Source organism: Anopheles merus, chromosome 3R, assembly GCF_017562075.2.
Source record: "Anopheles merus strain MAF chromosome 3R, AmerM5.1, whole genome shotgun sequence".
NCBI classification, from domain to species: Eukaryota; Metazoa; Arthropoda; class Insecta; order Diptera; family Culicidae; genus Anopheles; species Anopheles merus.
The window spans coordinates 17,354,688-17,491,122 of record NC_054084.1 but is presented as its reverse complement, the minus strand read 5'-3'; the positions used below and the strand labels follow the sequence as shown (position 1 = coordinate 17,491,122).

General features: G+C 42.3%; 1 protein-coding gene across 3 annotated transcripts; it reads left to right on the top strand.

Annotated features, from left to right (window-relative positions):
- Positions 1 to 15,574: 15,574 nt before the first annotated feature.
- On the top strand, positions 15,575 to 134,101 carry LOC121596679 (lachesin). 3 transcript variants are annotated; one of them, XM_041921817.1, is made up of 13 exons: positions 15,575 to 15,751; positions 27,461 to 27,471; positions 27,931 to 29,794; positions 77,531 to 77,575; positions 79,995 to 80,098; positions 105,212 to 105,419; positions 109,552 to 109,707; positions 109,778 to 109,906; positions 110,135 to 110,272; positions 120,583 to 120,747; positions 124,286 to 124,345; positions 125,243 to 125,314; positions 129,327 to 134,101. In XM_041921817.1, the coding sequence occupies exons 3-13, from the start codon at positions 29,725 to 29,727 to the stop codon at positions 129,482 to 129,484; spliced, it is 1,305 nt and encodes a 434-aa protein (XP_041777751.1). In that variant the 5' UTR covers positions 15,575 to 15,751; positions 27,461 to 27,471; positions 27,931 to 29,724; the 3' UTR covers positions 129,485 to 134,101. The 3 variants fall into 3 exon arrangements, with proteins under 3 accessions (XP_041777751.1, XP_041777749.1, XP_041777750.1); XM_041921815.1 differs by lacking the exon at positions 27,461 to 27,471; XM_041921816.1 differs by lacking the exon at positions 27,461 to 27,471 and having other exon boundaries at positions 15,575 to 15,768.
- The last annotated feature ends 2,334 nt before the right edge of the window (positions 134,102 to 136,435 follow it).

Below are 136,435 nucleotides of genomic sequence, written 5' to 3'. Positions count from 1 at the left end.
GTTCAATCTGAATTGTTGGGACCGTCCGGAATTGTTCGGAATCGCTTAGAATCGTTGGATTCTTTCGGAATCGGTGTCGACCAGTATTAGTGACTGGAAGCAGAAACATTTTAAATACACAGCAGTGTTCTGCATAGTGATTTGATTGGTTCCCAAATTGGTAAGATTCTTCGTATTTTTTATCGTTTCTAGTTTTCATTAATTCCGAAGAATGATTGACATTGTCGCAACATTTTAACACGAAAAATTCAACTTTTTATAGGGAAATGCAAAGTAAATCGTGGGACAGAAAATGCACTTTAACCGAACGGAAATAATGAATTCACTAATATTCCTTACGATTCCGTACAATTTCAGTCGATTCAGGAAATTCCGAAGAATTGCATTTTTGGACCATTTCTGAGTAACTCTGAACGCTTTCGAATAATTATTATGATTCTGACGATTGTGAACGATTACATATGGAGCTGTCTATTCCATTTCTCTGGAGTCGGAACCGGCATCACCCTAACCGGAATCGGAATGGAACCATGGGTTTGCTCCACCAAAACCATTTATGGCTGGTATCCTTTTCGACCAATTTTTAATATAGCTACAGGTCCAGGGTTTTCACATATTTTTGAATCATTCTTACTGTTTATTAGCATCGTAACAGTATTCGAAAGATTTAACAAAGAATACTTTTATCAAATTCAAAAGCTTTTAAACCAATCGGAATGATTTCAACTCTTTAAGTGAGAGTAAAAGTGGACATGAGAGATTAGCGTTACAATGATGCGATGAGTGCAGGCGACTAAGTGTTGTAGCCATATACTTAGAGCGTGTTGGCATGGTCTGATAAATTTATCATTTGTGATGCGACGGAAACTCAACTCACTATACATTTAAAACACCCTGTACTGCAAATTCATCATTCTTTAAACACGGATAAACACAAATGTAACACATATTCTGCCGACACATTCGTCATGCGTCAATTCCCATGGATGTATTAGTTAGTTTGCTTAAGCTTTAAACATAATCAATTAAGCATTACCTGAGGGGAGTTTATTTTTTTCAATAATTCAACAGTTACATTAAACGCACCAAAAACAGCACACCCATCGCACCACATTAACGCGCTTCGTCAGATGTCCATTCACACGGCGACTCGGCCGTACGGAGCCCAACACCTACTTACGATAAAGCCTTCCACCGCACATCATAATCACTCACGAAGCCTTTAACATACATGCTCGTGCGTTTCGCAGCGAGGGATTCGTCCACTTTCCGTGACGACTTAAAGGACTGGATTTGTTGATGGAGAAGAGCAAAACGAAAAACAAAACAAGTGGATGTGTTTTGTATTTTTCTCGGTTCATCTTTAACCGTGTGAAATATTAATGCCCATCATATGCGGGGATGCTTTGGATCACGTTTCCTACCATGTCCTTGGCGCTCAAACCAACTCTCGAGGTGGGTATTAGATTCCCATTTGCGTGGAGCGGAGTGGTAGGTAGGTGGTTCTAGTTACATTTTTAATAGGAATATAATGGCCCCGGTAATGCGTGGTAGTAACCATCCTCCCTCATGGTCCATGTCCATGTTCCCGGTAATGTGTCCGTGAATGCGTGCACACGGTATCGCCACCATGCCAACTGGACCGCTGCTTTATGGTCAGCGCCATGTGTTGTGTCGTAAAAAATCGCTCACACGCTGCAACGTCATGAAAACGGTGTACGGAATGAGGATTTCGCTTCTGCTACATTGGAATCGTTCTAACCAGCGGAGGACTGGTGGGAAGAATTATACCCCGAAGCATCGTGGAAAATAGAACTACGAGTACTGTCGCACGTGCTGCATGCCGTCACCGTTGTGGTGTAATCGATGAGCATTGGAGCTCAAACGGGCATGGGCATGGGGTACTTGAAAGGCCAAAGTGATCTGACAAGCAAAAATATGTTGTTAATTATCAGCCTTAACAAAAAAAAAAAAAAATGGTCGGAACAAAGGAATGTTGTGAATGTTTTTTTTTGGGGGAAAAATCAGAATACACTACCTCCCAGGATCAAGCAGCTCTGTGCAGGAGGAAGAGCATACTAATGGGCATCAGGTATTTTTTTTTGTCCTAGACACTGGCCACGAAAAGTGAAACGATTTATGATCGGTTTGATTCCACGAACACGAACACTGTCTCGCGTTTCGACATTTGCGCGGGACCGTTTCCATCCTGTTAGGTCAGCGATCGGTGCGATATTTTTACGACGCTAACGAAGGGCCGTAGAGCACCGGATCGTCGGTAGAATGGGCAGTCAGCCCAGCAAATAAAAGCCCCGCAATCTCGTGGACCGGAAAAATACATCGCGCAAAGGTGACGGCGGTGGTTGCCAGCAGAGAGCCATTTGGAAATTTATGGCCGCACGTTTGATTGCAGCCAATTCAATAATTGTTCCACGTTAATGGTGGAACATGCGTTCGTGTAGGCCAATTTTGGCCAATGACTAGCGGGCGTAAGTGTTTTGTTGCTATTTCGTTTCGTCCGTCCACTTCCACCGGAGTGCATGGACGGGTTTGCCGAATGGTTGGAAGCCGATCGAACGAAATGAAGGAATTAAATTGAGAGTAAGTGGAAACTGTTCGTAATAATGGTCATACATCGTATGGTGTAAAATGTGGAGCTGGGAAAATGGGTTTGTCGCGACTGCGACTGGACTGCGATCCCCCCGTTCCCGGTGGCCCTGGTGCCGAACATTGATGGGCAACAGCAATCAGCACGGTTTGCGTTGTTGCTTTCCCACTCTCTTCACGCGTGGGAAAATGAACCACAGTCCATTTTGGTGTCAAAATAGGACAAAAAGCAGCAAAAATGTCGAATCGAAAAAAATAAATGAAGCAAAAATTAAATGGAATGAAAATAACCTCCACTAGCCGAGAGCAAAGTTTGCTGGAATGTTTGTTGCGGCAAACGTCACTTCCGCCGACAGCGAAAATCGATTAGGCATCGTTCCCGTGGGAGGTTGACGTTTTGAGACCTCAGCCGATTGCTTTCATTGGGGCAAGTAAACCAAAATAGAAAGTTCCATTCCTCGACCGAAACAGTAGCAGGGCGGCTGGGAAAAGTGGAGAGGCAAGTGGAGATAAAGGTAAAGTTTTCGTCACCAGTTCCTTGGAGGCATCGGGCGTTGGACAGTTTTGCCCCGCCGGTCTGTTTTTGTTTGGCCTGAAATAGGCTTCAATTTTTCTTCGACCACCTCTCGTCCGCTGCCGCGCCGGAAAACTTTGTCTCTACTGCCCAGCGCTGTGGTGGGTGGTTATGGCGTTGAAAAGTGTCCATCGCTCTGTTATGGGTTTGCAGAAATGGCAGCGGGTGAACAGGGCAAAGTAATCAACTAAATGGGAGTGGGTTTGTCGTTTTCTTTTGTTTTTGTTTCCAGTTGGTACGCCAATGTAACGATGAGTGATGTAGGTGAAAGATGTTTGAAGCAATAAAAATGCTAACTATAGTTTATGGAAATGGTTGATGGTAACGATAATATTAATCGGTTGCAATAACAGTGTGATAAGACTTGGGAGCAACTTGTGTGAAGCAAGAAAAAGATCGATTTTCCGACAATAAAAGTAGTAACTTCTCTCTTCCACGCTATAATTTGTTATAAATCTAACTTTTCGAATTTTATAATAATCAACAAATTTATGAAATGAGTAATTTGGGAAATGTTTGTTCACAACCAAAATTGTCTTGTCATTTTTGTAACAAAAATCACGTTTCAATTTATTTTTAGTATGATGAAAATACTTCACACAAACAGGGTGTTAAGGGTTATCAAAAACGATGATTAGAAATTTCAAATTCGTGTTCCCAAATACCACTAAATATTGAGAAAAATAAATACCCAATTGTTGATGAGTTCCAAGAACCATCTTTTGCCAGCTGATAACAACTTTCTAGCAAATTGTTAGCTTAGATTTTATAGTAAAAATCTAGAGTATTAGTAAACCATTTAATAATAAGAAAGCTATTGTTTGATAAATAATTCTTGTTTAATTGAGTTTGGATAAATTAGAGTTCGATGGAACACTCTCAGGGCTTTTTACTACAATGAAAAGTCCTACGCCAGGGGTTTGGACTGACCAGTATTGCTTCAATGGCAGATAAACGAGACAATGGCCAATCTGCGATACTACTAACAAACCTTGACCTAAGTAAGAGTGACGTATGGATGTGATAATCTTCTAAGATTGTACCTACCTCGGGTCAAAGGTTAGCATCGACAACACCATGGTGAGCAGGGGTGCCGGCTGCCAAACTGCCATTCTATAGCCTGAGAAGTAATTCGCTTAAAAAACCCTGTCGCAACGGATTAAGCTCAGACCATACTGTACCTGTCACGATCGAAAGGTAGTTGCTCAGAAGGATTTTGGCCCCGTATGTGTGGAAGGACAGTGGAGGACACGTAACATCGACGAGTTATACGAGCTGTACGGCGATATCACTGTCGTGCAGCGTATCAAACAGGCTCATTTAGATTGGCCATGACGTATAACGCTGTCAACAAGGATTACAGAGGGTCAAGTTAGGTTCCAGAAGAGGTGGCAAGATGGCGTGCAGACGTCCACCATAAATGCCATAAATGGGATAACTAATTGGGAGATGAGGGCGCGAGACGAATGTTAAGGTTTAGCCATGACATTGAAATTGTAAATATATGTAGGAAAATGACTAAATACATAATACGCAAATTGGTTGGAAGTAATTGGCTCCACGACAATAGACTATAAAATAGGGGTGATAGGTTTGGACTGGTTATCATGGATACGGTATCATTTTTGCTTAAGTTTCTATACAGAATTCTGGTTAAACAGCTAAGATCGTTCAGATATATTAAACATTACTTTGAAAAATATTACTACAAGTTATATTGTACACTGGATAAGCTAGACATTGAACTATAATTTAAATTAGCCAACTAACTGCCTTATTCGTACCTTTTTTGTATGTTATTATTGTTATTATGTATTTAATATTGATTGAAATATCGGTTTAGTTGTGGCTCCATGTATCGATAGAGACAAATCGTTTAGAATAGTTAACAATCATTACCTTATATTAGGAACAAATATTATTCCTGTAAAATAAACCACGCTTTGAAAATGTAGTAATTTTATATACATTTAGTTTACTTCCCAACCTCTCTAGTACGGACCAAATGCTTGTAATATCAATTTAAATCCTATTTCCATTTATTCCTGACTGCGGTAAGCACTGCATTTACCATCCGGGTTTAACGTCCCATACAGTAACGCTGTGGCAAACGATCGGGGCCCGGAATAGAGCAATTCGAACGAAATGACGTATAGTTTAATTTCGTAATAGTATACACGATTGCTTTCAAAAATGTTGCACCATCAAAACCGTCCCACTTTCAATGGTTGGTTTAACTCCTTCGCAATGTTTCCGGTGACACTCGCCAACGATAGTACCGTGCCGTGTTAAACTGTCAAACGAGGCCGTAAAATCGACCTGCCCTGCTAACCGTCCCGACTTACTGCTCTGTCTCGTTGGCTTTACCCCGCACAACAGATAACCCGGTAGCCTCGGGTTGGTGGCAACATTTTTATGAACCATTTCCAATCCATGCCACATTTTCACACATTATACATCTCTTTGACGACGGGCATATGGTGCGGCGTGAGATGGGTTTTATTTTGTTATTTTATTTTAGCTCGTATTTACCTCCCCTCGCTTGCCTTGACAGGGTTAGATCGTGTCAGTTCTTTCCCTTTCGGCTGCTTTCGTGCTGGTTAAATGGTGCTGTGACGGTATTGTAAGTATTTTCCAAACCATATTCCACGGAAAGTGTAATTTCAACGAGCGCCGTGCACGAGTGTACGACATCGAGATTTGCAAGTGTCGCCCAATCTCTATCGTAGTCGTGCTACGCCCAAATGCTTTCCACTGCCAGGGGCTGGGAAATACATGCTCAAAACAAGCACTCCGGTACAGTTTTATCTTATCGGAAAGCGAGAGATAAAATTAAAATAGCCATAAAAACGATGAGGATGCGGGGCTTATGAAAAGCTGAGCGAAATCTCGACCGTCAAACCAGCCCGGTACCAGCTGTTGTACGCAATCCCACGCCATTAAGGAACCTACCCCAGTGACGAATTGGGTAAAGTCAAGGGCGTGAAAATAACTGGTTCATTTTGCCCACCCTTGGCTGGGCCCTTTTTTCCTCCCGCACACACTGTTCTGTGGTGTTGCGTTGTTGTATTGTGTACTTTCTCCTGAATGAGCCACACAAAATCTTCACGCAGGGTACAGGGATACGGGGGAATGCGAGAAACATCTTCTAGGCGGTGTGAAAAAGGAACGTCACCATCGTTGGACGAGACCGAAACCGGAAACCGGTAGGAAAGTGAAAATGGCTCGAGGGTTGAGATGTTGTTCGTCTTTTTTATTGCTCAATCCGGGGTGCCGTCCTCCCGCAAAAGAGGAAGTCTCAAGCAACAAACAAACACGGAGAGCCACCGAGGGACAAAATAGAGGTGGATGCAGAAGAAGTAAAAAACACACAACCCAACAGTAATCGGGAGGGATGCAAAAAAAAAAGAGAAACTTAACTCAGAAAAAAAGATTGCTGGAAATAACAATAAAATAAACTGCAAAATGGGGCGGGATGGAATTTGTGTACCGTCTCGGTGGTGCGAAACAAGCGAGCGATGGCTTTCCATTAAAGTGGAAGGCGCGTAGAAATGGGTTGGAGAGGAAAAAGAAAAAGAAAAAAAAGGTGTTTTCCACTACCTCGATCGCTGGGGACGTTCTTTGTTCGTGGATGTTTTATTTCTGGTTTGCTGCTGGCGTCGTCGTTTTTTGTTGTATTTTAAAGGTCGTTTGAAATTTCGAAGGATGTATTATGAACAATCGCCATTTTACAACCGAAGAAGGACATCGGAATGGGCAATTTAGTGCTTTGCTTTCCACTATGCCAATGGAAACATTGCGTCTCGATGTCTAATGATTTCCGGGTAGCATGACGGACCGGGCAAGGAGAATTGAAGGAGTGGAAAACCAGGAGCTTGTCATTTCGAGCAGCGGCCATCGATCCATGAATTGGCAATGCAGTGCGATTGATTTCATAGCTTAATTACAAGTAGCAGACCTTTTGAAGTTGGCTGTAAATAGAACAAGCAAAAATACTCGCGGCAATGTAGCTGGAGTGAAAGACGCTCTGATGTATTGGTATAATTATTTGCTTTGGTTTTTTATTTCAACATAACATTTTCGTTTAAAAAATGGACAAAAAGTGCACTTTCAATAATATGATCACATGAGTCAACAGAAAAAAATTGACATCTCTATCAGTTGAACTCTAACCGTGATGGCCGTGAAGCAACTTCGTTTAGAAGCGTGCGCGATCAAAGAACGGCACCCCGTAGCGTCTTAAACGGACTGGTATCTACAATATCTTAGCTCTATTAGACAACAATTAGAGCATCGTAAGAAGACCCAGTTCTTAAAGGCCGACGTCACTGAACGAAAAGAAACTTCAAAGGATGCTGAAAATGGTAACCGAGTCGCTACATCGCTGCATTCGCTTGGCCGGGTGGTCGATGCAATCGGCCAAACAGTGAAATAGTACCTGGGAAACATGAACACACATATCAGGAAGCAGAAATCACGTCCACTGATTTTGCAGCGGCAAGCTAAATGCGATTGGTTAAATGCTTCGGTTCTCGTTAAGGTCATTAAGCTGAGCAAATTAAAAGGAGGATCAAACATATACTTTGTACCTACTAAAATACTTACAGTGGCCGGCAAAATAAAGTGACCACTACTTACAATTTTACACTTTTTACATTTTTTACGTGAAAAAGGAAGTTATTGTACTGCTTTATATTTTGAAACATTGTTCATGATATGCTTAAGAATGCGCAGTACCATAGCATGACAAAAATGAGAAGTTTGCTTCAAGAAAAAATATTTTTTCCAAAATTGATCAAAATCACTGTGCCAAAATAAAGTGCCCACTTTATTCATTCTACAGAAAATATTTTTCTGAACAAATATAACAGCAAACTTATAATTTATATGCGTTCCTCTCGCATTCTTTATATGTTTGAGGATCTTTGCCATAATTTATTATGTTTTTATCTGCACATATTTGGCATTGGTTCTTTCTAAGAGTATTTCAGAGCTTTAACACATTTTGTTTTTCTTAATCACGTCATTTTCACTACATTTGCATTAAAATTTGCACACTAAATGTCGATTGAATTAAAATTAAGATTAACTAAGAGCCATTAAAATTTTTTTATTTGATTGGATTGAAAAAATAAAATAAAAAATTCTTCGTGTATAACTTGAGTCATCTTCCTGTTGTAACATCATTTTATTTACTAACTCCGTATTTTTCACAGAAAACAGATAAATTCACACCGGATGCTTGTATAGGTATTAGCTTTCATTATGCTGTCGATTCAAACCATGCTCCCCACTTCTCGTATAGAAATCCCCTCCCTGGTCATCACATTGCACTCTTCATACATATTGGTTTGTTGGATCGCGTCTAGATTTTTTTTGAACATCAGTTCTAATTTGGACTCATCTGTCCAAATATCAGTTTTTCAACTATCTAACGATATATCTGCATGTTCTTGATCATATTGAAGCCAATTGGCTTTGTTAGTCTTGCTGTAGCTCGGGCGAGGAACTTGAAGGACGCTACATCTAACGGGCAGTAAATTACGAAAATTGCAATGTGATAGCTAGGGGGTGTTTCTCTTTAGGAGTAGCAGGAAAACTGGTGTGAATCGAAAGTACAACTATGACTGATACCTTTTTTAACATTCTTCATCACTACTTTGGGATATTTCTTTTTAAAAAATGGGGTTTGAAAACTAAAAACATGTTCCTACAGGCTAACATCTCAACACACACAATCAATACAAAAATCATTTCTCAACTTGTATCGTATAAAACACCTTGCATGTCCTCCATGAAGTCTAAATCTTTGTTCCATCGAGAATTTGAGGCAGATTCTATATGCGAAGGTGGATAAAACTGGTGTCAAAAACAAATAAATTTAAATTTAAAGCTCTTGATAACGCTTGAGAAGAACCAGATGCCAAAACTAGATGCAGAACTAGATAAACCTTTAAAAATTAGAAAAAAAATACGCCAACGATCTTCGAACATGTAAAGAATGCGAGAGGAACGCATATAAATTATAAGTTTGCTGTTATATTTGTTCAGAAAATTATTTTCTGTAGAATGAACAAAGTGGGCACTTTATTTTGGCACAGTGATTTTGATCAATTTTGGAAAAAAATATTTTTCTTGAAGCAAACTTCTCATTTTTGTCATGCTATGGTACTGCGCATTCTTAAGCATATCACGAACAATGTTTCAAAAAATAAAGCAGTTCAATAACTTCATTTTTCACGGAAAAAATATAAAAAATGTAAAATTGTAAATAGTGGCCACTTTATTTTGCCGGCCACTGTAGTATCTTAAATTATGTTGTCATTTTAGTTAACAATTCTTACTGCGTATAGTAAAATGCGAATTTATCATTCTATCAAGGTAATTTTGCATCTAAAGTTGCATTTCATGAATCTGAATCCTGAATCTCCGGGAAGTGAGATGTTGTTAACTGTATCCAATGACATAAATTAACCTATTCAGCAATCATGTTCTCGGTTTACTGAAAAGTGAAATTCACCCGCAGGTAAATAAACAGGAATTGAAGTAGTTATTACATTGGGTTTAAAAGATGAAATAGGTAATAATAAATATAAGTAAGTAATAAGACCGGAATTTGTTGATTTTGAACTTGAAAAAAAAAAGTAAATTAAAATTAATAGATTAATCAACATTTTGATGACATTAGTCGGAATTGGTTAATTTTGAGCTTGAAAAAATCAGTAGATTAAAAAATAAAATAAAATAAATAAATCAACCAATTCTGATTTGCCTAGCAACATGGGATATTCAAAGTTTTATAAACATAGGAGAACATATTGAAATTGAAACGTTATATTTCATTCCAAACACATAAATATCTTGAATTAATGACAAAAACTTATTATTTCTCTTTATTAAGTTTGTAGGTTTATAGCCTCTTTTGTCTTTTTTTCTTCTTTTTCTTTTTACATTTTTCTTCTTCTTTTAGCACAACAACCGTTGCCGGTCTAGGCCTGCCTGTACCCATTGGATAAGTTGACTTGGCTTGCAGATATTTATTGTCACCATAGGAAGGATAGTCAGTCGTACCCTATGGAGGCACGGTCCATTTGGGGCTTGAAACCATGACGGACATGTTGTTTAGTCGTACGAGTTGCCGACTGTACCACGAGACCGGCCCCTTTTATTTACATCAAATAATATAATTATTATATGTATTGTCTTTTATTATTATCTAATGATCCGATTTGATAGTACCTCAACGACTCCTATATTTGTTTATCATTATAATCACACTCCAGCTTCTGCTGCGTGTGTAAACCAATGCAACTCTCCTCTTCAATATTGAAGCACAGTTAAACAAACAGCTCCAGATGGTTGTCTATAAAGTCGAGCACCTCGAGCGCCTCGGGGTAGTGTATTACCGCTTTGGGTCCCCGGACGGCCTCTCCCCACGTTCGGTGCGCGCGCGCGCGCTTCTGCGGAAACTTTCTATTTAAAAAGCATAAAATTTAATTAGTTCCGTATTTTTCTTCCCGTTTATCCCTTCCTTCCGAATCCGGGCATCGGGTGCATCGAAGCTGTTCGGCTTATTCACACTCACAAATATACGGCTCCCCGGGAGGAAAAACACAAACGAAAACAAATCCTGGGAAACATCGAGATTTCCCATACACTCTACACAATGCTAGGCGGTGGAGTAGGGGATTTCCTGTGTCGGGCCAGCACGGTACGGTCTGTACCCTGGGAAGCATTTGCGGAATGCACAAGCGTGCGTTGTCCGACCCGGGGTCCTTTGCTTTGCTCAGAAAATCCGCCCGGTCCGAAAACCGAATGGAATGTCCCGCGAATGCGCGTGAAAGCCGGCGGAAGGGAAATGAACATATTTTTAATGTCTTTAGTAGCAACAAGGGAACCAACAAGCGGTTCGAATGAGGTTGAAGAAAAACAGCAATCAAGAAAGGCATCCGCTGCTGGTAGGAGCGCTGCTTCCCCGGGCAGGGATGCAGCGGATGGTTGGGAACGGAGGAAGAAAAATAAAACCAAACACCATGCGAAAGTGTACATCGAAGCGATTTTGTGCTTTGTGTCCACCCGCATCCGTCGATGGTGGGCATGGCCAAGAGAGGAAGAGGGAGAAACAAACTTTTTCACATCGCTTCCATCCGCTTCCGTCTTAATGGGCCGTGGGGTGGCGAGGTAGTCTCCCTCACTTTCTGGAGTTTGAAATAAGTGGTGCCGCTGTAAAAAAAAAAATGGAGGAAAAAACCAAAACATACACAAATAAGGAAAGCACAGCATGGTAGCGTTGTGAAGTGGTCGGTGAAGTCCTCCATAAAAATGTCATTCATCAATTCCCATTAATGTACATAGCATTACTGTGCTTGTCCGGGGCCCGTTTCCGGCGCTGTACCGTTCGCTTTTATTAAGTTTTTTTAATAGTGGGTAAACTTTTACCACTCGTACTCGTACTCGTTCGGGCTAGACGAGAGGAGCGACTAATTCCCTTCGGACGCAAAGCGCAGGGAACTGACGGTTGTTGCGAGATTAAAAGTCACCCCGAGATACGGGTAGAGCGGATGATCCTTTTGCTCCTGATGCTGGACGCTGGAACCTCATCGTTGCTCCCGTACGGCCCAAGCCCTCAATGAAGTTTAAGTGAGCGAAAAGCTGAAGCTGCATTACAAAAGCTTGGTAAAGGGAGGTTAGATACGCAAAGGGAGGTAAGATACGCAAAGGGTGGTAAGATACGCAAAAGGGAGATGGCGAACGATGCTTTCCTATTGATGTGCTCCATACGTGGTGGTAGAGTAGTGGTTCTTTATGGGAAAGAACAGGAATTCCTCTATTTTTATCGAGAATTGTATAGAATTTAAAATCTTGGTAGAAATCTGCTGGCTGGATGTGGTAAGATAAGTTGGAGTATGAGAAATGATCAGCTTTTTCAATTTGTTTGTTTGCTGTACTGCGATTTGATTCTAAAACGTACCTAAGAAAGTATTCGTATCCGTTGTTTGATTAATTTCGGTGAAATCGCGTACTAATATGTTAATATGTATGGAACGGGAATATTTGATGTATGTTTCAATTACAACTCTTATTTCTAAGTTCGAGAGATACCTGGAACATATACAACAAATTAATAAGATTTTAAGATGTGCATATAAGGTCTGATCAATTTTCTTGAAACAAATTTAGCTGAGTGGGTTCATTGCGTTCATTTAACAATTTTCCTTTACTTTTCTTCACTTGAAAAGTGATATTATTATGGTATATTTATCGTTTATATTATTATAAAAGCATTGACAAGAATGTGAGTTCAACTTAAACTTAAAGTGCTAATGCTAATGCTTTTATAATATTATAAACGACAAATCTTCCATAATAATATCACTTTTCAAGGGAAGAACAGCATAAGAAAATTATTTTGCAAAGACTATCTAATTTTTTTGGAACGAACATGATGGATTATTTCATAATTGTTGTTCAGGTCACACTCTTTATGGCCTATTGACGTATGCAGCTCAAGACAAAACAATGACTGATACGATTGCCAAAAATAGCGTAGGTCGGCATACCCACGAAAAAGACGTTGTATCTCATGACATCACGTTGTGTCCTTAAAGTAACAATTGCTTGAAAGGGATAAATAATGTAACAAATAAATTTAAGATAATAATAAAAAAACCTCCCCCAAAGCTTCCGCTTTGTGGTGCTCGAGTTTATTCAATACATCAAAACGTTGCCAAATGCCAAAAGCATCACACCAAATGAGTACTTATCGCCAACATTTACCGGCATGTGATAAACACAGCCAACGAGTGTCGTATGACAATAGTGCTTTCGTTACAGGGATCGTACACGTGTGCGTTGGTGGGTATAAGCGTCGTCAAAAAAACATATTTCACCTACCCAAAGGAACTCGTACCATGACGCGAAGACAGCTGCTTCTCGCGCCTACCGATACATATATTTTTAATTCCCATTTCTCGGCGGTGAACGTAATGCGATTATTACGAGCCATTATTTGACTCCTGCGTATCACGCCTGGGGAACGATTTGTTTCCCCGGCGCTCGTGACGCTGTGTGTATAAGTGAGAGACAGAGAGAAATCGATGTCATAGAAAGACGCCAGATTGCTCCCGTTTGGGTGGGTGGAAAGCTGCAGCACAAGAGTTGTAGCCCGGTAAGTAGCATTGGTCGAATAAACGAAAGGGATCGTTGTTGAATTATATTCCATCGAGCTGTGAAGAAACAGGTGTATAAGTGGATCAAATGTTAATTTTCCAGGTACTACACATGAGCGGCTCCAGTAAATTTAGAGGGTAAAATACTTATTTTTATAAAAATAGCAACACACAATAAGCTTATCATGCAACAATCGCCATACCATGTATGTTGCTTATTACTGCTGTTACAATCGATCGTGCGAGAGCTAGAGTCAGAACAGTACAATGTAAAGCATTCACATGCGCTGACAAACGCGTTAAGGGAACTAAATACGTAACACAATGCAGTAAAAGAAACGTTAAACTCCTTATTACCTTACTTAAAACATACAAGCCAGCCGGGGTAACACTTTTGCCAGCGCTCTCCCAACGCTTGGCTGCCACTTTCTCTCATTCCCAGGGGAAAGATTTTCCCATCCGGAAGTTTCTCATCCACTAGAACACTCCCTATCACACACACACAGACACACACGCGCGAGTGCTTCAAGTTTATAGCTCCGATGAGCATTCCCTGTCCGCGGGGGAATTACAAACTCTTCAAAAGAATGGCCATGCCGTGGTCAAAAAGTGCAACGGACGCGCTCACTGGTTGTAATTGTGAGGTGGGAGATGTGGGCTTTGGTAGTAAATGAGGGAAGGGAAAGTGGGAGGAAGAAGAGAAGTAGAACCAAAAAAAAAAAATCGTAAAATACTAGTCATCTGCACGGTCGCTGGTGGTCGGTGGACGACTTTTGCAGAAAGCAGAAGTTAAAACAGGTTTTACGATTTATTTTCTTCTGGGAATACAGCACAGTACCTAACAAACGACTCGCCCAAACAGGAGTATAGTAGGATGAGAGGCAAAGATAGGCAGAGAGAAGGAAAGGAATGCTGTAAGCAGGAATGGGCATGAAGTGGCTTGGCGGAACCAATTTCCTAGTAGCTGAGTGTGTGGCCGAAGGCTGAGGAATTACTTTGTGTCGCTCTTTTTTCCAAGAGAAAGGATTTCTTTCCATTAAATTGGCAAACATTGTTCCAGGTTGAGATTTACTCTGAAATCCTTCTTTTTGGCTGGGAACAATAATCAAGCAATTCATGAGATGAAATCATTTGGAGATGGACGAACTCAGTCATTCAGTTTAGCCATCGATTTGTGCACCAAAACCCCATAATCAGTTGCACAAAAACTAGGCCAAGGAAGGTCAAGTTTCGGCGAACATGTTGAATAGCTCGCTTTGAGCTGAACTGTTTGAGAATAATGGATAAAAAAAACAAAATCAACCAGAGAAACCTACCCCCCAAACGGTAAACTTTTCCAACCGTTTGGAATCAGATGAACAAAAACAGCAACAACCGCCAATGGCCCAACACGAAAGCAAAAGCCACGTGCTCACGTTTCGCTCACCATTGCGCGGCAACTTGAATGCAAATGGAGTAAAATGAATCGGATAAACTAAAACGTAGAAGCGTAGAAATAATAAATAGAACAGTGGGTGGAAAAAATATCAAAATAAGAAAACAAACGCCTGTTTATGTGCCAGCTTCTCACCAGGCCCACCTGGATTCGGGGTGTAGAAAAATGAACTCCAAAACCGCTCACTGCAGACGAGGGAACTGCCGGTGGTGGTGGTGGTGGTGGTGGTGGTGGTGGTAATAACATTCATGGGTTTGTAGGTGAAAGTTTCGCACCAGCACACACGCCTAGTGAGCAAAGGGAAGGAAGGAGAGACACCATTCGTTGCATTTCCTGCTCTACTTGCATTCCTTCCACCTGCTTGCAGGATGCTGCGAGTGAGAGTGAGGAAAATGAGTTCCCACTCGCAGAGCAGGCGTTCTCACCGTTCGGGAACTCAAATTCTCATCCGCCAGTGTCGTTCCTGTGCTGAGCGTCCCCGGGGCTTTGTTTGCACACCTGCTGAGTGACCTTGGGGTGTTCCGTGAGTGTTTCGGCCTTCGGCCTCGTGTGTTATCCTTCGCGGGGGCACATTGCATTACAGCTCGATTCGAGCTCCGAAGCGCAAGCTGATTCGAGCTGAGCGACACGACCGCTACGAGGCGGCACGGTTTTTCGCCCACACGGAGGCTGGCATCGGGCTACCTTCGGCACCGGGAAACTCCGTTCGGGCTGTTCGGTGGTTTCGGGATCGGGTCGACCTCCCTCCCGCCGTAATGCTTGCCGGGGCGAGCTCGTTAGTTTCGACGTGTCGCTCGTTCCGGGCGGATGTGTTTTGCGTGTGCTGCGCGTTTTCCGGTGTGTGCTCTCGTGTGTACGCGGTGGTTCTGTGCGTTTTACGTTGTCTACGCCATTTCGACGGAATGTTTGCAATGGTGCACGCGGACGGGTTGCCCTAGGTTTGGGCACTGCTCGGTACAGCGAAAAGTGAGTGTTCCGGCGAGGTTAGCATCGTCGGCTGCTTGGCGTGAGCTTTCCCCTGGATCTATACGGCTCCGGGAAGTCACGTCACATAATTTGTGCATATTTTTCCGTACCGTTCGATACCCGTTGATGGTGGTGTCTGTGTGCGCGCTGATGGTGAGGAGAAATCGAAACGGAACGCGTGTGAGATAAATATAAACACACACATACACTACGCTACGATCCAATAGGCACACACAAACACACACCGAGTGCGGAGTGACGAACGGCCTCGCATACAGCGCACATAAAGATGATTAATTATTCATAGTAGAGATTTGTGGCGCTGCCCACCCTCCTAGAAGGGCTGCTGCGTGGATGCCTTGCGCCATTTTTCCCGGGGGCCATCTGGGCCGGTTCATGGTGTGTTTGCGGCTGATGGTGATGGCGAGCAGCTGCTGCAAACAGTTCACAGAGATTGACAATGAGCAAAACGCGACCGGGGCAGTGAGATAATGGACAGATTGCTGTCATTTCGCTTTGTTTAGGTCTTGCTGGTCGGGGGCAGTGGAGTGACCCCAGGCAGGCGAGATTGACATCTGATAGAGTCATCTGCAGTGGTTTGGTGCGAGAAGAGAGCGAGAGTCCGTTTGTGGCTTTTGCATGTGTGTGTATGTATGTGTGTGTGAGGTGAACAGAACAAACAAAGTACCGAGAAAGCTTGAAGTTCGTCTTTGTGTCCTTTAAACGCTAATATCGGAAAGCTTACTTAACTTGCGCGTTGTGCGAGCGGTTCTGCTTTTCGTCAGGGACCGCGATGTAACGCGAGAGGAACATAATTCAATTGTATCATTTAGCGACTCAACCCCGCTTCCCCGAATCCGGCCAACAAACCCTTCCGGATTACGGATCAATCGGTAACGCTAAACCGCAGCTGCTTTCGCGAAGAACGCGTCGTTTTGCGAGTGCCGTGGGCAACGGGGGAAGCCCCGAGAGCGATTGTGCGAAAAGTGAATAATTAATGCAATACTGAAAACCTAATCCGATCAAAGATGTTTCAACAAAAGGCGTGAACGAACGGGGTAGGGGGAGAAAAAACGATCATCGCCATGCCGCGCGGCAGTGCGTGTCAAGCCAAAAAGCTAGACCGTGTAAAGCGTGATGCCTAACTTTAGGCGTTTCAGAGCCGAGCCGGCGAACGAGCGGGCAAAATAAAGAAGGGCAGCTGTCGAACGGGCGGCCCTTGCCTTGTTTTTCGCCTCTTCCACCGTACCCCACCTCTGGGTGAGTTTGGTGCACCCATCCCAACGAGTGATAACCGATACCGACAGGCGCGAAATATCGATACTGCTGCTGCTGCGTCAATTATCGCGATGATGATGATGTTTTCCCGTGGTAAATCGATGGAGACGTGGCAGGGCTGTAAGACGTGAAAAGTGATACCGTGCAAACACGACAGGCGATGATGGCGGTGATGATGATGATGATGAGATGAGCTATCGGATGCTACAATCGGTGGGATTATTAATTTGCTCGCTTCGGTACTGCCGGCAGCTATTCTGACAATCTGTTGATGGTGTGAAGCAGGAGTAGGAGAGTCGCTAGAATCTTGCGTAGGAGCGTGTTTTGTGTTGAGCATTTCAGTCTTGCTTGCGATATGTGAGAGTTTGCGTATCGATGAATCAAACTTGAAGGTTGACCACAAAACACTTGTTCGTGGATGGGTAAACCGAGCGTTCCTATCAAATTAGCTGCAACACGACATCACCTCAACCACGTGTAATAGTTGTCAGTCGAAAGGGAATGGGGGCAAAAAGAAATTGTCCGTCTCATTGCACTATGCTCATCGGACGAAAGTTGCTCCCGATGCGCCCGCTGCGGTGACTGACCGCGGTGCTCCCCGCTGGCAAAACCAAACCGCCCAGCAGGTTGTGCCGGTGCGTCCGGCAACGCCACCACCTCTGCTGCACCGGAAATTGGCCGTGATTTATGGGGTCAGTGAACATGATTCAGTGCAGCTCGGGAGCAAAGTTATTGCACTTCACTCTCGAGCTGCACCGTACCGTGACGTCGTTCGTTAGTGTCGTGCCGGTTAGTGTGTCTGTCTGGCCGGAGTACCTGGTGCAGTCCCGGTAAAGAGTGTAGGTGTGTGTGTGTGTGTGTGTGTGTGTGTGTGTGTGTGTGTGTGTGTGTGTGTGTGTGTGTGTGTGTGTGTGTGTGTGTGTGTGTGTGTGTGTGTGTGTGTGTGTGTGGTGTGTGTGTGTGTGTGTGTGTGTGTGTGTGTGTGTGTGGGTGTGTGTGTGTGTGTGTGTGTGTGTGTGTGTGTGTGTGTGTGTGTGTGTGTGTGTGTGTGTGTGGTGTGTGTGGTGTGTGTGTGTGTGTGTGTGTGTGTGTGTGTGTGTGTGTGTGTGTGTGTGTGTGTGTGTGTGTGTGTGTGTGTGTGTGTGTGTGTGTGTAGGTGTATGCCGGCAAGCCAGCAGCAACATTTTTGGCAACATTTCGCCGCAAAATCTCAGCTGATGCTCAATCCCACCCAGCTCGGGGGTTAGCTGTCGGTGTGACGGGCATTGTGTGTCGAGGGGTGAAGTTACCAAAAAAAAGGGAGAAAAAAACATACGTTTCCCACAATGAAGCTGAAAGGTACGGGTGTGTGCGCTCGAAACCGTGTACACCCGATACTCTCCATTCAGGGAGGAAAAGCAGTTAATCGGATATCCGCTGAGTTAAGGGCGGCCGACACGCAGCGAGGTAAGTGTTGTTTAATGGGCTGTGGGCGTTTAATTTCCTCTTTTGTTCGATGTACGGGATGCTCAGGCCCTGCCCAAGGGGGTTGGGGCCACGGTCCGAGCGAATGTTAAATTGGATTCATTTCCGGGCTTAATTTTGTGAGAAATCGTCATACAGCTTCGGCAAACGGGGATCGGATAAGGGGATCGAAATTAGCTTTGGGATAGGAATCTGCGGCGTTGCCGTTGTACGGTGGTTTGTACGCTGGTTGAGATTACACGGCAATGGTCGCATGATGGGAAGGGTGATGGTAATAAAAAAGTTGCTCTTTTTTTATTAGATGCTATCGGGCAGTGTTGAAATGGAGCAGGAGAAGCTTATGAACAAGGGTTTCAAACTGGCGCAAAAAGTTAAATGATAAAATGTTTCCTGCTTTGGCCAATGATTAAAACAATACCAATAATTCGGTCGAAACCGATGGTAAACTTTGTCTTGTTAAATCTTTCGAGATAGCTAGTAAATAGCTTTGACATGCGTAACACATCAGAGTTGTTCCTCTTAATCTCATCTTCCAAAACATGATGAAATTAATCTCTTAAGTTAAGGATGATGCTCAAAATAATCAACATTTACTGTGTTCTGTGCACTGATAGTTATCATGGGGATCTTTTAGTTTTCAAAAATATTATCTCTTCTCAAAATTCTATTCCTTCTATCACATATTTTGAGCCTAACTTTCCTTAATCATTTATTATGAAAGATGAAATTTTCGAAAAATTTGGTATATTTATTGTAAATACAACTTCAATAAACTTTGGACCACTTTATACATTGTTCATTAAACTTGGAGGAGGATAGTGATCATTGTAACTGAAATCATTAAACAAATTTGAGTGATTACAGGGGGCATAGACATAGTAGATCTTAACAAAGAGTTTGCAAAAAACCACCTTCATCTTCATCTAAATTAAGTATTTTTTTATTACTTGGATCGTTGTAAGATATATAATAACTTCGATCGAGACTAAGATTTGGCTTACTTTCTTACATGTGGCTATTCTTCCTCTGCAAATCATCAACATCCAGAAACTGTTTAAGAATGCTTGGAATGGAGGGACTTTTATCGTTTTAAAAACGAATGCGTACCATTGAAAAATTACATTTAAAAACGCTAAAATTAGTATTTTGTAAAGCTAATATCAAGCACTGACTGTAGTTTAGAGAAGCAAAGTTCATTTATGTTTATTCCCGCTGACTTTCATGAAAGTATATCATGCATTGCTGATCTAGCATTCTAGGATGCACTGCCGTGGTATGTCAATCAAACAGAAAACTCATCAAAATATCTTTCAACATTGTTTTCTGTAATAGTTTGTGGGATTGTTCATTCCAACACAGCTAACAGTGCCATTTACACAAAAAAGACTCCCTAAAACGACCAGTTTAGAATGTGTTCCAGGAATCTCCTGTGACATTTCCACTCCGTTCAAATCACAACACCGCTCTCGCTGGTTAAAGTGTCAATAAACAAGATAAAAAAGGATACCATAGCCGCATCCTTCCAGCTCCGCAAACCCCTCAGCGGCCAACACAACATCGGCCCCACAGCGAAACATCTTTAATGCGACTAAGCTCTTTACGCTCCAAAAGCCATTATCGGCTAAAAAGACATCTTTGTCGACAACTGTGCGCACAATTGAGCACCGGAAGGGAGCAGCCCATCCAGCTATCTAGGCATCTTCCGAACGTGAAAACAATCCGGAGAAGGGATGTGTAATACCCTATCACAGCATCCGGTTGGTTCGCTGTACGTTCTATTCCTGGCTCTTTTACCGCCGTCTCGAACGTGTGTGTGTGTGTGTGTGTTGACGCGGTTGCTTTTTTGCTTGTTCCACAACAGTCACACTTCACCGGTAATACTTGCTGCTCCTCCTGCACACTGTCTTCGCAGCGATTATTTTGATCTGAGCGTGTCGAAGTGGAACGGAATATCCACCAACCAACCGCTAAAGCCGATACAGCATCTCGTGGCGGTTGATGTTCTTGCGGGCTCTGGTCGGGCAGACGCAACGCTTTCCATCCGTGATCCATCTTTGATTCTTGGCCCGCTTCCTTTTATCCATTCGTAAACATGCACCGACGCATGCACAGGGCCACACACACGCAGCCACACGGTGGGCACATTTTTCGATCTTCGTTATCTGCTTTTATTTTCCTGCATCTTGCTGAGCAGATCTTCTTAACAACATTACTCGTGCTTTTAACAGGGAGCTTTGTCTCAGCCGGCGAACCGAAGGCTTAGCGTAAATTGTATCAGCCCGGGCTACACGGCGAGGCTGATAAGCGGTCTGGGAAATTCTCGAGAAGCAAAGCCATCCTACTGGCGGGTATACGCCGTTCGTGCTGGGTATAATGCTCACACACCTACACACCAAAAGCGAGGACGAAATTATGGCTGGCAACTCTGGGGCCCCCTCGGAACTGGCAACCGGTACATCCGATGGGACCAAACTCATGGGAATGTATCGCAAAGGATCATTTTTCGTTCGCCCACTGGTGCGCACTACCAAACAGGACGAACAAAAAAAAACCAGAGACCAGACAAGGTTTTATCATCGACCTTCGTGGAGCAGATGCGCACGTGTGTGTGTGTGTGTGTGTGTGTGTGTGTGTGTGTGTTTGTTCTGAAAGGCTTGATCCTTGTTGTTTTTTCCCTCCCAGCTTATTTGCCAGGTTTGGGGGTAAAGGAGTGGCTGGCTCAATTCCATTCGGACGCCTCCCAGACTGGGCGAGCTTCCGGGCTCCCGCTTGGCGTTTCCGTTTCATTTGACCAGCGGACGGCGCAATGGGCGCGGTGGAAGCGTAAGGCAAACGGCAGATCATTATTTTCATCACCATCATCATAACGCGCACATCATCATCGTCGTGGTGGTGGTGGCAGCAGGTTTTTGGTTGATGGTGATCTTTTTCTCCCACTCTGTCTCCTTCTCTTGCTTTCGCTGTTTCCCAGCCCGGGCGGTCACACTAAAAGATAATAAACACAAATATGATAAGCGTTTAACGAAGTTACACTCACCCACAGACGATGGCAGGGTAGAGGCGAAAGAAATGGCCGAAAGCGGTGGAAATTGAGTGGGTAATTTCGCAGCGGATGCTTCCGGCGTATTTTCGGGCGATTTTTCATCCTCATGGTCTTTATGTGTGTGTGTGTGTCAGTGTGTTTCTCCGCCCCCACTTGCCTCCATGTTGTCGATTTATTTTACTCTATTTTTGAAATGCTCTGTGTGTGCGTCCCGGGACCGAAAAGGGATGAAGCAGAATGTTGCCCCACCGTTCTGGGCTGAGTTTGACATTTTGGCCTGAGGGCGAGGGTAGGGGCAACTACCGCTAGTATCCCTTGGGCCAGCGAGCAATCCATTTTCATTTCTGGTCTGCCAGCTCGGGGACGGTTGAGCGGGAACCGGGCGGGAAAAATGGCATCGTTCACTTAGGCAGCCAAGATTCGGACGCAGGCTGCGATTGACGAACGATGGCTATTCATATTCCTTGAATGAACTCACAGCTGGGGCTGTGCGAATGGCATCCGGAATGATTTTCGCTCCGGGAGCTGATGCTCGGTGCAGAGTGAAGAAAAGCAAGCGGAGCGATGAGCGTTCAAACACAACTTTTGAAACATTTTGAACGTTGATGAAATAGTACACAAGAAAATGAATGAATTAAATTGGGCGGTTTTGCACGCGCAATGACATAATGTTGTGTGGTTTGTCGGTTGTAATTATAATTTGATTTGATTACAATTCTTACAGTTGAAATATAGCAAGTAAGCCATTCGAGCTTATAGAAATGAGTCAAGTAAACCGAATTAAAGAAAACGATCACAAATGTAGAAATATTTAAAGGCTTGTGCAAGAAAACTTTGTATATGACTTTTAACTCGTTATGCGCGTTTTTACAACTGATAAAAATGAAAATTTCTCAATTTTTTTAAAAGAAACAATTTGTGATAACTGATAGAAAGCAATGTTTCACACTTTCATTATTCTAGATTATAAAGGCCAATTTTTGTAATATCATTGTTGTATTTACTTTTACTTGGAACTCTTCAATTGTTTTTCATTTCCATTGATATTCCAATGATAATTTTAACTTTTGTGATGGCACAACCCGAAGGAGGGGGGGGGGGTGTGGTATGGTGGACCGAGTATAGATAGGGTAGAATTAACCCCAACACAGGGGTTTTCAGGGGCATATTGATCACTCTTTCCTGTTGGAAATGAACAACATATGATAAGTAGGGCACTCTTCTTTGGCAGACACATTGTAAAGTCCTATTGGATTCCATATTAGCCATTTCAAAAATGGTGCCGTACAGTTCACTCTCTGTCACATAAAGTCCAATAGCTTTGAGAGAGAATAGAAAATATCCCATAACTATGAGAATCCGTGAAAAACCCTGCAATACCAATCTAATGGGATAATTTATTTTCTCATGATAATGCTGTGAAATGCTTCTTAAATATAGAATTGATTGAGAGAATAGAAATTGTGAAGAGAGAAACCTTAAAACTTTAATCTGTAATACACTTTTCGTTTCTTTTCCTCCAGTATCTAAAAGCCCAATATGCAAGATAAGCTTTTTATTGCGCAGGAATTTTCCTGCAACATGTTAAAGCTCTTGAAAGCAAATTTAGTCTCGAGATTTAAAAATAGCTCCATTCGGTCCGCTCCACACAGAAGCCCTTTGCGTGACAATATTTTACCGAAATTTCTACCCAAACAGATACTCGCACACACACGCTGGTAGAAAATGGGATCACTTTTCATGCAGCTTTTCAGTTCGTTCCAAACATGCAATTGAAACAGCCGGCAACTGTGTATGTGTGTGTGTGCTTGCGAGTTTCGCACATGTTGTGTGGACACACCATTGGCGTCACTATTTGTGCAACCCGTTCCCGCTTTTGCTTTCGGAATCGAAATGTGACACAAAAGGTCACACCGGTTTGATGGTTTGTAACGTTAAGCCCCTTTTTTCGTACGTTTGTTTGTTTGCTTCATCCTTCGCCCTGTGTGGCCGCTGCCGCTGGTATTGCAGGAGGAAAGAGCAAGTTGGAAGTAAAATATACGTTTCATGGATGATTGCAGGAGCAATGGGACGGAGATTGTTTCAACTTCTGGCAGTCCGGGCGTCTCCATGGCGCCCAAGAGGGTGAGGGTGTTTCGGTTGAACCAAATCCTAGAACTCGTCACAGCCTTCGCCTTTACAGCTTCTCAATCGAATCTTACGGCTTGAGGCGGATGGTTGAAGGCGGAACCGTTCAACTTAAATCCAAAAATATATTCTTCTGTTGTCGATTGTTTTGGCTGGCGGTTCGATGTTTCGGAGCCCCAAATCAACCCAAACGATCCAAAAAAAAGCCTCTTACTGAAGCCTGAGCCGTGGTTTCGTGGTGGGCAAACGGGAACCGAGCCGCTTTACTTTTGTTTTCCATTCGGCATCGGCCCCCATCAATTGGCTTTGGCAAGCGCAAGCGGGGCGAGGGTGGGTCGGGTTTTGCCGGGAGTGGACAGTTTCTCAATCTTGTTACAGAAGCAACCGAGCTGGAACGATTTTCCTGTGCCGAGCTGCTGTGCTCGAAAGAAAAGTTAGTCTCGGTTGACTTTGCCATTGCCCGGCGAGAAAAACGCTTTTCCCTGCGGTGGTGGGGGGCTCAGTCTGCCAGTCTTCCCTTCGTCACACTTCCGAATGGGAAGTTTGGAAAATTGGCCAAATGCTAGGAAATTGGAGCGAGCCAAGTGTGCCCCAGCTCGGGATGCACCCACAACAAACAGTTCTTGGGCTTTCTTGGCTTAACTTTTTCGACATAGTTGGCGAAAACGGACGGACATGTCGTAAATTTTGCGTTTAAGGTATCTTAACGATTTGATTACGGAAAGTTTCCGATGCTGTTGATGGTTGAGCTGGCGATGGGGAAGGAAAGCTCTTGTCCGGGAGGGGCAGTTGTGGTGCGGTTGTGGAAGGAAATATCGAATTCGTAGATATTGTGATGATATCAAAGAGATATTGGGCGCACGGGCACAGGCGACGATGATTGGTACTGGGGGGTGTATAGAGTCTGCGGGGAACTTCCGAACAAAAATGTGCAATCATTTGGGAGAAGGTAGAGTTTGTGCAAGTTCTTTGCATGTAAATGGATCGTAGGATTAAATTAATTGCTCGCCCGATAGTTGTCAATAAATGCGCACAAAGTTTTCTTTGTCTGTGTGGTTCAGCAGCAATAAATGATAAAATGCTGCAAAAAGTTCCTAAACTATCTGTCAAAAGAGAAACCAACATTTTACTTCTCCACTGCCTGTAGAATGAGTGAAAATATTCAAATTTATCATCTCGTTTCATTCCGCATTGTATGCAGCTCGGCCTTCTCCCTCGCCTGATTCAGAGGTGAGCCTTTTCGGCCGTTGATTTGAAAAGATTCGTCACCGGAAAGAAAAGCATACCCGGAAGTTTGGGACATCTAATGAAAATGTTGTTGCCTCATTACCAACCCGGCCTGTCTCGCCCGAGCTCGTCCCATTTCCCCAATGAGATGTTAAATACACATCGGTCGGCTGACGACCGTCTGCAAACCTTTTGATACGATGTTAATGAGACTTTGAAAAACCCGAAATCCGGAACGATTTTGCAGGTTGCTATCAATGCTGAACTGACTGGCCCTCTAATGAAAAAACACCCTAGACGAGAGAGAGACGAAGAAAGCAGCTTTTAACATGAACTCCAGGCAAAAAGCACCCGAACCGAACCCACGGCACGGGAAAGCAACATTTGTTTCTTTGTTGTCGCAACCAAACAGAAGCCTCTCGGTCCAGACGGAGTGTGGTGCGCAAGGGCAAAACGACGCGTTCCGGTAGGGAGGGGAAGCGGGTACTCCTGGGGTCCGTTTGGGGTGAAGATAAAATAATTTTCGGTTTCACTTGATGACAAGTGAGAAAATGTTTTGGGCATGTTTCCGTCGTCCGAGCGGCTAAGTGAAAGAAAGCCACCCACCCGACTGGAACAAGAGGTCGCCAAGGGACGGTGGAACCGGACGGGCAAAAACTGGTTGGAGATGGTAAGAGTGTCCGGCTTTCGCACGCCGGGGAAAGGGTTGGAAAGGAGACGCAAAGCGCAAATAAGGGTTAAGTAAGGATGTTTTAAGGGTTGCCTTGTTTTGTGTACCTTTGGGGAGTAAATATTTGCTGCGGCCTGGTTTTGGTCTGGTATGCCGCACTGGAAGAGCTTCCGTGGATCGTTGTGTAATTAAAATGGTAGCGTGCTGGCAGTGAGGATGCGGAGTGATTCCTCTTATTGGGAATGTATTGTTTTCGGAAGAGGCACCCAGGTAGAGACAATAAAGAGAATTCGTTTTTAAGCCTTTGTGACCCATCTGAATGGAAACGAAAATGGGAATGACTGTTGCAGAAATGGGCCAGATTTGTGGGGAATAGGATGCCGTGAAAGGAAACTATAATTGCACTAGCGTTGGAGTGATATTTTGATGATGTTTTGCTTTGAATGCTTTAAAAAATGTGCTTTCAGTAAATATGCTCGCAGAAATGTTTGTTTTGAAATAATTGTAATGAATGTTTGTGTTGGTTGACATGAGCTTTAAAACCGAAAGTACATCCCATGAGTAGTAATTTTTTAGGACTTGCTTCAAGATGATTGTATGCTTGCGGTATAGTGCTCAGGGCAAAGTGGTACTATTGCATAATTTGTGTTTGTTATTACTTCAAAACGTAATACGTACAGAGGTAAATTAAGAAAATGGGTCAAATGGTTCCCTCAACTTGTACTATGCGTTCTGAATTGCTCTTGTTGCAACAAAGTGAATACACAATTACACTTTTGATGATGATCATAAATAACGAAGTTTGATAGTTGAAATGATTAAAAATTATGAAAAAAGAACAATAAGTCAATTGAAAAATATATTCAATATTTAATCATTCTCTTTATACAGGGTTTCAAATCATTCAAGGGAACGGTTCACTCACTAAGGAGAATGTTGCAAATCGTTAGGGGAATGTTGCAAGCATGCTGTGAAAGTTTGCAATCATACAGGGAAGTGTTGCAATTGACTAGGGGAGTTTTTGCAAGCATACTGTGGAGCTGTTATCAGACTGTGTGTGCCACTGTAAATACTCTAAAATATGTTCATTAATTTAACTAATTCATCATGTTTAATAATGGCTCTGTAGCAGGATTTTTTACTTAATCAAGTGTACAGCTAAATGCCACATGAAAAAAACTTCAAAAGATGTTTTTAGAAAATATCATCGCGACAAAATCGAAGCTTTTTACACTGGCACCCACGGTCTGATGACCTACCGAATTTCAACATTCCGCAAAGTTATTGAACCATTCCCTTAAATGATTCGAAACCCTGTAATGATAAGCATTTTTATTGTAACTGCCGTCCTTCGACCATTGAAAAAGCTCTTGTTGGATCTTGATAAATTCAAAAACTCCATAGTATTGTGGCTTATAGTGGCAATTGAGGCAGAAAGGAGTTAATCCAAGAATTGGCAGACTACAAATTGGTTTCAAAACATACTTAAAATATATTTTCAGGAGTTTTTATATTGATTCTACTATACTGTTTGGTCGTCTAAGAAAAAAACATTTCATAGAACAGTCTTGTGCACCTCGTTTAAAGGTATTGGTTTTTGTCTCTATTGCATAAATATTGAATTCGTTGCTTGAGTATTTTTTTAAACGTAGTTAAATGAGCTGTTGTTTTTTTAAATCATATAACAACATTCAATCATTGCTTTGGTATGTTCAATTTTATTTTAAAGAATTATTTAAATAATATGTGTAGTTGTGAAGTTTTCTTGCATTAAGTTGATATCTTTCCCAAAAAATTGCGATTTAAATCAGAAATAAATGTAACAAAATCTCCTAAAACCGCATTTCACAAAAATCAAGATCACTTTAAAGATTCTATTTTTCTTCTCTTTCCGTTTCAGATTCTTCTCGTGTAAACAACTTACAACCATAAACAAACCCACAACAATCTACGTGGTGTTACAGAAAAAAAAACAGCAGTGTTAAACCCGATAAAATGCTAATACTTCACTGGCCCGATGAAAGCGCTGCGCTGTAAACAGATAGTCCCGGGCGTAACAAAGGAACCCGCTTACGGGCAAACCGAGAGATAAATCGTACTGCACGGGAAGGAAGGGGGGGGGGGGGGCAATCGCTTTACTGTTGAAACATTGTACAGCATCCGTGTGTCTGCACAGCACTGGATAGTGCAGCTAGAGAGCTGCACGGTGAACGGACACATCTGATAGAATAATAATTTTCCTCCCTGCAGCAGCCTTGCGCGATTCGCCAGGCTCGGCCGACAATGGCAGGAGTGCGGCAGGAACGGGACTAGTAGGAAGCTTATATGAATTAACACAAAATCTTCTTTTTTGTTTGGTTTGCTTTATAGGTTAAGAGAAGGGAAAATGAGAAAGTGAAAAGAAGAGAGCGAGAGTGAGAGAGAAAAAAACCAAATACTACTATCATAATAATATTCATGGCAGATTGTGAGTGTGGTACTAAATAACAGGAAAACAAAGTTCGTGTGAAAGTGAAAGAAGAAATAATTCGGAGCCGAGAAAAAATCTGTCAGCCCGCACAGACAAGCAAGTGGAAAGCGTTTTTCGCATTTTATTCCCTTCCCATCGCGTCGAATGCAACTAGAACGTTTGAATAAAAACGATCATCGTTAAGAAAAAACGGCTCAAAACATACGAAAAAGTTCCTCCCCAAACTCAATGTGCCGTCCGACACACCAAGACCGGGGAGCAGGGAACCCACGAAGTGTTGCCCAAAAACAAGGGGGAAGTTAAAATCTAGTCACAGTGAAAACAATGGCCGTGCCAGTGCACGAACAGTACAGCAGCGGGAACCATCGCGGGCCATCCGCCAGTGGCACGTGGGTTGGCAGTGGGCGGCAGCGAATGTCCAACGGCACCCCCGGCGTAGAGCTGTTGCTAGGCGCAGTGAAAACCATCATCTGAAAATTCGTCGGTCGCCAAACAAAAACGCAAAACACGGCAAACGGCTACCTTCCACCTGCGCTCGTCCCCCCTCCACCCGATCGTCCTAAGCAACAGACGGGGGAAAGGAAAAGAAAAAAGAAAGGCAAAACAAAAAAAAACGACCACAAAAAGAAAAGTCGTCACTGTTTGTTAGTGTTTTTAGTGATTATTTCCCATCCGATTGCCGACCGCCGTCTCGCTGTGGCGATCGCCGGAAGAAGCAGTACACACGCTACACGCTCTTGCATCTTCCGCCGAGAACGCTCGAGAAGATAGGTTTAAACCCGTCGAGCGTTGCCTGGCAGGCTTAAAAGTTGGCTACCCCATTTTACCCGTACCCGCCATTAAAGTGCAACGGTGTTTGTGATTGTGTAGCTCTGGCGTGAGTGTGTGTGTGTGTTTCTGTGTGTGATTGTGTCCCGAAGAAGCAACAAAAAAGGCGTTTAAGCGTGATTCTTATTTTTTTTGGTTTTGCACCAAGTGCAGTAGTGTTTCTATCGTGTGTGTGTGGGTGTGTGTACTGCAGTGTGTGCGTGTTTTTGTGTGGTGCTTCAGATTTTTCCCCAATTTCAGTTCGGTGGAATTACCGCGCGGTTGCATTGGTTTTTTTACTTCCCACGAGCTTTTCCGTTTGGTTGTTATTCGTGCAAAAGTTGTGTTTTTTTTCCAAGCCACCTTCTTCTCCACTCATCCCACAGAGTGCTTCCTTTAGTTTAGGCAGTATCCGCAATCCCACTTCCGGTCAGCACGGTCGTCGTCGTCAGCCATCGTCTCCAGCGAGGACCGGTAGAATTATTCGTGGTGGATAAACGTCCAGTTTGTTTTTTTGTTTCTCTCTTCTGGGATAGAGATTCTGCTGATGCTTCCCAGTACCCAGCTGTGACTCCATTTTTATTTTCCCGTATTTCGACCCGATTATTTGCATTCCGCATTCCTACCCATCCATCCCCATCCCCTGGCACCCTCACGAAAGGTCAGGCCGCGTTCCACGGTGAATGAAAGTTGTGCGGCGTGTGACATTTTTTGGCGAACGCGACGAGCACCGCACGGAATTTGAGTCACAGTTTACGAGTATCATCATCATCATCATCATCTGCGCCCTTTAGCTGGCTGGTGGTAGGAGAAGAAAAAAAACGTTTCGGGAAAAACTATCTTCCGTACACACACACCAAAGCAGGCGGAACGCAAAAAAAAGCATCATGGAGATTATTAAAATAACAGTTTTGCTGCTGTGGAGCGTCGCATCGAGCATGCTAGGATTAGCGAAAGGTGAGTGTTTGAGCAAGCTTTCCCATATTGTTTTCCACCAAAGTGTTTGTGGTAGGCGGGTTTTTGTGTATTCCGCTGTCAGCTGAATCGACGACTTCTTGGCATTATGGCGGATGGAAGCATTGTCGAGGGTTGCTATTTTTTTTTATTCCTCCCCTTCTCATCACACACATTTTGCAACCGTACGATTTAGTAGTCGAATTGTGAACATTTTTTTCCGACCCCCCCCCCCACGATTTGGAGATCATTTTCCGAGATTTTGCTGAGCCACTCTTATGTTTTTGCTTGCGTCTAGAGTGGAGGTCAGCTTATGTTGTTTGACAAAATGTGAAGGCGAAAAGTGTACTTTTTTCTTGCTTTATATTCCTTGCAGCCGGTTGGCAAAGGAAAAAGCTGATGTTTTAATTGCTCCCGCATTTCGGTACGAATGGTAGTTTTAAGAGTGAGCACTTCAGCACGGTTGGAAAAGTTGTTTCAATGGATGTTTCTAGCTGCTTCCAGTTGTGGGGTTGATTTAAATCCGGCAACGATTATTGTCTTTGGAAAAAAGTTTTCTTTATTACAATTGGTTCCTTTTGCGAATGGGAAAAGAACTGGCAGCGAATGTAGTATGTCGTGAATTTTATTATTCATTCAAAAATAATACTGTCCATAAACGATGAAATACAGTTCTCGAAATGTAGACTAATTCTAAAGAACTATTGAAATAGGGGATTGATCTTTTTTGATAAGAGCACAAATTTCAATAGTAATTTAAGAGCTTTGTGTGTACAATTTACATCTTCTGAATACTTTTCCACCTCTTTAGTTCCTAGCTCGGTATGATTTTTTCTTAGTTTGTTGAAGTAATACACTACATTTGTTCTTGTGTTTTTACTTCAACACAAGTAAAATAGGGACACAGCTTTATTTTTCTGCATAAAGTGTTGTACTTCATGTATCTAAGGATCGTATCATGCTAATGTTTAGAAACAAAAAAAAAAGAAATTTTCTAATACAAAATCTGCAAATCAATAATTCTCCTGCAATATTTGGAATATTTTTGAAAATTTAGTTCAATTATAAAGGCACAAAAAGAAATTTTGTTTAATTTGTATTGTAGGCCTTATAATTTTAATCTGATAGTATAATATGAGCACAACGACAATATTTGAGGTTTTCTGTTTGTATCTAGAGACAGATTCGATTCAATAAACTTTTCTTTATTTTGAAAAATTGGTAATTTTTTGTTTTTTGATTTTGCGACATACCAACTTCTTGCCGACAGCACAGACAGATAACGATCAAAACTCCTCCAACGCGTTTAGCCCGACTCGAAAACAAACATATTTTCCATAATTTAGTAAATAAATTGTTCTGTTGCGTGCCCGTATGATACAGTCAGCTCAGCTTACAATTTCCCAAAAACCCTTGTAATCGATAAACTTTTGCGCAAATCGATCATCTTTCCTTAATGTGCACAATTTTACGCTCAATTACGTGCGATTGCCGTTCGTTTCAGAAGTTTTGCGCAAACTATGGTCGCCGGCAGAACTGTAAACGTGTAGCAGGGTTGTTGAGCAGCGCAGAGAAAAAAGCAGTACAGCGAAACGAGGCGAAACACTCTCTTCTCTGTCACGTCTATGCAGGGAGGGGAGGATTTTCGAGACACATTTTTCCTTCCACTGGTTTTTTTTTGTGAGAGAAAGAGGGTGTACCATGCTGGAAGGAAATCGAAAAATCCCAGCTCCGGCACCATCGACTTCGACGACAGGGAAAACTAATAATATTTCCAATTTATCTTCTCCGCAATGTGGAACACATTTGACGGGCGGGGGCCGTCATTTTTTTTCTGGCTGCCTCTACCACTGGAGTGATTGTAGTGACTGTATCATTTGCCTTATTTATATGCTTTACCTTCACCGGGGAAGGTGAATCCGTATAGGATCGGAAATCACACACCGGGCTGGAAAACTTTGCGCTTCAACTGGTGGATGGAAAGCATTGATCGTGAGAAGAATCGATACGCTTTTGAGCGGATAACAGTATCGTGCTGGATGCTATGAATGTTTCAGCTGCGGTGCATAACACAAAAATCCACGGCAAGCTGTGCAGAAGTATAGCGGTTTTGGTGCGGCATGAACCGAGGATAGTTACAGATTCATATGAAAGTGTTATTATTATTAGCTTTATTATTATTGCCGTATAACCTAGACGGTTTGGCATTCGAAACAGATGTTGCTTCAAAACATTGTTTTCAGACCGAAATCATGCGGATCATGCTGGTAAATCTGTCTATTGCACACCGCAGAAAAGGCGCATCCATGGCTAGCGAGAATCGTCTTGATCGTGTGTGTGTGTGTGTGTGTGTGTGTGTGTGTGTGTGTGTGTGTGTGTGTGTGTGTGTGTGTGTGTGTGTGTGTGTGTGTGTGTGTGTGTGCTTTCGGTGTTCTGGAATGCATTCAATTCTGCACCAAAAATTCGTTTCGGGATTGCAAAAGGTGGTTAAAAAAAGGAAAATCCGCTCCTTTCAGCAGTGTGCAATGCTTTCGGTACGAAAGCCCGCCCGGCCGATTCGCATGCCTTCGTGTTCGTTTTCGTTGCAACAGATTTCCCCTTTTGCCCATCGGCAAGTCGGCACAAACGCGTCGGGTGCAGTGGTTTCGTTTGCTTTTCTGGTATTTTTTAAATCCTTTGCGGCACATCTACATTTGCTCAAGCTACACTGCTCGGTAAGGTTTATTGGTGCATTGGTTGTAGTGGTGACGCGCAAAAAAGGACAACGCAGAATCGCATGAATAGCGTTCAAGCAGCGGCAAACCGTTTCTCGTTTGCGCCTGGGAAGGGGGCAGAAAAGCACATCTATTTTCTTGATTTTGAACATTTCCACCCGAAGGCGTTGGGCCGTTGGAAATGATGCCTTTCTTCACTGTGCAGCCGCTGCGGGAGTTGGATGGAACGATGTACATAGGGAGAAATAGGTGGAAAAAAACAACAACAACATACTAGCATGGCCACAATTTGTCGGCTGTGGTCGACATTATCAAAACATGACAGTTATGTAGTGATTTCGCTGCAAATTCCGCTCAGCAGAACGTTCATTCGGCGAGAAAATGCATGTGCTTTTTTATGTTCTCCTTTTTCTGCATTCCATTCGTCTGCCAAAACGGACTGTTAGTGAGAGTTTGTTGTGTAGTGTTGCAGAGTGGTTAGGATGTTATTTTGGACCCAGATTTCGATCGAAACGTAGTACTCGTGTATCGTGGGAACCTTGTATAGTAAATGTGGCTTTCTTTTTGTCCGTTCGTGTGGCTATGAATATTGATTTTTCTGAAATTATTTTAAACCTAAAGCATCTAATAGCTCTATCGACCAAAATGATTTATCATAATTCAGTTGTAAGATGCAAAATATTGAATAAAAGTGATTATTCAGTGATTATTTAGTTTTACAGTTTCACATCTGTTTTTTAATGGATAACATTAAATATTAAGTGAAATTATAAAAGCTTACAATAGATAATCGAAAAATGTGTTATCTTAACAATAATTGAACAACTATGTGTAGGAATATCAAGCTAAGCAAAAGTTGTGAAACAGCAACTGCCTACATTTTTATCTTAACATACTTTTAACCTTTCTCTCCATCAGTTTATCTATCCTTGTGCAAATCATTCTGTTTATAATTTAACCAATTAAAAAAAACAAAGTTTCATACGATAAACTGCCAATTATTGCACGACATCCAATTATTGCATACTACGTTTCTACGCTATGTTTCAAACTATTGTTTCTTCAGTTTTAAAAAATTGATGAAAATCTGCATTTTTCTTTGAATATTGAGCATTTCTGCTGCATTTTTTAAGATCATTTTTGGGATTTTAAACTGAAATGAAAATATTTTGCCGGATTTCAATCAAAACGACTAGATTTCTTAGTTACCTTGCTAAGAATTGTGCCTCACAGATTAAGATATATTTCGCTCTGTGACTGAAATCAAATAAATATAGTAAACTCTCACGATTAGGATTCGAGTAAAAAACTCTTATTTTAATCCTCTTTCTGAATAATTGAGAATACTTTTATCCTGTTTATTGGACAGCGCTAAGCGTCTTTTATTATTCCGTTGGCGTGCGGAAAAAGGTTTAAGAGTTCTACTTATTTTGCAGTATTCTGGCTTTAACCACTGACAAACGTGTAGTGTTACAGCGTTGCTTATTGTCCTAAACACTATTCCATTGAAAACATATCCAGTTTAGGGTTCTGTTTCGTCGGTTTCAGTGTATTGGAGAGTATGCAATCATTGGATATAAAGTGTGAAATAATAGATTTGGGAGTTTTTGTAAGTACGAAACAATAGAATTTTTGAATAATAAGTATTTCTTGACATTGGCAGTACGTCTTAGCTTAAGTTTTCTGCCTAAAATAACTTAAGCTTTGGCTGTTCCCTTAAGTGTGCAATATTTGCCCAAGTATTAGAAATTAAAGGGAATTGAATAATAAAATGATATTCTATTTGCATACAAAAATAAGCATTTTGCCGGTGAAATGAAAAGAATAAAAATTAAAAGTAATATACACATAGTTAAGTTTAACGAAACAGAATAATAATGCTATTATGTTTATCGCTTTGTTCCACGTTAAGAAAGGGCAATAAATCTCAATTTAAACTGTCTGATGAATTAAATTGTTCATAAAAACAGTGATTTATTAAAACATTCCGACTTTTAGTAACCTTTTCATTGAGCAACCAATCATTATCATTACATTGAGTGTACTATACTGTACCACACTATAAATAAAGTTTATAGCCTTTTTCATACAAAGTGTACAATAAACGTTACTTTCGAATTGTAAGACATGTTCCTCTCTTGGCATACATTCAATATTTAAAACAGCATGTCTGTGGCGGCGGAGATTACATCCGACACCATACCTGCCGTGTCATGTGCAGGGAAATTAACACCCAAAACACAGCAACGCGTGCGGATGCTTGCAAGAACCTTTTCAATTATTCCGCATCAATATGGTGCGCTTCGCACTAACTCACACGTTAAAATGATAAAAGTATAAAATTTCCTTCCTAGTTTCCGTTCCTACCGATTGGCACATCATTCCATTAGCACGTTCGCACGAATGCCTCTGGAGTAGTGACTGGGTGAGAGAGGAAGAGGCAGGGTAATGACGCCATTACCATGACGCGCAAACCGTGTGCGCAAGGCGTTGAAAATCACGGCGTTGATCCGTAAGCGTGCAGAGAGCGGTGTTAATTTGTGGCACGTTTGTGCGCCTCGCCTCGGCACAACAGACACACACACACTCCGATTGGTACGCATGGCACGCGCTCGGCACAAGTACCGAGAGTGCCGGAAACATACCCCTCATAGACCGGCGCAAATATCGCATTCCCGAGGAACAGGGCGTAGCGAAGCATTCCGAAGCATTCGGTCGAACACGGTTTTTGTGCGCGGCCGAAATGGTTCCCCGTGCTTTCGGGGAGAACATTCATACATTTCGGGAGTGGTTGATAAGATGCAAGGGGGTGGGGGAATGAAGCTCCCATTCCCAACCGGTGCCGTTTCCGCGCAGAAGAACAGTGGCACGGCTGGATGGACCAATTCTTTGAAATTACTTCATTTCCCGGTATGCAGCAGCGGGCTCATAAAATACCATTAATATGTAATGAAGTGAATCATTCATAATTTACCTCTATCTCATGCCTTCTCGTGAAAACTTCTCCCGACTGCACCTGCAGCTTCGTACCCGCGCCTCTCGTCAAGCTGCTACCGGCCACGACCCGGGAGGTGCGATCTTTGTGGGGTCGTTTCTGTGGCAAACAAAAAAAAAACACTGACAATGGTAAGGGAAGGGGACAGATTCGCACCTTGCACGCATCTGCTCGACGAGACGCTCGCGCCCGAGGTTAAAGACGCGTACGGTTGAGCTGATAGAAACGAATGCGCCCAAAAGTTACGCGATGGTACGGAAAATTGTACTCGAGCACAAAGAGTACGGTAAATCGCAATGAACGGGAAAACGGTTTTTGTTTCACCAAAAAACAAACAGACTCAAATATTAACTTTCTTCTTCTGGAAAGCGTTTCAGCCTTTTGCTTTGCTCCTTTCCATTCCTTCGTATTTTACACCCCGGGACCTCACTTTTTACTACCTTTGAGCACTTGAGCGAAACTGGGTGAAAAATCGAACCATATTCGGGGAAGGTGTTTTTGTTTTCGGCACATCCGGAGTTCACACACACACACAAACACATATTCATCTGGCCGCTTATAGCGAAAAGAAAGTTCGGAAATGATGTGCTTGGCGGGCCTTTCGCGTAAAACACCATCCCGTACAGACACAGTGCGATAAAAGGCAGCATCCATTTCAGTCTAACTCCTTTCTTCACCTTCATCGTGTGCCGTAAGCGACTTTTTATGGCTCGATTTACATCATGGCTGCAAGCATTGGCGGCGCTACAGAATGATTCTGTGAAGTGAGAATTTCACCCGAGTCGATAACACTTAAATGGGACCGTTTATTTCATGCCCGGTAGTGAAAGTGGGTCAGAGGGAACTTTGTCGTCCTCAGTGCACTTTGCTGGGTATTATTCATCTATATATATTTTTTGTCGGCGCTTTTGCTAAACAGGAGACCGATGGCAACAGCCGGAAGAAACATTTTGTTTAGTGTTGATATTAAAACGCCATTTCGATATCACTTTACTTAATGAACCGGGGATCAGTGGGCAGCTGATGCAACTGTTGATCGGCTGCATGCGTTGTAGAGCTAGTCGTACGGCTGGATGACGCGTGCGAAGTGAACCGTTGGAATGCGATTGGAAAACCTGTTGTTATCAGAAATGCATTTTATTGACGTGTAGCATTGCATGTAGACTGAGCAATTGAAGTAAAAAGAACTGTAAGTGTGAACATTTTTTGAAAGCTGAATATAACAAATTGTGTTTGATATTTTAACGAGGTCATGTTGTACGTTCATCATACGTTCATACATTCATAGTCATACGCATGGAATTCCGTTCCATTAGTTGAGTGGCGTGCATCGTTTCAACAATGTTGAATGAATGATTCGTTCAAAGAAGTTGTGAATGGTTCAGAAATAGCTTTTTTTAGTGGTGTTGTTTGAGTATTATTATTATTTTTTTATATTTTTGTTTTTGGTTATTGTTATTTTTGTATTCTACTTTCTTCTCCAAGATCTGCCGCATGATCAAGATCTGGTCGGTGATTGAAATTCCGTTTCTGAATCCTCTTTGCTAGTTTTCGAATATCCCTTCGGCGTGAGTGACAAATAGATGAAAAATTAGGGAGAAAATTTGATGGGCGGTATTTAACGCTGTATTACCTCTGAAGTTGTGTCCAGTAATAACACTCTTTCTTTCACGTAGTGGAAAAACGAAACCTTCAGTTTTTTGAATGCAATTTACTTTTCATTTTGTTATGTATTCGCTGAACTTGTTTCTTCTTGTTGCAATGGTAGAAACATGTTGATTTTCGTCTTCGTGCTCGTTTGAAAACCTAGCGAGCGTTGGTGGTAGCATGTTCAATCAATTGTTACTTAGTAATTAGAAGCTGTTAGGCTTTGTAGACTTTTTTGGATACATCGGGTGAGTAATACATTACAAAACTACAGAACATGCTATGTATAGGTGTTTACGGCCTACTCCGTCTCGTGGACTGTATTAAGTGAGGAAGCAATACTCCCTAGCAAAAGCCTTAAAAAAGGCTGGCAACCCGATGTATACTTCCGCCAAGCTAACTACAGAAATGCCACTCTTCATGAGAATCGAACTTCCCAATAAGAGCACTGCTCACCAAAACTTGTAGGAAGAATTAAGTTAATTACACTGGAATTCTTTCTCGATTTAATGGTAATTTTTGGGGTGTTCTTATCAGGAGCCTACGTACTCCGTAGGTCTATTCTAAATGAACAGAAGAGTCTATTCTAAATGTGTTCTAAATGTACTGTGTAATTAGTTATCAAGCCAGTTGAATTAAATAATCGAGTAACTTCAATCACACACTCGTTCTTGATTGTTTACACATGATTTTATGTAACACTTATCAAGAGCTAAATGAATAAATAATTACCAAATTAGTTTTCAGCATTATTTACCAGAATGTAGTACTGAACTCTTTAATATTTAGTTTTACCTTTCAAACTAGTAATTTTTGTCTTTAAATTTTCAATCTGCTAAGCTTTTTGACCAGAAGAAACAGTCTCACCAGAAGAAACAGCCCCGAAGGGCTGCTTGATTGCATTTACTCAAGCATTCACCGCACCCTGGAGAGTTGATAACCGAATGCAAACCATGATCAGCATTCATTTACGTTCGCTTGTATCACAAGCCAAGGGCTTGAGCGTTTGGAGCGGATAAAAATAAACAAGACGCAAGCAGTAAACCTAAGTCCGAGAAACAGACACATATTGACCCCGCTTTTTGAGGCCAACGAACAAATAAGCGCTTCGAATGGTTGCATGCCGTCTGGCTCCGTTTGTGCAAAGTGCAGCGGCGATCCGGACGGGTACCACAGCGTGGTATGGTAGTAAGGCAAGTGAACTTGATGAATACCAATCGTTTGGAGAATAATTTGTCTTGGCTCACCCGAACGACACACGAACTTGTCTGCGAGTGATTCGCAGCTGTATCGCACCAGCTTGCAGAGGATTTGTTTCACACGAGTGGAGAAAGAATAAAAAGACATCAAAGCGAAAAATAACACACAAATGATGGAATGGAGGAAATATTACAAACTGTCCTGCAGCAGGGCACGGTCGGGCAGACGGGCGAGAATGGTGAAACGAGCGATAAAAGCTGCTCGATAATTTATCAGCTGCCCACCGGAGTGATTTTCGTTGTTTCGTTGTTGCAGCAGCCAAAGCAAAAAATCAGATAAATCGGTGACAGCTTCAGCGAATAGAAAACTATTTCCCTTCAGCACTTTGGCTGAACTGGCAGGGATTTGTGCTCCTTCCATTTCCTCTCCCACTGGAATGCTGCCTTTCTCTTCTATTTTCTTTCCATATGTTTCCAATTCGATCGGAGCAAATGTGATGGAATTTATTCACATTTTTGGTGGTGGCCCGAATGGGGAATCAATTTTCGGTTTTTGCATTTTTGCAACCAGCAAATGATAAATTGTTTGTCGATGGTCTAATTTGAATTTGCAAATTGCAATCGGGTTGAGTGTATGCGACCAATCCTTCTCCCTGCCTTCCGAGAAATGTCAATCTTTTTCGGGCACTCGAAAGCTCGGGTCAATATTTTATTTATGAATCGTACTCCCATACTGATAGACATTTGAAAAGTACCAGTACTGCAGAAGCGTTTAAGCAAAGAAAAGGAGGTTCGGTCGAGCGAAAGCCGCTCTTCGTATGCAAACCAACGTATCGATTGTTCGTACAAGTAGCAACTTTCCCCAATTGCTCAATGCCAACTCAGGAGTGTATTGCATATTTCGCAAGTTGCCCGTTCGGTAATGTTTGTAGCCCTTCGCTGTGATTCCCCCACAGGTTCGTTGCGCTGAGTTGCTGCTGGTTGAGTGTGATGAATTTCCATCGAAACCTTAATGTAGGTCAACGGGCTGCAACTCTCTCCGCAAAACACTATTGCGGTTTCCAATTCGTCTTGATTCGACCGACGTGCACAACGGCGAAGGAGTGCAAGTATTGCCTTCATCACAGAACCCCAAACCCCAGGTAATGCATTGCAAAAGTGCATCGGGGTGTTCCAGTAGGAGGGTAGTTGGCTGTTTGGCGGGTCATTTATCATGTATTTGGAGCAGCGATTTCTATTTATCAAGCTCGATAAAAATTGATCCTTCTCTGTAGGAGGTCGGTAGGGGGTGTGGTGAAGTTGAACGGAGAAGAAGGTGGGAGGAAAATCACTCTCAGTTATTGGTGCTTTCCACGCTTTTCTCGTAAACATCGTGAGCTGCATTTTCGTTCGGTGGATTCTTTTTAAAACATTCTCCCATTCTTCCACCTCCCTGGCATGAGCTCTGTGAAGTGCTGATAAAAAAATGTGGAGTTGGAAGCTCTTCTGCATTGGTGATGGGTGAAGTGTTTTGGGTGAATAAAAGCAAGAGAAAAAAAGCAACAGAGCCAAACTAAAAATGAGCTTTCGTGTTTTAGCTTCATTCACTTTCAGCGCGGCAAGCTACTTGGCCGCACTCAATTTCCACGGGGGTTGTTTTTAAAGGATTTTCAAGACTCGAGTTCTCCCCCAAAAAGCAATAACGAATACCGAACCGAAAAAGGAACGAATAGTGGAATACTGGTGGAAGTTCTATAAAGCTGGTGCCGTTGTTCTTGAAGCTTGTTTTTGTATAAAGGAGCTGCGTGCAAAAACGGAACAAAGCGAAGAGGAGAAAAACTAACGAAAAATCATTCGAGTCCCTGGATGGGCGGTGGGTTCAAGGTTGGGTGGTGGGATAAAGTTCTACTGACCCTACCGGGCTAGGATTTTGATGCACTCACGCTTTATTTGGGAGAATTTCTCGAGCTTTCACCTTTTTTCCCTGGTGTCTTTGGAAGATCCTTGGAATGTAAGGGTCACACTCACACAAATACACATCCTTTTTTCCATTCCTGTTTTAGATAAAAGATGCAGAAAGCGGGAGTGGCGAGACAAAAAAATCTTGAGTAGAGACTTTGAGACTTTGTCTTTATGGTGATGTTGATACTGGGTTTGGTTTCATTCGCTCCCATTATCTGTCCGTCACTGTTTCACGCTTTTCGCTTTCAGCGACACTAAAGTTGCGTCCTGATGAATTGGCGACGTCGGCTAACAGGGGTTGGGGATCCAGCAAGGACGTGCGCCCCTCGCGATAGCTGCAATGCGAAAGACGAAAGCGAATCGAGCGAATGATTCGTTCGATCGGTTGGCACGGCAGCTCAAAAGGAAGCTACTCCCGTGCCGTGCTTTATTGCTTTTCTTCTCGGTCGAAGTCGAACTTCATTCCGACCGGTCGGTTACGGTCGGTTTGATGCTACTTTCTCTGCCCCGAAGTTAGCGGGCAAAGTTTGAGCAAAGCACTGCTGGAGGTTGCGTTTATATGTTCGGTTCGGTCGGCTTTGATCGTGATGAAGCTCCCCGGGAGCGATCGGTCAGGGACACGAACAAAGCAATACTGTGGTGCTTCTTCTGCTTGTGTGTTTTTTTGTTGTTGCTAGTTTTTGGTTCACCCGAGTCGGATCGAGAATTCGAGGTGGTATTGGATGGCATAAGCTGCTTTGAAGCTGGTTCGCTGTGGGATGAGCAGCCAGAAGCTTTATTTACCTTTGCTACGGGGGTGAAGCAATACGGGAGTGGGACACGATCGGGTAGGTCAACTGACCAAAGATTGGCCAACATATTTCTTGTTCACTTCTTATCACGCTGACGTTCGGAATCGAATCGTCTATTTATTGGATTTCAGTTTCTTTTCCTCCAGCTTCAGCTTTCTTTGCCTTTGAGTGTTTCCAGTTTTGCAGTTGCGATGCTTTTAGTGCGGATTGATTTTTTTCCCCCTTGATGCCATTGCTGTAAGCGAGGTTGGTGAAAACGGACGAAAGATTTATGCGGGTCCTGCACACTTGAATGTGATCTTGGGCAATAAAGGAGATGCAGTTATTATGAACTGTAGTGTTTTACTGTTAAAAATTGATGATTTGATGCATCAAATGTGAATAGCCATAGTATTTTTCTCATTTTACATTATGTATGGCTTGCAGGGTATCCATTACAAAAGCAAGACATATTTTATTTACTGAATAGTTTATATTACTAGCTTTCATTACAGGGTTTCCCGTGATTTATTAGCTGTTTGCTGCAATTGTTCGTGTCCGTCTCACAATTCATTCACCAATTTTCATAAAGTTTTGAATCGATTCCACGATTTATTGAAATCTTTCAATTGATTATCAATACAATTGATAAAAAAGATAGGTAACGACGATTAAATTATGAGAATGCACCAAAAAACTTTGGGTAGCATCCAAAAGTTTTAAGAAAACAAACAAAAAAACTTTGGAAAACCCTGAGTCAGTCCGTTAAATCTGAATAAAAGTGACATAGACACTTCCATTTTCATGTATTTTAATAATATAAAGCTTTCTTTTCCGCGTCCAGCTTTTAAGATTTTCTTAGCTTATATTATGTTAACTATGATTATGATATACTGATGAGATATGTCCAGGCTTTAAGAATTTTAAAATTCTTTGCTCGGTAAATCGAAACGTTTCAATTGCTTTACAGATGATGCCAAGCCAATAGCACATTGTTTCTGCTTGAGTTGCAGATATAAGTTTCAACCAAAGCAGCTATCCCTATTGAAAAAAAACTAGAATCTTTTTGGCACAAATCATACAAAAACTCCTCAGAATGTAGCTTCGGGAACGTCTAGCAATGTTAATATTATCTTTATATCATTTAAAACGTATCAGATATTAAATCTTAAGCAAAAGTATGATTTCAGCCCATAACAACTATCTTTTTAAACTTCATCCATTTGAAAAATTAACTTTCTACTTCATTGCAGAGAGAAGTTGTTTACATTTTGTATTGAAAAGCTGCAAAGCACACAACACACACATCCACACAACCCGAGGCAAAGACCTGTAGCCGATGCTACAGGCTTTTGCTAACTCCTTTTCCGCACCACCCAGCTGGTGCCACCTTGAGCAATGGTAACATGTGAAGCCGGATATCGTTCACTGACCCGCTCGACCGGAAACCGAACCAGCCTGACTTTGATGTTCGTCCGGCTCTAATCGTCCTTGACAATGGACGGCCCCGGCCCCGGCTTCATCCAATTACTGAAGTGGCAAACATTAGGTCATCCATGCTGCACAGCCATCACACGCCATTAACAAAACATAATCCGAGCGCTTCGTGCGTCGTCCGTCCGGTTGCAACCACCCGAACGACCCCACCGTGCAGTGTACGTGGTGGGAAGCGTTAGCGTAAGCAGCATCCCGGACAAAGCTGATGGGAATTTCATAGTGCGTCCGGTACGCCGGTAGGCCCGGCATTCGGTTCACACTGAGCCCTGCTTCCTGACAGCACCGTTTCCGGTTGTGTGCTTGTACTTCGGGTGCGTCTGTATCGCAGGCAGAAGCAGGGGATCCCGGGAACGGGACAAACAAAAAATCCCTCCCAAGAGGGAAAAATAACACAAAAGGAAAACACAGTGCAAAGTGGGAGTGCAGAAAGGGATCGGCCGTGTGGTTCGGTCTATGAGGATGCCATTTTGACTTCGGTGTCGGGTTTTTTGGGGGTTTGGAAAAGTAAAGAAAAGGCACAGATGGGAACTTGAGAGTGGTCTTCCGGTGCTTGGGCAAGTAACGGGGCCGCTCGGTAAACGTTGGCACGTTGGCTGGCAGCCGTGGATTGAATTCTCAAAGGCACCTTCCGCTCGTTGATGGCTGCTGGCAGCCCGGTGGCAGGCCATTGCTTTGCAACAGCTGGACGAGCGGCTGGAACATGGACGGCATACAAAAGCACGCTTCTGTGCATGTGGATGGGTGGGATAATTTTTGACCAGCCGGGCACTGCCCGGCACGGGCTCATTGTAAGTCCAACTGGTTGGAAAATGTTTCACTCATTCGCAGCTACTCCAGGCACTTCAGTGCACGGTGCGTTGTTTGGATAGCGTCTGTTTTCCTTGGGCCGTTGCTCACTTTTTGACACATTCCCCTGCTGCGCGCCGGGAGAGTCGAAAAATCAAACAATGGACGAAAGTCGTCACAAACCACCAGGCGTCTCCACCGGGCGTCTCGAGTGTGCTTTAAGCGAAGTTGGTTAAAGCCTCGCTGGTTGAGGTAATTGTTATACCAGATTATGCCATGTTTTCTGTTGTTAAATAACACATTTATAACTTCACTTTCTGGCACACTCTGTAAGTGGGCAAAGTGTTCTCGCCTCAGCAGTCTCAGCAGTCTCAGCAGTGTGTTTGCTTCCTCGTTTAACTTTTAAAGCTGCCGCTTACATGCCGTCCGGTCTCCCGTTCGGCCCGTTCAAGGCCGTACCGCTCCAAACGCCCGGATCGTTAGCCGGGCGGTAAAATGTGCTACTAGAAACGTATAGAAACTTTGCTAACCACATTACCATTTCGCACCATCCCGGGCCGGCAATCTCGTCCGCCAGCTGTACCTCCTGCAGCTTCGCTTGAACGTTCGCAAAACATGATCTCTGCCAGCTCGCGTCAAGCGCATCGGTTGGCACTTGGGCTTCGATTGGCCGTGTCTGTGATTAAACGAGGCCTGCCAGAGTAAACTTTGACGCTTGACGTGACCGCTCGTTTGGCTGATAGCAAATGGGGTTTCCTGTTCGGTCCCGAAACGGTAATTATAATCGCAGCGTAATGCTTGAACATCTTCTTGGGGCAGCAAAACTATCTGAGTATGTTAAAGTGAGGACCAAAAGTTAAGCAATGAGTGAGCGGTGGCATGTTGCCAGTTTTAATTAAACATATTATAACATATTAAGGTGTGTGCTCTCTTAAAATAAGGGAGAACCTGCATATCGATTGCCTCTCTCATGAAACATTCAACTGGTATGATTTTCGAAGGAGAGCAATCAGTGCGTGTAGGAATAAATACCCTCCGTACGAAACTATTTTTCTACCCGTATTGTTTTATACGGGGAAAAAATCTTCTCACCATATTCGGGAACGGTAAGCAAATGGTGGATGCCCGTGGGATCCACACGCAGCTACACAACAGGCTTGTGCCCGCAGCTCGATAATGGTTGTTGTCCTCCGCAGGGAAATCAGGCTAAAACAAAGAGTTCAATAAAGGCTCATAATGGAGTTAATGCTCTGCAGAAAGGGGAAGGCCGAAATGGTTGTTGTGATAGTTTCTGGCGCGAAGCGTGGTACCACTGCGCAAGACTTTTGTTCGATGTTTGATAATTATGATGTAATTAACCGGAACAATGAGTCGAGTTGCGGGAGGGGCATTTGGGTATGGTTATTGTGATACAGTGCGTTAAATTGAGGAAGAAACAATACGGCGCTGGCAGAGAAGTGTCAGTGTATTCAGGGCGGGAACGATGGTACACTCTTGGGAGCATTCAAGATGAAAGTGATTCGGGGAAAATGGTTCATCAATAATGAAAGCATTTGCTAGATGAAAATTGTGAGTTGGAAGAACGTTGTTAAAGATTTCTTGGAGAGAAAAATAGATAATTTAATATAATTAATTAAGGTAAAAATTGTTTGTTGGACTTCAGGAACGTTGTTGTTTCTTTATCAAAACAATTTTGTGCAGGCTTCAATTGTTATTGTCATTAATTGATTTTGTTTAAACCTTTTATGGTGGTTTTGATTTGTCATGATGCTTGAATATGCTAATTGTTACAAAGAATGGACCATATCGATTTAAAATGAATAGCAATGGAGACGACTAGTACCTTATAGAATAATGCATTCAAAACATATTATGAAAATATCATCAATTTGTTAATTATAATACATTGCTTCATCTTCAACAGTATTTTAAAAATCATTTGTTTGTTCATCCAAATTAATGATTAAAGTCTGCTGGAATATAAACTCCCACCTACATCGCTATACAGTTCTCACCTTCTGCGCAAGCCGCCGCAGCTGGCAAAGTTGGGAAAATAAATTAATTTAAATTATTTCCACACCACTAGAAATCATAAAACAAATAATCACCGAAAGAAGTGTCGTGCTGCTCGAGCCACCCCACAGCGGACGAGCGTCATGCAATGTGGTTGGCAAAATTTGCGCCACCCTGAGCGCTCGGCATCATTTACTGTGCTCATGTGTGTGTATGTGGGGCTGTGTGTGTGTGGGTTGCAGCGTTCCAGGAGATGTTTTGTTTTGCTCGTTCTTTGTGCTATCCCTTTTGCAGGCAGTGGTATCACACCACATGATGCCGAGGTTTTGAAAATGTTTTCCCCGTGCTGCTTCGTGCTGTTGCCTCGCGGAACTCGCTGGCACGCCAGAATACGAGAAGAAATCTTTGTTTGATTAAGCTTTGTAAATATGTGCAAAATGTGCTTCCCAGGGTGGCTTCATTGGATTTTGTTGATGAGGAGAAAATTTAGCCACAAGTGTGTGTAAGTTCGTTTGCTTCCTCGTTCAAGGAGAAAAAAAACGGCACATCATACAGTACCGGGAAAAAGGGAAGCTAAATGAGTATTTTGATATGGTAAGGTTGGTGCAGAAAAAAAATATCCACACACACACACACACACACACACACACACACACACACACACACACACACACACACACACACACACACACAACGGATAACGCGACATGACTCGATCTTGCGAGATGAATTCTCCTATCGCTGTTCGGCGGTCCTAGGTGTTAAGCAGAACAGCACTGTCAGGAGGGAGTTTTCCTTTTTTTCTGAAGGGTTACACAGGCCTCCATGATGCTTCCGCTCAGTGACTGGTGGATTATGAAAATGAGACACTTTAGCATTATTGTGCGCTTTTCATTCATCCACTCGATTCACAAAACCGGTAGCTGAAGTGGACGGAAGCTTTATGGTACCGTACCATCGCACAGTTGATCCGGTAGGCACGAGGGTCGTGCTCGCGCTTTGATGAGCTTCGGGTGGTAATGCGTGCGCGTTACAACATTGGAGAACATAATCTGTTGATGATTTATTTGCTTTTAATTCCCTCCTTTATGCGATGTGTGCAGCAAATGTGGGTAAAGATTTTTCGCAGAAATAATAACGCTATAATGCTTTTTCAGCACCGACTGAGAGCATTGGAACGGGAAGTGTTATTATGCCGCTTTCAAGCAGACAGAAGAAGCAGTTAATATTGTTGCTCATTGTGTTGATTTTCCATTTAAAATGTTGAGTGTGGATTAATATCGGTCAATTTTTGTAGTTATTGTTCATGTTTACTGAGGGCTTGGTAATGAATGTTTTACTACTTTTATTGTAAGACATACACAAGTGTAGGTATTTTGAAAGACTATTTATGAGAGATTCGTGTCAATAAGTGACAATTTAGGGCAATACACTAAAAGCTTTTATAAAAATAGAAATAGATTTTTCGTATTGATTATGGCATAACATTTCTCCCCAATAATAAAATTGATTGTACTATTGTAACAATAAAGTGAATATGAAGACGAGTAAAGGAACTATGCTTCTGAAGGATAAGTAGCTACAAAAACCAAATTGTTTTTATTTAATAATTAAATAACTGGTGAGGAACATTCCTTCACCATGAATGATGTAATAACCTAATGCTGCAAACAAATTACGGTCAATTGACTTTACATATCATCCGGACAGTAATGTTTCATTAATGAAATTTGCTTTTCCTTACTTGCACATTTCTGTGAATCGCTTATCATCTTGTAGCAAATCTACCGATCGCTAGTGACTTCCATTACAGCGCTTTGTACTAATTGTTTATGCACTCGGTAGCGGCATCAGCATTGAAACTCAACATTAGCGTACGAACAAATGAAAAAAAAAAACGAACTCCTTCCTACCTTACATTTGTGCCACGCTGACTAGACTGACTGGTGTAGTCGTTTGCGTGCATGTTTGCAGCGGGTTGGTTTTTTTTTCGGTTTTATTCTGTTCATTTTGCTTTGGTTTGGTGAATTTCAAGTGCTGCTTCGGTAATCGTTTCCCAGTGGAAAATGGCCAGGCTTCCTGTGCTTTGTTGAAACGATTGTGCAGTAAAGGAAGTGCTTGTCTGTCGGTTTCCGAAACATGGTTTAAAACAAGACTTGCCTGCGGTTAGGTACGCTGCCGCTGCTTTAATGTTGATGATATGCATGAAAACAACCAGAGTGGTACGATTTGGAAAGAGTAAAAAAAAAAATGGCAAAGTTCATTTGTGCAACATTGTTGAGGAAAGTATTTCTATTACCTGAGTACAGTATTGTGTATTTGTTAGACATTGGCAGTATTAGGAGGACAGTATGGTCTGATTTTTATTCAAATTTAACTGATGTTTTATGTAAAAAGAGAAGGAAGCCGTTCGATATCTCCATATTAAAGGTATCACAGCTAACTAGTTGTACAAAAATCATAGCGTACGAAAGTATATTACTGCGTGCGTATCAAAATAGAAAGGACAAGTTTTGGCATCGCTAAGTTAAAGTCACCGCCGTCATCCGGGAGCTAGAAAACGGTGCTAAAACATCTCTAATAAATTGAATTACCACCTCACCGACCGAAAGCCCGACGCTATACTACTGCGACTGCATTCTACTTCATCGCATTCAGCAAGGACCAAATTCCACGTATGGTCGGTCGGACGGTTGGTCGGTTTCGTCAAACGGTGGCGGCGTGACTGTGACAAAAACCGACCGCATCGCACTGACAGTGGCTCATAGAGAATGATTAGGTTCAATTTCCTCAATTTCCAACCCCGGTAAGTATAATGGAAAACTTTTGCTTGTGTGTGTGTGTGTGTGTGTGTGTGTGTGTGTGTGTGTGTGTGTGTGTGTGTGTGTGACGTTGCTCCGAGCGTCGCTTAATGTTTCGTAGGTTGTGCTTTCCTTTTATTTTCCATCTTGTGTTGGCACAGCGAGTGCTGTAGATGAAAAGTCATTTCTGTACTGCCGAAGCATACTGCGAGACATTGAATCGTTGTAGAGACATATTCACGACACAAGTGTGAAACTGATTCAAGTTTTTATCGCAATCTATTGTTTTCACATCATGTGGAACATTTGGGAGAGATCTTGTGCAACGGTAGGAGGAATGAAATCGATAACGTGTGGTAAAATCAACTCATTGGACATGTATTTCCATAAAAGAAAAGGCAAGAAGATTTTAAGTTTAATTTATCAATTGAGCTTTCCTGATTGTGTTGATTTAAAGTATATAACTTTGTGGATGTGTTAAAATATAATAAAAATACGTTTTTTCTGCAGTCATAACTGAGCTATGAGTACATTCATCAGTCACATATAGTTAAGCCTATGAGATACTTGTTTGGCACAACAACAATGGTTATTTTGTCAAAAATGTGTGTATTTTCTCAAAAAACTCCAGAGTGATTGAACATTTTTTATTGTCTGAATGTCGCGATTACCCATTTTATATTAAGTTTAGCTACAAATGTGTTAGAAATTAGTATTATAATGAAATCAATAGATGAAAGCTTACTGATCCATTATTATACATGTTTTGGCAAGTGTTGTTATTAAAATTTGAAAGTAAAAATTCAAAGTAACATTATCCAATAAAAACAATACTCAAATGTTTATATTTAGTTTCGCTTATCAAAGTAAAGCTAAGAACAAATAAAGGAAATTCAAATTATAGCATTATTGAATACAATTTACAGGGTTTTAAAGGGTTTCCATTGTTTCGGGGCACTACCTTGACGCTTTCTTATGGGAAGTAAACTTCATATAATGGAAGTTGGTGCAGCAACCTTGACAACCACGATACAGGCCGTCGATGACGTTGATAAAGGCGGCCGTATTCGTAGTCGTGAACCGTAAAGTAGGAGAAAATGTGAGAAAACGCTGATCGTGAGAATTAAAAAGAGGTCAAGCTCGATGATCGAAGGAGCTAACGGGTAATGGCGGCAAAAAGAGAAAGGAGATTGTGTTGAGGATGCTTGAGAATAAAGAAGAAGTGTGGAAGTTATGAAATAAAATTTTGGTGGTGTTGAAGAGCCTAAAATTTATATAGTATAGTATTTTTAAGAAATAGTTTTAATCTTTCATTAGACTCTTTTTGGCTAGGCTGCTTGAAAATTCCTATTGAAATTGTCCATCAAGGGTACTATAGATTGCAATTCTCGTTAAATTAAGTTCCTTTCACGTAGGAAAGAGTCACAGCCAAGAGAACACCCTGAAAACCCTGCATACATTAGGGATCAACAATAAGTCTATCCAATAACAGAGAACTCCCAGAAAACCCTGTATACATTAGAGATCAACAGTAAGTCTATCCAAACAGGTTTTCATTGGGAGTGTGAAGGAAAATAATCCTCAATTTATCATAACCTGTATCACAGCTGTCGTAATTACTTTCAAATTAGAATTATTTCAAAGAGCGTAAAAACAAACATCAAGTAAAAGCGACTGAAACGGTGATTACATGGTTGAATTGCAAAAAAACTTATTTGTTTAAAATTTTCCCAATTTTCTCTCATACCGGTAGAAACTTTTCAGCAAAATGTGATGCAAAAACTGTTTGAAACACGATAGAATAAAAACCTCCTTTGATGATGTGTTGTGCCACTTACGATAACGATAACAACCTTGTGCCGTCTACCCGCTCCCTCAGATGACTTGGCAACTCACGTGCGTAATTAGCGTCAGCACACGTACGCACCCACTCGCGCACTCCCAACCCGCCTGTCATACGCACCGCACAAACAAAAACACCTTGCGATAACCCTTTTTCCCACAGACGCATAAATTAATCCATATGCCAACGAGAGATTAACTTCTTCCAGAAACAGGCCCCAGCGCACAGGTGAAGTCAGGTGTTTAGGCAGCCGGCTGGCTCACCCTACCCACGGTTCCGTTTTCGCCCACCCGGTCGAGTTGGGTTTCCATCGGACGGAGCGGTCTGAACTTACCGTGTACTCGCCAGAACCTGTCTGTTGTTCATCAGAGCAGATGTCCTTCCCCTCTTGCATCACCGTCGGAAACGGACGGGCGAAGCACGAACAGAACGGCAACGGCAGGCGTTCGGTAGACAAACATGTTTATTAAGCAAATCTACCATCTGAAATTAAATTGATAATATGAAAACATAGGCTTTGCATCTTCCGGTTTCGGGGCACACCGAAGCGTAAGCTTTCGGTGGAAGCAAATGAACCGAACGATAAGCTCCAGGTTGGGTTTGGGGGGGGGGGGGGTGCGTGATCCGTGAAAGGGAGTGGGTACGGTGTCTAGCGTTGGAGTGTGATGTTTAGGGAAGAGATTTGTCACGTTACGAGCAGCGGTAGACCGTGTTAATTAGCTTCCCGAGCATCCGTCGGGTGTATTGGCGATGATCAGCGGAAGAACGGAGAGCCATAGGTGCGTGTGTATGTGTGTGTGTGTGTGTGTGTGTGTGTGTGTGTGTGTGTGTGTGTGTGTGTGGTGTTAATTTAGGGTTGATGAGGTTGGTGATGAGCTGGCTGTCGTGCGATACGGTCGTCAAACCGTATGTTATGACAGCTTTGATAGTTTTTCCATTTGCCTCGAGCGTAGTGATAAGGAGCGGAAGCTCGTACGCCGAAAACTATCACTGCTGGGAGCGAAACGGAAGGAGCGCTTACAATCGCTGGCTAAGAAAAACAAACCCACAGCTCCCGGGGACCACGTCTGGGACTAGCAACGTCCTGGAAACAATTATTTTCATAAAAACGGAGGCTCGGCGTGGCGTCGGCAAAGGTCGATCTAACGTTGAAATTGGCATAAATTATGTCTAATCTTGCCACTCAAAGCTGTTAATCTCTTCATCAGCAAAAGACCGCGACCGAAAGTCTTCGCAAGCCGCCCGGTTGTGGATGGAGCAGCACGGGCGGATGAAGTTGGCAAATCGGGCAAAGAAAGTTGCTCTCTCAAAATCATCGGCAAAAGTTGTGGCCCAAAATGTGGCAGCAAAGGTGGAAATGATAAAGAAAAAAATAACAAACTTTTGCCTTTTCCACTTCGGTTGCGCGTTTTTGCTCGGTGGTGAAAAATCAACAGCTTTTACAGCACGTGTACAAGCGCGGGACAAGGTGGGCAGTTGGCGTGAAAATTAGTGAATTGTTTGTGAAGCTCGAGACGGGCGAGCGAGTTGACGCGAGATGGTAAATTGGAAAGATTGATGTTGTAAGGGAGGGAAGCGGGATGCAGGTAGCGGGATAGAGAGAGAGAGAGAGAGAGAGAGAGAGGTAAAAAAGCTACGGAAGAATGTTGAAGGACCAACGTCTTAGATCGTTGTCTGAGATGCCGAGACGAAGCGGGCATTAAATTATGCAAAGCACGGTGGCTTAATGCGATTATCCCGGAACATGTTGATTAATTCATAGCAATATGAGGCTGCACTGCTTTAGACGGTTTCCCCCGAATGGTTTTGTTAGTCGCAATTGCGCATTTGCTCATATTATCAGTTGTTTATTTGTGTAATGAAAAGGTATGAAGTGGTTGTGGTCCATAAGGAATGAGCTATTATGTTGAGTAAAAGACGGTTTCTTTCTGACAGTTAGAAAGTAGTAGAAATGAAAATAGCACTAATTGTCGAAATGGACAATATATTTTTTCGGAGCAGTGGTACCACAGGACCATCAGTCATCAGCTGGTAAGACTTCACATGCTAGTCGTGGTTTCAAGCCTCGTATCCCCAGGTAGCAAGAACTGATTGCTGCGTGATACTTCAGGGCGAGATGAAAAAACGGCTACAAAATTCTATTTTTTCAGATTGTTATTATTTCTGAACCGTCAGATTTATTCCTGTGACAACTCAGTATGTTGTTTACAAGTACACAAGAGCATTTTAGTGTGACTCTTTTAGGGAAAAGGTTACACAAAATAAGTTGCACTCGCAATATCGCAAAGAGTTGCTTCGCTTGACAGAATTGTATGATCTGTCTAATTATATTTTCTCCCATGAGAAACCATTTGTAATCCAACCGTTTTGTGAACAAACAAAATGATCGTGTTTACTAGCCAGAAAGGTCAGCTGAAAATTTACAACTTCGGTTGGCCATCAGAACTCAAATGCCGGTCATGGTGATGGTGTGGGCCACCATAACCACCGATGCACATTGGGCAAACGCCTGTATAAAAATAAAAAAACCAGCTTTGTCGTAGGTTTACACCATACATATTTTCTTAAAATAGATACTTAAACTTAGTTGAAACCAAAATATTTTACGTGTTTATTCAAAACTTTCTGAGCTATAGGCCATCAAAGTACAAACTTTGTGTTTTTTCCCAAATTTGAGCTTTTTTTCGACTGAACATAAACCATAACATTTTAGTAAATAATTGTTAGATTTTGATTATCAATGTGTCGCTGGAAAGGTTTTTTGTCGTACTTTGATGTTATATCTGAATATTTTGCAAAAAGTTGTTTTTAAAGTTCATAAATGATTGAAAACCAAACATCACTGCTTAAATTTTCAGTGTTGAGAGTGATTTTTTTATGATTCGAGTCGATTTCACTCGTGAGTCGTATACCATAGGAAAGACCAACATTTTTCCTACGTTTTGTCGTTAAAATTAGCTGCGACCATCCGCGACCACGAAAATTATAAAACTTTTCCTTGAAAATAACGCGGGCGATTTTGACATGTGTTGTTGTAGGAGCCATACACCGCTAGTATCCAACTACCTGTCATAAACGGGTATTTGAAACAAACAGGCATAAAAAACAAAGCTGAATAGAGGAAAAACAGTTTAAAAAAGGTCGTAAGGTAGGAATCAGCTCTTTTCAAAACCAACCATGAAAAACACAACTTTTTTAGCGCGTAATACTTTAAAAATTCATTTTCAGTAAGAAACTTATTCCGCCTTCGTTCTAATTCCTAACAATTATTGTTGAAGCTGTTAACTGAATATACCATAGCTTCATCTAATTTTGATTTAGATTGTAATTGATAGCCGCATATATAGAAGTAATAAATGCCATATGTCTGCAGTTGCTGCTTTCCTTTGCTTTGTAACATCTTTGTTAGGTGTGCTATTCAAAACGACAACTTATAAAACGATTTTTGAAATAAGAAGTAATTTATGCTGTCCTTATACAAATGTAATTCATCCAACTAATGTTGATGAGAACATTTCATACTTGGTCTTACTTACTCTCATTTTAATTATATCAAACATTCTGTTATAAAATGTCCCTGAACAAAACAAATCTCAATGTCAATTTAGGGTTGGGACATTCAATGCCTAATTTTTGGAAACTTTTACGATTTATCGTAGGAAATTTGCACGACTGCTTCAGGTTCTGCTGTTTGTATTATTCCGTTGATTCGGCTCATGTATTTAGCTCGTGTGTAGCATACAGACGCCTTCGGGAGACAAGTTCTCTTACAATATTAATACCTACTGAGACTTATTGATGCATACATCCTTACTCTCGTACTAGTACATCTTGTATCTATTGAGCAGCTGGTCCTGATCAGCAATGTGTTTAAAAATATTGTAGTTGTATTGTTGTAAATTGTAAAACCAAAAAAACTGCTTGTAAGAAAATGCCAGTGTTGCGCAAATGAACTAAAAAAAAAAACAATAAAAATAATCATTCGTTATTCTCTATATAACAGCAGGAAATATCTTTCCAAAAAGAAAAAAAAAACCTCATAGTGAACGGCTTCCGTCAACTTGTTGTGCACCAAACAATAGACTTCTTGCTGTTCATTTCGCTGGCATGTGACACGCTTATCTTGCACAGGACACCCCAGTACACATGCAAACACACAGCCACGCTCCACCTTACGGCACATGCACTGTGCATTGTCTGACCCTCGTGTCCTCTCGGGTGTGTTTCGAAAATCGTTCCCAGCAGACATAGGGGCTGGGCGCCCTCTCCACCTTGCTCCCAACAGCTTTCTAACTCATCATGCCCGATTTCAAAATCACTCACTCACGTATGATTGATGGGGTCTGGGTCGGTGAGTATGGACGGTTGCTTTTTTCCCTTCCTCGCTCTTTTCATTATTCACCGAATGATGGAGGAAAAAATCTGTTTCCAGTCGTTACGGTATCTGGTCGCTTTCCGGTCTGCCAACCGCCGGGTTGTCGGTGCAACGGTTTGATGATGCTTGGTTGACCCTTTTTTTTGTATTGTTTTCAAGCGAGCTCCTCTTTGACGGTAGGTTATTTTAGACGAGCTTCTATTTTGAGCTACGGCTGAAGGGTCAACCGGCTAATCAGTTTGCCCCGGCAGGACAGGATGCTTGAGCTGAGCTGTCAAAAGAGCGAGGTGAGTTCGTCAGCGAATCAGGGGAATGCTGCAAATTAAACACAACGCCCTGTAGAAGTGTATTTGAATGATTCGATGCGGGATGGCCTCTGGATATGGTTATTAAAACATTCAACTGCTGCCATTTTTCTCCCTCTCTCTCTGTCTCTCTCTCTCTCTCACGTGCGTGGTTAAAAAATGTGTGCAATGGCTAGGAAAAATGGCCGATAAAATGGAGCGAGTCTGGGGTGTATCACTTTGTGTTCCACAGGAGTCAAAGCTCACAGACAGCAGGCACAAGGTTTTGCCGTTGATTTTGTTTTTCGGCTCAATTTTGGTTATGCCGTCACTCGTGTCGTGCTGCACCCCTATTCAGCTATCTCCCGTTTGGAGCTGTAAAAACTTCACCAACCAAACTGCCTACCGTTTGGTGTTTTTTTTTTTTATTCCCGCCTTCCCAGCTTCACCGTTTGGCATATGATTTTTGTGCCTCGGTTCTCACTCGATGCTGCAATAAATTGCAAACATTCCAAACCACCCGGAACCACCCCCCTGGCGGAGACCATTCTGATTGCACGTCAAATGTCATATTCATGAGCGTAGGCGCGCGCCTCTCGGAGAACGGATTTGGAGACGAGTTCGAGGCCCGGGCCCGGGGTTTTCGATTGGCCCTGCGCCAATGTGTCTCTTCATTGGATGTGAAGGCCGGCTTCCCGTTCCCTGGTCGTTATGGTTGCAGATCAAAGACAGGAAATTGTTTTGTCAAAATGACCCACAAGCGGGTCAGCTTTCATCAACAGTTCATCCGGAGGCCGTTCAAATTCGTCCTGCTCAAATGCGAGCCTCTGTCTGTGAAACCGTGACACCGCCACGGCAGAGTGGGTAGGCCATTTCACCACAAATTGAGCTAGTTTCGTGTGCGGTGGTTTCCTCCGAGGGGCCATCCGCCGGGTGCGCTTTGCGTCGGCAGTGGAAATAGCGCGCTCGCAAAACCACAATACCGGCCTCAGGACGTAGCGGTCGGGCCCACGTGGAAGCTAAATGGACATTTTTTCCCGTTTTCCCCTCGGTGGTTGTTAGGTCCGGATCCGGTTCTTTCTTGAACCACCTATGTGGACACGTTACAAAGCGTTGCAAACTTTGCTTTTCCTTCAAAAAGGAAAAAAAAACTACCCTGGAATGCCGATGGGTTAGAGGTAGCTTGTAAGAGAGACAGCCTCACGCACGCACGAACTTTTTGTGCCGGTGGTCGATGCCAAAACTTCGCCGTTCGTCAACTTCTGCGGCTTTTGGGGACCCGCCGCGCGTGTCTTCTTGTCCCGCCATCTTCCAAAACAAACATTCCGGCAGAATGGTGGCAAACCTTTCTGGCCCCGTTCCTGCACCTCGTGCCCGACATTCCCGGTCATGACGAATGGCGTCATAAATATCCGGAGCCCATATTGCAGTAAATGCCCGCAGCCTCGAGTATATGGCTGTAACGATCCGGGTTCGGAAAGCTATACGTGGGTCTGCTGCCTATCTGCCTTGGATTCGGGGTACTCGCCTCCTGTCTTCTGGGCTCGTGTAGTTTTCGGTGCAGGTTGTGGTGGTTCGCCGCCCGGTGGTTGGTGGTAACGTGCGTCACCTTGATATGATAATTTATTCAACTGCTTCGTCTTCGGTTTTTTAAGGGGCAGGAGGAGAGAATACATACTCATAGAAACGAAGAAGCAACCAGGGCGCCTGGGTAGCTATACCGGGTGCTATAGTTTATTTATGACAGCACATGGTCACACAGGACGAAGAGCCTGTTCGTTCGGTGCGCTTGTTTGCCATTTACTTGTGCCTTCCTTCCTTCCTAGTTCCAGGGAGTGTTTTGCTAAGGTTCTTTGTGAAGTGTTTGTTGTATGTATGTTTTTCCCGCGCTCCCATTTCACCCTCTTTGTTTTGCCTCTGGTTGTTTTTGGCTTTGAGGTAGTGTATTTTTGTATTTTTTCTTAATCGTAAGGCAAGTGTATCGCTTACGAGGCACCTAGCTGGTGTAAGACGAACGACCACCGGTACGAATAATCGATGTCATTCGATGTCTCTGTTTGTTTGCGTACTGCTACTCGTACTGTTTTGACATGCTCATGCTCGAAAAGAGGGTGATGACTTTTATCCGTTGCCTGATTAGGTTTTTTTTCCAGCTCGATAGTTTATTGAAATGGGTTTCCTTTATGCTGGGGTAGTTGCGGTTGTATGATCGACGACAAACGATCTGAACATTATTGGTTTAAGCACAGTACACCGACAAGATTGTTTGTTTTGATAAAAATGTTTCCCCTTCCTTGCCGGTGTACAATCTGATCGATTTGTGAGTTGGACCGAGAGAGAGAGGCAGGCAGATTGTTAAATGGATCAATTCATCATTCTGTCGGGCCATTTTTCTTCAGTCACTTAAGTGGTCCTCAAAGGACATTATCTTGTTCCGTCGATAAAGCAGAGCACAACAGGAAACATCAAAAGCTGTTTCAATTTGAACGTCAGTGAACGATAATGGAGAGCAAAAAGCTTTCTTTTAATGGCAACGACAGTGTGCATAATGACCGCTCTAATTAACACAACAAATCCGTCTCCCAGCCCCCGGAGCTGAAGTGCCGGAAGTTCGTTAGCGATTTCGCACAACACCACCACCAACAATAACAACGAATGTCCCCAATCAGGGAAATTCCAATTTGTAAAATTACTCTTACTTTCGCTCCCTTACGAGCGCCTTTTCTCATAAGAACCTTCAAACCGTATTGGTGTTCCTTTTTTTTTCACTCATTTCTCTCGTTCTATCCAATTAATTTATTTCCTCTTCTCGTTCTGGAAGCTGCTCCCTCCTTCGCCCAAGCTTCCCGCCCAAGAGAATGTTCATCAAAAACCATCACCGTGAGGCGTTAATTCTTAACAAGATCGGTAGCTCGAGGTAGCTGTAAACAGCGGTCGAAAAGGAATTGAATAAAATAACGCGTTGCATTCGCAGCCTTTCTCGCCCACCCACGCTCTTCTCATCTCTAGCAATGGGAACATTGGTGGGAAAATCTTCCTTGCAACCGTCGGTGCTCGAAAGGCAGCTCCAGAAGTTTATCGCTTTCAATTAACTAAACACGCTTTTCGTCGTACGGCGTGAAAAAGGTGCGGCCGGTTTTACCTTGTCGACGCAAACAAAAAAATTGAGAACGTTTTTGAGAAAAGCTTCCTAAGCTGTCCGCGAGCACACAGCGCGATATCCATACTGTCGTGCTCGATTGTTGAGATTGAAGCGTGCTACTAGCAAAAAAAAAAGAAAAAAAAAACTCATGACTAATGGGTCCACTGCTTCCTGCAGGGTAAGAAAAGATGGCGAAAAAGCCTTCTTAACGCGAAGCTTGAATTCATTTACAACCGCAAAAATTTCATCAACTTCAGTGAATGAGGCTCGAAACCACACGGCCACGGTTTGCTAACAGCTCGAAAAGATTCCGACCCATTTTTTGCCCCCCCCCCCTCCTTCTCCACTGCCCCAATGTGTGGGTCGGCCGGTGTTCGGGAACCGGTCCCGATGTAAGAAACGCAGCGAAATTCATTATTTACGTTAAATTGTGCTGCTGAATAAATTAAAACGCTCCCTGCCAGCCACCGCGGCCGCGCTGAAGCTGAAGGAGGAGATATGAAACTAGTGAGAAGCGCTTGCTTCTTCGCTTCATGCAATTTGAAGGGGGAGCAAATGTTCATACTGGCCGTTGGAACGGAACGAGCGCACAAGCACGTAGAGCCTTGCAGGACGGCAAACAAAATGGAAACGCAAGAAAATAAACGAAGAAAAGAGCGAAAAAAAAGGCACCTTCTCGCACGAAAATTGGGCTGACCGAAGTGCAGCAAAGAAACGCGAAGCCCACGCGAAAGGAAAACTTTTTTCTTTCCTCACTCTTCGCCTCTGACTTATGCTTATGGGTCCCACCCGCTCGTGGGACGGTAAAAAGAAAGTGAATGATGAGATGATCGACCTCAATCAAATGGAAGCAACGGCCAAGCGGGTGCGGGAAGTGCAGTGAACAAAAAAAAAGGGGTGCTGGAAATGTTGTGCCACCGGTTGTGGTTGCTTTGTATAAATTTCAATTCTTTGTTTCTTTTTGTTTCGTTTTTCTTCTTTGGACTGCCTCCTTCTTGATCTTTAAGCTTGTACTTTGACGATACTTTTCGCTTTCTTTTTTCCTCCCCCATTTGCCTGCGACAATGCCCGGGAGCGGGCAAGGGGACTCTCTGCACAGTGGAATGAACTCGAACCACGTTCTTTTTGTTGCATTAACTTTGCCGAAGCAAAACTCCTTGGAAGTGTAGTATTTACATTACGGGTGGCTAGTGCTAGTGGCACTGTAATGAAGTTGAGTGCAGGAAGTAGCTTTAATGAAGGGATAATTTACGTCGGATTTGGGTAGCGTTCCGGCTCGCGCCACGTCTTAATATCCGTTTGTCAGTCGAAACTGATAAAGTTGTGCGCTGTCCGTTTTGTACACGTTTCTTTTTTTTGCTTGCTTGCTTTTGATCAAGCTAAGCTGCATCAGCTCGCTAGCAATCATAGCAACACAGCAATCGTGTTGAAGGATTTTCGCTTCGGTACGATGTGCAGGAAGAGAGCGCAGCGGGCAGTGCAAAAATGAGTATAATAATCATGATTAGAATTATTAAGCTGATTTCATTCGGGTTCAGCGAATGAAACAGAAGGCTGATGTGATTTCATCATTATTTTTAATCCGATTGTATTGGATTGCACAGTGATTTAATGTTATGGAATGCTTTTTTTCAAATTCTTTTAGGCTTAACGTTATACAAACAGTTACAATTTGTTCAGTTCTTTGAATGAATGAAATGGATACGAAAGCAACTATATATTTATACATTCAGATCAATGGATGAATTAATAATAAGAATTAATGTTTTACAATGAATATTTTTACATTTCCAATACGAATCGATCAATGGTCATGTAAGTATTTATTTGAATTCCAACAAACAATCAATTGTTGTCATTAAAAAGGGATATTTTACATTGATCGTTTTGCTACTTTCATTGTAAAACTGTGAGGCTCTTTTAATGCGTGACACTAAAGATTTGAAGTAAAGTTGATAAGCTTTCATGATCAGTGAGTATGAATATATGATTGATTTTTAGCTTCTAGCTTAAATAAAACATCCAAGTTTTTAGTAAGATCAGTTTGAAAATCGGTATACAAAGCACTTTGCACGTTTTATTCATTTATTTATTATTTTGAAAGAACTTATCTTCAATTAAATCGAGTGACAGAGTAAATATTGTCCGCGATAAATTCATTTAAAAAGTGATCAGATCATAGGCAAAACGATACAAATAAGGAGCGTTAAAATGAAGTTAACAGCAAAGAAGCTCAGTACACACAATCGCTAACAACGTGCAGCAATAAAGAAGCGCGTGATATTAATGTCGTTCGCTGATGTACGATATTATCTGCATCATGAATATTTTGTTTACTCACACTTAAAGAGCTTATCGATTTTCTTCAGTGCCCTGCAACACGAAAAAAATACCCCTCACTGGTGCAATATGCATTGCTCTCTCGCTGCAGAATTCATAGAATCTGTACACTTAATTATCATAAAACAAGCAACATTACTCGTGCCATAAAAGTAATAAAATCATACTTTATGTTACCGTACCGGTTTGTTTGGCCTGTACCCTCGGTACTACCCATGTGCTAGGTAGACACAGCCAAATGGTTCTGCTTCTTCGAAAGTTTCTTCCTTTTTTTTTCGTACTTTTCTTGTTAGTGAGGCTTCTGTTGCTATCTCGTTATGTTTCATCCAGCACACAGCATCCAGCCAACGCTCGGTTCGTAAGAGGGGACTGCTCGTGCTGCACTTTGCTGCAGCCAGCGAGCAGTAAACGAGCTGCAACTGCTAGCTTTTCGAACGGCAATTCGCAACGGTGAACCATTTTAGCCAAGCGCAATGTTCTGCATCCTCCCTTTATCATCACGTACCGAATGACGCAAATGCACTGTTACGATACGGGAAGAAGCCAAGGTCGAAAGTTTTGACCACAGGGTCTACTGAATGGCAAGAGAAGCGAGAAGTGGTTGAGAGTCGTTTGTTTTGTATGCATTTGCTTGCAAGGTGTGATCGGTATCCGTACTGTTGCCTTCCGGCATGCCCTACATACATCGTGGCCGTGCGCTGACGGGATGGGTTTTCGAGGTAAAGCTGGGGAACAAGGGGAGGCAACAAAAAATACCTTCACCAACCCCGAAAAGAGTTCCGGTTATAAATAATCCATTTTTATTTCGAATGCTGTGAGTCGTTCAACTTAATGGGGAGGGTACGTTTGCCCGCCGGAATGCACAGCACGGTTGGGTTTCGGCTGGCAATCGGGATACCGGGAAGAAGCAGAAGGTGAGGAACGGTGCAAAAATGCAAGTGAAGGAGAATTTTTGCTTGACCGAAAATATGCTCATCGATTGCGACGGGTTGGTCAGTCGCGCTTCAGGCCACCGGGAAATGCTAACGAGCGAGTGCGGTATGTGTTTGAAGGTTAGAAATGCTTTGCGCCAGCCCGGGGGATGACCACGAGAATATGACATTCCTGACACGAACACAAGCATGTAAAGGTGTTGACCGTGCACTTTGCGACTCAAACATTCCTCAGAAGAAATAGAAGGGACAATAGTACAGAGCTGTAAGGATATTTTGAGCAACATTCTTCTTCCCTCACTGGAATTTGTGCGATTTAAAGAAATTTTTTATTGCAAAAAAATGGTGTCACTGTGTGCGTCGCTAGCTATTGGCAAAGCAGAAGAACCATTTTGCCACAAAGGTACTTCAAATCCACTTCCCATCTACGGCAATGTGTACAAAATCTTATTTGAATGTATTTCACCAACCGTAAAAAAGATGCGAGGGTTAGGTGTGGTTTCGCTCGGAAGTAACACTTTCTGCTTTGGCTCTAGCGAAGCAACAAAGCGAAGCAGCACACTTACCCACAATAGCGAGACGATGGAAGTAAGCGTCAGAAGTAGTAGTGGAAGAAGAAAAGAACACACACACACACACACCCAGCCAACGGATGCGCACAAAGCAATGAGCTTTAACAAATCCGGAAGCGAATTAGGAACCCTGAATGGAGGCGCCCGTGCCGAAACGTGGCGAAGCGGGCCCAGCCGGTGCAGGGCGGCAGGAAAAACCCAATAACATAATGTACGTTCGCTTTCGCTCGCTCTTGTTTGCGGCAATGGCTGTGGCCGCATAATAGAATCATGACAATGAGTTTTTCCTATACAGCGCCCGCTCGGTACCGGTGTGCCGGATGGGCTATGGGCCGGCCGGCGGGCGGGTATGTAAACACGAAATGCTAACCAGAAAGCCCGGCGCACGATGGCCATAACGACATTACGTCTCACTTTGTGTGTGTGTATGTGTGTGAGTGTTGTGAGGAAAAATAGCCGTATGTGAGGGAGGGGAGCTTTGTTGCTGGTCGAACGAAAGATAAAAGCAACACCAAACGGCTCTGCTGGAAGAGAGCGTTTCCCAGAAGTGTGATAGGGAATAAGGAGTTGGCCCGGGTGAAAGGATACATCGACAAATCCCATAGAGATTTTGCTCTCGAACCCAATTCCTCTCGGTACACGCAAGACTGGCCTGTGGGAAGAAAGGGAGGGGGGGGGGGAGCAAGGAAAATGGGTTATAAGGAGAAACGGGAGGACACCAATCGGGTAAGCACGGGATGCAAACATTCTTCAGCTTTTATTCGTGTCTTTTTCTTTTTTTTTTTTGGTAAGGAAATTCCTTTCACCACTTTGTAGACGAGACGGGTAATGCTTCCTCCATTTTTTTTTCCTTTTCATTTTTTCTTTGAGGTGGAAGCGGCCAGAAAGGGAAAAATTGAAATTGAATAACTCTCATTGTTGTTGATGGAGACATTTTTCTATCGTCAATGTCTCCTGCTCCTTTCCTTCACACCCTGGCTGGCAGGTCCTTTAAGGGTGAAGGTTGTGGTGGATTTTCGCACCCAACTCACACGAGCCAACACCCTCAGACGGTTGTGGAATGTGGTAGGAGATTTTCCGATCCCTTGATCCCGGGGTTCACAATGTGATTCGTTTTTTTTGCCGAGGCACAAACACACACACACACACACACATTGGATGGAAAGCTCACGTGCGTTGGAGATGATTTCGTGTTTTCCCTCGGCCTTTCTTTGTATTTTTTTCCCTCCCATTCTTCAACCTTCTGCCCTTGTGTGTACTTGAGCTTGTTACATTGAATTGTTGGAAAGATGCTCGTTACAATACGTGTGCGTGTGTGCACGCGAGTGTGGTAAACGGCTGTGTCATCATCGCCTAAGAGATTGCCGGTTGACGGTTGACGCGTGCAGCATCTTCAGCCGACCCTCGGAGCGTGAGGACAGTTGTTGAGCCTTTATGTGTTTATTATGCTGCCGGTGTTGGGGAATGGATGAAAATTTGTCGAAAGGCAAACGTCGACGCTGTGGTTCGGGGGAAAATGGAACGAGAATGTGAAGAAATAAATACGTTGTCTAATGGAAAAAAAGAAAAAGAACGCATACAAAACGTACAGACTACAACCGACGGCGCGCGTGCACGAACACTTGTCGAGGTGTCGATGGAATGGATTTGTTTGTTTATTTACTGTGCTTGTGCCTCACGTAGTGTTGGCCCGCCACTGTTTGACATGTCGGTAAACATGTCGTAAGCTTTGAGCGCATTGGGATGGTAATTGAGACGAGCGAGGGCGGGCGAAAGCATCCACCCTCCCCGCCCTCAACGGTAGAAGGACTGTGATTCGGATAATGTTTGCGGCGTGCTGTTTCTCTTGTCAGGCTGGTGAAAGATGAGAAAACGGTATGAAATGTTGTATTTTGATATATGCACGAGATGTAGCTTTTAATGTGGTTTAGAATGAAGTTTAGAAAAATTTGACGTATTCTATTGTTATTTACTTGTAGCTTGAAGATCATTGACAGCAGCAATTATATTGAAGCAAGCTTTACAAAAATTGCCAATTTTTTTATGTTTCCCGAATGTTTTTGGCTGCTTCCTATATGTTTTGTTGCGTTTCAAAGATTTTTGAGGCGAATCTTGGAATGCTTTGGTTTAATCGTATTGATGTGCAATGGGAAAATACCAATAAATCGTGAGAACGAGCCAAACATGTACAAGAAACTATCAATCAATCGTGTGATTAGACCAAAATTTGTTTCGGGAGTCAACCATCTAAAACCCTCCATCAAGTATGAAATTACAGCCTGTAAAGTGCTTAAAGTGTTATTGAATTATCCATTGTACTGTTTTGTACTTAAAAATTGCAGAAAATAAAATTAAAACGAAAGTATGTTTGAATTAGAATGAAACTATCACACCTGTAGGCTATCATGTGCCCTTGGTTTTACTATTTACCTAATGCGTTGACCACGTCATTTTAATTTTCAATAAGTAATGTATAAAATAGCCTTTTGAATAAAAATTACATCTCTTCGAAGGGGCTTGCTCTGAAAATTCGAACAGTTATAATTTGATTTTCTTTTGAAATCCTATGTTTATTTTCAATACTAAATAATGAATATATTTCTACATTACAATTACAATTCTACAATCTAAAAAGCTTAAACAAGAGAAAGTCGTCAACAAATTTGACTATTGGAAAAAAATCTAGTTAGAATTAAAAAACAACTAATCTTTTAAAATCCTAAATGTTTTTCCTATCTACCTTACTGAATCTAACTCTATCTAATTAGATGAAATGCTACATGGCATCAAACTGTTTTGTTATAGCAAATTGAATGACTTTAACACTCGCTTCCAATTTTTGTTACGATATCGGCAACGAAAATACTTCGTCAATGTCGTCCGTAACCGAAACCCGCTCGATGACAGCCACCACCACTAAACGCTGTTCCTTGGCAAATAGAACAATTTTCACACCTCACTTCCGTTGGCACCAGACCAGTAGCAGTGGTGAAAAAGTGCACCGAACGAAACCACGATGGCCCTGCGCTCCAACGGCCAACTCAGGGCAGCATGCAACGTGAAACGAAGAAACCCGAACGAAGGTGTCAAAAGCATAAAATTTAATTGACCACTATCTGCTTCCCGCACCCCAATTGGGTCCGTGTTCAACCCAACCGAACAGCCATCGTCACATTCGGGTCGGGTGGAAAAGTTTAATTTTTCCAACCAACGGTCGGTGAGTGGTCGGCTCTGCTTCAGCGACCGCTTCCGCCTGCATGACGTATCAAGATTTTGGGAACCATTTTTCGCCCTTCATTACGGTACCACCACCATTCCACACTGTGCACCTCTCGGGTCAGCACCTTTCGCAGTGGTGCAGGGCAGTTTTTCACCGGGTGCGCAAGGTCAACATGCTGCAGTGCGATCGGTCGCTGGTTGGCTGGACGAAAAGCATCGACGGGCTGCACCAGTGTTTGGTGCATCGATTTCTGGACAAGGAGCAAGTGGTTTCGGAATGGACAACAGTGGGCCGAAGGAGCACAATGCCCATGGTAAGGTGTGATGGAAAATAATCGAACATTTTCCCTCGGGCCGTGCTCGGTCGAAGGTGAAACATTCGACAAAGTAGTTGGCTGGCAAGGATGACCCGGCACGATTCTGTGAAAGCATCGCGATAGAATGCAATGGATGTATGATGGCAGAGGTTTCGATGCTTCGTGTATAAGCTGGTCAAGCCACTAGGCGGTGGCTGCAACACAAAAACAAAGTACCTTAAAAAACTCCATTTTTTCCCTGAATTTTACGCGTTCGGCGGCGTTGAACGGCCGTGAAAATGAAAAATACCGTTGACCACATTTTACTGAGCTCATAGAACCGTTGGCCCCTTTGGCTAGGAGAAGAAGGGTGAGAATATAATTTTCCTCCCCATTTTTCTGTACACACAAAGTGCAGCTAGTGTAAAAATAGGAGTAACAAGAAATATTGAGCCTTGCTGGCTACAGCGTTATGCTCTGTTGGGCCGGCTGATCAATATCGAAGGATAGAGGGAAAATTATATATTTTCCACAAATTATTCCCATTACGAAAGCACCAGGCGTTTTGAATATTTCTTAGAATGAAAGGAGGGAAAGCAAGAGTGTTTCACTTCATGTACAGGCCAATTTAATAAGAATTCTGAAACCGAAGAGCAACAGCACTGTCGATTTTTACACCACACGTTATCGAGAGTTGTTCTACCCTCACTCCCCTGGGGTTCAAGCTGAAGTACAAGCATTACTTTTTCATACCTTTTCACCTTTTCGCTTCGACAGGCAATGCTGGTTGTTGGTAAATGAAAATTAAAAAAAAAAATCACGAACCCATTTGGTTGAGTACGGGTAAGCACAAAAACACCACAACAACAACAACGTGAGTTGGCGGTTGTTCAATGCCGCCGTTGAAATCAACTGCAAAACACCTTCCACGTAGTGCACCATTTTCTAATGCGGTTTTAATGTGCATACCGTTGGCATTTGCCTGCGCTTGGAATGTGTGGATTTGGTGTTGTGCGCAATAGAACCCACCACACGGTGGGGGAAGCGCGAATACACGATTAGAGTGGATTCAGCGAATCGTGCATAATACATGTGTTCGCATGGCTAATGTTTAATTCGGCTGCAATGCACTTTGGCGCGAGCGGCCCGCTAGCTATTGTCCCCGAAAGGATGTTTTCAGTCCCTGCCGTTCTGGACGGGTTGGGGCAGCATTTTGTGTTATCGTTTTGGGCGGTGTAGTACAGTGATGTTAGGGGTAGCACATAAGACAGATTTTGTACATGTTACCTTTTATGTGGACCTATAATGAACATTACATTAAACGCTCTTGTACAAAGTGTTATGAGTTCAGTGAAAAGAGGACTATCATGGAGTCCAGTAACAATATTATCAAAGAGTCATAAAGTAAAATATAACACAAGCATGACCTGGTTACACTGTTTAGTAAAACATCTAATTTTCGATTTTCGATCTAAGAGTAAAACATCTAATTTTCGTTTTTGGAAAAAGGTTTTAGTGTGAAAATAAATAGTTAAAAGCAAAATGAAATCAGTCGTTGCGACTCTTCATACAAAAGCAAACAAACATCAAAATCTTTTATTCGAAATTTGCATTAGTTTTAAATTTTTATGGTTTGATTTGTTTGAAGTTTCTTTGTAAGTTTACATAGAAGTTCGCTTGAATTATTTGGAAACTCTTTCCAAAGTGATTGTCAAAATTCGGCATTTTTCTTCTCTTTCCATTTGGCTTAACATCCTCCGCGTACATGCCGATTTGTACAGGTTTTCTAAAGTTATTCAGCACCACGCAGCCTGATGGACAGTCCTTGGTACAGGAGAATAGTCCATTCTAGAAATGAACACACGACAAGCATATTGTTAAGTCGTGAGAATTAACGACTATACCACGGGACCACCCAATGATGTTACTTACGAAAGACAGCTTCAAGTTAAATTATAAATTAAAATACAAAATACGACTAACATGCCATCAAAGACATCACATCGTTAATTTGCAGACGAAAATAATCAATGGGTAGATAGATGGGTAGATGGGGTTTAGACATAAAAAAACTTCTCAAACGTTTTTTTTTCTCATGTGATGTTCTATGAAATAAGTTTAAAAAATCTTGTATTTTTTGGAACTTTTTGCAATCAAATGAACATTTTGTGAATATTACATCTCCAATGTATTTAAAACCGTATTGTTGCGTGTTGATCAGTGATAAGGGCACAAAATTAAGATAAGGGCCTTTTGTTAATGAGATGAAATAATGAAATGCATGCTTCAAAAGTAAGGTAATATCTATCATGTGTCACATATATTGTTTTTTTATTTACTTATTTAAACTAACTAAGCTTTGATAATAATTAGATTTCCATCATAATATAATTGTGGATGAGTTAAACTAGTCTTTATAACACTGAAAGTCCTTTCATGAGCTGATGTAATGTATGCAAGATATTGTTTTAAAGGCCATTTTCCGCCTAAAGCCAATAACAAATTTTCTTTTAACAACGGTGTTTTAATACACTTTTACTGTTTTATTTGCTGTCCAGTAAATCTCTTTAGCTTCCTTAACCAAATTGTAAAACTATTTCTGTATCACAGCAAATTAGCCGACGTTAAATAAGTTCCACCAATAAAACCTACATCAATTTCTCCCCGGGACTGCTGCCCTGGTCTCGCTTGGTTGGGTCGGGTTTAATTGCTGCTGTTCTTCCCTCCCCCTTACACTTACCATCGCCATCATCGCCCAGCTGCTATGCTTTGATTGGATAAATCAATTGGCAAAACTCTCGCGTTCGAGCGCCCGGCAACTGTAAGCTCCCGGCTCACATTAAAGCTAACGGGCGCAATGATGAAAGCCGAAACGACGAAATTAGAGCACCATTACAGGGCAATTAAAATATTTTATTGAATGCAATCGTGCTTGTGCGTTATTGCCGGGCCCGCTGGTTTGCTGGTGCTGGCCCCGCCGCTGCGAGGACAACTCCCGGATGGGGGAACGTGGCGATGTTAAGGCGAAACAATTGCATATAAATTATAATCATGGCATTAAAATCTTTGTTTTATGAGCATTCTTTGCTGCTGTTTCTGCGTGCCTCACCTCGTTGGGTGGTACAATGGCGGGACGGGGGGGATTGGCATGTGGCGAACACGAAACAATCAGAGGCGACACTTTTATGGAATGAATTTTTCTCTCCTCTTGAAATGCATCACACTGCGGCCGGACGGAAACCGGAAGGCAAATGGGCAAGCCGGAGTGAGAAAAACACGCACACACTCACAAATTGATCCCCGGGTCCGATTGGTGGAGCCGGTTGGTGGCAGGAGGGGAGTTAGGGCGCAATTTTATTTACTTTTGATGGGCTTTCTTTTCGAGTTTGCCTTTAACGTGTCTGGTGTTGTGCCAGTCGGTCCCATTGCCGCGGCTGAAGTGGTGTGTTTGTGTTCGTGCTTAGGCGCGTCTACGAAAAGCCAGCCAGCAGGCCGGCAGGCAGGCAAACCATTAAAATAAAATCATAATTTATCGCTACCAATTATTGGCAACACCGTCATCGTTCTTTACGATTGAGTGTTCCGAGCGGAGGAGGAGAGTGTCCTTTTCTCTGCTCCTGCACCCACTCACACATACACACACACACACCCAGAGTGCCATTGAATGCCGCTATCGTTTGTCAACCATCGATGACAGACTAATTGGAATTAAATGATTTTATGGTCCACGTTGCGCTACCGCTACCCGGCGGCTGGTTTGCGTTAATGAAAGGAAATTGGTCTTGTAGGGTGCGTGGGTAGAATAATAAGTAGGCACTCCCACCGTCGATCGTTATGGGTGTAGAAATTTGGTTCGCTCTCTAAGGAGTACCGCGCGACCGCTGGTGAGTGAAGAAATCTTTAGTATCTTAGCAAAAGCAATCGAAGGTGTCGAAAAAGCATTCTCTCAATACGGCAACACTCGACTACGGGTAAACTGTTGGATCATTTCAAACTTCTCATAATCTCGCCGCTTTTCGATCGATCCGCACCACACTTCATCCGGTAATCGCACCCGTGGGAGAGATTAAAGTGAAAACCCACGAAGCGTTGCGGTTGGGCCCTCTTTCCTTTTCCCGGAAGGGACAAATAATAATGCAAAAAAAAAACCCCGAACACCGAAGCAAAGTTTCATAACTTTTCCGCCGAAGATAAAGCTGTTGGCAAAGTTCGAAGGCTCGCGAATACTCCCGGCGCTGGGACAGCCGGTCATGTTTTATGCTCGATTATGATGCGCCAGGGGGGAAAGTTAGATTGAACCAAAGTGGAAACACAATAAATTCCCCCATCGATTGATCGGCTCCGTAAAGAAGGTGTTACCGTGCTGAGGCTGTGGAAGCAATTTAGCACATCGATGGTGAGGAATGCGGAATCTGGGTTGCATCTGGGCCGGTCGAAGCTGAACCCATTAAAAATAAATAACACTATTTTACTGCATCTTAGTTTGAGGGAGCAGGTTGTGCAATTTTTAAACGATTCATTTTATTTGCACGTCACCGCACAGTGGGTGGCTGTATTTAGGTGATGGAATAATGTTTAGCAATGCAGTTAAATTGTCTTGAAGCAGTTTTTATGTAGCTAGAAACTCAAATCGAAAATATTATACAACAGATGATAAACCCCTATCATCTAATGAAGACACACAAAGAAGAAAAAGTTACTTAAAATCAAGCTAAAAAATTTTCCGATTACGATTCAAGTTCAAACAAACGCTTTAAAGGTAGGAACAGATGATTGTAGTTCATTGAAAAATAACTCCAAAAATATTATGCGCCTTTACGTACGGTTGTTTGTATGTTTTCTTTTCCATTCACTGCTGGTCACGAAGCTTTATATGCTGTTTATTTAGTTCCAAAGAGAACTTAATAAAACGCAGGATATAGAAGTATTTAGTTTTCTGTGATAAAATTGACGAAAAAGATGAAATTATTTAATAAGTATAAGTACAAGTGATTGTATTTTGAATTAGTTTGTCAGTAAGTTGAAATGTATAAGCAAGTACAGCAATGAATAGATTTGATGGAAGCATAAAAAAAGTATGTAGACCAGTTGTAAAGATCTCCTATGTTATATGTGTTTTAAACAAACAACATTTTCTAAGGATGAAATATCCCATTGTGCACTGAGGGAAGCGTTTTGCAGTTTGTATCGCTGTATCGAGAGCTGTGAGATGGCCCAATGTCCAAGAAGCGCACTAAGCAGTCCCAGCATTGACCCAACGCTGGCTGACTGCAGGCAAGGAACGCTTTTCTTACGCCCATTGCGGGCAACGGGCCAAACGGCTCAGCGTGGCAAACCAAATCCCGTAAAGGGAGGGGCAATGTTCGATCTGCCAGTACAATAGGAATTTATTTTTATGACCCGCTTCGATCCTTGAACCGTCCCCACTTACTCTTGGGAGCACACACACACACACACACACACACACACACACACACACACACACACACACACACACACACACACACACACCCGCTATCTCTCCCACCCATCACTTCCACATTTCGTATTGGTAAGAAACGATTTCGAAACGGTCAAACTGCCTCCGGCCCACCGGGCAAGCAATCATACAGGACTTTAAGACGAAACAGGGAGGCTTTATAAATATTTACTGGATGTTTCCGGACTGCGCCTTCGTGGAAATGTGTTGGGATGCTGCAGCATTCAGTGAAGAAGTGCTTCTCTAGTAAAGGAAAGAAATAATACGAGCAACAACAAAAAAGAGGCACACACAAAAAACTGGAAACGAACATAACGCCCCCTAACCGACGTGAGCGACACGTGAGTGGGTGTATGTGTGTGAGAGTGGTTTCGATGGGCAGGATTAAATCGAAATACTTGGGCGGTGTAGTAAATCGGCCGGCTGAAATGGCCAGGGCTGTACTATTACCGGGGGGCGAATGCGTGTTGGATCGCAATCAGTACAGCAGTTTCGGTAGTCGGCAGAAGGAAACGAGCCAGGCCAGTACGTTTTCCGCACTAATGCGATTGGGAATGGCCTACCTGGAAGATAAATGAATGCGCCGGAACATTTATCTCCAACCGTATGCGGTGCCATCCCGTTTTAATTCCCTCGCAATGATCGGTTTTTCGGTCACGATAAACATTAATTTATAATTGGCATTAAAGCAAGACTGTGCGCCCGAAAGGATCACGAATGTTCTAGTGTTCTATATTTTATTATTTTGTTCAAACAAAATTTAAGCTTTCCTTATCTTGAGCAATTTCCTTTACCATAAAGAGACACTCGTTTTGCTTTCCCGTGAGTTCGAAAAAAAAAGGTTATCGGTTCACCATTCATGGGAACGCACAGCTTGACTGTTCGCTGCACTTGTCTAGCGCTGAAGTGTATGAGATTTTAATATTCCGGTCCATTCTGGCCACGCCACTTCATCATCTTTGCCTCGGGGTGGACCGACACGGCCCCGAACAGACACACTGCCAGCAAAGGGTGCCAAGGTGCAATAAATCAAAAGATCAATTTCTCAACGTTTCCCCCCCATTTGCGTGGTGTGATGAGAAGCAAAGTTGCACGAGATGAATCTTGGCAAAAAGGCAAGCCGTCAACCAAGTCGTCTGGAAGTCAGTCATACAGTCATGCTTCCGTGTTTGCCACGGTGTCCCTTTTTCCTTGTCCGTTAACGCCACAGACACATTTGCACTCAAACACGAACAAAAAAAGCGTCTTCTTTTGCAAAGTTTTTATCTAGCCAGCTTGGGAACCTTGGGAAGGATGGCTTGGCCCGCAGGGCAGAGCCATGCTATGCGAAGTCTCCCGAGGAGCTGTGGCGCAGCGCGTTCGTCGTTTTCCTGCTTAACGGCGCGGGCTGTTGTCTTTCGCATGGCACAGATTTTCCATCCAGGAGGTTGAACATTTCCCGGGCGCTGCTGTCAACTTTTTCCTCAAGCTCGGCCATTGAGATGCAGCACGGTTTGTTGAATAAAAGATTACTTTCTACCCGCCCGGGAAGGGCAGGGAAGGACCACAGTAGATCGGACGGGGATGTCCGAGTGTGTGAGCATTCTTTTGTGTGTGTGTGTGTGTGCTACACACTTTAACCGTCAAAAGCAAACCCAGCGTGCCAGTTACGATCTATGGAGCTTATAATTCGGACGACGGTGGAGAAGCTGTTGGCTTGCTCGGTGGGAGATTTTTTTAGAAAGTTTTTTTTTTTCGGAGGCAGTTTTTTTGTGTGTGCATCTGCCACGGAAAAAACGCAACTGTGTCAGCTCAGGATCAGTAGTTGCAGTGCTTTATTTTTTGGGTTTGTGAAATATTTTTCCACTCTTTTGAGGGGGGGGAAAGCGCACAGTTTTACCGGTGCGCTGTGAATGGGGGAAACAATATTAAATTTCTTTTTTCTTCCCTCATCCACTCTCCACTTTCCCTATCCATAGTCAGCACCAGAAGGACATTTGAATACCCACTTACAGACAAGCCTGTTTCCATTTCAGTCCGCATTTGTTGAGCCCGTGGTGGTGGAGCGAAAAAGCGGCTTAAAAATGTAAAAAAAAAATGGACACGTAAATTCTGTCACCGTAATAACGTCGCACATAAATTTAAAGAACAGTGCGCGAATAGTAAACGCTTTCTTTCCCCATCACTTGCAGCAGGCAGGACTTGTCAGTGGGTCTCCGCAGGAAGGGAAAGCTGGGTTTAACTGGAGATTTTTTTCTTCCTCCCGTTGGTCAGATTGGCCATTCGTCACAGTTTACAATTTTACTGCTATTGGTTGTGAAGGCAGCCAGTTCAGCGATGGTAATGTTCCAAAAGAGCAAAAAAAGCTGTCAGATTAAGCTACCTCGACTGTATCTCAAACTATTGCTGACCGGTGCGGTGTCACTTGGGCTGAGTTGAATTTTTATCGTGTATAAAAGGTGAAGGAATCTTGTGCGTTAACGTTCTTTGGTTTTTTTAAATTATTTGGATGAAATTGTTTGTATTGTTTGCGAATGATAATTTGAAAGTTTTGGCTTATTTTGAATATGAACAATTTCATCAATACATTTTTGATTGGAGAATTAAATATTTAAATACATTTGGACCGATTACATTTTTTTCGATAGTGTCAAATATATTGTGCTCTTATTTAGCCGGTCTCATGGCACAGTTGCCAACTCGCACGACTTAACAACATGCCCGTCATGGGTTCAAGCCCCAAATATACCGTGCCGCCATACGTAGGACTGTTTATCCTGCTATCCTGGTAATACAAAAAAGTTCCTGAAAGCCAACCCCTCATGAAGGTACAGACAGGCCTTGACCGACAACGGTTGTTGAGCCAAAAAGAAGAAGAAGAAGAATTAGATAAATCCGGGTTTCTATATGCTTTAAGCACTTAATTAAATTAAGAATTGGTCTGGAGTTAACAATTGTTTCATTTTTTTTAAACATTTCAATCTGACAACAAGATCCTTTAAGTAATTAGTTTGCCATATTTCAAGGAAAATAGTACATGTAAGGAAAACAGTACATAAAAGAACAGGAAATGCTGCATTAGAAATTTAGTTAAATAGTTTTACATAAAATATGAATTAAACTAAACTTTTCATAAAGTGTAACTGTATGATATTACTATACAATCTGACACCGTTAGGATCGATACATTTCAAAGAGTTCAGAAAAGCTATTCAATATTATAGCTTCAAATAGCCGCGTATTCAAGCAGTAGCACTAGGAAAAGAATCGTCCATTTTATCGAACACCACTACCGATAAAAACCATTGCTCGTATTTCCACAGCACATGGAGTAGAATACATAAAAAATGCATACATAATTAATAGCAAACATGGCGAAACGCGCACAAGCCCCGGGTTTGACTCCGGCGAATGGGCAAACGGCTCCATTTGCTTATGTTTGGTCCACTTTCCCACGTGTAGCTGGGCTTAACGCTTGGATTAGGGAAATTTAATGCTCCGAGGCGTTTTGTGATACACATTGTGCAGTCTCTGGTGGGTCGCAGAACACATATTGCTCAGGGGACTTTGGGAAGAACGTGATAGTTGGATGCTTTGCAAACAAGAATTGGCGCAGGTCGATTGGTTTTTTTTTTTATAAACACGCACACACACAACCGGTATAATGAGAGGAGGCACCGAGGACAAGTCGTGGTCATTTTTCGACCGTTTTGGACTATTAATTCTTACCGTAGGATCATCATTAGATTATACGATGCTATCAATTGCAAACCCAAACCCCAAACCAGCACACAGTCGTCCCAGTGATTATGAAAACTATTAAACCAATCAATGTACACATCAACCCCGAAAAGTGGCCCCATCGAACGTGAATGACCAATAGGTCATCATTTACGTTCCAGCAGGGCCTAATTTGTGCTGCATTGGCACAAACCGGCCCGATTTCGAGCCCCCGTGAAAGATGATATGATACGGGTGGAAGAATATCATTAAAATGTATCTTCCTCGCATCTTCATCTAGGGAAACGTTTCCCTTCGTCCAAGGGCCAATAGCCAACCTCCAGCGCCCATTCTTTATTGTGCTCCATCGCTAGGAAATACTGCTGATGCAAATATGTGTGCATGTTTGTGTGTGTATACCGGTTGTTTTGGGTTGGAAAATGGTTATATCATCCCATTTATTGGGTGGGTGGCCACAAACGATACCAACCTAGTGTCCTGGTGGTTGGTGGGCAAGGTTATACAGTTTTCCGGTGATAACTCTTTCGACGCCCGTTTATTGCCTTTTCCTGAAAGCTTGCAGAATGTATTTCGGCTTTGGTTGGTTTCTTTGAAAGTTTCCTCCCTCCTTCTATGGGCCCGCTCCAGCATTGGAGTTCCCAGTTCCCCGGACGGAAGGCTTAAAAATCGATGATGCCGAAAAACTTTCCCGAAATGGAACGCCGGACGGGTCGGAATTCTTGGGTGGAATCTTTTCGCAAAACTATCACTGGTTGGTGCTCCTTCGCTCCCTTGACTGTCTGATTCCAGGATGTGGAAGGAAAACAAGGAAACACTCCTTCATCGCAGAAGGTTTGTGATATTTGGCCATATTTTCTCCCTAAATCAACCGGAATCATCATTTCCCGCTCGGCCGCTAAACCAGGTGAAGACGGTGGCAGCTTCAGTGGCAGCATGGCTCCCGTGCCTTCCTGCACAACAACGATACATCCCCGACTGACGATACGCAATGAAATCGGACCGATGTAACCCCGACGTAGGAAAAAAAGGTCCCGAAGATTGATAAATAAAAGTTGTCGGTAGAATGTATTTGTTCGCCTGCTTGTTTTCACGGATCGGCTTTTGCCCCGATCGATCGGGGATTTGTTCTGAGATGTTGCTGTGCGAAAGTAATTGCCCTCCTAGGACCGGGCTGGTTCGGTGTGGTAAAGGTAGCGCATGAAAACCTTTTCGCTTTCTTGCCTCTTTCCATTGTACTATTCAGGTCTTCAGAACAAGTCAAACACTAATACGTGGGAAGCTGGAGAAACTGACTCCCACGGCCAGGATAGGGGTTTTTGCCGCAGCTCACAGCCGCTAACGAGCAAAAAGCTTCTTATATTTTCACCAATTTCGTTTTACGCAACAGTGGTGGTGCGTTTTTTGGTGCGGTTAGGTTTGCTCCAGCGTCTATCCTTTGCTAGCTCTCCCTTCCCTTTCGTGCTCTCTTTCCATCGCGCAGCGTGCTCTTGCGTAAAATCCATCGTTATTTCGTGGAATGGCACGCGTTGCTGAGGTAACATAAATTTCGGCACCATAACCCACGCCCATTCCTTCGTGTTGCGTCTTTGTGGGCGACCGAGGCTGGCTGTTTTGCCGTTGCGTTCCATCAAAAAGTGTCTTTTTTGCGGTGCCGGGCGCGTCACAAGACGACCAACGCGCGCGCCAGCGCCAAGGTGTGAACTAAGTGGCTCTTTACGGCGCAACAATTTGAGCCTTTTTTCCGTTTATACGGCGTGGAAAGCTTCGGTGTGACCGCACAATGAAAGCGCGAGGTAATAAACCCTCCCCCCTCGCTCCTCTCCCCCATTTGTGTAACGGCAAAACGCACCGTTTGCTGCTCCGTATGGAGTGACATATCTGTCGTCGGCCCGCCGTCGTGGTATGGATGGATGTGTCATCACCTGCTTTTAAAATGGGAATTCCACTACATTTTACGGCCCCTGCGCTTGGTGGTTGTAACAGGGAGGGGAGGGTGTACGTTGGTTGCTGTTAACTCTTTAGAATTTATAATTCCAGTGGCTTGTGTTATGGCTCACGGTGACAGCAGTCGGACGAAGTTTGACACGAAGGTTTTGGTTTTCTGTGTATGGCAGAATGGGTGTTTGTTTTTCTGTTTTTACAGAAGCACTACACTAATAGAAGCTTGAAGAATGTTATGGATGGGGCAGTGGAATGGTTTAGTGTGCTGTGTCATTCAAGAGATGATGCTTCAGGATGTTTGAGAAGAGATTTCTTGAGAATGTTTAAATTAGAATGGCATTAAGGCACAAATGATTTTTTGTGATGCATTCTGGTTTTGGTTTTAAAAGTGGCGCCTGTGATTAAGCGACTGTGATAATAACTTAGTTTTAATAGTGCTTTACAAGAGATTAATATTCTATTTAATTTGAAAATTGTTTTCATGAAAGTAAATGTAATATAATGTAGTGTGTAATGTAGAATTCATATACTTTTGAGTCTTCAAAAGTACGGTGCGCGGGCTCAATGCGGTCCGTCAGCCCCTATTATTCTTATCAAAACGTAATGACAAAATTGCCCAAGTTCTTCACAATAGAAATTAAAGTGTCGTGCAAACGTTTAAAGTTCGGAGACCATGACATTCTTATCTCTAGAATTGTCAAGTGAAACTCAATTGCAATTGAATGCTACAAATTTCTATACCAATGGTAAAGTTTAAAGAAAATTTATTCTATTCAACCTCAAATTTATTACACAAACAGCAATCGAATTCGAATATTTAAGATATTTTACTGAACAAAAACAATGACAGCTTTCTAATGAAAATAAAAATTTCATTGAATTAATACTACGATATCAACCAGCTGCATAGTTAGCAATGCCCACATTTTTGACATGTATTTGATGGAACTGATCTGAAAAACCCGGTTCAAGCACAAATGATGACATTATTATTCAAGTATACGAAGTAATGCTACAAAGTAAAGCTGATAAAAACAAACACATAGACAGATATATAATAGAACCTAAATGCTTATACAGATTCTTGAATTGTGCAAACGTAATATGTTTGCCTTGTTCTATCAGACTACTACTTCTCCATTCTGCAAAGGGGTCACTAAGAGACACTTGAACACAAAATGAAATTGCCAATAAAGCCACATGACTAATTTTCCTTTTGTATTCCCATTTCAGCCAAACAATCACATATGCACGAGAATCCGTCGGATTTCAATACCGGTACGTATCTAGAGTAACCAGTTCGTTTCACCAGAATGTTCCGCAAGCGGACACTTGACATGGTCAGCGACAAAAAAAGGGCTACATTGCCCTCACACAAGGACAGTGGGTGAGATCAAGCAGTCAAGCGGCGGTTCTGCCGTTTACTCGCGTACAATACCGGCAATGGTTTGCTGCCCTTCATTAAGCTTAATTACTCTCCTCCCTCAGCAGACCTTCTACAGCTCCGTTGGTTTGTGTTTGTGCTTGTGTAAATGTTGTTGTTTTTTTTCTCTTGCCCGTTGTTTGACTCTTTTTTATGCGTTCAGACAAAGCCCGGGCCGGCGGGGTCAAATGTCCGGAAGTAACGCATCGCGTGCCGATGTGGAAAAATGGTTTGCAAATTAATCCCAATTTTGTGTCACTCTGGTACACGGATCCACAGCATCCGTGGATATTGTTTTCTTTCTGCGCTTGCCCCGTCGGTAAGAGCGAGGCTACGCTTAATGAGTCCTCGTGGAAAAGGACAGTGGCATAAATCTCACCGGTAGTCGCATCGGTTTGCTCCCGCTTCACACATCCATACCGACGTACGCACGCATAATTCATACAAAAAGGTTCAGCTGAAAAATGTTACACTGAAGCAAAGCTTTTCGCTACCCCGCAGCAGTACAGCAAGCTTACATAAATTCGAGACCGATTCAAACAACCGTCTCACTCTTTTGTAAACGGCGCTTATTTGCTCTTCAACCTGTCCAAATATTCAGCCAGTACATGCTGTACGGGGGTTTTTCGGTTTTTGCCGCTACCGTTGTATGGCGGGGACGGTTCGTGCGGCCAGCGTTTTTTGTTTTCCTTTGCCGGACCTTTCCTAAATAACCATAACGGAGAAACGAAAAAAAACAACGTCCAAACAAACACATCGGAACCCATCGGGCAACTGGAGCGTGTTAACGGTCCCCGTTTAGCTGCGTGTGTGTATGTAAGCACACAAAAACAAACGAGCAATATGGGCACACGGGGTCAAGTGGGCAAGCTAAACTAGGCCGTTTGAGAGTTTATCGAGAGCGATGGTTTGCAGAAGTGTTGAAACATTTCAATAATTTTATTTGAAGTCTGAAACATTTCAATCATTTTTTTTATTAAAATCGGAAAACATAGCCGGATGGGGTTCGGGTCTCATCCAAATAGTAAAATAGGTAAAGTGGACCTGTAATTAGCCATAATAAAGGCCGGTGGGTCCTCTTATCCGTGGCAAGATCCTCTACCGGTCTCTCCAATTTCTTGGCTTTGCGGATGACATCGTCATTGACTCAACCGCGAAGCAGCAAGATTTGGATGGAGAATCAATGCGACGTAGACGTAGAATCTGTTTGACGAAGGCTAAGTCCTTGATAGGGGCCAACTGGCAAACAGTGTATTAGCTGACGTCGACAACCTCGAGGTAGTAAAGGAGTTTTGCTATCTCCTGGCGGTTGTTACTTCGGACAACGACATCAGCAGCGAAATCCGGAGACGCATTGTGCTGGGGAATCGTGCATACTATGGGCTTCACCGACTGGTGAGATCCAGAAGATTTCAAGCCCGCACGAAATGTGAGATATATCGCACATTGATTCGCCCGGTAGACCTCTACGGACACGAGTCCTGGACCATCCGAGCGGAGAATGTAAACGCTCTGGGCGTGTTTGAGTGACGCATCCTCCGAATAAACTTTATTGGTGTGTTAAAGTATGGAATTTGGAGGAAAACCACGAGCTTGCTGAACTGTACATGCGTTACATGCTTTTTTATGTTGAAAAGTATAAAAATATTTAAAAAAATGATATTTTAACCATGTCCATATTGCCCCATTTTTACATATATTTTCCATGCCTTTTTTTTTTTGTTGCCCTCTGGCGAACGACAACACAGCGAGTTTGCTCTTCTTCCATTCAAATGACCCTTGTCCAAAACATTCCCACAAAATGCAGCGCCCTAAATGATGATGTATGAAGTGTGGTGGACAAAGTTATACCTTGCCTGATCTTTCGAACGCGAAACTTCGTTGATGATTGAAAGCACGGAAGTGCGAGCACATTGCATCCATCCGCGTACGGTATCAAAGGCTGCTCGGGCAGTTTTCTAATTAAATAATCCTCTGTTTTTTTACTTCTATTGAAGGCATGGTTTATAATCATCAAAGCCTTTTTCAGGGGTTTTTTGTTGTTGGTTTATTAACTGTGACAGTCGAGTTCCGTACCTATGCCCCCGGCGGGATCAGTTTATTTGGTTTTCATTTGCAACATCTAAGCTTCACGTGTCACCCGTCCCGCGTGTGTCTGATCTCGGTGCGATTTTGAGGAATTGATCAACCGTCACATATCATCATTAAACATTTCCTTTACATTTTTTTCTCTCTTTTTATATTTCCATGCTCTCCTCTCCGTCCGACCACTAGAAGCGAGCTTTCCGCGGTTTGCTGAACCGATCCCGAACATAACGGTCACGATAGGGCGTGACGCACTGCTGGCCTGCGTCGTAGATAATCTAAAAGGATACAAGGTAAGGCTGACACCAGCGGTGGAGCTTTTTGCTTTTATTCTGTACAGCGTAGTGTAAAAATGGTGTGTTCTGCAAGTGTGAAACGAATCCCGCGAACGGATGGAGCTGCCTCAAAACAGGACAGACACAGATGACCTGATACCAGCTCGGAGTGAAAAAAATACAAATGTAAAACCACCCACAAACAACCCCGTAACAAAATGGTTCAATGGTTCCGCATCCAGGCGCCCGGGTGTTGGTGGGTATTTAGGGTCAGCCTTTTAGTGATAAGTGAATGCTTTACAGAGTGGCAAATGAAACTGCGAACAAAAAAGCTCCCATCGGTACAGTCCCAATACCACTGTCCAGGCGATTTTTTGTAGGCCGTACCTGGATGAGAAGCTTATTTGTGTTGACGTATCTTTTGAGCAAGTTTGTGTGTGTCTCTTCCATTGTTGGTGTCACGCGTTGGACGCATTTCATCGCACCACAATTAGCGCGTGTACGCAATCATAGCACTGTGCATACGTTGTGTTTTTTATAAATAAAAAAAAACTTTCTGTGGCTTCTGTGGTATTCCACGGACGGGGTTGAAGTGGAGAAGAATGACACACAGATTAGAACCGGGACACTGATGATGGGCTTGTTTGCATCCACACTGGCGCTGGTCATTATCAAAACCGTGCACCCCACACAGCGTTATATGCACAAGGCTAAGAGGCAGGCGAGCAAATGGTACTGGAGCGGAATTTTGTTCAAATCCTGACCACCATTGCACAAACAGACCACCGATCACCGGGGGCGATATGCATGACACGTGGTTACGGGCCACGCTCTATACCAAAAACGCTATTCCCCGTGTGTGGGGGAGAAGGTTTTTGGGATTGTTCCTCCGGTTCTCGTTTTTTTGGAGGCGGGTGTTTCAAAACCTGCCCCTTTGCACCTTTCGGGCGGATCAATGCTGATGGTCGGTGCGTTCGGGTGTGAAATCCGATTTTCAACCGCACTATGCTTCGTGCTCGTGTGGGATTACTTTGGGACGCCATACACACACGCACACACACTGGTCGACGCGCTTACTCTGGCGGTGAGTGCTGCGGTGGGCGTTTTTAGTTCGATCCTATTTATCGCATGAAAAATTTGCAAAAGCTGCGGTAGGCTGATGCGTGCTGCTATGGTAGAGCCCGCATTTGGAAGTTATACAGTTTAGTTCGTAAATAAGTAAGGCTTGCTGATGTGTTTAGGTTGTTGTGCTGTTTGGACGAAATAGTTGAAGACGATACCAGCTTTTTGATGCGCAATATGGAGAAACTTCCAAATGAAGATGAAGAATGAAGATGATTCTTTGTTGCTATTTGTAGTGGATCAACACCCGTTTTACCTTTTACGTTTGTAGATAACTAAAATTTTCCTGTAAAATAATCATTAAATATGCTCAAGATCATTATTCTTTGATCAATTATAATTTTAAAAGTTTGAAATAAGTAATAAATAAAGAAAAACTCAAGTATAAAGTTGATTAGAGTGGAATGTTAGGTTCAACTTAAAAGTGTTCAAAAGGTCGGGTCTTTTACCAATCGGTGTATGAAATGTTACGAAGGCAGAATAAAGCTAAACCGTTTTAAAATGTGATTGAGCGTTTCATAATCTGCATCGATCACTTGGTAAAAGAGCGTGTAAGCCGAATGATCTAGCCACTGAGCAAAATCATGGTCTGGTTAGCCTTCGTGGAAGGAGATTTTGTCTATTTATATCACATATGCATTAAATTTTGCCTGACCATTCCTACTGAATAAAAAATCTCACGCGAATAAATATTGAAAAAAAAACCCGTAAACATATTCAGCGTTTTTTCTCAGAATTTCATGGTTTATCAACGAGTAACGGTATCTTGGACAGTTTGTGTATTTTTCCTATGTGAGTTAAAACTTGAGCCAGAAACATATCTACGAAAAGATTGTTGCTTTTGATTTCGGTACAAATTAATTTGGTCATTGAAAGTATAAAATATTAATTCGCTATATCATAAGACGCATGTCCGAGATGGAGTTATTCAAGCTATGATTCGGCGTTTTACTTATTTGAAATAGTTTACACGCTATCAATTTGCTGAGGGAATAATTGCTTGTAATGGAGGCGCATGGTATGTCACGAAATGCTGCATTACAGGGGTTTTCCACGATTTTTAGCTCGGTACCCACAATTTTTTGGGCTCGTCGCAAGATTTGTTTATTGTATCCTAGAAATTATGGGGACCTTCCCATAATTTATTGATGTTGTCCGTTAGGATATCAATACAATTGAATAACAAAAAAATTCTGGAAAACGCCAAAAAACCATGAAAACACTTCAAAAAAAGGCGAAGCAATAAAACAAACGTATGAGACGCAATCAAAAATATGGGAACCCATCATCACATTGTAATAAACCCTCTATGACAAAGTGAAATATTTTCCTTTTAATGTTAATTTTAGGAACCTTGCATTAAGTTACCTTCAAAACTATTGTAGATATGAACAGAATAGAACATTCATTCTAATAAACCGACTATTCAACAGACAGGCAAACGTGTTTCGGACTTTTTTATTGTCTCATAGCGGTTAAACAAGAAATATAATTTTGATTGATTTAACATAACTTTGTATCAAAATTAAACGATTCAGAAGTGAATATTAATATTTAAATTTTAAAGGAAACACATGCTCCATTTGCCTACAAAAGAAGAATCAACTAATATCTAGAAAAATTAAATCACACAATTTGTTAAATTTGTGTCTCGAAATTCCTGATCTTGTGAGACATGATGGTGAATATAATTTTCTTTTTTCAAATTTTTACCAACAGACAGTCAAATCCAGGTCGTATTGATAGATTTCTTAGAAACTCGTACCTAACCGACATGTCGATGATTGGGAAAACAGGCGAGCTACAATCTTGCTCAGTCATCCCCATCCCATGCGGCTCGGTGTTGATGTGTGGTGCTATATTTTCTAGCATCGGCGTCAGAAAACACATTTCTGCTCAGCATTTCTGAAATTTAAGCTTCTTCGATCGGTTCATAAAAGTTGTGCGGTACGTGATCGAAATGCAAGATTTGAATCGGTGCCCCTCCCCTTCTGCCAGACGAATGCAGCCATGGCGTATGGAAGGATGGATGGATAATTTCACGTAGTCGGTGTTTGGTGCGTCTAGTGATTTTCGTTGCTTGCAGCGGGCTGTGAGGAAAGGATGCTGTGTGAGAGGGAATAGAAATTGACGTTTAGAAATTTTCTTCCCCACGAAATGCTGATGTTATTCGAAGGAAGAGGCTTGCGGCCGTTTGGGTAGTGTTTGGTCCTTTTTAAGCGCAAGAGAGGGAAGTTCACAGAACATGTTCATTTTGCTGCATGGAGCTTCACATGTCAGGTTTCGGTGAAGCGACAGACGCTAACTCGCCGACCAAGCGACCAGTTCCCGTTGACGTTGATCCACTTTCGCTCGAAGCGAACGAGCTGACAGCAAACATCGTCGTCATTCATTCGAGCAGTGCCGATTACGACGTTTTCTCTGACGTCCTGGTGATAATGTCAAGATCTTGCAGGAGCGCCGCACACCACCAGAGCCAGGGGTAAAAGCATGTGTCTTTGCCTCGGCACAATCCAGCTGATGATCGATGGCAGGATTTAGGGCGAGAACGAAATATAAAAATTGATATATTTTCTATCACATCATCATCAGCAGCAGCAGCAGAAGCAGCATCGTCTTCATCCATCGTGGTGCCATGGTGCAGGTTGTTGGAGAGGTTAGTGAGGGACTTTTTGGAAGGGTGACGGTTGACGCCAGCTCACTGACAGCAAAAGCTACTCTACGGTAAAAAGGAGCAGCAAGCCAAAGCGATTGACTTCGGGGTTAGTAGAGTCAGCAATCACACGTTCTTTCGGGATCAAAACTCGAGCGGTTGCTCATTCCAGCGGCATCCCTTTCACGGCTGCCCGCTGACGTCTTATGGAACTGTATACGCTTCTGCCCAAAAAAGGATACAGACTGGGATCGAACGTGTAACGATGGTTCATATGGGGCGCCGAGTGTTTCCAAACCAAACCCCCGAGCAGGAGCGAAAAGGGGAAGTATCTGCTGGCATCGTAAACCTGTCGCCCGAAATGGTCCGTGATGACGATGTTGATGATGATGTGGGTTGGATTTAATATCAATAAAGCATAATTTTATTATTGATTTAAAATCAATTCGTTTATCTCCCTAAGCTCGGGCGCCCGTGTCGTACCGCTGTAGCATTTCCCATCGACCTAGAAACTGGTTCTCGGGAGGAAGATTGACCCATCGAGTGCGAGGGGTTTAGGTTACGAGAAGTTTCAGCGTATAGCCGTTAAAGTTCGCATCGCATTTTAACTTTTCCACTGACGATTGCTCCTTGTTTTTGTTTCATATGTGTTTGTGTATGTGTGTTTGGTCTGTTTCACGCAGAGCGATTCCAAATCCTTCCAAATCTAGCACCTCCGTTTCGGTGCAATAATATCATAACAACACGCAGATTAAGGGGATTTAGTTGCTGTTCCGGAGATATCCATCGACAGCAATCCGCTGCACGGTGCGCAATGGGACGTTGTGGGTGAAGGCTTTTTGTTGTTGTTATGCTTCACACCCCTCTTCCAAACCCCAATCGAATACGCAACGCACGCGATTGCGTGGAAAACCCATTCACGCCTAGCACTAACGGTGGTGATGGGGCAAGTGTTTGGGTCATAAATAAATAAATAAAATCAAATGATCATCCTGCCGCTGACAGGGGATAGGTACTTTGCCTATCAAGCACGCATGAGCCTTTCCGCTTTTTCGGGAAAAAAAAATCGCGTCTGGTAAGCTGATTGGGGTAAGCGTAAAAATACAAAATGAAGAGCTTTAGGAGGCAGGCGAAGGAAAGATGGGATGCGTTGGGAATTTTATCCCAGTCAAAAGTTAAGCATGTCACTTGGATGCGGTTGGCGTTGATGAAGGTCAAACGGAGAAAACTTCAGACAAGTGAGGGTGGAACATTGGGAAGCGAGATGAAACGGTGCCGATAATTTACGCATCACTGAGTCCTGGCTAAATGTGTTGATCCCAGTAGTGTTTACAGGCACGCACGTGTTTTCATTCGCATCGAAGAGAGAATGTTTCATTCATCGATACTGATGATACAACTTTCGAACGAAGCTTCTTGGAGAAAAGGATCAAAAAGTCAGTCTAATCCGGATTCAGCTAGAAGAGATACAAAGAAATGGCCATTTAGATCGATTCAAATTACCACAACTGGTGGTTAATTTTCTGCCTCACTGTATTCATATCTATCACAAAATGCTATCCCAAACAAAAAATCTGCAGTGTTGAATGATAGATTTCACAATTAGACGGCTACAATGAAGGTCCCATAACAGCAATCCCTTTTCTTTTTAATGAATGACATAAGGATGCACTATGGAGCTGTATACGATTATCTTATCAGTTGTGCATGTCGACTAACCGTTAATGATTCATTCATTCGTAAGATGGTCAGTGAGTCTGCTAAAGAGCACTTCATGATTTCTGGCAAAAATATTTGTAATCTTCTTGTGCTGCGTCTTTTATTAGATCAGTATAAATTCAACAGTGGGTTTGTTGAAGGCATCCTTCAAAGGAGAAAAAAAATTGCAAAGACACATGTGGTTGTATGAATCAAGCGCAGCATATTTTTAAAACCAACGAGTGAGATAATTTGATTAAATTTAAAGGGGTGGTAAAAGATTAACTGATGTGAGTGTTAATTTATTGAGATTTTCAACAGGCTATAAATGCTGAATATTTAAGTAATAAATCGCTATAGAATAAACAGCTAAAAAAAGGATTTATTGACTGGAGGCATTTATTCGGCAACGTCAAAGTAAAACAAATAGCGAATAAGACTAGCTCAACTGTAATGTACAGCTTAATAATTTAATGAATCAAACGAACTGGGTCATTTATATTCTAAAAACTATGCTAATTCAATCATGTTAAATCATAGCTAGTTGTTATCTTATATTTTATATATCAAAATTCCCGATACTGCTAACATAAGCGCATACGTTTGAAAATACTTTTCCATCGATTGTATTTTTTTTTGTAATGTCTGTTACATTAATAAACTTTTGCCAGTCATTCATGTTTTCCGTGTGATTTTGGATGGAACTGTGCATTGAATGCCATTTCAAACGTGTAACAAATTACCCTCGATACTATCACCCACGACACAGATTGTAGAGACAGGATCTTTTCAAACACGATTTGGTCAGCGGCGATACGATTCCATTAGAAAAAAAAGAGTTGACTTCTTGGCAAAGTGCAATTTGTTTGCCTCCAGGTACGGGATCCCGTTCAGTCCTTGCCTCGCACAAAAATCACGTTGCAAACATCACAAACGTGTCTGCGCCTCGGCGCGTCTGCCATCCATCTTGGCCGACCTTCAACTACCGGGGGGGAGCTACCCTTGAGTCTGAGATTTTCCATTTTTCAAAACCGCGCGTCCCAGGTCACGGCCATCAGGACCGACACCCAGCGGGTCAAGCGTTCCGGGCTTTGAGCCTGTCACTGTGCGTTGATTTGCCCTCGTCAGAAAGGGTTCGGAGAGCCGATGGAGCACGGGGCATGTTTCTGTTTAACCGGAGCACCAGCCATGGGCGGATGTGGCCCTCGGGGAGAACTTAATGTTGTTTACATGGGTCCATTGGCTCCCTAGCTCTCCAGACCAGACTCGTTGCCGGGCGGGGACAATGTCATCTCGGAAACGGATGGTTGACGGTTTCTTTGCTCGGTTTTTTTGTTGTTGTTATTGTTGCTGTTGCTTGCTGCTAGTAGTTGTTGTTGCGTCGCATAAGCTGCAAGCCGCACAAAGGACAGGACCGCACCCAGGGTGAACGCTGGCGAACGATAAATCAAAACGCCGACTATTCCTCTCCGGGAGTGAAGTGACGTAAGGCGAGGGCAGTTGACAACACACAAAGCCACGCACACACACACACACACATACAAGAACAACAGGGAAAAGTGAGAAGAAAAAAACGTAAGGACAGAAGAAGTTAAACATTCATCTCATTCATTTTGAGCTTTTTTTTGTGTGTGCCATTTTTTTCCCTTTCCCACGAGATTGCTTTTGGAAGGCGTCGGGCGTCCCTTTCTACCGTTCGAGGACATTTTCGTAAGTGCGAGCGTGTCTCCAAGTCATTTCAAACAGACGTTTTCCAGAATGTCCCTTTTTTTCTTTTCTTTTGACCTGCCTTGTCGCATCCTTCGCCTCCGTTTGTCAGCCCGGCGAAGGGAGGCAAAGGCCACGGGCAAAGTTTCTGGTACCATTTGCTGGTACCGGCTCCTTGCGTGCGGTGTTGTTTTGCAAAGGGAAAAGATAAATGAATGTCAATGAATTCCATCAGCAGCAGCAGCAACAGCAGCAGCAACAGCAGCAGCAGCAGCAGCAGCAGCAGCAGCAGCAGCAACAGTGGCATCGCTAATGCCTGCCGAAAAAAAAGCAACAGTCAACCGGCCCGACAAGGCGGGACAAAAACGACGAAAACACTTTCACTCATCATTAAATCTATGTTTTATTATTAAAATGCCTTTTCCCTTGGAAGCCCGAGCCCCGGTCCCCGTTTAGCCCGGGTAAGCCGGGACGTGATCTTTCGCAGTCAGCAAACAACGATATCCGCAATGGGGTTCGTTTGCTTTTGCCAATCCGCTTTCCTCCCGTGTTAGCGTGTTGTGTGCTGCTGGGTCATGGTTTTGTGCTGTCTGTGTGTGTGTGTGTGTTTTTTTGTTGTTTTCGTCACTTACTTTCGGGGAAACAATTTGGTGAGAAAACTTACTGCTCGGTTAGGCAGCAACCTCCGTGGCAATAGACAGCGGAGGATGGCGGTTGGCAAATGGTGTTAAGAAAATATTTAGAAATGTTTGTAGCATCAACAATCAGCTCAACCGATCGTTGAAACCATCGACGGTGGTGTGGGTAGGGGTTGAAGGTGGTGCAGAAACGGGGGGGAAACGGGAAATTAAGTTTGTCTTGCAATTGAATTCGAACTTTGATCCTCCACCGCCACACATCCTCACCGCTTGCGAGGAGCGAAAGCTGGCGCGCTCACGTTCGTGTTACACACCCCGTCGCCTTGCGCGTTGTGGAAGATTTAAGGAAAACAAAACAATACGATGAAAAACAATCAAACCCGTAACAGAACAACTCGGCAAACAGAAAGCCCCACAGTACGATGGAGCGAACGCCCCAGAATTGTATTTTCCCAGGTGAATTGGTGTGGTTGAGCTGAGAGGGTGGTGAGGCGGGGTAGTAACTGGGTTCACAATTTAGCTCACGTAGCACTTTGAAATATGGGACTTACAAATTAAATCGGAACACCACTGTGGTTCTCCGGACGAACGGTAGCAATCGGGTCTGGTGAGTATTAGATGCTGAGATTTTCTTCCGCTGCTAAGTAGCGCACATTTCTCCGGGACTTTATGGGTGAGATTTCATCGAAAATATTAAGTAAGGTTTATGCAATGGGTACATTTGCTTCATATATGGAAGATAGCGAGTCGCTGTCGTTTTCTTCTCTGATTTTGACGTAATTTTTCGCATGCAGGGGTTTATGATATTATGATAATTAAATATTTGTATAATGGTGTGTTAAGGCTTTTCCATAGAGGAAATGATCATGCTATTTCATCAGGATTATTCATTCTTCATTATAAAGAGTAGTATAAAATGGGGCTTAGTGTATATAACGTATTCCAATTAGTTAAAAAAAAGATATATCTAGTTGTCTTGTTGGTTTCATCAAATAAAGTTCTTTGCTAACAAGTAATTGATGTCAAAATGCTACATATCAATTGCTTTTGATTTTTTGGGATTTTTAAAGTTTTTTACTTGCTTCCATTTTATTTTCATAAATAATCTTTTTTTTTCAAACAGGCAGTTATCAAAAGTTTTTTTTTTACATAGCACAACAACATTTGATCCAGGTCTGCTTAAGGCACTAATGAGACTGACTATCGATGACTTAGCACAATAGAGCACATCTCTACAAATAGTGGCTCGGTCTATATTGTGTAGTTGATGACTTTACCACAATACTGGCCCTTATCAGCAGTTAGTTATAGTTTACGTATTGCCCTTTTTATAGCATTTTACATCTACGACCTTCATCATTCTTTGATAAAGGGAAATGTTTTAATGCAATTTTTCACTATCCTATTACTAGAAAATATTCTTATTTATAGGGTGGCATGGTCAACGTACATGCAGTAATGCTAGCATAACTAGGTGTGGTATTGCACTAAAATAACTACAAAACTATGAAATCAAATATATTTTCATCACAACTATGACTAAATGTCATTGATTTAATGAAACTCATTGCCATTTGACCCTATTTTCTCATTTTAAAAGCGTTTTTCACCGTTGTGCCATAGCAAGTATATAACAGAAGCATGTCCCTGCCGTGACTATAGAAATACATTCAGAAAAAAACCAGGAAATTTTGTCTTTTTCGGATATTTGTACTATTTGGGTAAATTAACCCAAGCTCAAGCGTAATAAGATCGTTATCAATTTATTATTTGAAAGTCCAGTTTAAAAAATATGTTAAAAACCCGTTTTAACGATCAAAATGGTAACATAAAGCACCGGAAGCATTTACAGGCAAACGAAATCAAATTAACCGTAAAAAGGATAACGATCCCTCTCCAGAAATAAAAGTTCCAGAGGTTTTGGTTTGATTTTATTCCCTTTTTTCTTTCATAACATCGCTTAACAGCTTAGCACTTGCATCAATGCGGACAAACACGCAAAAGCTTCACCGTACACTTGTGGGGAGAATGTCTAAGCATCGCCTTATTATCTATTGTGGTCCCTAGAAACGAAGGAACGAAGGGGTGACTGGAATGCATATTCTCTCCCCCCCCCCCTCCCTGTTGAGACAAGAAACATGGAAAACATCGGTACATCAGTTGAATGTGAGCTCGGGTTTCGCTTTCGTACCAGGCCATTGCAACGAAGAAAACGACTAGCACGAGTACGTGATGTGACTGTGAATGTTGATATATATTTGCCAACCATCCTCCCCACCTGCCAGCCAGCGGACCAGCCACAAGCCTGCTGCCTGACCACGATCCTTCGTCCAAGGAATTTCATTTCATTTCTGCACCGAATCGCATTCTCCGGCTGTTTCGTTTTCGGTTCTGAACCGTCCGACCAATACAACTCTGACCGCTATGATTTGGTGGAAAACTACAGCTTCGATTGTTTCTTCGTAGCTGGTCAGTTGCAGCTTTCTCTCGGGCAAAAGTATTGTCAGAGCTGTGTGTGTGTGTGAACGTGGAAGTTGCTAGAAAATATCGAATAGAAGGGATGGAGCCGGAAAAGCACCCGAAAGATGTATGCCGTCCAAATGGCCCTGGCAAAGGAATGCTGCCTAACAGCAATCTCGACCAGCGGCACACCAGCTCCCAGCCCACCAATCTACTCCGAGGTTTATGTGTTCGATAAACAGAAAACATCTCTTTCTCTGATTGCATTTATTGCAATTGTTCCTCGCTGCTGGACGTTGCCTCGCCTTTCTATCATTCTTCCTTTTTTTGCAGGCTTACAAAATACGGAAAAGAGCGACCTCGGGCGCAGGATGCTCGGTTTCGATACCGAGAGCCTCGTTAGCGTTTTACTACAGCTTCCCGACCCGATTGTGCCCGGTACCGGACAGGTTGAAGTGTTTTTCTGCTGTTCGTACCGCTTTTCCACATATTAAAGAAAATTGGCATGAAGCAAAAGCTTCAAACACTTGCACTGGCGTACAAGAAGTTCATTGCTCGCCCATGCCGTGCCCCGTAACCGTTCCGTATCGGTACTGGGCAGGATAAGAGGGAAGCTTATCAAACAGATGAAACAGTGCGCTTTCAATACGTAGTATACCATTTGTTGGAAGCATTGCAGAAGATACGGACCATCTCGCACTACGTTGATGCTGTTCCAACCTTTTCTCTTTTGCTGAAGATTGTTGAAAGAGCTTTTCAAGTGTGGATTAAAGACTTTATCCTTACAATTGTTAGCGTAATGTAACGAGATTCTGCCGGATCAGTGAAGAAGCGGATAATTGAATTAAGTGAGATTTTCGTAATCTGACTCATTTGAAAGGTTTCACATTCGCTAAGTTGTTGCATTTACGTGATATTTTTAAATTGTTTCTCTATTAATATAGGTCATTTTCTTTTTTTCATAATTATTACAATAACCATAATCGGAATGGTCCTATCTTTTATCACTAATGTGTGTTTTATATCACTGACTTGAATCAGTTTCAAACAGATATTTGGTTTAATTTGAAAAGATTTAGGTAAAACAAAAAACATTGCCAGGGCCAAAATGCACAAATTTTGCATAGTTTGAAATAAATTTAGCCATACGGTCTTTTTAAAATAAAATAAAAATAATATGAATATAAAAAAAGCAAATTTGTGCAAACAATGTTAGTTGTTCAGCTCAGTTTGCGCCGATAGGCTTAATAAAAAACACAGTAGATAAATACATTGGTTTAAGATAGAAAGTTGATTTAAAAACACATTTTTATTTGATCAACTACCTATTAAAAATCATCAAAAACAAAATCAATTTTTGTTGTACATTTTAAATTTTTCATGCTGTTTTGATTGTTTATTTAAAAAATCAAATAGAATTAATTTTCTTATTGATACCTAAGTACCAAAAAAAGAAAACAAATGAAAAAGCTCAGTAATTTTCAGTTTTTTAGCATATTTGCCCTCTTAAAATCGACTCAGTCTAAAATGAGAACCTAAAATAGCTTAAATAGATACTTAAAGTAGTCACAATTTTAATATTGCACCTTCTCAGAATGACACAAATCAATAACGAAATAATAAAAGAGCCATGAAAATACGGTTATTTAAAACCAATAGAAGTCTTATAAATGGCATAAAGAAGTCTCATAAATGGCAATAGGCATGTAATCAATTATTCTGAGATACGAGGACTGGGAAAAAAATGGGATCAATGAATGTAGGAATGTTAAAGATGTTCAAGTTATATTGGAAGCTTGTTGTAGAGGAATATTCAACACGATTATTTAATAGCTTTCAAGAATCAAACAAAAACTATCAACTATTGAACTCCAACTGTTAAATTTGGTCAATCATGTAATAATGCTACATCCAAGATCAAATAAATAAAGCTGTATAAATAAACCATAGTTGGGTAATACAGTTAGGAAAAAATATTTTCTTTGCATTTCCATATACATTTTGAATGAAGTCTCTTATTTACGCGACTTAAACACTACTTATTCTGCACGGGGTCAATCCCTACCCTCATATGACTCCAGTGGAGGAATATAATTATGAAGCGAAATGGAATCAACGTTTAAACCAGCGATGGAATGTAATTGGAATGCAAATAAACAAACCAGCTCGACAGCATTAGCTTCGGGCGGTGGTGGAGCGCCGATACTATCACAGTGAGATAGTCCTCGTTTTAACGAAAGTGCATCCACCACTCACCGGCACAGCCCTCTCGACCTGAGCCATCTACCACTAACCACTCGTTGCTATGCCGTGCCCTTCCGAGCTAGGTGCCGAACGCTGTAATTGACATTTATTTATATTTTTCTTCCAATCAATTTACAACCCCGGTTCGACTTCCATTTGGAAATCTCCTCTCTCTCTCTCTCTCTCTCCCGAGCACACAGCATCCCACAATTGGTTCAGCGTGAAGAAGGAAAATACCATTGCCCTGCTTGAAAACAAACGGCATCAAGGAAATGGCATCAAGAGAAAAGCAGCTTACGTTTTTCCGTGTACTTTTTGCTGTATTTCTGCAATGTTTTTTGTTCACTTGCCTTTTTTTTTCTTTGCCTGTTATGTTACTCGTGTTAGTCTACCCGGGGACGCAGAAAAGTGCTCGGGTCAGTGCCAGTGGATAGGAGCGACATCGTAAGTGGAACGGGAAATCTCATTTGAGAAATTCTTGTAATAACGATGGGTAGGACTTCGTTTGGCGCTAGTTGGGACGGTCTTGAGCCAGCCATTCAGCTTCACTTTTCCGCCAGAGCGCTCGCTCGATTGATCAGAAAGAGGGAAAAAAGACGCTGCCTGCTGTTGTATTGCTAGTGAAGATGTTTGCAGCGTGGCTGATGGCTGATGTAGTTATTCTTTTTCTTCTCAATCTCACTCCTCCAACCTTTTCTCTTGCGCTAACTGACATGGCGTAAAACGATTGAATTGAAGCTCGCTAGTACGATAGAATGCGGATGCACGGGAGCGCATCAAACTCGTTCCTTTTCTTTTCTTGACGATCTGTAAGAAGCAAACAATTCTCCTCACCAACGTTCTCCACTGTCCTTCTTCGGCCATCCTTATCTTCTCGAGGGGGGAACTGTTAGCCGCGTGTTGGGAATTTTATTTTTCTCTACACTTCGACATCTTTACACACATGCCCACACTCGTGATGAGGGATGAAACTATACCACACACACACACAAGCTGTACGCGCACGTCCGCACAATTGAGATTGAGCAAACATAAATAAATTGAAGTGCCTTGTTAGGGGCAGCAAACTGGGACCAGCAAACAGGAAGCCAGCAGACGGCTTCGCTTCTTCGAGCAAACCGTTGTTGCATCGCTGCATCCCAAAGGAATCGCCCGGTCTAGCTGTACTTGCGGCAGTGCCTTTCCGTGTACTGAGGCTTGAATAAGTAAAAAAAAAAAGAGAAGGAAACGGTCAGGCCACTAAAGTTTATGATCCACAACGGGTACCGGGCTAGACAGCCCGCCGGGTTGGTTTGAAGTACCGGAGCAGCGCAAAGTGGTTTTGCGAGATAAAACAAAAAATCTAACGAGCTAGGGCAATGCTAGTTTACAGCGAAAAACTGCACCAAGAGCTTGTGCAATTTTGGGTAGTTCTGTTGAAAAAAGTTGTTTTTGTTGTTGTTGTTGTTGTTGAACTCTTTTTGCTGCCATAAGTTTGTTGGAAAGGTGCTGCTGCGGGGGTTGTTGTAAACTTTGAAACTTTTACCCCGACCTAGAGTATGGTTTGTGTGAGGCATACTTTTTGGAAGCTAACAAACCGGATCTCGTACGATACAGCCCAAGTGAGTGGAAAGGAGCGAAAAGGTTATAAGAAACGGACAGAACGAAAGCACAAAAAAGCAAGCGGTAGCAGCGAAAGAAAAACCGATATAAATAAACAAACGCTGGATTGAGGGAGAGAGAGAGAGAGAGAGAAAGAGATAGTGGTGGGCATACATCCAAATAAAAGTTAACTTTATTTGCCACTTCGTAGCACGTTCAACCGTACCGCTTGCTAACGTGTTGCACTGTTCCGGGAAGCGGCCCCCGGGATGCCAATAAAGTATGCTTTAACAAACAGGAAACGGTACTATCGTGCTGTTGGGAGTTCGATTGGATGACAGTTTCGTTTCCACCCAGCATGGACCCATTCGGCATGCACCATTACTTGCCTTTGGGTGTCTGTGTGGGTGTGTGTGTGTGTGTGGGTGTTTGAAATGTTAATACCAGCAATTAAATGGATGGTTTAAGATAGGAAGAACATTATGAAGCTTCAATCAATAGACAACAAAGACACGTTGTAGCTCTTGGCTGCAATTACAGTGCATTAAAGGATTGGTGCTTTTATTAAACGCAGCACACAGCTAATTATTAGTTGCAATGTAATTCTACACCTCGTCCAGCATAAAGCCTAATGCACTGCCTCTCTTATATTGCATTCGGAAAGCTTCTAAATTGGTTTTGTGAATGTTACCATTTTGAAGTAACTGCCCAATCAATAATCAATTTTCGAAAAAAAAACTGAACCTATCATTTGAATGACATATTTCTGAATAGATATGCCATTAATTAGAGATCAAACTAGCAGTATCAGATATGAAAAAGACTTTCACACTCTTTTTCATATCTGATACTGCTAGTTTGATCTCTAATTAATAACAATAGCTAAAAGGTTTATTGGTAAAACAATAACAACAGCTCTTCCCTCTTTATTAAGTTAATGTAAACATAAATTGTAACAGATATTTTAATATATTGTTAATCAACACACAGTATTGTTACTTTATACCTCGACTACAAGTTCTGACATTTTCAACCTGACCATGCTTCAAGATTGGAAGGTTCCAGGTACTGCTCGAAAAATGTAATAATATTTGTGTTGCGAACGCAACTTGTCGGCTCCTCGACAACCGTAAATACCGTTTCAAATAACGACGCGATTGTACTTGTGCAAATTCACAATTCGTTTATTTCGCAAATCTTTACAAGCTTTATGCGGGGTTCTAAAAAATGCGGTATTCCTTGCACGGTATAAAACGTAGAGAGCTAACGTGACCTACGCGCGTTCCTTTTATAACTTTTTTCCCGCGATGGCCGTCGGGCCATCGCGATCATTGCCCTTTTTCCCCGATCTTCGAGAATGTCGACTGTCACTTTGGCGCTCAAGATCCTAACCCCAACACAACCCTGACAGCCGTTTGTTTACCTAATTGGTATGACAGCCGTTTGTTTACCTAACTCGTATAATCACGCGGTTCGTCGGCACGGTTACAAATGTAACAATTTGTATCATCACTTTTTTCTTTCCTCTTTGGTACAACAACCGCTGTCGGTCAAGGCCTGCCAGTACCCACTAATGAAGTGAGCTTGGGTTTCAGTGACTTATTGTTACCATAGCAGGATAGTCAATCTTACGTATGAGGGCACGGTCTATTCGGGACTTGAACCCATGACGGGCATGTTGTTACGTCGTACGAGTTGACGACTGTACCACCAGACCGGCGCAAAGTGGCTATCATCATCACTAGTACAACTATTAACAAAAAAATGTATAATTTTCTCAATACATGCAAGACTTTACACGAAATTTTCTATTAACGTCATGTATGGATGCTGAACCTTGTCGTGTGTTTGACAGCTTGAAAGCTTCAACTAGTCAATGATCAATTCGTATAGCTTGCATTATGGTGCATTTTGCTGCCGTTCAATTTGACGCCTGCCATCGATTTGAACACCATCACAAATGCATTAATTAGGAGATACAAATGTAATTAGGAGAAAAGATGACGTTTTAATCATACGGCCTAGCTATTTTTTCTACAATTACTCTTAGATCGTAGTTGGTGGGAAATATTAAGAGTGTTAGAGATGTAAAAGTTGGAAAAGCTGTCAGTACGTCTCAGAAGCATAATGAAAAATTTAAAAAATACATTTTTGTAAAGTTAAATCCTACAGATACGGACCAGAAATGTGCAATTTAAAACTTTGATTTGATTTTCTAAATTTCATTTCGATGAAATACAAAATTGCACTCAACAAATAACTTTGTGAAGAAAAATTTATAGCACATCTTTTAAATATTTTTCACATCAAAATTACGTTGCATTTTTCACTGTGTTTTGAGGTTTACTTTTCACCGTATTCAGCAAAGTGACAGTGGAGTTATCATGATTCGCTGTATCACTCAGTTACCCAACAGAACCACAACTATCGAACATTAATCATCGATCATGATGATCGTGACACTTTAAACTTTGAATGCTTTCCAATTGAATCGTTCCTAATCCCACAAGTTAGTGCAAAACAGGGTGAAGGTGAAATCAATATTCCGTTCTCAGAGTGTGCTGTAAAATAATTAAACGTTAGCATTTTCCATCACTGGAGATAGAGCGCTCTCGATAGGATAGCATTTACCCTGACCCGAACAAACACTTGCGGGTGGTTTGGGATGGCCTTACGCTCGTGACCTTTTTCCCTCGATGTTCAATCGGTTATAGATATTGGCGTTGGGTGTGAAGGAGCGTACGGCAGGCCTCAAAGTCAACACTTGGGTGAGTTTTCTTTTTCTCTCGTCATGTGCTAGCTTTCAACTTTGCATCCCGTGCCACACTCTGTGCAAATAATTTGGCTGTGTCCGGAAATCTTTCCAATGAGTGAGACACCGTACCGGAAGCAGGCATGAGCCTCGATGTCGATTGTTCCGGGTAGTTGCATCCGGACGGATGGTCGCTTGGCCCTCGGCAAACAGGAAGGGCTACTCTGTCAATAGCGCCAGGACGGTCGGAGCTGGCAGATGACTTCCGGAGTCCGGATGACCGAAACTCACGTTGGCGAAGCTAAATGTTTGCCGATTACCATGGGCTGGGTTCAGCGTTTAGGATTGTCGCAGGGAAATAGCAGTCTTGCCGTTACGAAAGTTCTTCTAGAACTCTCTATTTCGGTTCAGCTTTGGACATAGTTTTGAAGAAATGATAAAGCAGTCTTGGCCTAGCTTGGTTTGTTCTAAAGTCTTTCATTTGTATGATTCAATAGTTTTTACAATTAATGTCATTTATATGTTAACTTCAAGTTGTAGTTAATCGAATTGAAATTGAAAGCAAAGGCAAAATATAACCAGCAAAACCAACAATTAAACCTTTGACAGCAAGACAATTGAATTTTCACTAATTTATTCGCACAAAGTCTCTTCTTAGGTGTACTATCACGACTATTAGGTTGACTCCAAAATTATGTATTTATGGACATTTCCGATGGGACTCCATTGAGTTTCATTCGTTTCTGTTTCATATCCACAAAAGCTCCGACTCATGTCAATCCACAAACACACATACACCCGCAAACCATTTCACCAGCGTGCCGTAGTGTGTCTCCATGTGCGCATCAATCTCGATCGCTATCACAGGGTGAAGATCACCATGCAACCGGGCCCAGCGCAAACGTTAATAGGCCATCAAGGCTGATGAAAATTGAGCACCGAAAACCGTGCACGCTGCGGCAGATAAATTATCATCCCATGCAGTGAAATGTGGCTCATGAATATGCTATTACGCCTTACTCCGTCCTGGGTACTGGCCTGCGCAGGGGAGCTCGGGAACCCATTCGGCGTACAAACATGTCTCATTGCAGCGCCTCCGCCCCGCACATTATGCTTGAGCAAAGTATGGAGTAAAGGAAAATCAATTTACTATTCACAACGATCTATCCGGCGTAAACGGAACTTAAGAATGGAATCAAAACGAGCCACGTAAGGAGTGGTTGATGGAAGCAGAAAAAAAATAAACAATCGGATATCTTATGGTTTCTAAAAGGAGCTAAGAATGAGAAAAGGCTGTTGTAGGTTGCTGTAATCATGACACTCATTGGAGTGCATGCATTGAGCGACTAGCGAGCCCCGTCGTTTTTTTTCTTTCTTTCTTCCATGAATTTACGCCCAACGTTTGCTGACACCCTGGCACCAGTAAAATATGATGAATAATTATTTTTTCTCTGATCGTGTGTTTTCTTGGCCACTTTTTTGTCAACGAGATGAAGTCACTTTAGAAAGGGCATGTTGCTTTATACCTTCTAACCGGCTAACTTCAACCTCGTGTCGATCATTTTCAATACAGTGTGTGTGTCTGTGTGGCAGTTTTTTGTGTTGTTTTATTCTTCAAGCATTCTTTTGTCTGGGCATTCTGTTTCCAGCCGCTGTCAAAGTTTGCTATTGCTCGATTTCTTTCATTTTTTCCCCTTTTTTCATTTGGTTTTTGTATGGAAATATTAAAAAAAAAGAAACGACAGAGGCGTTAGCAAGCGACTTGCCATCCGAGCAACCAACCAACCAACACACATACACGCTGTGAATGAAAAGATCATTCACTCCCAGTCGGCAGGCATGGCCAATGGAGGCTTTCAATATGCGCTGGGCGGGCTGGGAAAGTGGAAATGTATTATTCATAAGACAGCTTATTTAGCACTGTGCTCGGTAGCGAAAAAGTAAAACTAACTAAAGCGAAAGAAACCTCTCGTCCTTCACGCGGGCTACCGCTGCTGTGAGGGTGATACAAACACGCCCAGACTAGCAGCACAGGAGCAAGGGGCGAAAAAAAACGAAGCCAAGAAGTCAGCACCACTCTCCGGGTAGTGACGGGAGGTGTACGAGGTGATGCATTGATGAACGCGATGAAACGAGGAAAGTAAAAAGTCAAACGATCAAAGGACGCAAAGAAAGGACAATCATCCCTGTGACCCTTCGTCCAACAACAGCCCCGTTTCCCGGTGAAAATCTCCCGCCATTAAGCATACTAAACGAGCACGGAGTAGGCAACAAAAAAAATAAGGAAAAATTGTATGAATGATCATGAGCTTGCATGTGCGCCCGGGTCTAGCGACCGAGAAACAACAAACCGAGCGGGATGGTGTCGATATGGAAGAAGGCTAATGAGTCAGCAGACTGGCGTGTCATGTTACCAGCGCCTCGCCGCGCTAGACGGAACCGGGCGATCCCGGGGCGGACAATGAGGACAAACTTTATTTTTTTTGCTTTAAGCTGCGCGTCGAGTGGCTCCTGTTTGATCAAGCTGCAGTCAATTAATTTTCAATTATTACCACCTCAATTATGTTACGTGAGGTAGAGGGATGAAGAGTTTCCCCCCCCCCCTGTGTTATTGTTCTTCGTCAACCCATTACCCTCGAAGGCAGTGTTGCATTGGCATTGTTTTTCGATTTTTCTTTTGACGTGGAAAATGTGACAATAGAGAGGAAGGTGAGGCAAAAAATGATGAAATAAAAAAACGGTAGTTCTGAAGAAGTTTACGCTGAAATTAGCTTTTGATAGGGGTTCATAGGAAGTTCAAAAACAAAAGAGTTTCTTTTTCCCTGTAGCAAGGCGAAGATCACAGCTGAGTTTTTTTTTTGTTAATGCAGTAAAACTGTAAAAAGTGATTTACAGGGTTTCGTATCATATGAGGGAAAAGTTCAATCACTTAAGGGAATGTTGCAAATTGGTAGGGGAATGTTGCAAGCAAGCTGTGGAAGTTTGCAACCATATAGAGTGTTCCAATCGATTAGGGGAATTTTGCAAGCGTACTGTGGAGCTGTCATCAGACTGTGGGTGCCGCTGAAAGTGGGCATAGCTTTCAGTGACTTTTTGTAACCATAGCAGGGTAGACAGTCCTATGTAAGGGGGTACGGTCTATTCGTGGCTTGAAAGTAAAATAAGTGAAAGACATACTGTTTGGAAATGTTTTACTTTTTATTTTTCAACTAAATAGCTCATTGATTTGGATATCTGAATTTTTGTAGATGGATAATCTGAAACAGCTACTGATATCAGTATCATTAATATGGCAAAAAAGGCCCGTTGTTCAACTCAGCATTCAACAGATATGTCACAATCTGTTACTATGCAATTATAGGATAACAAACTGATGAACCTATTTTAATTTGCAATAATATATTCCCATTAGGTAATTTAACTATTGGATTTAAGATACAAAATGAAACAAGTATCTTCCAAAAGCAGATGTTTTATTGCATGCTTTAGTAAAAGCAGCTTTTTGGAAGCGGTTTTCCTGATATAAAAATGGTAGTTTTGTTCTAATAGACCAAAAACATTCCAGGACGCCACGGACATTGCAGGGTGAACAGCTATAGAAGATGCTAGAGGAAAATACTGCACAAACACATTGAGCAGACCCTTTGAGTATCTTAGAAAGTCATATCTAATCGATTAAATGCAATGGGCAATCAACCGAAAGCTGGAGAACAGGGTCCCTCGTGAACATGAATTCTGAGAGAAAACGTACGTTCACTTGTGAGCCAATGCTTCAAGCGGCGCAAGTAAAAACGCATTAAGAAGCATTTAAATGGAATGTTATACCCTTAGTGCAGTGGTGGATTAACACAATTGCAGGTCGTAAGAGATCACACAAATGTAGGCCATTCTGAAGTGTCCAGCGAGTAGTGGTATGAGAAATTTTAAACCATATAACGATTGAGAAACAAATTTACTTGTGAGTGGGAGATGAATTTCATTTACAGGGTTTCGGTCAGTTCCCATGATTTTTTGGTGCGTTTCAACGATTTTTTGTAGGTATCCTATAGATTTTCGGTTCGTTCCCATAATTTATTTCTGATTGGATATCAATACAATTGGACCAAAACATTCTGGGAAACAGCCAAAAAATCGTGGGGGCGCACCAAAAAAATATGGGAACCCACCAAAAATTGATGGGAACCAACAAAATAAATCGTGGGAAACCCTGTATTGGGATCCTCAGACCTTAGGGCCGAACGTAGTCGCTTAGTTTGTATACTGCTAATTCAATCCTGTCTACCTGTTGTATAGCTTCTGTTTACTGTTTGTCATGATATTTTTATTAAGGAAAACATTCTCTAGGTTAAAAGTTTTCATTGTTCCAGTGTACACATTGTATAAAACCATTTTTCATACTATACTACAGCTTTGTGTTTAACATTTGTCATGGCTTGGACGAAAACACAGTTTTTTTACCAATCATTTTTATGCGCTAGTCCACTTTTTTACATTTGACGTCGATTTCAGTTCACATCTCGTATTCAAATAAACTCCAAATGCGCTTCACACTCTTACCTGTACGGCACCAGTAGAAGACCGAATGTGCTAGAAAATATTTCACCTCGATGGCAAGCGTCGGTCATGTTTGTCGATGCTGATGTTCATTAATTCGGCTCCCTAAACGACGCCCAATCTTGCAATCGGATCCTTGGGGCTCCGGGTGTGTACAAGTGACAACATAAACGTCCAGCAAAAACAACTTAACGATACAGCCTCCACCACTTCTGTGACATGTGCTTCGGCCCGCAGGGCATACTCTATTACGAGGTTTTCTTATTTTGCCTTGAGCCTTTTCAGAATACCCAAATAAAGGTAAGGGAGGCACCATTCAACCCGTTCATTCGTACGTTCATACGTTCGTTAGTTCGTCGGTTCGTTCGTTTGCTGGTTCATTCGGCTGGTCGTTTGAATTGGTCGTTTGGCTGTTGTTTTTCCTCACTGGTGCAATGTTGTTGGATGTGATGGGGATGTTGTTTTTGTATTTTGTTTTTTTTTGTACCTTCCTCTCTTTGCACGCTCACCTGCTCAACCCTTTCGGCCCACCCGCTGATCGCTATGTTTTGAATGTTTGTGTGCGGCTGATGTTGTTCCGGTTTCACAAAGCGCCGACCTCGCTTTACCGTTGCTGCTGCTGTTTTCACCTTTTTCCGTTCCCATGCTCTGACTGTATGTGTGTGTGTGTGCCGATGATGACTATACGGCAACGACGAGAAAGAACGAAAAAATGGCACTCCCGAATTGCTGCTGCCCGGCACGGCACTCAACATTGGCCACTCACTCAACGTCCCCTTTTTATTTGCAGAATAAATTGATAAAATTTGAATATAAATGGAATAAAACCCTGAAACTCTTACCGGAGTATTACTCAATCCAACGGGTATATCGGCCATACGATGTGTTTTTTCTTCTTCTCCACTTTCTTCAGTGCGTCTGTATCTGTGTGTGTGTACGTGTGTGTGTGTGTGTGTGTGTGTTGGAGTGTTTGAAGAGGAGCTTTTTTGTTGCTGCTTACTCTCCCTCACGTTCTCGAGCAACACAAAAAGTGGCCGTCCTCGGTTCGGGACCGCTGCTGATGGTTTTTCGCACGCTGTATAGTTAAGGAAATCGTTTCAATCCACTCGTTTGCCTTCCAATTTTAGTGTTCCAACCAGTTCCACCCATACACACACACTCACACACCGAACGGAAGGGCAAGGATATTTGGCTCGGTATCCGATCTGGTTTCCGGTCCGGTTGAAATTTTCCCCGTTTTCATCCTTTATGTGATGGTATTGCCCTTTGCGCTCGTTGCGAGCGTACGGTGTTGGTTTCCGAGGTCCAGTTTGGTGCTGGCTCGTCCCTTCCAGAAGCGCTCCTTGGAGATCTACAAAAGCATACGAACGTAAGAAAAAGGGCCATCGCTGAAGCACGCGTTGCATTACGGCACGGATATAGCCAGCCAAATAGCGGACACAAACACGCACATACGAGCATGTGTTTGTCTATGTTTGCATTTTATTTTCCATGATCTGACGGATTCGTTATCGGTGCTGGTGGGTGAGATTCTTTTGATTTCGTTTGAAGCAAGAGCAAGCTACCGGATGCTCGTATGATCGGTGGCTGGGAGAAGAGTCTAACGGATAGTTCCCTTTTTTCCGGTGCACAAAACTCCGTGATGCTATTCAATTGAGCCACAAATACGATGATCCATTTGTGGATGTGTGTAACTAGCTCTCGCACGGAGTTGAGGCACATTGTAGCACTGTTGAATATCTAATAAACCTTCAAAGGTGGAATTTTTGTAAACGAGTTGTGGTTGAGCAAGCGTACGAACATTGGTCATCACGGACGAGCAGTGCAGTAATTATATTAGTTTACCATAGGGTCTGCATCAAATTACATTTAAAACACAGATATTTTATTTGTTTGGCAATTTATTATAAGTGTTTTTAAGAAGTGATAAATTAAGACAGTTTTTCGTAAAATTTTACTGATTATAATTGTACATTTTAAAAGTATGAATATCAGATTTTCTTTTTTTGTTGTTTGGGAAATTAAAATGATAGATTTTAATTTTTGTCATTACAGTTTCTCACGCAATAATGCATGCCAACTTGCAAGACTTTATGAAACTATAAAAAATCAGTAAATCAATTGTAATATTTGAGCTATTACTAGACCTCATTACTATCGGCGTTACAATTACGTCATTATTTGATTTGAAGTGACGAAAATTGTAATATACTGTCTTTGAGAATAGCGAATTGAAATTTCGTTAAATATTATAATCAACAAAAGATAAATAGTCAAACATTGATACCTTAAGACAAATTTAATGACTCAGATGCAAATGGTAAGAAAAAGGCAAATGATCCACTGGAATGAATATCTGAATTATTTTTTTTAAACAAAATTGTATTTGAATTGAGTTTATTGCACTGCTAATACTTAAAAAATCTCCTTCAAAACGAGCTTTAAATGCCCCAAGGATAGCAAATGTCCCTAAAGCAACCACCAAAGCAACCAAAAAGAAAGACTCCCTCACCTAAAGGTTACCTTATAAATCTTTTGTAAGACATGAACGACTTTCGCCTTTTTCGTGCAAATCGACATTTGCAACACTCCCACCGTTACTGGGAGAACTTCTGTTCGGAAAGTTTTTACCGCTGCAAGCTTAACGAAGACGACGATGACCTGAAAACTCCCGTCGAACGGGCAACTCCAGCCCCGTGCCGGAGGCTCACAGTGCCACAGAGCGCTGCTGTCACGGTCACGGCAGACAGGTTAATGAGGCGTCAATTGGATTTCGTCCCAGCTGTCGCTTTCCGTCCGTGATGGTGGCCAAGAAACAGTCCGCCAAATTGCGCCGTTCTTTGCACCGGACCGAGAGAAACGAACCGTACTTGGTTTGAGCCCGCCCCCCCCCCCCCCCCCCCCCCTTTTTCGGGTGACCATTATACGCCCGTGAGCGAAGAACGTGCCGGCAGTGGCCGTTAAGAAGCAGTTACAGCAGCGAACCCTCTGACTAGCTGCCAACCACTAATCCTCAGATTCTCATCTCTCACTCCGCACACACACTCTCTCTCTCCCGTGAGTTGGGTTGCGCCATTTCGGTGAATTATACGTAGTTTTGTCCCTCGGTGTGTGCCGCGCTGGGGGAGCTTATGCCGTCTTTGGTGGGTTTTACGACACGGGCGGACCGCACCGGTACGCTGGTACACCTTTTCCTGCTTGGCTTCGTTGCCGATTGATGGTAATTTCATTTGCACTTCCCTCGATGTCGATGTCAACGGTGCCCCTTCGTTGGGCTGGATGGTAAGGCGAAGGCTAGCCCGCCAGTAGTACACACAACAAACATAGAGATTTATTCAATTTCTAAAATTCATTATTCATGCAGTGGCAAAGTTTGAATTAAGCAATTTATATTATTATTCAATTTGTTATTTATTACGCCAACACAACCTGCCCCTTACGGTCGGGGGCGTGGGTGAACAGGGCGAGGACAAGGATCGACCACTGAGTACCACCAAAAGGAGGGACGGGGCACGCTTGAATCAAGCTGTGACATCGACAAACTCATCGATGCGCTACCGATGTGGGTTGGTGCGCCGGTTTAAGCACGCAACGTATCATCTTTTGCCCTTACTATGCCTTCCACCCTCCAACCTTTTCTTACCTTCACCCGCTTATTTATTCAACATATTTTCTTACCACCTCTCCCTTCGTTGCTCTGCTGCGGTATCGTTTCATTGCAGGTGGCCTGGGTGCGGGTGGACACGCAAACCATCCTCTCGATACACCACAACGTGATAACGCAGAACCCACGCATTAGCCTCACCTATAACGACCACCGGTCCTGGTACCTGCACATCCGGGAGGTGGAGGAGAGCGACCGGGGCTGGTACATGTGCCAGGTCAACACCGATCCCATGAGATCTCGCAAGGGCTACTTGCAGGTTGTGGGTAAGTATGGCGCAATGGTAAACAGTGCACCACACCGATTGCAGGGCTTGTAATTCAATTCTGCTATGCCATTCTTATGAAGCCGTTGCTAGTTAGTATAGCAATTTCGTTCGGCACTGCAAAGTAATTACCAGTAGTGCTGGAGGTTTTCAATAATATTTAATATGGTATGATTCTCAACTCAATGCAAGAGTAGAAGTATGATTAAACTATTTGACTTTTAGTTGGTGGACTGCAATTCTTCACAAATGACGTTGTTGAGGGTCATTTCGACGTTTGCTTCTGCTGGGTGAACGTTTAAATCAAGTTTTAAAAAGAAAATAATATCTAAACATGCTACAGCTGTATGTAATTGCAGCGTGATCTATACTTTAAGAGTAAACATTAAAATCTAGATGAAATTATCTAAAAAAAACACACATTTTTACAAATTTACATAATCATCGCAGACCACGTTAAATGCACTCAAGGGCTGCCATAATGCCAGAATGAAACCTAAAAATGTGTGAAAAAAAGTTGATTTATGTACTCAATTTTCATACTTTTATAAATACATTGTACAGGTTTGCTTTATTAATATTTCAATTTCAAATAGAATTAAACTTATCGATTTCTACGATTACTATCGTCTAGAATTCCAAATTATGTTAAAAAGACTATCTGACCCTTTTAAAATGTATCCTTCAACCCTGGCTCTGTAAATTCTCTACATGGTGTGCTTCTTACGATTTAGTAGAGTGTCTTGAAAAATGTTCTGTCTAATCTTTCTTCCGATCCTCTACAAGTATAGCTCATGCTTATCGTGTCTGTGATGCCCCTATTCCCCCTGTGTCCTTGTCTAAGTATCTTGGCGTCTTCTTTGACCCGAGTCTCTCTTTCAAAGAGCACACGGACTATGTCATCAACGAGGCCAACAAAAGTTTTGGTTATATTTGTCGCATGTCCACTGAAATTCGCGATCCTTTCCGTCTTAAGTTCCTTTATTGTTGCTGGGTCCGTTCCGTACTGGAATATGCCTGTATCATCTGGTCTCCTGTCCAAGTATCTCTGCTCCAAAGAATTGAGAGGATCCTGAGACGTTTTACGACGGTTGTATTTCGTAGGTCGCTGCGTCATCACTCTATTCCGCTTCCTTCGTATGACGATCAATGCACTCTATTAGGCCTTGCTAAGTTGGAGCACCACCTCTCGGTCGCTCAGGCTTCTTTCGTTGCTGGCATATTGCTTAATACGATTGATACTCCTTCCCTTCTGTCGCGCTTACATTTGTATGCGCCTTGTCGCGCCTTACGTTATCGTTTTTGTCTCCAGTTACCTATATGTCGTACACGTTTTGCTCACAATGAGCCTTTTGTAAGAGCTATTTCGTCTTTTAAAAGTACTTCAGATCTGTTCGATTTCAACCTATCCTATCCTGTCTACCGACACTGTCTTCGCTCGTTTCTCGCACCATCAACTCCTTCCACCTCTCTTCCGGCCTCTTCTTACTCCCGAATAATTGTACACATTAGTCAGTAAGCACTATTGCTGTAACCCAACGTGGCCGAGCAATTAATAAAATAAAATAAAATAAAATAAAATTACTTTCAATATCATAATCATCTAAATTGACTACGTACATTGCCCTCTGCGAATCATACTTTTTTTCCTTTCTATTTGGCGTAAAGTCCTACGTAGATATGCCTGCCTATACAGTCCTTTACTTAATTCGGTACCACGCGATCCGTTCTAGGCTTGAACTCATTATGGGCATGTTATAGAGTTGTTTGTGTTGACGAATGTACCACGGAACCGCCCTTCAAATCATACATAGCCATTTAATAATTTATTAATGTTAATAATAATTAAAAGTAGTATTTTGCCTTTTTTGTGCATTCTAAAGTTTTCAATTTATTTTTTCTCAATGTTTGAAGCTGTTTTGCATTCGATAACCACAACTAATATTTGTCTTTTACGTCCGTTACCAACATTCATCTAAACTTCCGGAAGCTGAAAACTTAAAAGCCACCATCCAAATGTTATTATAAAGTGGCAAAATTAAAATTTACAACTTAGTTTCTTGTTGAAATTTGGTTATCCTCAAGCTCTTTGAATTGAAAATGATGATACCAAAATATCGACCGCTCTCCTAGCAGACAAAAATAAGTTTACTGGATGAGAACAGTTTCAGGAATTCTAGAGCTACTTGAGTGAGCACTCGTTCAATTAGTGCTCAATTGCAAAAGATTGAGATTCGTGGAAACATAATAATTCGTTCAAGCTCGTGCTGCTTTCTGCAACAATAACAAAAAAAAATGCGCAATTCCGTTTCATCTCTTCAAAGGTCCAATTCCAGAAATTATTCATTTCTTATTGTTTACCTTTCCGCACAAAGGAAGATTAAAAATGTACAAAACGTGTCACTACTAATGCAGCTCAGCCTGCTAGCCACAGAGCGAAACATTCACTCCTGCTTTATTGCACAATATAATGCCCATCACACTAATCGACTTGTGAAATGTAAATTGAGTGCCAACGGTACGGTGAGATCGCAATGCAATTTGCATTAACCGCCAAAACATTCCGATAGCAGCGATAGGAAATTGTTCCGCGTGTTTTGTGTGTGTGTGTGTTTGTGTTTGTGTTCGCCCTTCCTACACCCCAAAAGCATAACAGAAATTCAATTCATCAGCAATGCGATTAAGCTTTATCTGCCCTGCCGGCGTGCCGTATTTATCGCGCAAACATATCACAACCATGTCACACCTCTGCACAGTGTGGGTAAACCGATACCGGCCGGGGCCAAACATCATACGGGCCAGACATCAAAAAACAAACGTCCCCACGCTGCTTAACGGATTAGCCACCCAGAGCAAAGGTGTGCTGATCGGCAAGGGGTGTTTTCTGCTCACACGATTATCACCTATCACCAAAAAATGGCACGGCAGAAAAGAGCAGCAGTGCGGAGGGAATGGAAGAAAAACGGCAAAGCTCTTTATGCTTTTGCACATTATGCACGAACCATTATTGCAGTGGCCGGCGGTCAAACAAACAGTTGCGAAACGGTGGCGCTGGGATGGCCCGGGAACGATTAACGACACCGAGGGCTGTTTGTTTATGCTCAGCAGCAACTGGGCCTCTCAGTGTGCGGCGTGTGTGCTGGGTAAAAGTTAACATTGCAAGCGATCTGTCTGTCTGTACGGATACGTCCCGGATTCACACACTTGCTGCGGCGTGCCTGGCAGTGGTGCATTTTCAATATTTTCATCACCCGATTAAGCATCGCCACCGGGCATTGTTTACGAGCAGCGGGATAATGCCCGAGCTTTGCAAATTAATGTTTCATCGCTACCCCCGGGGCCCGCTGGATCGCACGCGCTGACACGCTTGTTGAGTGGGTGGTTGATTCATCAGCGTTGAATTTTTAAATGTCATATTTTGATTTGATTTTCGTGTACATGGTTGTTATCGGGGTGTTTTTAATTATAAATTATTGCATGCGAATACAAAATAACACATGGAAAAAGCAGCTCGTTCTGATTAAAACAAATCATTCTGTATTTTTCAAAAGGAATGTTTTATAATGCATGAAAGAGAAGAGGAGACTGATGTTTGTGTTATATTTTAAAAGCTTTTGTCGTCATGATGTTTGAATAACATTATTTTCGGATGTTGTAATAAACTTAAGCGGTTGTAATTATTCCGCCTAGAACCAAATTGTTCGGTATTCTTGATACAATATCCAGCCATTACAAAAGGTTTTCAATTTTCTCATTCATCTTACTGATGGATAATGTAACACATTTGCAAACATTTGAGCCATATTTGGTTAAATATGGAAAACCTTTTTATTTTAAATGTATAGTGATAATACAACCAAAATTATATGCGCGTATCAAGGAATTAATTGAACGATTCCCAACAGTTGTTTTAATTTGTAAGAATGTCTGATCTTCATTATTTTCAGGAATGTGAATCGCTCTCGTCAGAGGAGACACTATTTTTTTATGTCGATTTAATGTGCAAATGTGCATTTTAGTTATAAAATTGATCGAAAAATGAATGGAAATATTTCAAAAATATGACTTCGTACAGTTCAACATAAAATTTCCAATAATAACAACATACTTTTTCCGATTTTTTTTCCTTCCAGTTCCTCCCGCAATCATTGAATCGATGACCAGCAACGATATGGTCGTGCGCGAGGGTACCAACGTAACGCTCAACTGCAAGGCGAAGGGGTTCCCCGAGCCGTACGTGATGTGGCGGCGGGAGGATGGTGACGAGATGGCGATCAGTGGAGAAAATGGTAAGACAAATGGATTCGAATTTTTCATTCCTTGCTGACGTTACTGACGCGTCACTCTTTCACTTTGCAGTAAATGTCGTTGATGGTGAAATATTACACATAACCAAGGTCAGCAGACTCCACATGGCGGCGTACCTGTGCGTTGCATCGAACGGCGTCCCACCGTCCATCAGCAAGCGAGTGCAGCTCAGGGTACAGTGTAAGTATACACCGAACTGCTCGAAAGTGTTTCGGGAAATGTGTTAAGGTCAATAGCTAAATATAGAATTTAATGTGAAAGTATTTAAATTCAGCGGCCAGGAGCCTTCAAAGCCTTAATTCATAACGATTTTGATGGATTACACTACCAATAGCTAGTTTATGTTTGACTTTCGACCCGTAAGGCTAATGCCTCTCTTCTCTTTCTCTTTCCACTGGAAATACCCAGTTCCACCGATGCTGTCGATACCGAACCAGCTCGAGGGAGCTTACGTCGGCCAGGATGTCGTGCTCGAATGTCACACGGAGGCGTACCCAGCATCAATCAATTACTGGACGACGGAGCGAGGCGATATGATAATATCCGGTAAGCACACAGTGACAAACATCCTCTTCCTGTCAAATCTTTTGCATTGGATTGAAATTAATTTGCTGGGAAATTATACCGGAGGCGTTCCGTCCACCCGGTGACACATTTCAAACGCAAACAAACCCTTAATGAGAATGAATGTTTCCGAATCGTACAGAATGAAGGGCGAAATTCAAGGTGTAAGGTGAGAGTTTAATGGGGTGAAGCGATTGCTGTTTTTTTTTCTCGCTGTTTGATTTCATGGGAAATTCTTTTCACGGCACGGGTAAGCAACACGACAACGATGGTCCTACACGCTTGGAGCGTGATCTTTGTAATGCTAACTTGCACCGTTTAACACCAATCAATTGGCAATCAATGAAACTTAACTCAATTTCGTGAATTAGTTACATAATGGAGTGGAGGAAAAGCTGAATGGTACAAATCCAATCCGTAGTCAGTCAGCTGAACCGATCCCGGCCACATACTGGACAGTCGAACCCGGTCGGCAAGACCAAACGTCGACCGTTGGCTAGCAGGATAAAAACAAACAGAACCGTATCCCAAACCGACCCTTGAGGCAACGACAAACTCCTCCGATTTGGAGCAAAAGTGTGTGTTTCCTTCGTGAATAAATAAACCGGTCCCCAACCAGTCGGGGGCGACCCAGCGCGGGGTGCCAAGCTAACTCCCCACCACAACCAACACACATTCACAGTGGAGCGGGATAACATCTTGACACGAACCGACCGTGAGTAAGTGTGTGTGTATGCATGAACGGAACGAGACGGCGTATCGATTCGGTTCGCTTAAAAAGCAAATCAAATCCAATCAGGAAGGACACCGAAATAAATTATCTGCGCCCATGCGTTTGAAGTCCAACTCATCGGTTCCGGGTAACGGTGACCGGCGAGGGTCAGTTTTCCTAAGCAAACCGGCTGCCAAGGAGTCTGATTTGATCTTCCGCAACACACTCACCGCACACCAACTCTCACACCTCGGTTAATTGAATTGAGACTAAGTGATAGAGATACTTGTCGACTTTTCGGAGGGGGGGGGGAGGGCTTTTCCTGCTAATTCCATTTCCACTGGCCGGATGATACGTGCTGTAACGGGCCCCCATGACTGGCGTGGTTAGATCCTCCGGACGTGGGATGTACAGCTGGGCGCCCGGCACTCTAAATGGTGTCGCTTTTCCCTGTCAAGTGGCATTAACAGCCTATTTTGTGGAAATTGAAGAGGTTCGAAGGTTCGACATGTTCGTTGATGAGCATCGAATTGAGCAGTCGTATGTTGGTTGGTTTGGGGGTTTCTTCTTCTTCTTCTGCTTTCACTTCATTGCTTTTTACCCAATGAAATTCAACCATTGAATGTGTGGCGTTACAATTTCTGTAACGTTTTGCTGCTTTTGTGGATGAGTAGGAAAAGCATATTCTGTTTTGATTTTTTGGTGGATGACTCATTAAAGCTATATGAAAAAAAATCATTGAGCTGTTTCATATAACAGTATATGGTTTTAAATCGATGGACTATAAAGCCCTCTCGAGTTAAATTGTGTTTACAATATACAATAGATAATGAACAGAATGGTTATATATTGTTATGATTGAATGCATTTCGAACACTTCAGCGTGAAATCAGTTCTGTTATAGTCATTCTAGGTTAGTAGAGATTGTCAGCTAAATTTAGTAAACGGCACATACAAAGAAGGGGGTGACGAAAGCCAAAGATTATCTGGGTTTGAGCGACTGCCAGTATTGACCGGCGACGGAGTATTCTGGCAGGAATATATATGAGAATCCGCGAAACCAGCTCGGGACAGTCGATGGTTGCGACAGGATCCCAAGCAGCAAACAGCTAGTCCAGTAGTTGAGACGATGCAGCCAATCATGGAGGGCGAAGCGCGTTGCCATCCGTTGGATGGACTCTAGCCGCGTAAGTGCCCGAGTAGATGCGGGCCACCAAACAAAGCTAGCGTATTCCAGCAGCGGTCTGATTATAGATTGTCTTGATACACATAGGATCACAAAGCTCGCGTTTCAAATCGCGCAAATGTTTATGACCAAACCAAGTAGCCGATTGCCACTAGCGACTACTTGGTCTATCTGTTCCTCCTAGATCCTTGACGCAGTACACTCTTTCAAGGTTATATTTAAACAGCGCTGCTGCTCTTGACTTGCTGAATGAGGTTATGGCGCATTTATCGATGCAGACGTTTAGTGGCTTGTAGGCGGAGATGGTCCTCTGGGTCACGGATTTGACAATAGATTTTAGCATCATCAGCGTAGAGTGGGCAACTATTATCTGGGAGTACCGTGTACAAGTCATTAATGTAGAGCAGGATCAACATAAGCCCTAGGATGCTGCCCTGGGGTACGTCGGAAGAAACACATATTGATCTAGATAGGTGGGAGCCCAATCTAACTACATATGATCGATCGCATGAATATAAATTCATCCACTTTGCTACTGTAAATGGCTTCGACTTGCATACCATCATCAATGTAGTTTTAACAGCCGCTAACAATTGCATCATATTTGTCGTAGTTGACCTCGAATAGACCTTGAATCTATATTGGTTAATGCTGATGTATTTACCGGCAGATGGTTCATAGAGTACGAGATGTTCTTTTAACCCATTTTAGAACATCGTGAAACCTCGATTGTGATCATTCATTACTCAGCTTGTTCATTACGCTCAAGGATCTTCTGAATTGAACGTTTGAACGACAACACTACCCAGCACGCTTTATAATGTCGTTACATTTCACACGACAAAGATTAATCCACTGTTGTTAAACAAAACTTCCAGGCATATCTATGTTTCGTGTGAAGCACGTAGAGAATCGCTCGGCGATTTCTATGAATATTATTAATGGGCACCTGTCAGGTGGGCTTATACCAAGATGTATGTATTTGAACATACACAGCCGGTCTCATGGTACAGTCGTCAACTCGTACGACTTAACAACATGCCCGTCATGGGTTCAAGCCCCAAATAGACCGTGCCGCCATACGTAGGACTGACTATCCTGCTATGGGGGGAAATCAATAAGTCACTGAAAGCCAACCCCACAAGTGGGTTGGCAGGCCTTGACCGGCATCGGTTGTTGAGCCAAAGAAGAAAGAAAAGATGTATTTGAAAGGTTGATTTTATTGCTTCTGCTTCTAAACGATGATTTTAATAGTGTTTTATGTATTCGCAAACTTGCCAGACGGCTTGCTTGAGCAAAAGTTTTCACCCGTCCTATCAAAAAGTGACCTTCAAATTGGGTTAGAAAAACATGCCATGAGACCACCTGTTGTACATACACTTTGATTCTAGATTCCACCGCCTGATATCCTTAAAGCACCTTGGGATGAATGAAAACAACGCCATGTTTTGCCATTTTTTCGAGCAGGTATTCGAATCTAATTCTAGCTTTGAGAGTAAAATAATCTAGGCTGAAAATCGCAGGCTAGTTTTATGTGTGGTTTTGTTTGGAGTGTTTACATGATTTCAGCCTCCAACTGTCAAACTCCATACAAAAAGCTGACTATAATCGTGAAGGGCTCCAATATTTGGTTTTTGTTATTGCATGGATGGCAGATTTCACGTATTCTGAGAAAAAGTTGTACTGAGAAGTGTAAATAAAAAAATGTATGCATTTTTATTACTTTTAAAAGTTAATATTTTATGAAAACGACTGATTCCGGAAATTCCTCGAATTCCAGGAATTCCGTCATTTTATGTATATCATGGACGGGTCATTTTAATTTTATGAGTTTACGTGTAATTGAGTACATTACTGCTGTTAAAAACCGCAAGTAAATCATTTTATTTTTAATCTATTTTTACATGGTGTAACAATGATGTTTTCCGTTAACATGTTTAGAAAAAAATCCTTTAAATGAAACATTTAACATCACCATCGAAAAGTGGCTTAAAATGTCCTCTTTTCCAATTTTAGACCGTCTACAAGCTCACAGCGTATGGTCCCATCCATGCCAACACAGGAAATAAGCAAACCAACCCCATTCCATCCCTTCTTCCCCTTCTACCACCAATCATCACCAAGCCCAAGCATGCGAGGGTTTCAACAGGAAATGAACCTATTTAGAGGGCCATTGAGGCGAATAAAGATACCACAGATATGTTAGCCTTTCTTCTGCTCCTGCACCTCCACCACACACTCGACACACAATCAAAGCGCTCGATAAAGAGATAAATCTCGATGATAACGGAGCCAAGCTTCACACATTACCCGGTTAACTGGCGGTATCTTTCATCGCACACTGTCCTTCCGTCTACCGAACAACCCCTTCGGAGCACTCCATCGCATGGACGGAGACATTCCAGACCGTGTAGTCAGTTTCAATCTGCTGTCATTCCGCCCGCACACGATATCGTTGGCCGGGTCGCTTCCGCTTGCGCGGAGGAAGCTGTGAGCTCCCGTTTCATCCCCGTTGTCCCGTAGCCGGTTGCACTTTTGTGTCATTTTCTGCGCGTGTTTGAGTGTGTGTGTGTGTGTGTGTGTGTGTGTGTGTGTGTGTGTGTGAGAGTGCAGCGCATTCTGTTAGTGGATCAGATAACCGCCAATAGATGGTATCCTTTTGTACGCACGCAAACGACGCAAACCACGGTGCCTTGACGGGGACACAACGGTTCTAATAAACTCATATGCACTAGTGCTGTTTGGTAATGCCCGGACAACCGGAAGCCGGGTTCACATTGCAGGAAAAACATCCTGCTGCACCCAGATACCACACCAGGGCATGAAAGGATATGTGCCGTTGGTGGGGAGGGTGAACACATTTTCCATAGCTAAAATGTGCGCGCGGTGGATAGAAACCCATTGACGCACACATAAACACGTGCTCGGTGAGAAACGTCTCCCGTCCATATTAACCTTTTTTCCCATAATCTTTTTCAACGGACTGCTGTCGGATGCAGGCCACTGCAGAAAGGGCGCATGAAATCGAATGCACTGAGAAGGGCTTGACATAACGGAACCTGTCCTGTAAAGCAATCTCGCGTGCAACGTTCGTGTCCAATACCGGTTGATTCTTCTTGCATCTTTTTTTTTTTTTTGGTACTATCAAGAAGGAACCGATGGTTCGTGACTGCAGTTACCGTTCCAACAGCGACATGTACAGGTTTTTGTGTGTGAAGTTCAAAGCTGCTGATGCTTGTGTGTCGCACCGGATGGAGCTGGGCTAGGACACGGTGTAACAATAAAAAAAAACGAAAATATAACGCTTGCCAAACGACAACGCCAATGTGCGAAATAAGTTACCGTTTCGCAGGACGGTTGAACGATTTTCAGCTTGATGTATGTGAGCAATCGTATCGGGAGAAAGGGAAAAATTAGAAAAAAAACCTAACCCATTCTATGCAATACGGAAGCAATATTATTCCATTGAAGTGATTGAATGTGGCTTTCATAGCCACTGTTAACTGGTAGCTAACGGACTGTCAACTAAAACGACAAGTCAATTAATGACCTGGAGTTACTCACAACGAATTGCTAAGTATAACGGAATATCAGCTACCATCGAAAAACAATTTAAGAAGTTGAAGTAAATCATTTCAGAGAATATTATAATCACAAATAAACACTGTTGTTTTTGTTGCGAAACTTCTTAATGCTTCATTCCCATAAGCTGTTTCTCTAAAACATACCTTTTCCATGTACTTGAGCCGTTTCAATAAGGAACTTTTTTTTCTGTATTTTTATAGAGACTTTGTGCCAATTTGCCTCATTCGCCTCTTTCAATTGGTAGAACAGTTATATACTTAAAGACTAACATTGTTCTTTGCAAATAAGGAACAGCAATTTAAGAATTGCAGCAAAACAGAGAAACACTTTGGATGAGTGATTTTGCGAAACTGTTAAGAATATGATTCCTTGAAAAGCATCGTAACAGATATTGAACAAAGCCAGGCATTATTTCTAACGTATCATAAACATACAATTAATTCTCCAGAATTCACTGCAATATAAACATGCACTTTGCGACATACGTATTAAGCTTTCATGTGAAATCAAGGGCAGGTTAAATGTTTCTCCGGAATTGATAAGCTGTTTTATTTCACCGATTTAATGTGTTTTTGATCATTGTTGCATCATTGTGGACTGTTAAATTCTTAGTAAGCTTATACGTTTTATAACTTCAGCCAATATTGATAAAGTTTTGATTGTTTGTTATCAGAATCATACAAAGTAATTTGCTTGTGTGCATAATCAAATGTATGTTCACACATGATAATTGGCAATCATGTGTATAAATATGAAAGGTAATCCAAACGAGTTAAAAAACTAGCATTTACCATGAAGAAAAGAAGCTTATTACAGCAAATCTAACATTAAGTTTAAGCAAGCAAGCGAATCTATCATCACATCCATGCGAAGTTCGTGTCTTGGTCCACTTAGGTTTTGACCTAGACTCCGGATGTTCTACGTTCTTTTTAATCATCAATAGATACATTTTTAAGTGTACGGGGCATTCATTATACAGTTTGAGAGATATCACCAAGCGCTTTAAGTTCTTTAACATTTAGAGCTATATTCTGTTTTGTATTTATTCTTCGTTCAATTAAGAGATGCTAAAAACTAACCACGCTTCTGAAACATGAATTGAATCGTAGCCGTCCAACTATATTGAATAAAATAAACCAAGCCTCATACAGTTCACATTTAAAATTTTTTTAAGAGATTGGATACCAGGACAACTAGGGAAGATTATTATCACATAAAAATATAAGAGCTTTTTAATTAGTATTTTAGTAATATTTATACTATCAATCCTTCCAAGCATGATTCAGCATTCAGTAAAAGCTTCCTGTAAGTTACTTCACCGTACGGTTCATTTATTACAGCTATACGACCGATCCCAGTAATCTTTCACTCTCAATGCCCCAGTACCTTTCCCTCAGCTAATCAAACGCTTGTTCGCAACTGGCTCATTATGGTTGTGGTTATGTTATGATAATGCGACTCCAGCCCGACCGAGCAGGATCGATGGCATGCATATTAAATTACCCGCAACTGTCACCTCTCTTTAGCCGCCGCTTTGCTCTTCAAACTGACCTGAACCCTGCTCGATCGCTAGATGAAGCATTGTAGCTTTTACGCACTGGTTACCCCTTTCACAGTGCCGCTTTCTAAACCTCGCGCCCGTATCTCAGATCTAGCACCGATCGAACATGCTACTATCGCAGCAATCGATATAGTAAACTCTTACAAAAACGGATACACCAGCCCAACTGTTCGCAGTAATCGGTCATGGAAGGGCACGGTGAGATAGAGGAGCACACAAACGCAGAGAAGGTATTTCGGCTTGTGGTTTACAGTTCACATTTGCTGCTATCTGGCACACACACACACACTATCCATCGAATCGTTGGATCCGGTCAGCCCTACACACTACCGGTTCGGCTCGCTCTTGGTGCGTAATGCTGCGATAAATTAATCCGCACAACAACGTCCACCTCTTTCAGCCTTGCCTTTGCTACATCCGCTGGACACCCACGGTGGAAACTCATCGAAACAGAATTATCTATGTTAACGTTTCATTCGCTATAATTAAATCAATTTAATGTTGGCAAAGCGGGAGGTCCGTACTGATCGCGGTGAAAAGAGCGCACCTTTCCGGTGCGCATCGCTTCCCCCGCCTTGGTTGTGCTCGCGGTGGGCGTACAATGCCGGAACTCGACCAGCTGGATGCTGGAAACACCGACAAGGACGATCTCAATTACGTCCGCTAACATGTCGTCCGCTATTGGTGATGGCACACAGTGCCACACAGGCTAGTGGGACGGGACCACAGCACCGAAAATCACCAATGTGCAACGGAATCGATTCGGCATAGGAGCGGACAAAACGGATACGTTGTCGCTTTGGTTCTGGTTCGTCTGAGCTCGTTAACGTGAAACCGGTGAAAGAGTGTGGTGAAGGCCGAAAGACTGGTTTCGCATTTCCAATATCAACTCATTCGAATCTAAATTGCCCACCATAACTCAGGCAGCCGGGAACACATGTTTGTAGATCTACATTTTATCTACTCGTGTCGTTCTGTGCAACTCGTTGGCGTAGATCTGGAGGGATTCTCGTTTTTCCCCTTCTTTGAGCAGGCGAAAATTTCAACACTGAAACTGTGGCTGAAACGGAGATGATACTGTGGAATGGAATCTACCTAAATCGGTATCAATTCAAGTCCCGAGTGGAAATGCAAGGAACGTTTGCGCTTTCGATAGCCTTGGCATTGACAGGCTTGAATAGAATGCTGAAGAAATAGCCAAGAATGGCTGTGGATCGATTCACATGTACGGCTTATTTTTCAACGAGCACCCTTTAAGACTGAACGAGTCGTTTGACAAGCAATCGTTACGGCATATGGAACGTTTTTTCAAGGTATTTTCTAGGAAAGTACACAGCTTGTACTTCCACAGAGGAAAACCATCTGAAACGTTTGCTGCAAATATTCATTTAAGCTGCCTTTAATCTTCATAAAAATACAACGAATATCCTAATTGGTACCATTTTGTTATTCAAAAAATTCTCAAATAAAATTAAACAACTCTCTATAGACTTATTTGAAGTGCAATGAATAATTTCAAGGGCTTTTAAAGCCCATTTTTCCAATACCACCTAGGCCGACTTCAGCAAATGTCATCAAAAACTTTACCATCAAATTTCAAGCATCATACATATGCGTTTCCGTAACCACACAGCAATAGTTTAGTGCTGAATACTATCATACAAAAGCTATTTTAGCGCTCTCATAACGCTGATGGAAAAAGCACACAATAGAATGAGCAGCACACTCTTGGTGCAACCGCACACCCGAACTGTGTGACTGACGTGTTGAGGGTTTTATTATGGCACTTGCTAATAAAACAATTAAATTAGCACATCGACCGCCCGGGAGGTGGCCGGTTCGAGTGATCTGGCACCATTTTGACCGCAGTGCCGGGTGGACCGCTTGCATCAAATGTACAGATCTGTCACGACCAGATCAACCTCTCCGATGGTCGGTGTTTGGTTGATGTTGGTCGGTGGTGAGTTTTGCACGTGTGTTTGTTTTTTTAGATCCTTTAAATGGATTTGTTGTTAATAGTTATGGTTTGAAATTATGTTAAGTTTCTTTTTTGAGATAGTTTTCATTTACAATAAAATAAAATTCAAGTTATACCCCAAACTAACAAGTTGCAGTTTTTGCAACTTTGAATCCGATAAGTTGAGGAAGGAAACAATAAAATACAAAAAAAATAGCAAATTGAAGAACTAGAAAGTCAAGAACGTCGTTTTGCCACATTTTCTTGTAGTTTTCATGAAAATGTTAGAAAAATTTTCCTATCAACATTTCCTTTTATCAATTTGAAAAGTTTCAGTAAACAATTGTTAAATATTAGAACTAATTTTTGCATCTTTGTATTATTTAAATTAGTTAAAATATTCTATGAACAAGAGTATCAGAACCAAATTGTATTTACCTTAATAAAGCCAAGTAAAATGTAGAAAAAATCATCAAATGTGTGTTTTGACCGATTTAATGTCTCTCTTGAAAGAGAGTTGGAGACAACAGTATTCAAAGGCAGCAATTTATTTTTTATCACGAACCCATGTTATTTTTTAAACGCTCATATCCTTTTTCCGAGTAATTTATTGCTAATATGTTACTAAATTCAGGAACGTTAATAATTCTGCGCAACTCTTACTATTTTCCCCTGAATTTCCCCAAAATCGCAACAGAAAATCCACTCGATAAATAAATGATTACACTGATTGGCATAATCCGGTTGAAGTGCATCGTGCGCTTCGTTAACAGGAAACGATTCTCAAAATTAGCCCACTAATCCAAACACATTAGCGTGACATCGACCCACGCTGGCAGGTAACGGCCACGTACGATGCCCGGTCGGAGAGGTAAATTCTAAACGATCATTAGCTCAAATGAGCGTTTTGTGTTTGATATGTGTCTAAAACTAATTGAACACCACTCAAACTGTTGTTCAGCCATCCTGTGAGGTGTGTGGGCTTTGTGTACTAAAATTCTCATGGAGGCGCCTGGTGCTCGATTTAAAAAATCATTTAATTTGCTTCAAATTCCAAAAGTACATTTTACTTCCCAGAAACAAAAAGCGTAACTTATTTGCATTCAATGCCGGTGCACATTTGATTGACATTTTCATTAAACAAAAAGCTTACAGCAGGGACAGGAGTGAGGGGGCTAAAGTAAAAACCATATGGTTATTATTACCTTGCGCAGCATCCGAGCAGCATTTTTGCAGTGTTTCACAGTACCGCTCATTCATTTATGTTCTCTTTTTTTGTAATTTCTTTCAGATACCTCCCGCACGGGCGATAAGTTCGAAACGATGTCCCGCAACACCGGCTACACGAAGTATATGAGCCTGAAGATTCGCAACGTCGGACCGGCGGATTTTGGCTCGTACCGATGCGTGGCGAAAAACTCATTAGGCGAAACCGACGGACTAATCAAATTGGACGGTAACTGAGCTTCCAGAGTTCCGATATGATCCAAACTCCCTCCATTCCTGTTTCCATTCTTGCCCGCGTTCCCTTTGTTCCGGTACAGTTCCCTTCGCTTCTCGGGGCTAAAAACTGGGAGCCTGTGTTGGACGTGCTGTGGGTTCCGGGATGCCGAGCGTTTTCGATGAAAGTTTTGCAGCTGACTTGCAATATGTGTTTGTGCGTGTGTGTGTGTGTGTGTGTGTGTGTGTGTGTGTGTGTGTGTGTGTGCGTGTGTGTCGATGCATCCATACGATCTATGTATAGACTATCGTGTTTGCAATGCTTCAGGGATAGTGAGACAAAAAACTATACAAAATAGAACAGAAAAAAAACATGAGTTTAACCCCTCATGAATTGCCCCCCGTACGGTTGCCTATTTGCACTGTGGCCGGAACAGTGTGGAACACAAAATTGAACCCGGGATCAATACTTTTCATTCAGACGGGGACCCGTCCCAGGTCAAGAGCGGATAAGATACCCGATATTGGTACACGGCATGTGCTTTCATGTGCTCGTGTGCGTGCCGTATTTCTGCGGGGCATGCAAACGTCCAAAGCGATTCAAAAAACCTCACTCATTCCCACACTTTGCCACTGCATCAATGCATCGTATTGACGGCGAAGGATGGTAGACGAGATGTTAAAGCAGCAAGCGCATAAACGATGGATGCGTGAAAGGATGTGACGCTTCTCCCGGTGAGGAGATAGGCTCGTTTTCACTAAAACGACAAAAAAAAAAACCCTTGCGCTTCGGTATCGATTACGCACTACGACAGAGTACCAACCACACGCGCTCGGTAAAACTTTTCATTCCCTTTTTGTGGGCAAAGCAGAGCCGATTGGAGCAACTGAAATACAAGAATAAAAAGTCTTGCTTAGGTCGACCCATTTCCCCATTGTTTCCCATCGCATAATTAGCGGATGTTGTGCATCGGAAAGGATGAGCGTCGATTCCATGATGCAACCGATACACGCATAGTAACCCCGGAGGGCAGTGTGATGTGATGTGATTTGCAACCGAGCATCGAGGCTCTAGCGGAGAGGACGACGCCGGAAACGCGCGTTCGCTCGAAGCCGTATGTAATTGAGTTTTCTGAGCTAATGGAATTCCACCGTGCACATCGCAACAAACTGTGCCGGATAAAGCCGAGAGCAAACCAAAAGCGTAACCGAGGGGAAGAGAGAAATAGGAAGAATGCATGATGGAAGTGATTTTACGCACTTTTTCCGCTGGCAGATTTACGCTCACGAGTGTTCTGATCAGCCCATCGATGATCGAAGGATGGATGGGGAGGGGTTTGGATTGTAAATCCGTCCCGATCGCCCCCGGGCCTGAAGCAGGTTGGCGTTGATAGGAATGGGCTGCCTCCATTTTGCATCTACTTATAGGCGAAGGGCACCGAGCTTCGCCGAATCGGTTTTGTGGATTGTAGAATGTGCTGTGGTTTAATGATTTCCAGCTTTTTATGCATCGCTCTTTAGCAATACCTTTCGAATCGATTATCCGCCGTCCTGGTACTAGATGAGAGTGGGGGGGGGGATTTATTAAGGGGAAGCTTGTAAAAAATCAATCGGGATTAAAGAAAAGAGTGTTTTACATGGTATTTTATTTTAGCATGAGATAAATATCTTGCGACGGTTTAATATAACTTTGGAGTTGATGTAGTTGTGTTATTTTTTGTGTTACGATGATAAACACATAAGAAAAGTAAAATTGACTATTGTATTTGCTTCATTAGTTTCAAAGTCAACAAAGACACTTTCACTGATCTATTCTTGCTTCTCAAAGAAAATAAAAAAATATTGTTAGAATTATTTGTAATGGCCAAATGTCTTGTAACTAATTGTGAATTTGTAATTGTTAATTAATAATTGTATTTGCACACTAAATTTTATACTCGTGCATTAATGTGTTTTTAATGTTTTGTTTTTTTTTAATATTTTTTTAAATTTGTTGTTTTATTTAACAAAAAATATCCTATTTTTAATTGAGAAATGATTTGATCAAACCTATTGAAGGAAAACTTTAACAGGTTCAATTTCAATTGATGCAGTATTTAAAAAATCTTAACAGTTAATGCTCAGAGTAAAGAGGTTTCATTGGTTAAAGATCTGATTGTATCTTTTTGTGCAGAAAATGTCTCCAATTGATTAAATTTTAAGGACATCAGAGGTCCTTAAATTACCGTATTGGATTATTTTAAAGATTAAATCTTTGTTGCAAAATGTGTAAATTTTACAGATACAAACTTGAGAATTTGAAATTTTACACTTGTTTTTGGATCACACATTGCATATCTATATTTTAATGCTGGTCTTTTGATCTCTTTGAAAAACATTTCTTTGAATGTAATATTCGGACGTGAGACATAAAACACAATGCGATGTGTAGTCTCTGACATGTAGACATGGCAACTGTTGGGACTGTTTGATAGGAGAGTGCCCAACGACCTGTCATAAACAGAAGGTATCCGAAGATAGCCAGAAAACCCGAACCAATACGAACCAAACTGATCAGGACAGTGATAAAAAGGAGCGGTAGGGCAACATTCGGGGACTTGAACCAATTACCGGGAAAAAACGACTAATTGTTTGGCGCGTTTCACGTAATAAATGCTTGGCAAAGAATTTCACCCGTTTTGGTTATTTTAGTTTCTAACAGCAACAATTACAATTGTTCTTAAAGAAACACATACACACTGGTTTGTGGCATTTATCAGTTTAAGTAGTTATTATTACAACAGTATTGGTTGTTATGATTTATTTCATTCTGCAACTCATGAAAATACTACTTGTTACGTTCTACACTATTGTTGGTGTTTGTATTGAACACCCTCCTAGCCACTGCTGCAAGGTAAATTGTTTACAACACTTTGCAACACCCAGCCTGCAACTCGTGTTTTCACAAACAACTTTCGATTTGACACCTGCCACCTTCCGCCCCACGTTGTGCCTGGAAGTGAAAAACCAATTTACCGATATGGTATGGTCCCTGTGCCCTCTGTCGTACAGCCCGCCACACAACAAAGCCCAGTAGGTGAAGCCAATTGCTTGCGAAAATTAGAAACATCTATCAACACTCACCGCCGGCTAACACGCCCATCCCACGGTGGTCAATCGACCGTACTGGCAAAGGAAAACATCATCATCATCATCATCAGGCTCAAAACCACGCAACCACAACGCAAAAGGACATCCTTTGCAACCGATCTCAGGACAATGGCGACGAGAAGCGCTATACATTTTTACTGGAAAACAATGAAAACCCGATCACACACCCACACACACACACACACATACACACGTTGTATACAATAACAAAAAGAAAACTTAGTTATGGAATAGATCAACCGATCTCGCTTACATCAACAGTTATTTGCCCGGAACCAGCCCTTCCCGTTTCCCCCGAACCACCAAGAGCTACCAGCTGTCCTTGCCCCGGCCAGCACCGCACCGGTACGCCCTCGAACTAATGATTCCTTTCATTTGCTTTCCGTTTTTTAATTTATATGCAGAAATACCGGCCCCGACGACAATATTGACAACCGAATCACTTTATAACAATCGATCAAAAGGTAATTTAAATGTAAATTTTAAAATGTATTTTCATTTCATCCGTCGTGACGCGAGCCGATGACGGAGTGGCCGGTACGTTCTCTTCTGTCCGGGGGGTTGCTCTTCGCGTCCGCCACTACGCCGGCCCCGCCGCCACCGTAAGAACGCACCGTGCGGTTGAGCGTATTCATGAGAGCACTCCTGCCATCAGCGCCTACGTTGGCAGCCCTTGTTGTCGGTGTTGTTTGTGTATTTTTCGCTCGTCCTCTCTGGCCAAATCGTGCTGTACCGACCGCAAGTGGAATTCATTGCAAGAGGTGAAGGCCAAACCAAATACAAAAAAAAACTGAAAATATTGGAGAGGACTTTTCCTCATCATTACCTCTGCCGCTTCGTTTCAATGCCTTATCTCAACGCCTGTGATACGGAACTAAAGCTCGTTGCGGCTCGCTGATGAACCTTTTCCGGGTTTCGCTGTCATTGTACTTCACCACCGCAATTTGGTGTTTGCAGCATCGGACCGGTTGCTGATGAACAATTTTTTTTTACTTTTTTAGGCCCCTTCCTACAGTGTATGAGGAAGTTTTTTTTTTAATTCTTGGAATGAAATTGTTTACAACACACAAGGCCCAATTAGAATATCCATGTTCTGTGCGTAATTCTTCGTGATCATTTTCTTTGGGACACTTCTTTGTAACAACTATTTTGTTTAGCAGAATTACCTTGAACCTTTCATATGACTAGCTGATTGTTTTTTCGATTGTTACAAAATCAGTGGTAAATTTTGAGCTGGCGCAACAAGTTAATAAAATAATGATTTATATATTTATATATATTTTATATCATGGATTGTTTCTCTTCAACAGGATTATGGCCATTTCCTGCTTTAATGTGTTGATAATTTCCCTTTTTTCCAGGACGGAAAGCAAACAAAAAGCATGACCCGATGATGGTTGGTGACTACGGAGTGGAAGAGTGGAAGGAAAATGGTAAGCAGAAACCAGTTTGACTGTCTCCTGCTATTGCTGTAGCTAATAAAACACGCATGAAATATTCATTTTTTTAAACATTTAAACCCCATCTCGATGGCAAACCATTATCATCGGTTCATTTTTCCCATCCTGATCAAACGCGTTTCATCTCTTGCAATGCTGTTATCTAATATCGATACGGAAACACGCCCTGATTGTATATTGTGTAGCGAATTACCGTGTGGCTGCGAAAAGTGCAAACCATCGTTAGCTCTTAATCGCGCTATGTTTAGGCTAGCGAGCCACTAAACCATCCCATCGACCACGATCGGCTGTGGTTTTTCTTTTCGCATGGATGTACCACATCATTTAACGAAAAAAGCGACGCTGCATCAAATACCCGGTTTAGTAACGTACTAAAAACCACATTGGAAAACGTAATAAACAAGCTGAAATCTAAGCTGCATCTAAAAAAAGCGGCACAATGCATCGCAAATGCAGGCCAACAACAACAACAACAAAAAACAATGCAAATGCACATGTTGGTAGGCGTACATGTTGCATTTTTCGTTTCGCTGTGCGGTCATCGACAATCAATTTCTTTTCAATTGAACGTTATTGGTTGTTCGCGTTTCGCTTGCTGTTGATTTTCTCTCTCCTGCCTTAAACGTACCGCAAAATCAAACTACCATTTGAATTGGCGTAAAGGGGGTAGGCAAAAAATAAATAAATAAAGTCCTACCATTCATCCCTACGCCACACACCCTACGCCAATGCTTGGTCAGCAGGCATGCATAGCAATTGAAATAAAAATAGCTGTACGTGGCGAAACGTGTGTCGATCCACTCCCCCGAACGATCACGCTTTTGGCAAACAATCAACAGCAGAAGGGGTAAAAAAAGAACAACAAACTTCACCACCAAACTAGAAACTCCGTTACGGATGGCGTAATGGTTTACTGGAACATGGCTGCTGCAGCGACCATCTGGCGGAATGCACTCGTGCGTTACACAAAACAAACCGCGCCAGAAATTTGGAGCATCCCGTTGAAATTTATGAGTCAATTATCACTTCATTGTGAGGCACGTAAGGCCGTGTACATGAGCCGAGCGTGCCAGCACGCTTCCAAGTGAGGCATGTTCATAAAATAGTTATCACATTTGGTTGTTTTGGAATGCGTGAATGTCAGATCGGAAAAGAGACACATTAGAATTAAATACCGACAAAACGCTGTTGACAAAAAAACTGTAACATAAGCCAACATTTCTCACCAAAACGTAATGACAGACATTTCTGATTTGTGTGGTGCTGCATGAAACAGTATTTGTATGCTGGATGCATTCATATGACCACGAAATACTTTAAACAATTTATCGACCTACTTTCATGTGTTTATGAAACGGTAAATAGGCTCATCGGGCCTTTAGCATGCAATATTGTTAGGAGATGCTTTTGTTGAGGTTTTACACGTTGCTTTGATAAACAAAAATCCTTTATAGATGAACAAACGAAAAACATTATAACAAATTTTTTCAAGCAAATTGATTGAGCAAAGGAATTGAAAATAATATAACTTCATGCAATTCTTAAGATTAATAGTACCTGGGGAGAAAAACAAGCTTAAAACAGGATTAAATATTGTCGCGGTAATGCTCACAACACTAGTTACTTAAGATGTTTTTAAGTGAAAAGCTTATCAAACTTCTTTAGACTTATAAATACCATGTGACTTATTATTTATTTGAAAAGAATGTAATAAAAACCGAATTCCTAACGGTTAACGGTTTAGCTGGCACAGTGTTGTTTTTTTGTGATTCCCGAAAGAGGACGACACAAAAAGTGTTTAGTGTGGTCAGCGTCTACCACTTATCGGGCTGAGCATTTCCGAACGATCACGATCTAGGCTAGGCGAAAGATGCAAGGTCACACGACTTCGTCAAAGCCCACGACAGGTGACGGTTATTTTAGCTTCTCTAAATAAAATGCCTCTAATCTCTAAATAAAGAATAATACAGCTTAAAAACGCTTGTTTTTGGCGAGAGAAATAGTCCGAGAGCCGAGAGAATGTGTTTTTTTTAATAGCAATGCTTTGATTAACGATAGCAATTTGTACTTTGACAAGCATTTTACAATATTATATTTGTTGTATCCAAATCATGCGTTTAAAAGATATGTTACATTCATTTAGAGAGGTAGACTTATCCAGAGCAGACGAGGCGAAAGCTATGGTCGAATTTCATTCATATGATTTTAATCTCAATACATGAGAACGGATACAATACAGCATCAGTACCGAAAAGGTATTTTACTTTATTTTTCTGTTTTAAATACATTGATATTGATATGTTTTTAAATTTAAAGGGCTGCAGAAGACTTCAGTTGAGTAAAATAACAAAAAAAAACTACACAAAACGAAATATATGAACCTAAATACGGGGGGAATATACTAACACGGAGTAAGTAACACAAATTCAGTTCAAAAAGGCGGCACGCAACATGTTCTGTTGGTGAAGATCACAATTGATCCTGATCGCCACTGAAGATTAATACATAGTTGTTAATAATAAACCGGAAAATGAAGTTAAGCTTTAAGTTTAGTTTTGACTAGATTTAAAATATTAAATTTCCCCCTATGAACATTCACATGCTCAGCCACGTCGATGATGTAATGCGAGATCCACCCATGCCGAACAGTTCATTAACGGCAGTAACAGTAGCATTTTAATTGATATTCAAACACTTTAGCACATCATCTCAATCATAAACACCTTCACTGGTGGATATAAATTAACCTCGGTAATCCGATTATCACCATATCATAATTAATCTGCTTCCCAAACGCTCCAGCACTTCTGAGCCCGAACGCTTGGCATAGCTTGGGTGCGCCCAGCCGAAAACTATGACTATTCAATTATCCTCCAAACATAAAACACCAATTAGCACACGGTGCAGCGGGACCGTCTGCGGGGCAAAATCATTCTCGCCCAAGCAGCAGGCTTGGCTTCTAACTAACTGCAAATCATGCAACGATATTCACCCTTAAAATGACGATCCCGAAACGTGTTTATGCCCGATTCCCTAAGCGTGGTTCAATAAATCTTTGTACACTCATCCCGGGACGGTTGTGTTTCGCAGCTTGTTAACAAATGGTCCGGTGCGTTGGCTCCCTTTCTAACCCGCCAGCCAGTGTGTGCGGTGGCCTAAAACGGCAGCACTCTAAGCTCGCTGGCTGAAGGGGTGTTGGATCGGAATGAGGCACTAACTTCGACAGCCACAGGGTGCACATTATTTGTCCGACTGTCCCCGGAAGGTAATTAATTACAGCTGGGACGGGAGCACCCGAGACCGATCCCATTTGACAGCTTTGACAAGGCTTGGGACGGGTCCCTGCTGGTCACTAGCGTGGAGCAGCGAAGCGTGTCTTTGCTTGGTTGGGCTTTTGCTCCCTTTTTTTTCGCCAATGTCTCTCTCCGCCACACAAACGTGCTTGGCGGTGGGTTGTTACAGGCTGTGAATTAAGGCACGGGATCGCTCCAGTTCTCAAAGTACAATTAATTATGTTCGAGCGTGCCTCAATTATTCGCACATTTATCAATGCATCGTGCTGGGTAGGCTTTCCGTGGGAGCAGCTGCGAATCGATTAAAGGCGATTCGAAACTTCACCTCCACTCGGAGAAATGTAACACCTTCAAAGGAAGCTCTCAGACACACACACACATACTTGCAGATTTGCTATGATTTCATTCCATGTGCTAGTGATTGCGTAGGCCTTAATTTACTTTCCTCATTTTCTATGTAATTTGAAACGCTGCAAAGAGCACCAGCTCTGTAGTTATCAAATTGCCACCATGCAAGTATGTTGTGAGCTTTCGTGAATTAATTACCATCTTTCGGTCACGCATGATACATCGCGCAACACACCCGAGCACGATACGATTAACAGTTCATCTGGTCTAGTGTTCACGATACATTCACCCCTAATGTTGGCAGCTGGTTAACGTTTCCTTCTCGTTCCCAACCTACTCAACAGGACCTTCGATACGACATCCACCGGGAGCATTCCACAACGGTGCAGTCTGCCCGACTGCACATACCGTCACGGTTTGCTGCGGCGTACTCTTCCTGCTACACTGCCTAGTGACGGCACTGACAACGCAGCTTCAATGCCACCGCAGCCAGCTGAGATGAAAGCGAGACTCCACACGCTCCATTGGCTGGAACGTTTGCAGGCACGGGCAGCAAGCGGCATGCTTTCACGCAAACGGTGGCAAGGGTCAGCCGAACGAACGGAAACTCCGGTAGATTAGAAATCGTAGCACCGGCGGAGAAGTGAAACCAAACGAAACCAACCGAGTAAGTGAGTAAGGAGTTGCGTAGTGGACATTCCAGAACAAAACAACAAACATACATATAAAACGAATAAAATTAAAATCCAATCCCTTACAAAGGGATTGTGGGACGTGGTGTAGGAAATGGTAGCTGTAAGTATAACCGTAACGCACCCGGTACGCGGCCATGTTGTGAGTGTGCATAGAAGACCATTTTTTCTATGAATTTAAAACACGAACGTAACATACCGGACGAAGCTGTAGTGTTGATTGATTGATTTACAATGGTTAAGTTTAAGTCAGCAGGTAGCTGTAAAGGATATTAAGCCGTAGGAAACAAAAATAGAACAAAAAATGAGAAAAAATGGACTGTGTTGCTGAAACACATCTTGTAAATATATTACTATCAGAGTAGTTTCATATGGTATGCGGAAGAGAGCTTCACTCAAGCTTCTGTGGAGTTATGACGTTCGGGTTTGGATTGATTGGATCGAGCTCAAACATTGGCAAGGAAGTGTCGTGAAGGTTATCTGAAAAGTCATTTTCGTCAATTTGTAACCATCTCATAGCATGAGATTCACAATAATGGTGGCTATAAGTGGATATTATTATAAAAGTTGAGTATTTTAAAGACCTTCATTAAGAGTAGTTTTGTTGGCAATTTTTGCATAATATTTCAACAACAGTATTTTTTACTCATATTTAGCAGGTTTTTTTTTAATTCAAAATCCATTTTGTTTATCATTACTTTTGTACTTTTGTAATACAAGAAATATTTGCTGTGCCCCATCAATCAAATATATATTCAGCTCGTGCAAAGCAATAAATTCGATTCTAGTTTTGCTATTCCCTAGCAACGAGCCAAGTTACATTGAAAAGGCTAACCAATATGTTTGAAATGAGTGCCCGCGTCATACAATTTTCATCATTACGCAGCAACTCATATCGCATGGTGCGAGTTAGAACCACACAAAACGATCCTTATGCGTACCGATTGATGATTATTTAATTGATTTCACTGGCAAAACGTTTCCACTTTATATACCAAATGAACAACTTCCCTCCAGGGGTAAGGGAAGTGAATGCTCTCGGGGAACGTCCAATGCGGCCTGAAACACACTTGAAAGAGACGAAGCACCGTTAGATGCTTTTAATTGTGACAAAATGTACGCATGGTGCTTTACACAGTACACGACTGTTTTAAGGATCTCATCAAGGGAGGTCACATTAGCAAGCGGTTTACTGCAAGCCCATCATACCAAAATCAGTCGACAATTTCGCGAGCAAACTATGCCCTATTTCTGCTTAATGACCGCAACGACCATTGCGCAAAATTTGTGTCCAGCTACGCTTGCGACAAAAAACACCTCTCTAATGCATGCGCACAAACTGATTGGAAACGCATTGACAAATTCTAGAGCGCTAGAACAATCGAACATTATGATTTCCTGCTCAGGCACTCACATTTTGGCTCGCAAGCAATCTTGCCCGGATGCCCGTGCTAGAAATGGAATTACATCAATCAATCGAATTGCATTCGTTTCCCGCAGAATACTAGGTGCTTCCGGACGTGCACTAAGATACTTACGCTTGATGGATACTTATTTGAGAATTAAACATCGTTTTGGACTTGCATTCGTAGGAAAATTAATTTCGTATGTCATTTTGTGTGCTCGAAAGCCCCGGGGGCCACCAAATGATGGATGCTGATAGAACTCTAGCTCGCGAAGCCATGCCGTGAAACGGCGATGAAAGTTGTCACTTTCGAGCTGATGAGATGGTTTTGAAGGTTCACCGTGTTTCAACCACCATTGGCATTGGGAATATGTGAACATCGGCAACAGTCCGGACGGTAATGATTGATCACTCGCACAAGGGCAGGAGGTAGCGCGGTAGAGCCTGAAAAGTAATGCGAAACGAATAAGACACTTCGTTACTCCTCGATCTTTCGTATCTGTATCCCTCGCCACCGCATTATTCCACCTTCCCGCGAAGCGTCTGGAAGGAGAAGAAATGAGACAAAGTAATCAAAAAATGTCCCCATCACCATCAACGCTCCTATTTTGCGGGTTGTTCACCCGCTTACAGTGAGGTTTTTTTTTTTTCAGTTGACTTGAAGTTAAATCACGGAACTCATATTAGGCAGAAAATCGACTCACGATCCGAACTGTCTTTTTGCCTTCCGGTGCAACGACTTCACCCATCGATGATGAATGGGTCTGGATTGACTGGGTGCTCCAGGGCCCGTAGCTTCCCCGATTAACCTTCCCGCTTGAAGTGGATTCATCGAACAGGAAATAGCAATTTTGGGAAGAGTTTTCTTAAGAACTCCAACCATGACAAAACTGCCAGCCTCGACAAGAATTCAAACCACCGCCCAAGTGAAGGAGCAGATTAAGCGAACGTGAATAAATGATTTTGATAAACCCATCGCCAAACGCAAATGGTACAACATTCGCTCGCAGCTCATCACTCGTATGGCCATATTTGTTTCCACTTCAACGGGGAACAGATCAACCACGGCCCGCGTAACCTGTACTGGCTGAATGAGTACCCTGTACATTGCCCAATCAGTGTATCGAACAACGTGAAGCAGACTAATAAACGTTATTGCAGAACGGTAACGGATAAGTACATGGCTGTTCAGTAGCGAGGCAGTAGAAAAACCACCACCACCACCACCACCATTCAAAATCAGTCTCGGCATATTAGGGAGCAAGACAGCAGTGGTGGCAGGAAATGCTTAAACTGAAAACCAAATTATTTTCCAGCCCACGTTCTCGGGCGTATGCTGCCTTTTCTTCGGTTGGCAAATTTCACCTTCACCAAACCGTGCAGAGTAATTTCACCGGATTGCCCCGCTTTTGGTGGTAAAGCTCGCTTCCCTTTCACTGCCTTTTTCACAGTAAGAATGGAAACACACGATGAGGGCAATGGGAGGTTTGTGTGTGTGTGTGTGTGTGTGTGTGTGTGTGTGTGTGTGTGTGTGTGTGTGTGTGTGGGTATGCACACAGCGGGAATTCGACAACTGGCAACGGTCTCAACGATGGTGGAATTGCGAATTTCAAATATTGATGAAATTGCACGACGGCAGCACTTGACGGCTTGGAACGAGAGGTGGGCTGTTTGGCTTCTATTCATGTTCCTGTGACGTTCCTCATTTCGTTTCGTCTGGTTGTTAATATGGGCAAATGGTGATAGGAAATGTCAATGATTCGAAAGAATAAGGCATACGGATAGACGGCGCGTTGGCATGGGCAGGGGACGAAACATAAGCTTCTCCTCGGTGCCACTTCACCAACAGGGCCCCCCTAATCGGGCTTGCTGTTTGTGACAGAGTAGATGCTACGTTGACTTTAGTCTGTATCCTTTTCGTATGGTCGGTGTATCGCTACGACAGGAAACAAGACATTTGGTGACAATCCTTCAAAAAGCTTGGAAAAGAGCAAAGGGTCATAAGCGTGGTAGAAATGTGTTTGACGTTGCTGTTACTTTTGATTTTCCGCGTTGCTTTCAAATCCTGCGAGTAAATGATTTGCTTTATTATGAGCTCTAGGATCACGTAAGGTATCATATGTTGAATTTTAATTTTTATATTTTTTAACACTGAGCACGACTTTTGTTGAAAACCAAATAAAAATGTCTTGTATTAAAAGCATATTTTGATGATGACCTGTTTCACGATGCTTATTGCGAACAGGTTGAGCTGTAGCATTCGAACACCAACAAATCAACGTCATAAGGCACGCACTTGTTAAAATAGCTAAACAAAATGCCGATTCAAACCAGCGCACACAAACAAGCTCCTGAAGCCTGGAGTTAGTTCATTAGACACATCTGCTCGAAACATTTTTCGTTTGTACATAATAAAGCTGCATTTAATGAGAAAGAAAAGGTATTTTCAATGTAAATGCAAAATAAAAACAAAACAAAAACAAACCCGGATTGTTGCAAAACCACCAAAAGAAACGAAACGATATTGAATCGTGTCAAACGCAGGAATCAGTCAACGAGAAATGTGGCAAGGCCGCAAGTGGGCGGGCAAACGATGTACAATAATGTAGGAAAAGAGGTAAAGGCAAACAAAAAAAAAAAAACAAAAACAAAACAAAGCAACTTGTATCCCTCTTCCCCTTTTACTTCATAGAGCAAAACCAAAATCCCCATGTATAAGGTGTAGTGTTGTGTAAATATTGCTGCTTAGATGAAACCAAAAAAACACACAGAAATTGCAGAGCAAACAACAAACAGTTCTGGAGCGCTGGTTGTCGGAGAAGAGGGTGGAAAATTGGCCGTCTCATTACGCTGCTTCTACCAATAAAGTGCAGCGTTGCAAAATGGTTGATGAGAAGTGTGAAACAGTAAGGGACAGTTTAGCTCAGCGCGGTTGCATAGTAGAGAAAGGCAAACAGGTCTACAAGTAAGTAATAAATGCAAATGGCAAATACGTGAAATACAAAGCTGCTGTTAAAACAGAGATGTTTGTGTGTTTGTGTGTGTGTGTGTGTGTGCTAAAGAGGATGTGACGAGAAGGAAGAGAAAAAGAGGATGAAAACGTGATGAAATAAACGAGGATGGGAAAACTTTGCAGAATAAAAAAAAAGTGGCTCAAGTCGTGTGCTGTTTTTCTGTAGTGATTTAATAGCCATTCTTTCGTTAGGTGTGTACTATACTACACAGCCAACGTTATCGTTAAATGTTTTCGCTTAGGAACGCTTAGAGACATCTACCACATAGGCGAGAAGCATACTGATGATGAGTACTACACCAAAGGCAAACGCTGTGCCCGGTGCAACAATGTGCAGGACGAGTTGTTTTCGCCCGTTGGGAACTGTCGGCAATACGCCGGAGCATGCTCAACGAGGAGAAGCATTTTTCGCTTTACCCTACGCAGCAGCTCTCGTTTCCACCGGTTCTTGAAACGTCCATGTATGATGCGGCAGTTTTTAACCCTTGACGTCTGAGGTTTCTACGTCGGAGATGCCATTCCGGGCATACTGCAGCTCACATGAATGTCGTGACCGTAGCAGAGCAGTGCATATGGATGCATCAAAGCAGGGAGTGGAAGGCGACAAGAGGCTACGATTTTACCCCGTTGTTGAGCGGCAAACCGGGTGGCAGCCACTGGAATCTGCTGTTGAGGAAGGAATTTATTCCAGCTAGGTGAGCGTTCCGGTTCCTAAACAGCTTCGGGAGCGTTCACATCACAGGTAAAGGAGAGTATTGCTGCAAGACCTGCTTTACCGAAGCCGCAACAAAGCAAGCAACAGGAGCATCATCAACATTAAAAGAGGTAAGTATCGCCACACAAACACACCTCACCAAGTGCTGGCAATGTGTGTGTCTCTGTGTGTGTGTGTGTGTGTTCGTATGAATGCCGCGGCTCCACCCAGGGTACAACCTACGGCCGATGGCACTCGAAAGGGAAGCTGAAAAGCGGAGCTAAGGCTAAGAAGCACTCCACCACTAGAGGACTGCGAACAACGTGGAGCTTTGAGGAAAAACGGCGTGTTGGTTGGCCGCTGGTTTCGATTACACACTTGTGTTGCGGCGCAAAGTGTGTTCCAGCTTACCGTGCTGGGGCTATGTTTTGCCACACTGGCTGGCAGTCGTTATGAGTAACGTGCTTGTTAAATTTCTCCCTCTGCGTTGAGAAGAGCTGCACAACAACTGTGTCGATGCGGTGGGTGTGATTATGGCGATAAATGTAATACTTACATGAGACTGGTATCCAGATAATAGAGAGCTGCAAACATTGAGGTGAATAAAAATAATATCATAGATTATAGAAACATTAATTGTTAATTTTCCGTACATGTTATTTATGTTGCATGATGTGTTATTTTTTAAGCTCAATTATTTATATGAATTTAAAATATTTTAAACAGGTATATCCTCCCCATGGAAAACTACAAAAAAAGAAAGGATACCTTAAAAAGGGGAACGTTATTTTTTCCTCATTCTGTGGGAATTCTTTTTTTTCTACAATCGCATGTTTTGATCAATGGAGTTAACATTAAAAACTGAGCCAGCAAACAGTGTAAGAAATAGTATAAAGCTTCTGTGGCTACAATCATTGATCTGAACCGAACACGTCAAGTTATCTGGTTGCAATCAAATTCATCGCTGGAGAGAATCATACGTTACTCGAGAACCTTTGTAATCGTTTTTATAATCGTCAACCCAAATAAATTAATTATACACTCGTCTTGTGCTCTATCCTGGTATGAACCGTCTTCCAAACCACTCACTGGCTGCATCGTACATAACAAGTCTCGGAAGCCTATGCAAAGACCGGAATGTTCGCGTAGGTCGTTACTTCAAAAAGATTATAGTGATGATGGTAATGATGATCCCACCACATGATTGGTTCGAGAAGAACGAAATTATCGTTAGATATGTTGTTTTCATTATTTTAGTTGAATTACTTACGAGAGGATGGAACTTCACCAAGGCATCCGACTGGTGCCTCTAACTCCAAAAATCTTGTATATGATATGTTCACAGTAAATTTCATGCTCGCGTGTCTCAAGTCTACAAAGTCTCTCACCTCTTGTTTTTTTTATGTTTGTTCAAATGAATTCTTATGGTTGATATCCTACACACAAAAATAACACAAATGAATCTAAACACGCTAAACACTACCGAAGATGAAGAAGGGCTTTGTTAATCCGTAGTTTGCTATTCCGTTATGAAATCTTTCGCATCAGATTGAAAACCAGATATCAAAATAAAAAGATAAAATAATAAAAAAGATAAAATAACAAAAAGATAATGAATAAAAAGGTAATTCACTTCAAACCCCAACAGA

Coding starts and splice junctions, on each gene's coding strand:
- LOC121596679 (XM_041921815.1), top strand. CDS start 29,725: ATGGAGATTATTAAAATAACAGTTTTGCTGCTGTGGAGCGTCGCATCG. Junction 29,795..77,530: donor CATGCTAGGATTAGCGAAAG/GTGAGTGTTTGA, acceptor TTCCCATTTCAG/CCAAACAATCACATATGCAC. Junction 109,907..110,134: donor AGTGCAGCTCAGGGTACAGT/GTAAGTATACAC, acceptor GGAAATACCCAG/TTCCACCGATGCTGTCGATA.